Here is a 103798-nt window from a genome sequence, read left to right as displayed (position 1 = left end):
CATAGATATCTCGACGTAGGTTATCTCCAATGAAATGAAACTTTGCCATAGGTCAAGATTTCTTTTACCAACTTCTTAAGTTTTCGCGATTGCGACACATAGGAAATGAAACTATTAACCGACTTCAAAACAAAGAAGGTTCTCAATTCGACTGTATTTTTTGTGTATTTTACGCGATTACTACATTAGTGAACCGATTTTGATGATTTTTTTTTTATTGGAAAGAGGTTACCTCAGTTTTGGTCACATTTAAATTTGAAGAAAATATTCCACCTCTAAGGGTGGGAAACTAGGGGATGAATCCGGTTTCGCGCACTTTCCGTTAACCGACTCCAATAAAACTTGTCAAATAGATGTAATTCCAATAAAAAATCCGATAACCATTCTAAAATCGAGTAAGTACATTTATTTTTTCTTAATATTTTTATATGAAATTTTTCTTAAATTCGACTCTATTCCGCTTATGATAAGAACCAAAGTCTCTATGCCTAAATTGTCAAGTATTCACAATATATTTTATAACCACAAAGACGAAAAAAGGTTTAACCAAAAAGCAAGCAGGTACTTAACCCCCGTAACACCGTTTTAATGTCTACATAACGTGCGCACGAGTGTAAATCACTCGACAAAGCGTTTGTGTTCAAATAATGCTGTTTAACGTGTCGTTTGAATCATATGCGCGCGCGCACGTGCCGTCGAGAGGCTGCTAATAGATGTTTTAGACGGGTTTTTGAATATGTTGTATTTATTGAGCTCCCGACTAGAAAAGGAGTAAATATACAGCGTTATGGAGAATCCTACTGGAATGACGAGTGTAGGCAGATCATCAACCAGATCATCGTGGGTTAGAGGAACTGATCATATGGTATAACTTTTGTAGAGATCCTTGTGAAAGAATTCGTCCAGTGAAGTACTGCTAACTTACAGTACTCTGCCACAGTGAGCATTGCAGCAACCGAGGAATTCCGTTGGTAGAGTTGTGCAATTTGAGCCTACAAAAATTTGATTGCTTCACTCTGATTATGTATATATACACATTTATAATTCACAATTTTAGTAGCAGTGGATCTCCTTTTGTGTGTGTGTCCTTTGAAAGTACTGCCACCTTTTTATTACTGTGTTTCGGTTTTGAAGGGCAAGGGAGCTAAAAAAATGACAGTTACATGGGACTTAACAGCCTCCGTGGCCCAACAGATACTATGCCGCAGTCTGTCACTGTTACTGTCACGCAGAGGTTCCAGGTTCGATTCCCGGGCCGGGAGAAATATTTGTATGGTCTACATTTATTTCTTTCGTGAGTTTGGGTGTAGTTTGTGGTTGTCTATGTGTTCTATGTGTGTGTCCATGTTACCCGCGACACAGGGTTTCGCTAAAGGCGCGTGTACACGCTAAGAAAAATCGCCGGGTCTATGCAAGAATTCGTGTCGTTTGTATACACGACGAAACGAACATTTATGCGCGTGGACTGGTGTTGCAAAGTACCGCTGTTGCACCACACACGGTTTTGAAGGGTAAGGGTGCTGGTGAAATTACAGGCACTTGGGGCTTATCAATTTATGTCTCGGGATGACGGGCGCAGGGGAAGTGCCCCTGAGATCTTTGGGCTTTAAAGCTCTGAGTGGCACTACAACTGTCATGGATAGGCGTAAAAAAATTGAGTAAATGGACTTACTTTTGACCATTATCTAACCCTGGGGCAAAGATAGGGTCTAAGCTAGAACGAGTCTCATCAATTAAGTTGCAACTGATTATAGGGTAAAATCATCATTGCATATGCCCAACGTGACCTCTTGCTGATGAACAAGATGTCAATGGACCCTTTGGACCCTTCCTCAAGCCCCGTTCAATGGTTTCAAACCAGTGGATTGCACTGTAATATGAGTAATAGAACAAAATTAACATTTATTACACTCGTCCGCGCCCCCACCAGCGGCTGGTCGCGCTCTGCGCAGTCCCTCCTCGAGAAGGGAGACACATCAGTCCCCCGACTCTGAATGTGAGGCTCGCCGAACACCAGACGAGCCTTCCATCCCGGGTCCCTCTATGCTGGGCAATGAACTCCCTCGAGTCCGCTACCCAGGGGCCATGGTAGGCCAGGACAGCACCCACTCAACCGTGTCTTTGCGATAAACATCCAACATATCCTGAAAGAACAACGGTTTCGTTATAATTCGGCTTTCCGTGTAATGAAAATTCCAACAAACGTTATTTCGAAAAAAAAATCGAGTTTGTGATAGGTTACCCTTCTAAGTGTTCGATCTTTGTTGTTAATAATTATAACTACTCCTTATGATTATGACATTCCACTACTGACACTAATATCACAACCACACATACACAGTGATCACACAATACACGCTCACACAGACTCTACACGTACTCGCAGTTTCTCCTTTTTTAGATTGAATTTTCATTTTTAAATTAAATTCTCTATTTTTCTTTCTACTTGGTCGAAGCCACTTTATTTTTGTTTAACTGTAAATTGTTGGCTTCACTGAAAATCAGCGTAACGAGATGTTCCCCTACGTCTCGTTACAAATAAGCTGAGTGGAGACCTTTTTGGTACCATCTTAAATATAATACTGTTTTATTTTAAGTAAATGTTATATAATAAGGTTATTTTAATTTTTGTTTTTACGTTTTATTTGTGTTATGGTTACCAAATAAACTATTTTTCTTTCTTTCTTTCTTTCTTTCTTATAAAGTAGCAAGTGTACTGCTTATATAATAGTGTAGGGGAAATCATTCCGACCTATAAAACGCCCGTCATCCACAAAATGTCTTTCAGTCACCTTGACCCGCCTGCGAAACACCCCTTGGCCAAAAGCGTTCTCTTCATCACACTTATACATAGGTGTATATTCTATTTGGGCGCCATTTAGTAGAACTCCTTGAATTTCGCAAAGGAAACCGTTGCCCATAACTGACGATTCAATTTGCCCATATTCTACATGAATGCGTATACGCAAATTGACAATGCAATTGGTCCATAACTTTTTTTATAATTTCAAGTGGTAAGCTACACGCCTGCTTATAACAGTTGCAGTGCCACTCAGAGCTTTAAATCGCAAAAGTTTGAGAGGTACTGCCACTGCGCCTGTCACCCTGAGACTTAGTTCTATGTGCCTGTAATTTCACCAGCACCCTTACCCTTCTAAGTCGGAACGCAGTAATGCTAACATTACTACTTGGCGGCAGAAACAGGTAAGGTAGCAGTACTTCCCTGGACGAACTCTTTCAAAAGGTGATTTCTGTTTTTTTAAATAAATCACTTGGCTATAAATTAAAAAACAATCATGTAGTTTGTATTATTTTTATCACTTTCATGTGATAAAAATACTTTTAACATGTACGAGTATCACATCGATACCTCCATTAAACACTACGCCAACTGAATATTTGAACCTTTTCTGTTTTTATTTTGTTTCTTTATTTTTTTCACACAAAATTCAGAGAGTGGACTTTATTATACCAAGATTACGATAGGTTACCTACTAACATTCTGTGCTCACGATTTACTAATTATTCATGAAAGGGTTAATCAAGTTTGAAATATTTCGAGTATTATTAAACTCTGGAATTAGATTAGATTATTATTTCTCAAATACAACATTTCAGTACAAATTTCCCTACATTTATCAAAGTATAAGAAAATATAACTAGATCGTCAAACAAAAATGAAAATCATAGAATGGAAAATACACAATATTTATAAAATTATAGAAATAAAGTAACGCACACACTCAACATAGCCCCGCACTAGGGAAGCCCTGTGTCGCGGGTGCCATGGACACACACATAGACAACCACAAATTACACCCAAACTCACGATAGAAATAAATTTAAGCCATACAAACATTTCTCCCGGCCCGGGAATCGAACCTGGGACCTCTGCGTGGCAGTCCGGCATGGTAACCGCTCGGCCACGGAGGCAGTTAGCAATTAACATTTAGTCTAGAGGTTTCTTCAAAAAAAGGTCTTTTAGCTGGCGTCTAAAATGCTTCTTCAGATGGTTCAAGTCTATAAGAACTGATACATACTCGTATTGTGAATAAATTATCTGAAATACGAAAAACGAATGAAAAACGATTAAAAAGACCAAACATATGATATTGGTCTATTTTATGGTATCAAGTGTTAGGATGAACAAGACTTGCACCTGGTGGTAAGCGACACGCCTATCCACGACAGTCGCAGTGCCACTCAGAGCTTTGAATCGCAAAGATCTGAGGGGCATTGCCTCTGCGCCCGTCATCCTGGGACATAAGTTATCAAGTCCCATGTGCCTGTAATTTTCCCAGCGCCCCTTACCCTTCAAAGCCGAAAGATTGGCGGCAGAAATAGGTAAGATGGCAGTTAGTACTTCCCTGGATGTATTCTTTCATAAGGAGTTCTTGCTATTGGTCTAACCGCACCTGACGTTTTAAAAATCTTTGTGGGTGACTAGAATTTACAACACTTGAGTAGATGTGTCCCTGTCAAAATCAATAAAAACAAGCTTTTTCTCAAATGTGAACCATTACAAAACACGAGGAAGTAAAGTCATGTGTTCTAACTACAAACATTCCGGGTTTACTTTAACCACGTAGTTACAAGCTGACCTATATTGCTCTGCTCTATTCCGGGCACGGGGCCAGCAAATAGGTCGATCTGTCAATTGGTTAAATAATTTTTTGATTCAAGTTCTTATTGGTTTCGCAATGGCTTCCATTTGCTTTGCGTCTTGCAAGATGGTTCCGGGTTGACTGTTTGATTATTCTTCACTCATGCTTTGATTTGTTTAACGGCTGTGATCTCTGCCTACCCCCACGAGTGAAGTATATGTATGCGTCTATTAGAGATAACGTGAATAGATAAGAAGTTGTAGATATCCACTCGCCCGTAGCTGTAGCAGTGCAACTCAGAGTTGTAAATTGGTAAATCTGACGTGCATTGTCACTGCACCCCTGTGATATAAATTTGTAAAGTCCCATGCACCTCTACTTTCACCAGCACCCTCAAAACTGGAACGCAGTACACTACGCAGTATACGGTGTACACTTTGCATCTCCTAATTTTCTATCTAATTAATATGGAGTAATTCTGTCTGATAACAAATTAATTTGAAAATATGAAATTTGAATTTCATATATTTCTTTTTTTGAACGGCTTAATGAGGTTCCCTGTTGATAAATGTGGTAACTTCCTAGTCAGAAGATTTGTTTTCATTACTCATTTTCGTTCTCACCATACACCGTGTGTTGTGTGTACACATCAGGTGACCCATCGTGGTGACTCATCGACGATTATGACAAAGTATGATTCACCTGCGGGTTTCTGATTCAGTGGTTCGTGATTGTCGTTTAATGGGATATGGACTTGTGTCATAGTCAATTAGGTACACTTTATGTAGGTAATACTATTTGGACTAAATTAAACGTCTTGTTCTAAATAAAAAAAGTACATCATTCAAATAAATCTTTATTTCTAAGTAATCTACTAGTACTCGTAATTCGTAAGGCAAATTCCCCTGAGAAGAATAAATAAGTCTGAGAATAATTCGATAAAGATGGTGATTCGTTGTACAGGTACACACAGTCGTACAAACTGTGAGTTTTTTGAAAACTACAAATATATTTTTATTTTTATTTTATCTATTTATTTAATACAAACAAGGCATATAAGAGAACCTAATACAATTTCTCATCGAAAGCGAAAGCAGTTTGTCAGCGAGGTTGCACTTACAATCACAAAACTTTAGTACACCTAGTGTACGAGTAGATGTAACAAATCCAGGTTAGAATTCACTAAATTTACATTCTTTTAACAAGTATAAATTTTAATTATTTTCTTCAATGTGAATTTACTTAACAAATCTCTGCCTCTCAAAAAAATCTAATTTATTTCAATCTCAATCTCAATTAAATATAATTGGCTAGAGATGTCTGTTTGTTCTTTTACCATAATAACTATTCACTTTTGGACATACATATCTATTTTCACGAGCTCGCCTAGTGATATACTTGTTCGTTACATTAATTTCAAATTCAGTTGTATATTTTGACCTTGACTTTGACTTTGACTTTGACTTAGACAATAGCGGCCAAATATTGAACTTTTACTTTCACAGGAAGTATTTTACAGTAGGTAAATAGGTTACCATAGTTCCCCTTACAATTATACTTGTTTTTGCGACTTACTAAATATTTCCAATATCTTATTTGTAGGATTTTTACGTCGCTAAGGTATGTTTCAAAGATTCGGCCATAACAACTCAGCCCGTAACTCAACTAAGAATCAATCAATGCGTAATACATACAGCATACGTAGACTACGTTTGTCTAGCAGCGATTTGATATGAAAGCTTTGTTAGCGTAAATGTTCTATCAAAAGACACCATTAAAACCGAACACAACTGTGTTCTCTCTTATTACGTCACAGGTGCTAAAGACAGAAATGATGGCACAATATGTTTGGACGATTAAAATCCGTAAAGGGGGAAAAGTTTCGCGGACATTTGCTTTGTGATAATGTTCTAAACATTTTCAAAACTTATTTTAACGTTTAATGTATACTTAACGCGAATTGTGTGAAACACACCCGAAGACGTCGAGACTTCACACCAGACGTCTATTCTCATAGACATAGTCAACATCACACGTAACGTGTCCGCATCTGATTTCCTGAGATATGCGGTCTGATGTTACCATAAAATATAGTCATACATAGTACAAGAAACACGACGTTGTCTAAACGCAAGTTTATTACCATCGAAGAAAGTTGCGTCGTCGTAATTTTAGCTGCATTTGTTTGGTTAAATTCAATTTCTCTTTTTTGAGACAGTGGCATTAAAAAAAAATCTATTATTTAAAACAATGAGTCATACTTGAAGGCCTATAAATAAGATGAATTGACATTCACGGTCCCATTGTAAACTATGTGCTCGTCTCTATTTACGTAAATTAAGAACTGCATTGAGAAAAATGGGTGTGAGTTTTGAAGAAACAGTGGAACAATTTCACACAATGTAATTTTTTTTATGATACCAAGTGAGACGGGAACTAATCGTGCGCCAGGTGGCAAGCGACACGCATGTCCATAGCATTACATTGCCACACATTTAAATCACAAAGATCTGATAGTTACTGCCACTGGCGCTCGTCACCATGAGGCATAAGTTGACAAGTCTCACGTGCCTGTAATTTCACCAGCATACTTACCCTTTAAAACAGCAACACAATAATACTGACATTGCTGCTTGGCGGTAGAAAATGTTAAGATGGCAGTACTTCCTTATGAATTCTTTCTAAACTAAAACTAAAATGGTACGGATCGATCCATCCTTATGTCGTAGATAGGTATGCCATACATTTGCATGGCGCATTTTCCTTCCTCAATCTTAATTCGTACGGAAAAGGAAGGTCATGTACTACCGGCGGCATATCTGATTACTCAAAAATTGCAATTCGGAGCTATTCAAGGAATGAAGAAGCACAATTTAAAAGGAATTGTTCTTATACATATGCCTGTTACTCTACACACAACCCAAGGAGCACACTTTAAACGCCTTAAAACTGTTATATCTATAAACAGTCTTAATATGGTATAGATTTAGATAATAGTTCTCTATAAATGGTTTTAGAAAAAAGAAGTTGTTCTTATAGACTTATTTCACTCAAGTCCAAATTTTAAAACCTTCTCAATACCAAACAACTTAATTAAGTGTAATCTCTCTTAAGATTTACTCTTATAGTCCTTATTTTAAGTTCATCTGTAGAACAACTGATTATTTTTAGTAAAATTGTTCTATACATATACTGTAAAGCCTATTAATACTCTAAAAACTAGTGTTCTTAAGTTTATTCTAGATATATTTAATTTATAGACATTCTGTAGTGTTTCTACTTATTGACAAACACGTTATAGCGCGTCTTCAGTAGATTTTATTTAAAAACATACTACAATTAGGGTTTTTACTCTATTGGACGTTGTAAGAGTTTATGCAAAATGGATAAAGTAAAGAATACTAAAAGATCTGGTGGAAGTGGTAAACCTTGGATATTAAGTCACATCATTCGATACAATCAGCGTTGCTAATGCCAATTGTTCAAAATCCCCAAAAATCACTATAATAATAATAATGTACACACTTAACTATGTAGTGTTTAAATAGTACAGTACTTATTTAGCACAATCAGCTCTAGAAAAGACAGAACAAGAAAGTAGAAACCGTAAAAAACAAACAAAGCGAAACCACTTTGGTCACTTCGATACGATTTCTTCGATCTCAAAAGCCACTTTTCCTAATCGTCCATAAAATAAGCTTACGTCATCTTGCGCTTGCTGCGTACTAATATGGCTTTATTGACTTTAAATTGTTTTTTTTTGTTGATCATTCCAATTATGACTCACGTGGTCAACTCTGAAGTCTTCGAACTTTGGGATCGAGACTCATATTTATTTAGGTATGAGTAACATTTAAAAAAATGTCTTTACATTATGTTTCATGTATCTTTTCTTTGTGCAATAAAGAGTTATTATATAAATTGCTTGGGTATTGTAAAGAAAAAACGCCGCTTTACAATTTTTCAGAAGAGAGGTTTAAAGATTCTTCGAAAGAGAATTTGGCGATGACTATTTCATGGTTAAATAGGACAGTTATAAAGTTTCAAATATAAATAGTTTAAATTTTTATAGAATTGATATTCAATTATTTTTTATGTGAAATTACTCGACTATAACTTATATATAATTATTAATACAAATATCGAACACTCAGAAAAAATTCCTTCGATCCGCCCAGATTCGAACCGACGTCTTCTAGCATACCGTGGCAGACGCTATACCAACTAAGCCACGGAACGAACCAGCGGACCTCGCGAATTTTTCTATGTGTTTGTTGTTGTGTCTTTGTATTTGGTTTTTTTAACGACTTTTTAGCCGTAGCGCCATCTATGAGAAATCTTAAGTATTACGTCATCCAGTTAGATACCTTTACAGCCACCAGCCCTGGCTAGAGATGTCGCTATTCATTTAAATTTGGTATGCTAGAAGACGTAGGTTCGAATGTTGAGTGTTCGATCTTTGTATAGGGTTTTTCAATAAGAACTTTGTTTTGTAAATCAAAATAAAACAATAAATTTAGATGACAATGATTCAAATTTTTATTGTATTAATAAAAGTAAGGTTTGGCAATTTATTAATGAAAAATGATATCTGATAAATGTCCACCACGACCACAGTTACAGATGTCGATTCTTTCCATAAAGTTTTTAATCACTTTTTGAGAAAGTGGTGGGTTTATTTGGTTAATCACTTCAAAAATTGTGAGTTTTAAGGCTGCAATCAATTCGATTGGCTCCGTATAGACTCTGTCTTTAACATAACCCCATAAAAAATAATCCAGCGGTGTTAAATCATATGATCGAGCTGGCTACTTAACGGCTGAATTTCGTGAAATTATCGGGAAATTTGATTTGCAATAAATTAATTCATTGTTTCGGTGGCAATGTGACTTGTGCCGTTGGCATTGGGCCGTTTTTTTTCGAAAATTCGGCTGGAAATGCGGTAACGGTGAATGGATCACGCTATCGCGAGATGTTAACAACTCAATTTTGGCCTAGCATTGATGACATGGATATCACTGACATGTGGTTTCAACAAGACGGTGCCACATGTCACACAGCCAATGAGACGATCAATTTATTGCAAACCAAATTTGCTGATCGCGTAATTTCCCGAAATTCAGCTGTTAAATGGCCAGCCAGATCGTGTGATTTAACACCACTGGATTATTTTTTGTGGGGCTATCTTAAGGTCAGAGTCTATACGGACCCAATCGAATCGACTACAGCCTTAAAACTCAAAATCCGTGATGTGATAGCCGAAATAGACCCGACATTTTGCCAAAAAGTGATTAAAAATTTTGATGAAAGAATCGACTTCTGTCAGCGTGGTCGTGGTGGACATTTGCCAGATATCATTTTTCATTCATAATTGCCGAACTTTTCTCTTTGTAATACAATAAAAATTTGAATCATCTTCATCTAAATTTTTTGTTTTATTTTGTTTTAGAAAACAAAGTTCTTGTTGAAAGACCCTTTATTAATAATTATGTATAATTTGTTTGATTTAGGTATATTCATGTGGTAGATATATCAAAAGTACTTTCGAGATATAATCACATGTGCCTATTTACCAATGATACGAATTAAAAAGCACGTGTCCGATACTCCGTTGTTCTATTTCTACTAAGACTGGTGACATGATATCCTATTTCTGGATGCAAGACTTCTGTGGGTATGTTCTTACGTCAAGGCAGCAGATAAGTTTTTATATATAACAAGTGACGGGACGAAAAAGTCGTGCGCCTGATGGTAAGCAACACGCCTATCCGTAACAGTTGCATTACCGCTCAGAGCTTTCAGTCGCAAGGATCTTAGGAGTATTGCCACTGCGCCCGTCACCCTGAGATAAGTGTACAAGTCCCATGTGCCCGTAATATTACCAGCACCCTTACCCTTACAAACCGGAACGCAGGACTTTTTGTACCTTATATCTCAGTGGATGCCCGTCAAATTTAAAGCTCTAAGTGGCACTTTGACTGCTATGAACAGGTGTGTCGTTTACCACCAAGCGCACAGCTTGTACGTCCCGTCATTTGATATCACAAAAAAACTTTTACTTGTATATGTTATAAATACACGGAAGAAGAGTATCAGAGCAATTAAAAACTACCTATGTTCTTTATTTCTATGAAGGATTTCTCTAGATTCATTGTCCAAAATCCATAGTAATAAAACGTAACGCCTACAGCTAAAACACACAATCAGTCGTTAATGGGCGCCAGTTTACGATGTTTATGGGGAATAAACTTCGCGGTCAGCTCGTGCCCTAGTTTAGGGCGAAAGGTGTTCCTTTTATGGCGTTAACAGACAGCGTGTCATGGTATTTAAATAAATAATTTTCATCTTATAGGACTAACCGCGCTGGCCCATATAATACATAACTAAAGGACGAACATACCTGCATTTGTTGTAATATAAAAACGAAATAAATAACCTACACGAATTGCACTTCTCGGCGACGTGTATAGCAATCTGGTGTGATATACGAAAATCTTTCGGGCAAAACGAAAAAAAAAAAAATTATTCGGTTATGATGAGATAGGCGCTCTCATAACATCATCTTGATGTAGGTACTCCACTATTTCTTCAGACTTCGTGGAGTAATGCAATCGCGACAGATACATCAGGGTCATCTCATCATATATTGTTATAACATTGAAGTCTAAAAAGGGTTAGGTAACGGCGTAAATTACGCGCTGTGATTTTGTATAACGTGACACTAAGTTGGTGGCTACCACGTTTATGTCCACATGTTATAACATTTATATCCAGTAACCATTGACTTACAATTATATGGACGTCGGGTCCGCGCTAAAAAGTATTCGAGCTTATAGGGCGTTAAAATCGTATACAGAGCGTCATTCACGCTTTGGTCTTCGTTTGTTCGACTGACAGCGAAGCAAGCAAAATTAGACAGTACTGCGATGACATTACAATTTAAATTCAACGTTTTAGCTTTTTCATATTCCTTTACATGTCACTACGTTTAAATAGGTTGACTTGGGACATTTTTTTCGTGGTTTTTGTATTAGACCCGTCGTCCATTTATTTGTAAGTCAATGCCAGTAACAGTTGGTTTACTGTGGATGCTACGAGCTGATTTTGTATAATGTTAAGCTAAATTGGTAGCCAACACGCTTATGTCCATAAATGTTATAACATTTATGTCCAAAAATGGCTAGTTAACCGCGGATGCTACGCGCTGTGACTTTGTATAATGGGACGCTAAGTTGTGGTTTCCACTTTTATGCCCTAAGTAAGTTGTTGTTCATTTTATTGTATTGATGAATTTGTTGTGACATTAAATTAAATTGTATTTAACGAGGACAAGGATTCATAATTTGACATTGTTATTGATTATTATTATTTGACATTATTGTATTATTGTTATTTTTTTGGCATTTAATTTGTATTGAACCATGCCGATGACATTTAATTTGACATCGTTATTGTTATTGTATTATTATAATTATTTTGCACTAATGACTAGTTAATATATTAATTTATTTTCGTTTTGTTATTTGGATATGATGTTAGATTTTAATTGTAATTGTATTTTCTTTTTTCCAACACAAAGAATATTGTTAAGGAAATTAAATAAATAGAAAAAAAAAGATCAAATGCCCAGGCGGCACCAAAAATGAGGTCGTCTTTTGAGTATCTATCTATTAAGAGTCTGAAAGGGTTGCAACCCTAACTAGCCGTGAACAGGTTCACGGCAATGAAATAGGAAACTTTCGGTCCACAAAATTTATTAAAGAAGTAAAGTTTTAAGAAAGGCTGTAACAATATAAAAAGTTAGTTAAGTTAGTTTAAACATAAAAATTATTTTTATGTTTAAACTAACACTAGCTTAAGTACTTTTTATTAACAAATATTATGGATCACGTTGTCTGAGAATAAAATTATTATTATTATTATTATAAAGGTAAATGTTAAAAAAACAGGTATAACAGTATAAAACACTCCCTACACTTTATTATTAAGGCACATAGATACATGAAGGGTGTAGACTTATAAATTATTACACATGATTAGCTTATTAACAGCTCTGACTGTTGTGGCGGTCGAGCTGGGAGTGACCGTGGTACGTAAACAAAATGAGAAAGTGAAGGAATGGAATGCTCTACTTGTCTACTCTATCTGTATTTCCCGAAAAGTACAATTTGGGGCTATTCAAGGCTAGAGTGAATAGGCATTTTTTAGGCAAACGCGTCCCATCATCGGTCACATCGTCGCTTAACATCAGGTGAGATTGTGGTCAAGCGTGTGTCTATTATATATATAAAAAAAAAAAGAAGATGGAACAATTCAAATTTAAAATTTAAATACAAGTAAAATAAAAAAAATGATAAGATACAAGAGGAGGGAGGCGATACAAAGAGGTGAGAAGACGGTGTAAGGAGATCACACCATCACAAGTCTATACTACCTTAGTTCGAATTAAAATGTTTCCCGTATTAATAGGGTTCATTTTGCTCTGGTCGAACGGCAAGAAAACTGCCTTTATTTCAGAATTCATTTTTTTACAAATGGAAGCCATTTGAAAAATACATAAATAAATAATAATAACGCACACACTCAACATAGCCCCGCACTAGGGAAACCCTGTGTCGCGGTTGCCATGGACACACACATAGACAACCACAAATTACACCCAAACTCACGAGAGAAATAATGTAAGCCAAACATTACAATATTTCTCCCGGCCCGGGAATCGAACCTGGGACCTCTGCGTGGCAGTCCGGCATGGTAACCGTTCGGCCACGGAGGCAGTTAAATACATACATATCGTATAGTACACGTGTTCTATTTCGTTCAATTCCAATATGAAAAAAAAATAATTGGTATGTGTACAGTACCTATTGTGTACAGCGGTTTTTCTTGTAAATTTTCGAGGTTATTTTTTTTCTATCGTGAAAATTTTTAGGAAACGTGTTTTCACACCGTATATTCATCATATATTTTTTCTTTTCTTTAACACTCTTACTGTTTTTGCGGAATCAACCAAAGGCATTTGAGGTTCTATGGACTTTTAACAGAGGAGAGAGCTGTGTTTACCAAGATGGAGATATCAAAGCCTACTGATTTCCGCTTTGGTAGACAATGAAATTCCGAAGAGCCTGCTAATAAAATAATAGACCTAATAAGCCTTAGGTCAACTTGTACGATTATAGCATTCACGTACAGCAACGTGTTAACTTGATCTTGCTTGCATCACACACGCCAGACAGACTTTGTAAAATTTTCAAGGGGAATAAGACGAAAATCTCTTTCCACATTTTGGTTAGGGGAATTATTCTTATTAACGCTAATATATCCGTGACAAATAGTGTAACACATTACCCGCGCACGATGTGTGAGACCGAAAGTTCGAAGGCAATTTTAGTGCGTTGTTTAGTAAAATATCATCGTAAAATTAAGTTTAATATGAAAAGGAAATGTGTCAAATTGTATCAAGCAAAGTTTTATTCCAATTTTTTTTTTTAGAGATAAGCAGTCTTTTATTGCAGCCATTGATAACTTACAATATTCCTAAGGGCTACAGACTTGAACAAAAATATACTTTTTATAGTATCAAAATAAAAGAAAGTCTGAAATGTCAAAAAATAATATATCGTCATTATGCTGCGAAAACCAATTATCTAGAATTTTCACAGAAAATGACTTAATTTGGGATAACGCGACAAAATTGCATTTGTAAAATGCAAACATTTTAAAATTTCGAATTCGAACAAATTAACGTGGGATGACCTTGGTATGCATAAGAAATATTCGTCGTTGAAATTTCTATTGCTTTTATTTCAAACTCGATGTTTTGTGAAATAATTGTTTTTCCCAGTATATGGGCGATATATACAATTTTAATAATCTCAGTACAGAGTACTAAAAACACCGACCTCAAAAGTACGTGGAATTACGTCTATTTGCTAAGTATTATTCAAATATCCCCTAGTTCGCCACTATACAGGACTTGACACTGGAGATAATAAAAATCGGTTCTCACTACTCAAAGTATATTGAGAGAAAAACGCCTTGAATTGGAGAAATAGCAAAATCAACCATTAAAGTAATTGCTCCTAAATTAATGTTAGGCGCTATTTATGAAAATGAATCTTCATGCGTGAACAGCCACCCTTCGAGGTGGATGATTTTCTTCAAAATGAAATGGGACCACTATGGAAGTACCCCCTTTCCAACAAAAAAAGAATCATGAAAATCGGTTATCAAATACCGGAATTATCGCGTAACATACATACAAAAAAAGAACATACAGTGGAATTTATTGAGAACCTCCTCCTTTTTTGAAGTCGGTTAAAAACCATAAACTAAATAGCATGTTGCATCGGTGTCGTATACGGTTACATGAGTTGTATGCACGAATACTCCTGTCACGCTGAAATGAAGTTAGCCACGTCGTTTTCCGTTTCAGAAAAAACACGACAAACGATAAACGTCGGTTTGAGAGACCAATGCGCGGGTATAACATTGTCATGAACTAATTATTATGTTAAAGTGGAAACCAGATAGCCGGCAGCTACTTCCGCGGAAAAATAAGCTTAGCTATCCAAAGAGGAAATGGTTGGTAGGTTTTGTGATACGATGACTCACGATTTGTGCCTCGATGTAATAATCTATCTTTAACTAGAAGAATTATAGTATAAATTTAGTAATACCAATAAAGCGCACTGTGAAAGAGTTCGTCCAGGGAAGTACTGCCAACACACTGCCACTGCGCCCGTCACCCTGAGACATAAGTTGACAAGTCCCATGTGCCTGTAATTTCACCAGCACTTTGCAACGCATTACTGCGTTCCGGTTTTAAAGGGTTAAGACCGCTGGTGAAGTTTCAGGGCGACGTACGCTGTAGCAGTGCCTCTCAGATCTTTGCGACTAAAACTCCAAAACAACCTACCAATTAAATCTCTTTTAATTTGATTATGTACTTGAGGGTAACCAGGTATAAAAACCGAGTAAGTAACACCTTACTGAGTTTTACCATAAAAATATTTGCACTCTAAGTCATTAACACAAGAACTGTGCATACTATAAAGGCCACCTTGGTGTACTGTTGATTATACTTCAACTCTTCATGTTACATTCTGAAATGTTATTTCAACAATTTTATTCTCTGTACAAAAGTAAACAGGCGGGTATCCGCCAGATGACGGTTTGTTTTCTATATCACCGACCTTGCGCCCGTGCAGCCCTGCTGTGTATACAGCTTATTAAATATAAACAGTTAGTCATCCTTGAATGTAAGCAAATTATGTGCAGCAAGTAATTACGTTCTTACTATAACTTTAATATACGTTCTTACTGTCCAAAATACTTAGAATAGAATTGATTTGTAAAGTTTTCAATATCCATTTCACACTCTACATTTACTCTCCACTTTCTTGATACATACTTATTTATCTAACATAATTTAAGTCTTCTTTAAACTGTACTAACTCTTCGAACATCTTTCTCATGTTTTATTCTTTTCTGGGTCCCAAATGAACAGTTTTATTGTACTGGTTTTGAGACTACAGAATTCCTTTTGGTTTCCTTGTAAGCCATTTATTGATAAAAATTCGATTGATGCTTGCTCGACGTGGCGGCAACGGCACTCTTCTACCACAGGTTAAATCCTTTTGTTGGATCTGGATATTCCCTGACTGGTCAATCAATCAATCGATAACTAATAATTACTACATTAATACTACACTAATATTTTTGTAATGGCTATTTGAAAGTTATTATTGACGGGGCGAACAAGTCGTACGAGTGATGGGTAACCTGCACACCTGTCCATAACAGCATCAGTGCCACTCATGGCTTCAAATCGCAAAGATCTGAACGACATTACCACTGCGCCCGTCACCCTGAGACATAAGTTGACAAGTCCCATGTGCCTGTAATTTCACCAGCACCCTTCGAAATTGGAACACAGTAATGCTGACATTACTGCTTGGCGGCAGAAATAGGTAAGGTGACAGTTGAGCCTTCTTATGAGGTCGCTCACTATGGACCTCATAAGGCTCAAGATCACACAAAGGGCAATAGAATGGGCAATGTTCTGAGTTTGACTGCAAGATCGAATCAGTAATGAGGATATCCGCAAGGGAACCAGAGTAACCGGCATAGCCCGAAGAATTGCAAAACTTAAGTGTTAGTGGGCAGGCGACATGGCTCGCAGAAGCTGATGACCTGGTGAAGGCTGCAGGAATCCGCTGGATGCAAACGGCGCAGGGCAGGTCGTTGTGGCATTCTTTGGGGGAGGCCTATGATGATGATGATCTTTAGTATCTCATATATGTTGTCGGTAGTGGGATTACTGGGTTACTAAAACAAAAACTGAAATTTTTGCAAAATCATTGATTTCTTTTTATGATACCAAATGGCCCGTCATTTGTCACCCGCACAAGTCGTGTTGCAACACCGCTCAGAGCTTTAAATCAAAAAGATCTGGGGGCCTGCCATAACCTTTCGAATAACAATCTTATTTCAATGTAAGCTTGAAGTAAGCTTATTATAATATTACTTATATTCGTACCATGACAAACCTGTCAACCAAGTAATGTATTATTGCTAAAGTGATTGAAAGAACGAATGATTTCCCAATATTGTCTATTCCTTACTAAACATAGGAAAGAAATATGGCTATATGAACTATATAATGCCATCTCTTTCTTTTCTGATGTTCCGAATCGTCTCATGGTAGTATAATGTTTAAGTACTTAATGTTATTAACATTGAGAGAATTTTAACTGTTAAAAAAGTATGTAATAATAAAATCTATTAAAATTACGTTGTTTTCAATTATTTTTCAGCATTTTTATGAAGAAAAAATATATAAAACAAACTGAGTCTTGATAGTCACGTTGTGAATTCGGAATTATATTCTATTGTCAACTGTTAGTGTCGGGAAGGAGCTACTATATGATGTCGCTGTCATAATTTTACGAAATAAACATCGCGTATTTTTATTAAACGAGAAATTGTTTCCTATGTACTATTAAATAAAAAAATAAACAAAATATTGAAGAGATATTTAAATAAATAAGTTCACTTTTAATCATTACAAATCAATATTTAGACAACAAATTCGAAAATAACATTGTTTTCACGGCGTCCGAGTAACTATTTTCAGATGGCTAAATTTGACATAAGAACAATATTACTTTAATGTTAAAGTGACGTCATAGAACGAACTGAGTGAATGAACAGTCACAAAGCTGCCAATAAAACATCATAATAAGCTTACTTTCAGCGCGCCATGGTACGAAAAATCAATGTAAGGTTAAAGTAATAATGTTTTAAGAGGACAACCTCTAGGCCCCCTGACTCTAGTAGGTCCCACTCTCCTCATATGCCTGTAATTTCACTAGCACCTTCATTTACCCTTCAAAGCAGAAGCCGAAGCTCACATTACTGCTTGGAGGCCATTGACTTACAAATAAATGGACGACGGGTCTAATATAAAAACCACGAAAAAAATGTCCCAAGTCAACCTATTCGAAATTTAAATTGTTATGTCATCGCAGTATCGCGCTGTCCGTAGAACAAATGAAGACTAAAGCGGAGTGTCGCGCTCTGTATACGATTTTAGCGCCTTACAAGTGCGGACACTTTTTAGCGCGGACCCGACGTCCATATAATTGTAAGTCAATGTTGGAGGCAGAAATAGGTAAAGTTTAAATAATATTTTAAAGATATTTCTATAGTTGCGTAATTGAACAAAGTACCCATCTCAGTTTTCATAATAATGATTATAATTATTTGAATTGCAAATTGTATGAACTCAACTAACTGTTGTTTAATGCTCCTTGTAGTTGATTTCATTACTTGATTCTTTATTAACTCTGCGCACGCGCGTCTGCAACTGTTTTCTTTCAATTTTGGTGCATTTAGGGTGAACAGGGCTGGCACACAAAATCGCTTGCTGTTCTTTTTAGAGAGTATAACGTGTTTGTCCTATAATTCATGTTAGAACAGTGTGTAATGCTCACTATAACGTTTAATTAATTAATAACATCTAAGAGCAAAAAGCGAGTAATGAAATAGACGACTCAGTCCACATACATTTATTAAATAATAAGGCGGAAGAAAAAGTAAAAAGGCAAAAGAAGGCTCAAAAGGGCCGTATTTTCTACAAATATTAGTTAGGCTACTTGATTTTAGTGATATTAGATAGATTATATGATTTTAATTGAAAAAAAAACAAAATATTGAAGAGATATGTAAATAAATAAGTAAAAAAAACCGATTAGAATTTCTGGTGAAGACGAGCAGGAGTGCTCGCTTCAGACATTAGGTGTGACGACAGAACGAAACAAAGTGAGAATGACGTAGCAAAAGAAATAAAGAACGATTCAAAATTAAAAAATAAGAGGCCAGAAACCAGAGAAAAGGTGATAAAAAGGTCGGATGACGATGGAGGAGGGCGCATCGCAATTCTACTTCTAGATAATATTTCATGATACGAGATCTAAAACTTTCGTATTAAACAAGACGTTACATTACATAATCGCATAGACTATTAATGTAACAATTAGGTATATTCACAACAGCCCTACTCTCGAAGCAGTAAATTCGAAATTCGAAGATAATTTTGTTAGGTTTCTCTGATAAAAAGAATGGTTAAAAAATATACATTTGATATTAATTTGAAATTTATTATGGGTTTTTCCGTGAAGGGAAATGTCGTGACGAAACCTGCATGTCAAAGAACGTTCACAACTCTCGGCAAACATTTACAGTCCCCAAAACCCAAAACGTATAGGACCAGTGTGGCGGACTATCTAAAGAATCGCCTGAGAGAAAACCCCCTGTTCGGCAATGGATGATTCACAAATATACGTATCTCAAATTTGAAGTATGTCATTTGGAAAGCAACCTTTCTCTTTTTTATAATTTACTGGAGCAAATGCAAGTGCTACATGTAAAAACAAAAATCGCCTAGTGACAACCCTGCGGTTAAGGTTATAAATTACCGGGTGTTATTACAGCATCACGGCGTTTAATTAACAGCCGACACCAAGTTCATAACTTGGTCTATTTCGAGACATAATTTGTTACAGTTAGTAATGTCTATTTGGATTAGTTGTTATGATATCCGATCTTACTGCTTTCCTTTCTGGTCACCTGTCCTATAAAATTATATTTTCAAGTTCCTAAGATGTTTTAGCTATTTGTCGATAAGGAAGCTTCCATTCACCTCGGATCGTTCCTTTTATATGGTGGTGCGAAGGTTTGCGCGTTGCAGTGAACAAGTAAAGATTCTACTTTTTAAATCATACTGCCAAGTTTTTTACACGTGCAGCCTTTGGACAACTATACGCACAGAGCCATCAGCGCCCTGCGCGTACAATATAACAATGGTTTTCGTATGTTGTTGGGGCTGCCGCGGTTCTGCAGCGCGTCAGGCATGTTTGCACAGGCTCGCAATGATGACTTTTATGCCATTATGCGCAAAAAGTCGGCCTCACTGCTCTGCAGACTGCGAGCCAGCTCCAGCCTAATACTGAAAACCATTGCCATGAGAATTGACTCTCCCTTTATGCGGCAACTTTTTTCGCCTCGTTTTTAATTGCTTTCAAATGTTCATGTTTTTAATTTTAATTTTAATTTAATAATGTTTAGATGTAGTGCCTACTAACATAATTTTTAAGAATAAAATGTTACTAACACATGTGGACTAAATAATTGTCTGAAATAAATATATTATTATTACTATTATTATTATTACAAACATAAGAATGTTGTGGTTGGAGGATAAGTGTACCTAATTTTTTCCACATACTTTTAACTTACACTCAAAAAATTCTTTATTTTGTGGCGGCTTACCAAACCACGGCAAGGATGCGCAAGCAACATACGTGTGGATAATGTGTTTGGATTGGTAATGCGAGCATTAGTTTGTTATAATTATTAATACAAAGATCGAACACTCAGAAAAAATCCTTTGATCCGGCCGGATTCGGACCGACGCCTTCTAGCTTACCGTGGCAGACGCTATACCAACTAAGCCACGGAACGAACCAGCGGACCTCACGAATTTTTTCTTGCGTCGTGTCTTTGTATTTGGTTTTTCAACGACTTTTTAGTCGTAGCGCCATCTATGAGAAATCTTTGAAAGATTTATCACCTAGTTTGTACCTTTACAGCTACCAGTCCTGGCGAGAGATGTCGCTACTCGCTGTATTTTAAATTTTTATTGAATTGATATTCAATTATTTTTTGTGAAATTACTCCGTTAGTTTGTTAGAATTATTAATACAAAGATCGAACACTCAGAAAAAATTCCTTCGATCCGGACGGATGTGAGAGCTTTATCATCGACTTCATCATCGCTTTCCATCAGATAAAATGGAGCACAAATGCGCACTTAATTTGCACAAGGGGCTTGTCAGCTTTGTGTCTCACGGTGACGGGCGCAGTGGTATACCTTAAGTAATGCGTAGGCGTGTCCCTTACCACCAAGTATACGACTTGTCCGTGCAATCACTTGATATCTGTCAATATTTAAAAGCATGTCTTTTTTCTTCTAGGCGTGCGCCCCTCGGTACGTTTCCTTCGTGACAGCGAAGTTGGACCAGCGCGATCCAGTGGGCTCGTGCTTCGTCGCCAAGTCCTCGGACGCCAGCGAGGTCAACGAGTATTCACCTTGCCGTACTTGTGAGTGTTACTTGCTTACTTGTTTAGGTGAAACGAGGGCTACCATTGTCACACATGTGGAAACTACAATTGATTTTTTAAAATAATATCAAGTGATAAGACGAACTACACGTCTGTATAACAGTTGCATTGCCACTCAGAGCTTTAAACCGCAAAGATCTGTCACTGCCGTGACCATGAGACATAACTTAACAAGTTCCATGTGCCTGTAATTTCACCAGCTCCGTTACCCTTGATCTCTTGGGCACTTTTCGTGGTGGCTACTCTTCTCTCGCCTCTCCCAATTTTGAATTGCTGAGCTTGAAGGTTGAGAAACGATATTTACCGGCAATGACACAGTCGGCCACAGACACGTGACGTGCGGTATACGACACGCTACAAATAATGTACACGATTTACACACCACATATCTAATATAAACATCATCAATTCATTATTTAATTAGACAGTGGCGGATTTGCTCTAAGGCCTAGTAGACCCTATCGTGACAAAAAATTCGGTGATGGTAACAAGAAATAACTCAAAGTACCTAAATGTTCTAAAGACTCGCGTATATAATGGCGGGCCGCACTGCACCGCACCGTACAACAATAATCTTCCTAAATTAATTTCGTACATAGTAAATGAAACTATTTTTCCAGATTTAAATCGCGTATATCCGCTCACGCAATGCGCTCCTCCTACCGCAAAATGGCGGCTATTTGGTTTCGCAAATTAGAAAAGAATTCAGTTTAAATACAAGTTTTTATAAATAAAAATTATTATTCTGCATTGCTAAATAAATATCCTCCGTACTAGCAACAAAAACATCTCAAATAAAATGCAGTAATACACCGCAAATCCTGCACTTAAAAAGCACTAATAAAATTTTTGGTGTACTTGGATAAATATGATAATATTCCGTTTGAGTGGTTCTAACGTTTACCATGAAATTACTCCTTAAAGTATAGTTTATAAACATTTATATTCAGGGTAAACTTAAAAAACGCTACTTACGGTATGTTTTCAATAAATAAACACCGAAATCACCAGCCCAAACAATAACACTCACGATTGTCGTGACGTATTTTTGAAGTTGTTTATTTTTTTTAAATGACAGACCCAGGCAATAAAAACTTTATGGTTTGCTAGAGTAGTTACCGAAATAGCAATTAGTATTAGTTCTTTCACCTGTTATAACTTCGATATTCGATAAATCGGTATAAAATCATCAACGGCACCTCTAGGTGTGGTATGCGTCTACGGCTGCATGTATCGCGTGAGCGGATATTTGTTTTTTCAAACAGACCAACGTTTCGGGCCCTTTACAGGTCTCATGGTCATGGTTGACTGAGGTGGACAGTCTTCAACCAGTTATGTCTAATATTAATTAATGAAAATAGGGTGGGGTCACCCTATTTTTTCACTATAGTTGCAAAAGTTATTAATTAAATACCTTAGTTTTTTGTAATTTTACTAAGAAACATTCCAATTTACACGACATTGTTTAAGAAATTATTTTATTGTAACAATATGAATTTTTATTAAATTAAATTTATTATTAATGAATAATGGTAATTAGGATAAATTAAAACATATTAATTAGTACTGCAATCTTATGTCTGTTTGGGATTTTGCATCACAGGACATACTGAATCTCAAACTGGTGGTACGGAGAAGCCATCTTTCTTTTTGAAATGAGGATGTTTTTTAATTTCAATGGCCTCTCGCAGCATCCTGGGTAGATAACGGGCTTCTTTTGCAAGGACCTGGGGTTTGTCAAACTTCATTGAATGTGTAGGTTTATCCATGACATACTCGCAGACTGCAGACTTGTTTACGCGACGGTGTTTGACATCAGCTGTATGTTCTTTATATATATATATTAAATACTTCGCTTCGTTTGTCCAATATAAGAGAGACTGCACTCAGAGTCAAACTTGTAAACTCCTGCAATATGTAATCCTCTCTTCTCTCTCGTTTGCATCACTTTCGTACATTTTATGTATAAAATATAGATATGTTACATATCTATAATGTAATGTATAATCACTACATCACTACGTCTGTCTGTCTGTCTGTTCGCGATAAACTCAAAATACCGAACAGACGCTGGTACTGACTACATACCCTGGTGTCTAGGACGGCCAAGATCGCAAATCCGCCACTGTAATTAGTTCAACTTATCCGTAGAACAAAGACCTATATGCAAGACTGCTTATTCTCAGGACATTGTACATTTCGTTCGCTGTTCTTAGCCGTGAATATTAGATCGACCGTTGATCGATTTTATATTTCCTAAACGAAATAATACATGAAATTCTGAAAACACCTATAGCTAGGCCTTATTTTGAATAACGAGATTATGTATTTACCATCTTTTCGCTGTATAATCTCATCGGACTCTGTTCTTCGGATGAGTCAAGTATTATTATTGTTTCATTATTAATGGAATTGGTGGTAGCTCTCTATATTTTTTAATCTAATTTGAAATGTTTATCCAATATTTTGTTGATTATATTGTCCTTTTGAAATCGTGTGGTACGATTATACATTATAGGCATAATTACGTAGCTATTTTTTAGAAGTCTATGTCTAGGAGTAATATTCTATATAAATATGTATGTATGTACGCTGTCTATATGCATGAATTTTGTTTTTCTGAATGTCTGTAATAATTATTCGTCGAATTTAAATGTGTCACCAATCTTTCTTAATTCTAAGATTTTCCTTCTTTTCAATCTATTAAATAAATTAATTGTCTAAATACTATATAACTATTTACTTCCAGAAGTGGATTTTTTATTTACGACTTTTTTGAAACAATGCAATCCATTATCTTTAAAGCACGCAGAATGTGTTAACGTTGTTATTGGGCTTATTTTTTAGATTGACTAAAATGTAATATTTCTAAAATAATGTTTACCATTAACAACTCATATATATACGTTCCCCTGCTAGACACAGATCGCGTAAAATGTCTTTTTCTTTGCCGATAAAGCAGACTATAGTCAGTCGTTTTTGAAGACGGAGTAAAATGACAGTTTATTGTGCAATAGTGTTGCCCACTTGCGAGCAGTGACTGCAGTCGATAAATATTCTATCAACTATCGACTCATATTGGTCACGCTTATGAAATAAATAGCCGAACTCGATCCTTGAACCATTATTCATCCAATGACTCTGTGTGATGTTTGTGAAAAATATTAAGAGGAGATATATTTTAAAGTTTTTCATTTTAATTCAATATAGATAATCAAATCCGACTGTTCTTGTCAAAATGTTTATGAATAAAAGTAGATCTCGATACTAGTAGGTCATCTGTTAAAACAGAATAAAGAAGGTAATAATGCAATTAGTAATCATTAGAACGTCGTAACATTCATAATTCAGTCAATTTTAACTTCTTTCACAATATATCGATAAAACTATCGACAACAACTACATAACTATTTAAAGTTTTATGAAAACTGACAACCCTACAAATGTCATTTTACTGCATGTTTCGAAAAGATTAAATGGCGCAGTTGGTCAAGTGGAATTCGAACCCACGACTTCCTTCTAGGAGACTCGTCCAACTACGCTAATAACTAAAATGTAATAACAGAAATTCCGAGTGGTCACTCTTTGCTTTTTATTATTATTATTAATTTAATATTATTAAGTATCTATTTAAAAAATGTAGAATATTTTCATCTTCTGAAGCCCTGTCATATTTTTCGCATTTTTTCTAAGCATAAAACCACATAAGTGACATTTTCCACAAAAAATAAATCTCCAAATTATGTACCTGTCGTAAGAAAATCACCTTCTTTCTGCAGATAAAACTCTTATTAAGTTTATAGTTTTTTTGTTATTGAGTTTCACCTGCAGAAAGATAGTGATTTTTTTTACCATAGCAATATAAATTAAAGACTTTATTATGTTTAAAATGTCATTTATATGGTTTTACGTTTAAACAGGCTATATATTTTGACAAGTTTCTTACTTATTTTTGAGCACTAAATACGTTCTCATTATTACAAATATGTAAGTGTATTTATATGTATGTTAACGTACGTATTGTGTAAGGTACAAAAAACATTTCTTGTCCAGCCCACCTCACGCTGGAGAACGGTACGTATTGACGAGGTTTGGCCACATGAATTGTTAGATGTCTAATATACAATGCACTGTGAGAATTGCCACTAAATACTTACGATATTAATTATTACTATAAACTCTATAGGTTTTCATTATACAGGGTTATTTTAATTCTTTTTTAAATCCTCGCAGGACTATATTGCTACGTCTAGGAAACCCAAGGGCCGGCAGCTACCTCGCCCAACGTATTAGCATAGCAATGCAAATGGGGAACGCTGCCAGCATCTTGGCCATTTGCCGCGGGGACCCAATTTTATTAATATATAATATAATTCTAGTTTTTGCTTCTAGTATTTGAGCTTTTATTGTACCAGTGTATTTTTATTTATTGTCTAAGGAAAAGAATTGAAAAAAAATTAGCAAAACTTTATTTTTACGTTTTTGTTGTATTGTCTAGCACTTTTTAGAGCTGTATTTGGTAGAATAAGGGTCGTATTCCAGAACTCTACTCAATACTTAAGTCAGGACTTGAGTATTGCAGTGAGCACTGAAAATTATACTCAAGTCCTTGCCATTAGGGTCGTATTTCCAGTGCTTGAAATCATACTAGAATCTGCTCAAATCCTGGCTTGAGCATTGAGTAGAGTTCTGGAATACGACCCTAAGTTTCAGTTGAAATGTGCAAGCATTGTGTTCGCAGTATTGCACAGAGTTATTATCGTTTAGAGCGATCTATTTAAATCGATTCATTTTTGTATGAAAGTAAAATGTAATGAATTATTAAAAGTCATGGAAGAAAGGTTGTTTGTATACGAAGTTAGTATATAGTCCTAGGAGGTTGTTAGTATTTTAAAAAATAACCTTGTTTATATTTATTATAATGAAACTTTTTGTAAGAATTTATCATTTACTCAATTAGTAAACTCAAGCCGGGTACTAATTAGCGAGGATGTAACTGTAGGGGCTCATTCAGAGAGCAGGCGCGAGCGCGGCGGCGCGCGGATGCGGATGCGCGGGTCTTGGCGTCTTCCCTTTCACAGTGCCGAAGCGGCTACGAGCGGGTAGATCCACATGTTGAAATCGCAAACCGAGACGTTAGACCAAGCACTGTGAAAGGTACGGGTGGACCGAGCCAATAGATCTACCCGCGGGACACGCGCGCGCCTCGACGCAGGTGCCGCCGCCGGCGCGCGCGGCACTGTGAACGCAACAAGTGTCTATGTACATTTTATTTACAGGCACCGGCGCCGGCACCCGGGCCCCACCCGCGCCCGCACTCTGAAAAAGGCCGTGACAAATATTGTTAGGCTGGTTTCATAGAATTTATTACAGAACCATGGACCAGTAGCTCAAGAGGACTGCAAATTAATCTCCATAGTAGATCGTAACTGTGAAAAAGGTCAAAGTTCCGTCGTATATATCCAGATGGCGCTGATCGATAGCCTGGAAGTGGTTTATATTCTGTAAATGGGCGTGGACATAAATTAATTCCTCTAATGTGATATACATGTAGTCACTTTGTTTTCGTTGTAATATTATTCAAATATTGACCATGACTTAAAATTATTTTCTGAACTTTAACAAATGTGCGTGTCAATAGATGGCGTTGTGTGTTACAAACTAATTTATAATTTAACGCTTGCTAATATGGATAGATGGCGCTAATCCTAAACAGAATAAAAGAATAGCCGACAGTATCCACAAAAATCAGTGCAAGAAGCGCCTAGTTGAATTGTGTATTATCACCATTGACTTACAATTATATGGACGTCGGGTCCGCGCTAAAAAGTGTCCGCACTTGTAAGGCGCTAAAATCTTATACAGAGCGCCAAACTCCGCTTTAGTCTTCATTTGTTCTACTGACAGCGCGATACTGCGATGACATTACAATTTAAATTTCGAATAGGTTGACTTGGGACATTTTTTTCGTGGTTTTTGTATTAGACCCGTCGTCCATTTATTTGTAAGTCAATGATTATCACTACAAATTAGAGTAAATTTGACAAATAACAGCTCGTCAATCTAAAACAAATTACATAAAAAAGGCACTAAATACCCGACTATGCTGTCTCGTGGCGTGAATAGCAGTTATCTTGGGTTATCGGTTCATGCTAGAACGCAGTTATGATTACGTGTTCTTTCGGAATTTGAGAGAAATTTTCTCACAAATTTTGCATTGACATTGACATTTTAAGTCCTAAAATTATCCTAAAAATGAAAACACGATCGTTAATTCACACTTGGGTTTAAGTTTGAAAAAAAAATCAAAAGACTGTTAGAAACATTTTACGAATTCAATACAAAAAGCCTCATTTTAGTATTGTAATTAGACTTACTACTTACATTCTCATATCACCTATGTTATGTCTTAATTAGAATGCATGAATATGTTTCGGAATGTCGTCTTGTGTCTAGGTGGTCTAATTTCTTATAACTTCGTTATACTTCTAAATAATAATAATAATTATATACTTAGGTACTGTATCGATAACGTATTACTTATAATGGAATTTGTTTTTATTGGCACTTAATACGAAATAGAAATTTCAAATATCCACGAACATCACCGAAGTAGAAATTTACACTATATTGCACTACTATTACAATATGTTTAGTAAAGTTACGTGTAACAAGGTGTTATTGTGTTACAGCGAGTCACGGGATGCGTAAGACTGGTGTGTGCCAGGCAGGATTCTCAGCAGCTATCTCCAAGGTAAGTCCAACTATATTTTATTAAAAATTTTGACTTCCATCTCACCTGATGGAAAGTGACGATGAGGTCGACGATGGAGCTTTACCTGAATAATTTTTATTCACTCTCGTCTTAAAAAGGCCCAAGTTATACCCATTCAGGAAACAAGTCTGCAGGCAGGGAATTCCTTTCCATACGCCATATAAATATAAATTGTTGGATTTATAGCATATTCAATACTTATAAACAACTGCCTCCGTGGCCGAACGGTCACCATGCCGGACAGTCACGCAGAGGTCCCAGGTTCGATTCCCGGGCCGGGAGTAATATTTATATGGCCTATAATTATTTATCTCGTGAGTTTGGGTGTAATTTGTCGTTGTCTATAGTGCACACGCACCCGCGACACAGGGTTTTCCTAGTGCGGGGTTATATTGAGTGTGTGCGTTATGATTATTATTACTATGTTACTTTTTACATGCAATTACGAAACAATAATTCTCTGACCTACATCTTTTTTCCATTAGATTCCTATATCTGAAACCATTATTGAAAGTCAGCATTGGTTAAATATCACTATGCCTTCGCATTTATTTGTGAAACTGAGCTTTAAGAAGTAATATAACCTTAAATGCAGACACGTCAAAAAGTGAATGATTTACAACTTTGCAAGTTACAGTCGTCCAGTCATGCCAATACAAAGTACGTAATTTATATGCCACCTCATTGACCCAAACAGAAATTGCTGTAAACGCTAATAAATTAAACCTGCCACGTAATGTTGCCCAAAATTGTCTGCCACTAAGTGTACGAATATTGAATTAAAACAGGTCTTATCATCGCTTTAGTCACGCGATTCGAGAATTCGAAGAAATTTGCCTGATTTTTTTTTAATTTGAAGTTTACTCGAACTTAAATTCAAGTTTAATCCGTGAGAAAGATAATTACGTGTTCTGAAAATATTATGAATACCATTGTTTAACAGTTTCTCATTGTTTTGGGATATGCGTGATGCAATGTCTCAGAAATGTAAATAAGGCACAAGTTTGTTCTATACCTTATGTACAATAACGTAACAATAGCCGTGTGAATCTAAGTCCTACCTATAGTCCAATTCAGAGAGGATCAGTCCTGTGACATTTCCTAGTTTTACGTGACACGCATAATGTTTCTAACTAATCTTTCGACAAGGTTACAAAAATAAATAATAAATTTGTCATAACATAATGTACCAAAATTATTAATACAAAGATCGAACACTCAGAAAAAACACTCAGAAAAAATTCCTTCGATCCGGTCGGATTCGAATCAATTCAGTAAAAATTTAAATAATACAGTGAATAGCGACATCTCTCGCCAGGACTGGTAGCTGTAAAGGTATCTAACTGGGTGATAAATCTGTCAAAGATTTCTCATAGATGGCGCTACGACTAAAAAGTCGTTGAAAAACCAAGTACTTATACAAAGACACGACGCAAGCACATAGAAAAATTCGTGAGGTCCGTTGGTTCGTTCCGTGGCTTAGTTGGTATAGCGTCTGCCACGGTATGCAAGAAGACGTCGGTTCGAATCCGACCGGATCGAAGTATTTTTTTCTGAGTGTTCGATCTTTGTATTAATAATTATAACAAACTAGTGGAGTAATTTCACAAAAAATAATTGAATATCAATTCAATAAAAATGTAATTAATAATGTACCAAAACCAAGCAATATTTATTGCAGTTGTAATTTTAAATAAAAAAATATAGTATATTAAGTAGAAAGAAAATGTTTAGATAAAAATAAATCAAGCAATTACTTGATGCGAAAAACGGAATCTTTCATTCGTAGAGATTTACACTATAAAATCGATAAGTCGAATCGTCTATTGTGTATCTCGCGTCAATTTTCTTTTAATGAAAAAAAAAACATAATAATTGAATTATTATTATTTTGTCTATTACTTCTTCTTAAATTATTTTCCGTAAATATATTTTCTCTTCGTTACAAATTATCTCGGTAAGATATTTAAATCGATATTTTTTCGTTCGATTTTACATCACCACATCTATTACTTCAAATCTCGAACGTCGCCAGAAAGCTCCCAAGCTCCCAGTGAAAAAGTTCGTCCAGGAAAATACTGCTTCGCCTATTACTGTCGCCAAGCCGTAATGTGAACGTACTGCGTTTCAATTTGGAAGGGTAGGGTTATTGGTGAGATTTACAGGCACATGAAACTTTTCAACTTATATCTCAGGGCAACGGGCGCAGGGGCAGAGTCCCTGAGATCTTTGCAACTTAAAGCTCTAAGATGCAATGCAGCTATTGCGGATAGACGTGTCGCTTACCACTAGGCGTATAAAAAAAGTCAAAATAATTAGTACTTACACTACGCCATCGACGGCTCGCCACTGAAGAGCAGAATACCAAAAAAATGCAATGTCAGTTGAATAGAAGCTCGACGGCTATAGCTAGCCACATGCTAGCCACTGACAAATCACTCTCAGAGTCGTATTCTAGAACTTTACTCAAGCAGTGAGCACTGTAAATCATACTCAAGTCCTTGACATTAGGGTCGTATTTCCAGTGCTTGAAATCATACTCAAGTCTGCTCAAATCCTGACTTGAGCATTGAGTAGAGTTCTGGAATACGACTCTTAGACACACAACTGAGATGATATAAAATTATCACATATGAGGCTCTGATAGCTGAGAGTGGTGGACCCGGCATGACAACCAAAAAAGACATGAATCCAGGCAGATCTTTGCATGAATACTAATAACTAGTTGAGTATAATTATTAATACAAAGATCGAACACTTAGAAATAAAATCCTTCGATGCGGTAGGGGCTAGTAACTGTAAAGGCATCTGGATGGCGAAATACTTTCATAGATTTCTCATAGATGGCGCTACGGCTAAAAAGTCGTTGAAAAACGCATAAAAAAGCACATAGAAAAATTCGTGAGGTCCGCTGGTTCGTTCCGTGGCTTAGTTGGCATGGCGTCAGCCACGGTTTGCTAGAAGACGCTGGTACAAATCTTTGTATTAATAATTATAACAAACTAGTGGAGTAATTTCGCAAAAAAATAATATAGTATAGTATCATGAAAGCAAAACATCGTGACATTCAATAAGCTTAAAAATGACAACTGACACATGTTAGTAAAAAAATATAAAGAATTACGTTGTCCAATTAATTAACGTCATTTTTGTTTCAAATTAAATGTAATTAAAATTAAAATCAAGTTATCAAAATAGTGATTTAAATTGCTTTATAAAAGCCCTCAAAGCGGCATCCGGTAACGACGGCAATTTGTCTGTTTCGCGGAATATGCGCACGCGCATAATTACTATTGCATTACTTATGTGTGCGTCCGCAAATCATATTAATGTAGTGTCGTAAATTTTACTCCTTTTTCGGGACCACCTACAGCGACTGTTAAGTAATAGTTTGTCGTATTGAATTACAGATTTCACATTTTATTTGTAAGATCGTAAAGGTTGATATTTTGAATAAATATTTTGTCGCTAATTGTACGTGTTTTGTTGCTATATAAAATACGAAATACTTTAAAAAATTGTGATTTATTGTGTTTGCGGTGGACTTATACCTTGTTTTATTTCTTAACCGATTTCGAACTTTTTTTTGTTGGAAACGGTATATATTACGTGTAACACATAAGGGATATTAGCGGCGGTCCCATTTAAAGGACAATGGCAAACACCCATACAAATTTTGTTGACATAATTTGTATGCGTGTGTTAATGAAATTAATCCGGTCGGATTCGAACCGACGTCTTCTTGCATACCGTGCCAGACGCTATACCAACTAAGCCACGGAACGAACCAATGGACCTCACGAATTTCTCTATATGCTTGCGTCGTATCTTTGTACTTGGTCTTTCAACGACTTTTTAGTCGTTGAAATTTTATCTGAGTGTTTTTTCTGAGTGTTCGATCTTTGTATTGATAATTATAACAAACTAGTGGAGTAATTTCACAAAAAATAATTGAATATCAATTTAATAAAAATTTAATTAATAAGAAATAAGTTCAAACGTGCAAGCGTCCTCCGCGAAGACTCCCACCCCCGTCCTGCACAGAGTTATTATCGTTTAGAGCGTTTAGATATATTTAAAATTAAAATGTAGTAAAATCTGATTCATTATTAAAAGTCCTGGAACAAAATATTAGGTTGTTAGTATTTTAAATATAATCCTATATAATTCTACATTGCTCCCGGGTACGGTCTGTGAGATGACAAAAATACACCCCGCTTCATGTAAAACGTTGTGATTTCGCCACCGTGGGAATAGATTTACTTTTGAACTTGCTATTGCAGTATTAGTGTGTGTAAGCAGTAGGTTAACTTTTAGGGTTAGTTTATTGCGTAAATATCCTTGGGGTAGAGGTGGAGGAGGAAAAGAAACATCAGTATTATAATTATAACTCTACACAACGTTCAGAAAACTTATGAACAAAAAGAACACAATAACAACAATACAGAAGAAAGTTAAAATAGAAGAAGTTCTTAAAATAGGTCATATGAGTCGTTTGAAGCCGGACGTTTTGAATGCGAGAAGGCTATCACGGAATATATCATGGTTACAACAAATATCATTATAACATGTTATGTTCTACACATACGGTAAATTCGACTATTTACAGAAACATTATTACTTACGAACTTATTGAACGAGTTGGCACTCTTATGTGGAGCTTATCCAGTAATATGTCACCAAATCCACCACTAAGTACATACGTCACTGGTAACTCAACGTAAATCTTTATTTTAACAAAATTTCAAAGGAAGAAAAAAACAATGGAAGGGCCTTACACTAACGCATAAAAACAAATGATAAACTCTTTGAAATCTTAATAATGATTGGTCGTAGTTTGTAATTTAAAAAGATTTAATAAATTCTGAAATGTCAACATGATTTCAACTTTACCCAGTCGTTATATAGTTGAAAGTTCAATATCTGTGCTAAAGTGATGCCATTTTGCTGCCAATAGCTGGACTTCGACGAACGACTAACATCGGAATGAATAGAAAGTAGAATCTTCTCGTCAAGAGATGTCTTCTTTAACGCATACGTTGCGTAAAGAACTTTATGTCGATCAGTTAAGTTTAAAATTAACAAAATACTTATGAAGCTTTTTTTGTTGCTAAGTTTTTGTTCGCTACTAGTGAGGAAAAATCGAGATATTTACCTTGTTTTCCAAAAGTTGAAACTCGATCATATTTGCATTGGGATAATGTTTATTTTTTCGTTTAACTAAGGTTTCTTTTATGGGGAATGTATACGTTTTTACAATAACACTCCAGAGCATATATAAAGATTTCCATTTCCTAAGTTTAAAACTTACATTAAAAGTATTTCAATTGCAAAGTTATATTACAAAATTGTAGACTACATGTTAGATAAAGATGTATGGAAAGACAACTTGAGTCTAGATTCCATATCGATATCATTTAAGTTTATTTGAAAAGAGCAATCCCTAGACTTTCTTGCTCGTTCTTCTCAGGGAGATCAGCTTAGTGAACGAGCAGTAGCTTAAAGAATGACGTTTTCAAGTGTAAAAATTTTACTTATGGAATAAATGATTAATTGACTTCGACTTTGTTTACTTTCGTTTCTTACAGTACGAAAAATCAATGCGATAAACAGAAAATGAAAAATATTTTTTTGAAAGCAAGGTTTTTCGTTTATATACGGTATTGATATTTATGTGCAAATACGTCAACTTATAAATATTTGAGTACAGATTAATTTTGACTATGTTAAGCATTGACTTACAATTATATGGACGTCGGGTCCGCGCTAAAAAGTGTCCGAAAAGTGTCGGGACATTTTTTTCGTGGTTTTTGTATTAGAGCCGTCGTCCATTTATTTGTAAGTCAATGCATTCAACCGTTAATTTACATTTAAACTATTATAACAACGTTCATACAAGTTTGTAATATTACAACCTACTGTTTACAAACATCTAATGTGCGCCTGCTTTATCATCGTGATCGCATCAGAGCAAGCGCACCGCGCGCGCACACGTGATACGAATGCCCGTGCGCAGCTCCAGCTTATGAATTATTAAACTTTTATTGTCCCGCGCAAAAAAAAGACCAATCGCAACTCGTTCCTATTTCGAAAATAGTAAGTTTTATTGCAGTTTTATTATGCAAAGAGTAAGGGGCTATATTTGGCAAACAATTGTTTATGTTTTTCTGTACGGAGGTGTTGTTTTTTATTGCCATTTACGTTATTCGTATTACTTAACTTATTTTTTAAAAAGGTATGCTGAAGTGGTTACAGCACATGGAGCGGATGAATGAATAAGAAATATATAGCGCTAACGTGGAAGACATCATTGGCAGAGGATTTACAGATCATACTGAGAATGTTCTTAAAAAGGCTGGAGTGCGTAGTGAGAAGAATAAGAGGGCCTATATTTTAAAGATTGTTGAATGAAGTGAAGCAAGAGAGGTTTGTAAGGATCGTGGAAAGTGGCAATCGGTAGTCTCTGCCCACCCGAATTTTAAATTTACACATTGTTTAAGTATAGGTAACAACATAATAGATTAAAACTTCGCTCATCCGATGTAACGAAGGCATAATTGCATTGTGTACAATTTTCCATTTCTAATTTGTTCTTTACTACAAATGCTCTTGTGCCATAATGTTGTATACGTTAATTTTGCTAGTAAATATAGTTTAGAATAGTAATGCCAAATTATCTTAGTTTTGTTAGTTTTTCAATTGTGCCGTTACGTACCAGTATGAGTACTTACCAGGGTTCGAAATGTTAAATTATCAATGACGGTTATCATTATAATTATCACAGTAATTATCTTGTTAAATATACCTTATAATTATTTTGATATTTATAAAATTAATTGGAACAAATATGCTACCGCTAGCTATGTCAAACCATGTGTACGTATCAGAGACGTACACAAATGTGTCAATTTCGAAAAAAGTCACAAACCAAATACAAAACCAAAGCCTTTTTTTCGTGTTTGTTTAGTTTTCTCACCGTTTGTCATTTTTTATTAAAATCGTAATACACAAAATTATGAATCAGCATGTATAATTATCATAACGTCGGTATATTGTAGAAAGGGCGAAAGCGCCATTTCGAAAAATGTTTCAGGGGAGCATGTTTTGGGTTTTATCGCTGTTTTCTTTTCAAACAGCGATAAAATATTTTATTTAGGTCCTGTTTTACAATTCAGTATGGGTTTTAATTAAGTTTAAATTTGAAAACTAAATTTATAACTGGACGTAAATCTTTTAAAATAGTCGTTAAAAATTTTTTGAAATGCCGTTTTCACCCTTTCCACAAAACACCGACGATAATATCAAAGAAATATATAAATACAATCTTGATAATTTCGAACCACCGAATGAGCGATGAGTATGTCGCAATTTTCTAAGAATAACACTAAAATTAAGAACCATTAAAATGAACTTTTAACAAAACATGTATAGAATTATAATTCCAAACCCATAAGGTAGGGCAATAAACACACTGCCAAGGTCACAAAAAAGTCTGTTACAGTTATCTAAAATCTTTCGTGTATGCTGGGCGATGGTATCAAATTCGACGAACGGTTGAAACTATACAGCGGCATAGATCGTGCCCATTCTACGTGACTTTCTTGTTAAATAGGATTCGCTTTAGTAGAGAAGAGTGCTTAAGAGCACAAATGTCGTACCCGTGGTATAATAAAACCAGATGCAATCATATGGCAAAAGTGCTTTTATCAAGAAATCGTCACAAAAATAACACGCATTATATGAAAGAAATTATATACATGTAATAAGTAGTACATTGCGCACCTAAATACAAGGGCGGTAAATAAGAAATTACTAACTACAGTTTGTTAGAAGGCCGAAGGCGAAGGCTGGAGATGTCTTTAATGACTCGTTTTTCATTGCATTTGCGAGGAAAATGATACAACGATAACTTATTTCTTTTAAATATATTATTGAATTGATATTCAATATTTTTTATGTGGAATTACTCCACTAGTTTGTTATAATTATTAATACAAAGATTCGAACTCTTCTAGCAAACCAGCTGACCTCACGAATTTTTCTATGTGTTTGTTGTCGTATCTTTTGTATTTGGTTTTTCAACGACTTTTTAGCCGTAGCGCCATCTATGAGAAATTTATTTCTTGTTATATTATTAATTATTATTAAATTACACAGTTTAGTCTAGTTTCTAGTGATAGGGGTCTCCTTTTAAGCATATAATAATGCCGGTGTCAGGAAACCCCTCTCTTCCATAACAGCATTACATAAGTTCAAAATTATTATTAAGGTATAAATAAATGCAACACAACGTTTACGGATTTTGCAAATAGTGGGTTTTTGTCATTGACTTACAATTATATGGACGTCGGGTCCGCGCTAAAAAGTGTCCGAACTTATAGGGCGTTAAAATCGTATACAGAGCGTCATTCACGCTTTAGTCTTCGTTTGTTCGACTGACAGCGAAGCAAGCAAAATTAGACAGTACTGCGATGACATTACAATTTAAATTCAACGTTTTAGCTTATTCATATTCCTTTACATGTCACTACGCTTAAATAGGTTGACTTGGGACATTTTTTTCGTGGTTTTTGTATTAGACCCGTCGTCCATATAATTGTAAGTCAATGGTTTTTGTTTTTTTTTTAAACAGATTGCCAGCTATTCTTCCATAGATAATACAATTCGAAATAAAATGTTTTACAAGGTACAGACGCATGCAGCCACAATGTATTAGATGTAAAGTATACAATTTCTAAATTCTAAAAATACTGCAGAATTTGAATTCACAAAATAGATTTAGTAAAATATATATCAATTTCAAATGTTTAGTTTTTTTACACTACAAGTTTCGAGCATAGAACACTTTTGTCAAGTGTAAAAAATCTATAGGGCAATAATGTAATGAAAAAGCCCGTGAGCATAATTTATTATAACATTACAGTCGACTTTGCCTGCATGTCATGACACTGTTTCCGAGCAAGTGTGATGAAAAATTTTATAACTCTCCTGTTTAAGTATATAAAGTTAATGACAGATTTCGTTCGTAGAATCTTTAAACCTCTGTCCTGAAAATTTGTCATTTTGCAGATGTGACTTTATTACACAAGGGTGCAATATTTTATAACATATGATGGTTTTTATGATACCAAGGGACGTAAGTGACACGGGTTTCGCTCTGGACCTTTTGGAGGGAAAAGTTTCGTTTTTATTTTGACTTTCAATTATTTTGTGAAATCTAGTTTAAAGTGGAATAGGATAGTGATATTGTGCCTTAATCGAAGATTAAAACGCGAAATTATACGAATCTCGAACTAGAATACCCGTACCGGCCCGTTTTAAGGAGTCCCAAGTCAATCCAAGCACGCCGCCTCAAATTGCCTATCCTCTTTGTGGCGGCCATATTTACAGAAACATAATTAAACTTCATGTTTAGGCTGATGGCTTTGCCAAAGCCTTAATAAATAAATAAATAAAAATAGTAAGTGACACGCCTGTCCATAGCAGTTGCAGAGCTTTAAATCGCAAAAAACTAACGGACTGTGCGACTACGCCCGTCACTCACACATACACAATTTCACGGCAGAAAAAGGTGGCAGTGCTTCCCTGAACAAACCCTTTCACAAGAAGCTCTACTGCTACTTCTTTCTTTCTTATGTTCTTGCCATTCGTCTATGGAATCCGTAACATGTTAAGGGATGAAAGGAAGTGTATTTTCTTAGCAAATGCAGACACTCAGTTTGTTTCTGGGTCTCCTATACGAAGAAAGTTTGCTACTAAATACTTACAAAAATGTCTGTAATGTACCTATAATGGTCAAAGTCAAAGTCAAAGATTATTTATTCCATAGGTAAAATAAATTTACACTTGAAATCGTCACCTTTAAGCTACTGCACGTTCACTACGCTGACCTCCCTGAGAAGAACGAGCAAGAAACTCTAGGGATTGCTCTTTTCAAATAAACTTAAATGCTATGGAAATACACTTTGAATCAAATTTGTGTGGATTCTGGAGCCATGTCGTCTCTCCATACATCTTTATCTAACACGTAGTCTTCAATTGTGTAATATGATTTGTCGATCAAAATATTTTTAATGTAGTTTTTAAACTTAGGAAATGATAAACTTAATATATGCTCCGGAAATTTATTGTAAAAACGTATACAGTTCCCCATAAAAGAGTTGTTCACCTTGGTTAAACGAAATCGTGGTACCATGAGTTTGGACTTAGCTCTAAGGTTAATATTATGGATATCTTCTTTCTTATTGAAATTATGTATATTTTTACGAGCATATAAAATATTTGAGTAAATGTACTGTGATGCCACAGTCATGATACCAGTCTCCTTAAACTTTTCTCTGTATATTACGAATATTAGGTATATTTATTATGTATGTATTGTTTATTATATAAGTATATTAAGTATGTTTATACTGTATTATGTCTATTTACACCATATAAATTAACCATACAATATTATTTTTTTTTCTGTTCCTTTTTTATCTGTTTTCAGTGTAGCACCAACCTTTTGTCTTTTCTTTGTTTGGGTCAATGGTTGACTGGTAGAGTATGACTTATGGAATTAAGTTCGCCATTATTGTATTGTGCAAAATGATGAAATAAATAAATGTTACTTCTTACTCGTAAATCTCGTAACTAGGGTTCAAATGTTAGTTAAAATTACAATAAAATCATGCTTTTTCCAGTCACCTTTTAACTCCAAGGATTTTGTTTCGATGCAAAGCAAAATTCCTTGTAATGACAATGTCTTAAACATTCCCTGTGACTTTACAAACATGGTTTCGGAACGCGTCCGTTTACGGCAGCCATTTGCAGACAATGGCGGCGAGCGGCGCGGGCGCAACTAAAACGATGAGGATTTGTCCTACGATCCTTTTGCGAAATATTGATTTTAAATAAGCCCCGCTGAAATATTGTCTTCGGTTAGCTTGTCAGTGTTGTATATCTTTATTAGATTGTCAGTTGCCCGGGGACAGGGAAAATGTTATTGTTTTATTCATGTTTTTTTTAAATAAATTCTTAATGTGCAGACATATTGACCTTTTTGTAACATTGTTACAATAGCGTCACAGTTCATTAAAATTTAACATATGGTAAGAAGAATAGTTTTTTTTGTTATGAAAATAGATATAATTAGGAATAAAAATAAATGTTCACAAAGCCACAAATTAATATAACGGGCATGATGTGTGTGAATGTGATTCTGGATGATATTCAAGATTCATCATTCACGACGTTTAAAACTATATTGAAACTAAAACTTTACACTGAAGGTTTATTACACAGCTTCTGCGTACTTGGATTACAAAAATCATATGAATTAAAGCAATAAAAATTAAAATAAATATGAAAACAATAAGAAAATTGGACTCGGAGCCGACGTCGACAAGCACCCGATGGCGACGGGATGATGACGGTACACCGGTGTGTCGTTAACTGTGTTGCCAGACTTTTGTGAAGTTAATTCGCCAATTTATGCGTGTTAAGTAGCCGATATTCGCCCAAGCCATAAAATCCCTAAAAATCAAGGAAAGCGATTTTACAATTCTGCTTACTGTTGGAAATTGGGGAAAATGAACTCTCTTATTTCCCTAATTCCCCACACGTAGAAATACTCAAACCCCCAAATGAGTTGTTTTACAACTCCATTTCTCACAAAATCCCCAACCAAGTTTGTAATTTTCCAGACATCTTATTAAGTAGCCTAAAATCGCCTTTTCCTATTTCAAACATAGCCTAAATATAGCCTAGTCGCTCCGATACCTTTTTTAATCGCCACACGACCGCTCGAAGTAGCCTAAATGGCGAAAAATCGCCTAATCTGGCACCACTGGTCGTTAACCCGCTCCGTAATTTTCAAGTTTTGGGATAAATGTTAATTAATATCTATGTTAACTCAGTTGAATACCTAATAATTTCGAAATTTTCGTTTCGTTAGATCGTGTAACGATTTAGCACATTCTGTAGACAATATCCCTAAGTGTATCGTATGTCTTTATGACTGTTTTTAAAAGTAAATACCTAAACCATTTTAATCTAGCAAAACTGTTTTTCCCGCTACTCCTCCGGTGACTCACCTTAAAATGCAGTACAAAATGCAAACTAATAACATAGCTTCAAGCACATGCAATATGATAATCACCCACCTATAGCAACGCGAATGGGATGGATACTTCGCATAACTGACTGAAGTTAGCCGTAGCGGGCGGCTAGTGTGTCCGCCTCTTAATGACAAGTACCTACGCAGCAAATTAATTCTTCCACTATTCAAAACCATTGCAGAGTTAAAAGATTTCGCCTAACACCGTAATTGAATTTCAACAGCTCATAATTAAGTTTCCAAAATGGAAAGACTGAAAAGCGACTCGTAAACTTAATGAGTACTTAACATGTTAAGTTACAAAGAGGATAACAAAAGGCTCTGCGAGTAATTAAATTCGAGATTATGTAGTCCGTGTGACGAATCTGTTGAAAGACATAGTGTAGTGTTTTAACGACGATTTGGATGTGGTGCCTACAAAGTTAACACCGAACTTTAAACAACTGCTGAAGTTGTGGCATCGGAAATAATAATTATGAAAAGCATAACAGTAATGCTATTCCTACTTAGCTAAAGAATTGGAATGACAGGATTGATGGCGATGTACGATCGATACGGTATCTATCTTCTGTTGAAATGATTTGCCTCCTCCAATAAAGAACTTAAAGTCGTCTTGTACTTTCAAAAAGAAATTGAAGCTATGGTTACTTTAAAAGCAACAATCGGAAAGTACTTGGGTGCAGTTTCATTGACCAGCGAATTTATAGAATTTTTATTTATTATTATTATTTTAATCATAGTGTAGCGCTGGTGAGCGGAGAGGGTGCGTAGAAATTGAGACGCAGACGGAAAGTGCTCAAGGCGTATATTACATACACGACGAAACAAAAAGGTATGCGGCTGGGGACCGAGCTGTATGTCTCACTAGCGTGAAAGCACCAGTTCAGTGCTAAAACCTAAGAATAGCAGTAATAGGACCGAATCGTCTTAACAACTTGAGTGCCATTCAAAGCTGTATCAATGCTGTAGTCATAGTAAGCATCAACAATTCAAAACATATGAGATTACTTATACTATTGGAGTTAACAAAACGATAGCGCGTGTCAGAGTACAACTAATGCCATCTAGCGGTGGCGCGATGAAACTATTGGCGGGTTGAGGTTATAGTTGTTACAATAGTTATTTAATTTTTTTTAAATATTTTACTATTCTTTTTTTTATTTGTGTGCTCTTCATACCTATCTAAAGTTCAAATTAGGAATACTCAGAATATTATAACTGAATATTTCTTGTGACTCGGGTACCATCATAATGATCGTAATTACAAGTTTGAGTTGTGTATATTTTAATAATAATTTTATTGGAGCTACTCGGGACGCGTCATACTATTACTAATATAAGGTTACCTATCCGTAGTCCGAAATTACATTTTCTAGAAATAACGTTTCCTCGAATATTCATAACCTCGAAAGTAATTATGAGATAAAAATGTTTTTTCTTTTCTAAATCTAACTTAACCTAATCTAACCGAACCTAATCGTGTCTTTGCGATAAACATCCAACATATCCTGAAAGAACAACGGTTTCGTTATAATTCGGTTTTCGGTGTAATGAAAATTCGAACAAACGTTATCTCGGAAAAACAAATTCGAGTTTATGGTAGGTTACCCTCTTAGAATAATAACGCATAGAATGATAGTTTCATATCAAACGAACTGTCACAAGTGAGGCAAAAATCAAATTCATGTAGGCTAGTTTAAGTAGTAGGTTAATTTTCGGTTTTATTGAAAATTTATATATAAATACAAGTTGAAACGCGTTACTTCCTTGTGGAATGTGATGTTAGTATCTATTTTATGTTTGTCGACGTATTTTTACACTCATTTACCGCACATTTCGTTATTTTTAGCTAAAATTCTAGATCTGTTCGCGGTGCAAGTTGACCTTGAGCACTGAAGGCCCGCCCGCTCGTGTAGGCCCTTTTGGCGCGCTTCAATTTGCCTCACTTAGCGTGTGCGGACTAGGTTTCTATGCGTTATTATTCTAAGGTTACCCTAATATAAACTGAAGCGAGTATCATCAAAGAGGTAAATTCCGTAAAACAGCTCCAGCTGAGACTTTTGCCTTTCTATCTACATGTGTAACTTTAGATTATATTATTTAAAGCAAAATTGTTGTTTTTTCAATGAAGATAAATAAAGCTCTTTATGTTATTTGACTGATTATTTGGGCTGAGAAATTCGATGAGTTGAATTTATCGGCCAAAACCGAAACATTGAATACCAATGAGTAGGATTTATACCCCGAAACGCCTCTCATCTCTCATTGCTCGGTTTGAAAGTTGAGAATTTGCGTTTCTTCCGTATCATTAATAATCTAAGAAGTATATTGGAGACAAGCACAATGGCATGGATTCCTTGTGAAATAAAACAGAATCTCATTATTGGAGTGCATCTACTCCAATAATGAGATAGTTGAATAGATGAGATATGGTTTCTTCGCCATTTATATAGGGTTTTTCAATAAAGACATAACAATTTAGTATTTCAATAAAATACAGAATGTTTGAGATACCGATTTGAAATTTATTCCAGGTGCAGTACACATGTTACATTTAAGAATATAAATCTATCTCATTCATATAAATACTGTCATATGAACGAGATCGAATTCCATTCTTAAATGTAACATATGTATGTCCTACATCTGGAATAAATTTCAGATTTCGATATTTCAATTATTCTGTGTTTTATTGAAATACAAAGTTGTTATGTCCCAATTGAAAAACTTTCAAAAAAATCAATTTCAAAAAATTATCTTTTTTTTTTAATTATAATAATAATAATTAACTTTTTTTTTTAATTATGCTACCTTTAGGCCCATTATCTCTGGAAGCGGATTGGATAAATTAAGAGCTGTGTTTCATCAACCAATAGCATTTCGTGGTTTTGAAATCTCCACGCCACTTAATCAAAATAACGAGATGCTATTGGTTGATGAGACGTAGTTTTTCTCTGCTCCGTTTAGGGAGATAATGAGCCTTATTTGTGTCCAGTTGTTTTTTCTTAAATCGCATAGAATACTAGCCGTTTTGGTATGAAATTTTTAACCACAGATTGTACATTATTCCAATAATTTTATATGCAATTCCAGCCCATTTTGGTCTGTACATGTCGCTCTTTTTAAGGAGTCGGCGCTTTGAAGCTTGTTTAAATACTTTATTGGGTTTTAAATTGGTTGTTGGGTTAGTGAGTCCGTTAAGTTACAAAACTCAGAGCAGCCAAGTATTTTTATTACATTATTTCATGTAATTAAAATTATTCACTTTCAAGATATTTTGCTGTATTGTTTACGTATACACAAGTCTTTTGCAAAGATCCTGACATTTCTTTCGTTTCCTTCATTCCCCATCAATCATATTATTATTAATAAAAATGAATACGTCTTTGAGAATCTATTTATTCGTAACTTTGTGGTAATTTTTCTTTTTTTATATAATAATTATACTTGATTAATTAACTTGATTATTAACATTTTAGCAGGGAAACAATGCGGTCACTCTCCGACTGGTGTTCATTACCTAATTTTCGTGGCAATGTTTATTTTATAAATATTCAAGTATATTATCGTGTTATTATTAAATAATATTTTACGCTGCAATATTCGAATATTAAATAAACAAATGGAATAACTAAATAATAAAAATTGCCCACGGAAATTAGACAGTGAACACTAATCCGAGAATGATCGACAAATTGCTTGCAATAACGAAGTAACTGCTGTTTTTATTATATTTTGACGCAGTTACAAGATGCAAATTATATAATACAAGTAAAACTAGGGCAATATAACAAAAACAAATAAACATGTAGTTCAGTAACATGTCTGTTTTTTGTCTCTTGGCTTTTGTGGCCTAAGGGTCGGTTCAGATGACAAGCGTTAGGCCACAAACTGGATGAGGGCGAGCGGTGACGCGGTGGCGAAAGCGATTCGAGCGGCGGCGGCGGCGGCGCGGTTAAAAGTTGTTTGTTTTCGACGCCAGCCACCAGTTCGCTTAGTTTGCGGCGGTAAAGTGACGTCACGAAAGTATGAGTGCGATGTAGATACTGTGACGTAACCTTTTCACAGTACTCTATTCTTTTATTCAGTATGAGTTATAATGTTTCATAATGATTCATATTTAGAGCTCATAACACCTTTTCTAAGGATTAGGGTTCTTATTCCAGAACTCTACTCAATGCTCAAGTCAGGATTTGAGCAGACTTGAGTATGATTTCAAGCACTGGAAATACGACCCTACTGGCAAGAACTTGAGCATGATTTTCAGTGCTCAACTCAATACTCAAGTCCTGACTTGAGTATTGAGTTGAGTTCTAAAATACGACCCTTAGACTGGTTCTCAAGTAGTCGCTGTACTTATTTAAATGTTTGTAAGAAGCTGAATATGGTGGATATTTAAGAATCGTATTGTTTTCATGCGTGTGTAAAATGATTTTTTGCTATTGTTTTTAAGCGCAATTTATTTATTATGTTCAATAGTCCGTTAGTTCTGCGAAATAAATAAAGTACTTATATTTGGAAATTATTATGGAAATTCTATAGTACAGTACCGACAATCCAAGCACATAAGTACTGATAGCATCCTCTAAATGTAGCAAACTCAAACCGCGTTTATACATATATTTTGTCTGGCGTGACGCGACGTGGCTGGCGTTCACATCTATATGTCGTGTTCTGACGCCTTCTGACAATATTTAGAATGAATACCGCTGTTGGAGAGTTCATACGTTCGCAATGTTTTCTCTTTCTCTCAAATGATTCAGATTATGAAGAAGATATTCAATTTGTGATAGTGGCAACAATACAAAAAAAAAACATATTGGGTTTATCCAGTGAATAAAAAACGAGAGAGTAAAAGCGAGTTCTCTGGTTAAATAACTTGAGAGCGATGAAAGATTTTAGAATATCTGAGGCACTATATATTCAGCACTGGCACGTGCACACTTCTCTGATCTGACGTGACGCGGCCGCTCCACCGCTCCCCAGCTCACCCGTCCTGACGCAGATCGGGATCGCGTCTTATGCGACACAGCACAAGCCGTCACGTCATATTAAGACACACTAAAATAAATCTAACCATATTATGAGCCCCATACACGACAGCGCTCGCCTTCACTCGGCTAGTTAGGCGAGCGATACCGAGCGAAGGCAAATCAAATAGACTGTCTACACGTTGGCATTGCCCTGTACTCGCCTAGGCTCGGCCAACATGTATTGCGGGTTAAGCCGGCAATACATGTTGGCCGAGCCTAGGCGTGTGATGGCGAGCGCCAACGTGTATAACGGGCTCATTTGGCGTGTCTTGTCACGACTGGTCGTCCCTCACGACCACTCGTCTGCAAAATGTTGCACAGTAAAAATCAAGATATTTTCAAGTTTTTGGAGGTCTATCAGAATCAATCTGTTATTTGGAACCCCAAGGACGTTCTTCTATGTTCATCTTACTTTGTTCTATTTTTGTAATACTCAGCATCCACCACCTTCTTTTTGTCTTTTGTTTTGTTACTTTGTACTTTATTACGTTATACACTAACGTAATAATTATAGGCGTTCATGAAATAAACAGCAGCATCTGCAATAACTTCTACATTTTTTTTTATTGTGACTCGGCAAAATGACTGCACCGCGCCTGATGGAAAGTGCGAATACAGTCCAGAGATGAGAGTAACGGATGGAAAACACAAATATCTTCACTCCGTCACTATCATTTTGCCGGTCTGGCCAAATGCTTCTTCACACTACGTTTGAAGGACCCGATGTTTGTGAGGGGAGGGAATACATGCGCCGGGATTTGGTTCCACGATTTGATGGTTCGGCATAAAAACGAATTGCCAAACTTTTTAGTGCGGTACATCGGCGTCGTCCATATTGTTTCAGTACACAATGAAAACGACAGCGGCCAACGTGTGGGCAGCTCCACAAAACTAGTCCAATCAATTTGCTTACGCTCGCGTTGGCGTAGGCTCGGCTAACGTGTATTGCGGGCTTTATACAGTATGTAACCGAGACCGTTCTGACGCGTCACACAAGTCGCGTAAGCCGCCACCGGCACCGCCGTCGCCACCGCGCCGCGGCTCTCGCTGCCGTCTAGATTTGTAGTCGCCCACTTACAACTATAGTATGAATAATAATTAGATGTTCAAAACAAAGAAATACACTGTCAAAGTATGACAAAGAATGCAGGCGTGCTAAACCTTGTATTTTTAACGGAATTGGAAAAGGAGGAGGTTCTCGTGTTCCACAATTCTATTTATCTATTACAAAATTATTAACAATAAATAACAAGTTTAATAACAATACATAACGCACTACCGAAACAAGAAAACATCGAGTTTGAGAAACGAAGAACATATGACACGACAAAATGGGTTTTAATTCCAATAGTATTATCAGTGTCATGAATTCTTTTTGTAATTGTTGTATTGAACGAAGTTAAGTAAAACTTTATATGTATCGATATATATTTTATTTTCAATTATATATATCAGAGATTATAGCTTGAAAACCGTTCTAAACGTTAATTATCACCGTTTAAGAATTCGTCCAGGGAAGTACTGCCATCTTACCTATGTTTGTCGCCGAGTAATATATGAGCATTACTGCGTTCCGGTTTTGAAGGGAGCTGCCGGTGCTGGTGAAATTACAGGCACACGAGTGATGCTCTTTGCGATTTAAAGTTCCGAGTGTCACTGCAACTGCTATGAACAGGCGTATCGCTTAACATCACGCGCACGACTTGTTTGTTCCGTCACATGGTATCATAAAAAAAATATTAAAGATACGTGCTTTCTAAATGATTTTGCATAAATTGGTTTAGTTCTAGCCCATTGCAAACGAAACAAGTATACATACACATTTCAAAATAGGTTCTGATATACCACAGCAATAGAAACAGTGTACAGTCAATTAGGCAGAGAGATTCCACTATTACCATAAGTGGATCGTAAAAAAGCTGTCCATATCTTTACTAGATTGTTCAAACCTCGTAAAGGATCTTTCAGATCCCGTTTTACTATGTGTCATTTATTCCTTGTTATACTGGAGGAGTGTTTTTTTATGATTATCAAATTGACGGGAAGAACAAGTCGTGTGACTGGTGATAAGCGACACGACTACCCAAAACAGTTGCAGTGGAAATCTTCAAATTCTGACAAAATTCATATTAACTATAGTCCATCTTTTTTGAAGATGAAAAATTATGACATGTTGCCCACTTGCAGTCGATAAATATTCTATCGACTTTCGACTGAATGTTGGTCACACTTATGCAATAAATAGCTAAAGTTTCGTTTGAATCATCATCGACCAATTATTTATATTATTATGGGGAACTGTATACGTTTTTACAATAACATTCCGGAGCATATATTAAGTTTATCATTTCCTAAGTTTAAAAACTACATCAAAAATATTTTGACCGAAAAATCATATTACAAAATTAAAGACTACATGTTAGATAAAGATATAAGGAAAGACGATACGGCTCCAGAATCCACACAAATTTGATTCAAAGTGTATTCCATAGCATTTAAGTTCATTTTAAAAGAGCAACCCCTAGAGTTTCTTGCTCGTTCTTCTCAGGGAGGTCAGCGTAGTGAACGAGCAGTAGCTTAAATGTGACGTTTTCAAGTGTAAATTTATTTTACCTATGGAATAAATAATCTTTGACTTTGACTTTGACTTTGATTCTCCCATCTACTGAGCACAGGTTCATTTGAATTATCGATTTTTGTAAGTTCATACATACTTATCAGCGGCCAGGGCGCCTGGCCGCTTACAACTCGATTCCCATCGGCTTGCCTAAAATTTTACACGTATCATTAAATATTAAAAATATTTTAAAGTAACTTACTACATTTTGTGCTCAATTTTACGTGTAAAATAATTAACTAGTAAAAGAAAGTGTACTAGTATCTTGTGTGTTTATACATAAGTGTTGTGTTTATTTGTTCCCAAGGCGCCACTTGTTAAGGCAAGTGTTTTTTGTTTTGCTGAGGCTTTACTAAAGACAATTATCACGTCTCACAGCTGATACTTATACTAACTACGAACTACGTCTATTAAAATACAAAGAGGAAATTCAATATAGGTAAACAAATCCTTCGGTCGTAATCGCCGGTCCTTATTAAAAAGTATATGAATAAAAATATATTTCGATACTAGTAGGCTAACTGTTAAAATAAGCATAAACAGGCAATAACGCAGTTAGTAATCATTAGAACGTTGTAACGTTTTCAATCCAGACTTTTTAGGCAAAATTCTTCTTTCACAATCTGTCGATAAAACTGTCGACAACAACTACATGACTATTTAAAATTTTATGAAACCTTGCAAGTGTTACTTTACTCCGTCTTCAAAAAAGACTTAATAATTCACCCCAACGACAATATGCACGCGGTCAATGTGTTTAAAGCCTCGAATGCCTATTAACAATTACTTTTATTTATTTTCAGGATGGACAGAGACTGTTTATGGGTGCCCCGGGCAGCTTCTATTGGCAAGGTAAATCCCATATTAATCTATTACCACAGCTGAATCTTCGTATTTACATTAGCATTTTGAAGTTTCTCCTATAACGAATCGTTTGCTCATTGGGAAAACTTAATTTTTTCCTTGTTTCTTTACCTAGACAGAATTTCTTTATTCCTGAATTTCAGTTTCTTACTTTAAACTAAACTTTAGATATCTATATCTTGTTCCATCTGTGGGGTTTAACTTGATTCATTTCAAAGTTAACTTTGAGCTACTCAGACGCTCTCGCTCATTTTCTCAACCTTGATTTCTTGGAGTCTGTGTTAAAGAGAGGTATCTAACACTATAACTATAATGAGCAAACAATTTTACAAGACTAAATTATAAATGTATGTGACTGATTATTGGAAAATTCACAGGGCGAACGTTTTCGATAAATCCTAGCGAAAGATTCATCTTCTTTATGCCGAAAATAAGGGACGAAGAAGGTAAAAGCAAACGTCTACAGAGAAATTGGCATTATAACTCCCTTAACCAAAATAACATAGAGGCTTACAAACGCCTGAATCTAAAAACGCCTACAAATCCATTTTCAACTAGATTTTTAACCTTAATATCTGCTATTTGAGTATAACCTAACCTAACCTTGAAGGTCACAGTAGATCAAGATTGAAACTGCTCGAGCAATGTTCCATTGAAGTTAATTTATTGTCATAGGACCGATATTGAAAGATTTGAACACTTTTGAACGTTTATTGTAATACTTATTGAGTATATTGAATATCACGATGTCTTACTATCATGATATTTAATATTTTTTTGTGAAATTACTTCACACATTAATACACAGTTTAAACAATACGAAAATTCCTACGATCCGGCTGAATTCGATCCAGCGCCTTCAGCATACCGCTTTAGTGTTCGATCTTTTGTTAATAATTATCTTCTTAAATTAAATATCTATTATTACGAAGCTCTTATTCATTACTCGACGAGTATAATTACTCGTGACATTGGATGTCCATTGGAATAAGCAGACATTGTCGATGTCCACTTTGCACGATTTTGGAAAATCCCTCTTATTACACTTACATATCAATATTTTCATGCAAGCTCTTTTTGTTCTCACTAAGCACTTCAGCCTTTTCAAATTCTCATTCACTGTTTCAAAACCTTTTCACTGGTCATTGTTTCAACAAATTGTTTTCCAACCCAAACTGTTTGCAGCAAATATAAAACAAACTTTTTTTATTTAAAAAATACATCTATTTGCATTGACTTACAAATAAATGGACGACGGGTCTAATACAAAAACCACGAAAAAAATGTCCCAAGTCAACCTATTCGAAATTTAAATTGTTATGTCATCGCAGTATCGCGCTGTCCGTAGAACAAATGAAGACTAAAGCGGAGTGTCGCGCTCTGTATACGATTTTAGCGCCTTACAAGTGCGGACACTTTTTAGCGCGGACCCGACGTCCATATAATTGTAAGTCAATGTCTATTTGTCAAGTTTTGTTGATTCAACCCGAAATCGGTTCACAAATCTCAGAGTAATCACAAAACACAAAAAAAATAGCTGAACCTCCTTTTGTGAACTCGGTTAAAAAGATATTTTTGTTCGTGAATCATAATAATCGGTCCTAGAAATTGAGTAAGAACTTTGTATTACTGTAATAGTGATTATTAGTTCATCTAAAAAACAATGCTCTTGGAGTTTTTCTTTAAGTCTACGATGACCCTTACTTTGTTATAAACAACCCATAATTGTTTTAGGCGATCGAAGTAACCCTTGAAATGCTTATATTTATAACTAAACAATAATTAATTTTAAATCCGGACCTGGTGCTATTGTATATTAATTTATTAACAGCTACGAAGAAAATATTGTTGTTAGGTTTGCTCAAATTCGCAGAATTAAGGTTTGTTCCGTGATTGGTATGTTATCGAGAAAAAACAGCGCAAATGTCAACAGGACGATGTAAAGCATTAAGGGCGAATTTTAATAATTTTTTTTGTTTTACGTTTTGAGATCGTTATGGAAATTCGATTTCCCGTATTTGCATGAGTTGTGTGAAAAAATACCGTGTGTTTTATGTCCTAAATAGTACATTATTTTAATAGGCAGGAAAAGTAGGTTATTGCAAACTTTTGACGCTGTAATGTGTCAACTTGTTTGTCAAGGTTATTGCAAGCTATTGACGCTATAAAGTGTCAACTTGTTTGTCAAGGTTATTGCAAACTTGACGTTGTAACGTTTCAACACGCTTGTCAAGGTTATTGCATGCTCTTGACGCTGTAAAGTGTCAACTTGTTTGTCAAGGTTATTGCAAACTCTTGACGCTGTAAATCAACTCGTTTGCAATAACAATGAACTGTGCTTTTTTTATTTGTTGAAGTTTTTCAATTTGCGCTTCATTCTCGATGTCCGACAGATATTGGTTTCATATAATTCCCGAATTCACTTAAAACTTTTTATATTTATGGGGATTTATAAGGAAAAACAAAAAAATAACAATATTTCATGTAAAAAAAATCACTAAATTTGTTCTTTATTAAATAAAAATTAAAAGGCTGACACTCGAACATCATACAATACAATCTATAATATCGAGTTTATAGGTTTCCACTATTACTGCACATCGGAAAAAAAAAATTTTTACCGATGTAAATTTTTTCAAACAAATTAACGTTTCAGGCTCTTTACAGATCTCATAGTCATGGCTGACTGACATGGTACAGTCATTAACCAGTTATTTCTTATATTAATGCTAACTACTCTAATCTGATCAATTGAAACGGTTTGTTTGACAATAGTTATTTGTTATGCAAGGCTGCAAAGTTGTTATTTGACACGAGTGTTTGTTTAGAAATCAGTGCAAGCGCAGGATCCTATAAATGCGTAGCGAGGGTTTCAAGGTACGAGATGCAAAACCACTTTTCACCTCACTATAGCGAGGAAAATGGTAGACGAAAGAAGAACAGTTAAACTATAACAAACTTCGTCTTAGGGTCGTATTCCAGAACGCTACTCAACGCTCAAGTCAGGATTTGAGCAGACTTGAGTATGAATTCAAGCACTGGAAATACGACCCTAATGGCAAGGACTTGAGTATGATTTCTAGTGCTTTGAAGTATTTAGTATAATTCTAGAATACGACCCTTAGACTCCTTCGCTTGCTCACGTTTCAATAGAAGCACTCGCGTCAAAGAACAACTTTTTCAGCCTTGCATAACAAATAACTTCTTTGTCAATTTAATGTGAACAATAATAAGAATAAAATATAACAACAGATTTATGTTACTGTAATGTGCGAGACCGCGTAGTTTAACGTGTCATTATGTTTTTACATCGAAAGAAAAAGTTAAGTACACTACAGTCAATCGTCAAGTTCGAATTTCACTTTTCCACGCTAGCGTGAAAAAAAACGCTTTTGCGCGCAAGTTTCCTATGAGAAAGAAAGCCTATCGAGCTGGTGAGGTGAAAAAAAAAGTATACATACAACATTAACAACAGTTTATAACAATTTAGCAAATCCATTGCTTTGTTTTTTTTATTTGTTATTTACATAATTTTCACATTTGACTTAGCAAACTTTTAAATCGTGTTTGTAAACATTTAATAGGGGCGTAGTTTTCCGCTGCATTAGGGCGGAAAATGTCATTTTCTGCACGCTTCACCGTTGTCAAAAGAACAAACTTTTGAACAACTATAGATTTGTATACATCTAGTAAGCTCTTTAGTTTTATTTAACCCTGTTGATTCAGCCTGTCTTTTTTTGATAACAAACGAATACAATGTACAATCATCGGCTTTCACACAAAATTTATCGTAGCTTTTCTCACATCGATGACCACCAAACACCTTATGAATGAATATTCAATATTACAACGTTCGTTCTATCAGATTATGATTAAATTTCGGCTCAACGTATCCTGGTCGTCAATTCAGTGACAAATCGACAGGTTTTATGTTAAATTTGGCGCTGCCTTTTGACGATACTGAATTACCGACTTACGATGAGCTTATCCACTACAGTGTGATACAGAGAGCTTCTTTAGTGACCTTTTGTCCTAGAACTAAATAGCAGTAGAAAAGAAGCAACTGCTTTTGAATATTGCACGAAACATAGAAATTTTTGTGAAAACTTTTACTTCAATAAGATGTGCTAATTTGTTATGCATAGATATGATTAAAATAATAACTTAAAAGTTACCATAAATAAACAAGTTAAATATTCTCTAGATTTAGAGTAAGTAAATGTAGATTACTTAGTAATTAGTAAACTAGGATTATAACTAAGAAAACGTTAAATAAATGGTTATAGGTTTAAAAGGATGTACAGGTTTAACAATACATAAATAACAAAATTAAAAGCGTTCTGCTTATAAACAACCCTGCTAATCAAAATAAGTACTTAAAATTGGCTTTAACTTAAATGCTGTAACAAGCTGCAGATTTCGCGAGGATGTCCAGGATTAGGCCAAAGCTCAAGGACTCTGCCCACTACAACGTATCATTCTATGACTAGCTGTAACGACATATATGCAAAAAAGTGATCTTTGTATGAATATGTATATTACTATGAATCAATGCCCACTAGACAGTTGCTTCACCGACCAACACCGTAGCGTGACATGACATGACCGACAACGAATTTCCGACAACAAGGTTTTGCAGTTTTCTTCATCATCAAGTTGTTCATATAAAGTCCAGTATTTCTCCCGCGAATTTTATTTTTGTTAGAATGTCATGAACCCAATTACGCCTAGACGTTCTTTGTTGGTTCCCTCTTTCTCCTCTTCGTCTTGAAAGATCTACAACCAATAGAATGGGGACCGTACACCTATGGAGCGAGGATGATGCGGTCTCCGACCGCGTTGTATACGGGCATGATACGTTGTTGATATGTTCTAGTGTCTGGTCATGTTTGTTTCGCGTCTGATACGTTCATAGTATGGTCCGGGATAGTGGGCAAAGATCTTTAACCGTTTTTGGGGATTCATATCCAGTCCAGTTCAACCCCGCCAGTTTCTTTACATCATCCTTCTAGCGTGTCTGCGGTCTCCCTCTGGCGCGTTTTTCTCCCCAAGGCCCCCGTCCGTCCCATTCGAGGACCTTACACCAGGAGCTATGCTTTCGAGCAACGTAACCCGCCCACCGCGACTTAAGGTTCGTTACGCGTGTGGTGACATCTGCGACTCTGCTTTCTTGTCCTCTCAGACATAATAAAGCATCATATCTGCAAAATGTTCAATTTTTTAGGAGAGAGGTTTATGGATTCTGCGAACGAAATTATCGTTCTTCAAAATGATAGCTTTTTTATGACTTTCATGTGATACGTCAAAAGTGATAAAAAGCACTTTTGAGGTATCACATGTGGCTTTATTATACCAATAGTACGAAATGTGATACAATCAAGAGTACGTCAAGCTACTTTAGACATTGTTATCGTAAGCGACAGGGTTTAATTTAAATCTGTGTCAAACTTGGCATGGTCTTGACCCTGTACTTACAGACTGCGGTCGAAATCGAATGATCGAATATCCATGTGTTTCTATGGATTTCCAAAGACGGTATCGTTAATATAATCTAACTGGATATCCTACGAGTACCATAGTTTTAAAGACATTCTACATGCGAAATGATTCCACTATGTAACAAATTTTCAAAAAGTTCTGTTTCTGGTTTAACGGTATTGGTTTTTCTTATATGTAGCAAAGAGTGCCTGTACCCCTGAAACTCTGCTATTGTGGCTGTCGCAGCGGTATTTTACATAGCTACCTATATACATAACTACATAGAGGTACTTATATAATCTACACATTTCTAGTTTATTTGTCACCACGACAAAGAACCTAGAAATGTGTAGATTTGTTTCTAGACGACGTTTGTTGTCGAGTGGCTTGCACATCGGCTTCCAAAGTGTCGCCATCATCGAGGTCCCGGGTTTGATCCCCGTCCGGGGCATTGTAGAAACGAATTTTTCTATATTGTTTCGGGTCTAAGTGTTTGTGGTACCATTGTTGTTGCCGATTTCCACAACATAAGTGCTTTAGCAACTTACTTTGGGATCAGAGCAACGTATATGATATTGTCTAATATTATTATTATAAGTATTATTGTCACCAATTTCTTGAATTTTAGCTGAAATTCGCTATGATTTGAAATAGGTTCTCTTTCTGTCTTTAAATAAAGAAAATCTCAAAAATTCCTTAATGCTACGCAATCTTCAACTTGTTTCTTTTTTGTCCTGACTGCAATAGCAAAGTTTTTGCAGGGAAATAAAGGATTTTCATGTTTTTGTGATATAGAACCAATTAAAAAGTGATATTGATAACCCGGAAACAGAAATCCAGTTACATGGTAATTATCTCATCACGATATAACTTGGTCTTAAACGTCGGGAAAAGAATAAAGATTTTGGGATTAAACTACTTAGACGGCAGTTAGCCGAGATCATGGGACCAGTAAAAACCGCTAAAAGTTTGAAAAACTCAATATACGCGATTTAGAACCGAAAAACTAAAAATACAAAGTTACATCGTGGTAGGACACTCGCAATTAGTGATAATCGTCTTACGAATACTATGGTAAAAATCTCTGCTTGATAATTTTTGGTGTGATATTTGATGTTTTTAAGTTTTTGTGTTATTCTAAATTTTTTTATTTCACATAAGTGTGCCAACTTTGTTGTAAACTGACAACGCAATTTGAACTTTTATCGTTAAACTAAAAACAAAAACACATTGCTGCTGCGACGCTTGGATCATATTGTTTGTGCTCAAAATGGGTGTCACTCCATGAATCAATTTTATCCTACACGCAACCCAAAACTTTCGTTTGAACGATTCACCACCACAAAATCCAGATTCATTGTGAATAATCATTGCAAAATTGCATTGCATTGACACTTCAGAATCGTTCATGTGAAAGCATGTTTTCATTACATGTGTAAACCCATTTAGCGACGTTGCTTTGTAGAAAAAGAGTCAGTATTATGTTTAAATACCGGGCCATTAAATATTACCCCGAAAGTTTTCTCCATAAAATATATCAAAGTCTCTTATCCGCTCACGCGATGCGCTCCTCCTACCGCAAAATGGCGGCTATTTGGTTTCGCAAATTAGAAAGCACTTAAAAAGCACTAATGAAATTTTTGGTGTACTTGGATAAATATGATAATATTCCGTTTGAGTGGTTCTAACGTTTACCATGAAATTACTCCTTAAAGTATAGTTTATAAACATTTATATTCAGGGAAAACTTAAAAAACGCTACTTACGGTATGTTTTCAATAAATAAACACCGAAATCACCAGCCCAAACAATAACACACACGATTGTCGTGACGTATTTTTGAAGTTGTTTATTTTTTTAAATGACAGACCCAGGCTAATCTTACATCTTACATCTTACATTAAATACTTTATGGTTTGCTAGAGTAGTTACCGAAATAGCAATTAATATTAGTTCTTTTACCTGTTATAACTTCGATATCCGATAAATCGGTATAAAATCATCACCGGCACCTCTAGGTGTGGTATGCGTCTAAGGCTGCATGTATCGCGTGAGCGGCTAAATCGATAATAATGCATTTAATTCCATCATAATGGAACTTTTGCAGATATTAGTTATCAGCCACTTTCTGATTTTCTTCAATACATTGCAACGTTTGTTAATGGTTTATCCAAACTCTGAAATTAGATACTAATTCGTTTTAAACAAATTTCAAGGTCAACTATACGAATACGGACAAGGCCCCAAGCCCATCCTGTCGACTTCAGAAGCCAGTGGTAAATTTGATGATTCCTATATGGGTTACTCTGTCGCTACTGGAGATTTTGCTGGTCAAGGCGTACAAGGAGTTGCTGTTGGTGTACCCAGGGGATCTAATTTGAAAGGACTGGTGAGAAGGTTTAGTTTATTTTTGTTTGAAAATTATAAGTATACCTATGATTACATAGATATTTCAACTACGCGTCGCGATTTCTTCTTAGATTGAAACTTTATGGAGTACAAATTTTTCATAGGCGTAGGCATTGGTTACTGATCCATGAGCTCTTGGAGCTTTGATTTTTCATTAAACTACGATATTATTTAATAGTGTCGTCAATAAATGTAATCTACATATACATAACAAAAACTTTTTAACTTTTTCAGGTTGTTCTTTACACTTGGGAGCTCCAAAATATCAAAAACATCAGTGGTTCGCAAATTGGCGCTTACTTTGGCTACAGCTTAGCCTCCGGAGACATCGACGGAGATGGCCATGATGATGTCATCGTTGGTGCTCCCATGTACACCCGAGTCAAGAGTGATGGCTACGAACATGGCAGAATTTACGTCATCTATCAGGGCAATAATAAACTTTCTGTAAGTTGAATTATTTGATAAGCTAAAATAGGCTCATTAAGTTGTTTAGCAACAGTTTGTTTCTCACGTAACATTAAAATTGAAGCATTGTGGAACGGACTAAAAGCGTTGCGTGAAGAGTAGGGTTTTTACAATTGGCTTGACCTTTTTCAGATGTATTCCAAAGTCGACCGAAGAACTGGTGAAGTCTCCCGAGGCCGATTCGGCCTGGCTATCACTTCACTTGGTGATATCAACTACGATGGTTTTGGAGGTAGATCGTTGTTGCTTTATCAATAAACTGGTTTTCAATTTCATAGACAATTACTCTGCGCAATTTAAAAAAAGAAGTGTTATCACTATTATATAGGAGTGTGCTACTCGACACTATCATATGTAATAATTTTGTAACGAATTAGGAGATATTCTTACCTACGTTAATACATTTTTGATGTTTGTTGAATCCGAATCCAAGTACTGAACCCAGAACAAGGTAAATACCTTAGCTCATTTTCCAATCTTCTACTTTTCAGACATAGCAGTAGGAGCTCCATACGGCGGTAAGCATGGCCGTGGAGTGGTATACATCTACCATGGCAGCGACAGTGGTCTTCGAGAAAAATACTCCCAAGCCATCACAGCTGAAGAAATCACTCCAGGGTTAACAACCTTCGGCTTCTCGCTTTCCGGAGGCGTTGATTTGGATAATAACAACTATACCGATCTTGCTGTTGGTGCTTATAAATCTGACAGTGTTGTGTTTTTAAAGTAAGTATTTCCCTTTTTTGTACTTTCAAATACTTGCTGACTTTTCCTCTGGAAGCAGCACCAGAATCACATAAGTTTTTGAAGTAAAATAAAAACTTAATCATGTTAGTGTATTGTCTCGGATTTACTATCGGTATATAGTAATTGACAAACTTGTTCAACAAAGTTAGTTAGGTTGTACACTTCCATACATAATAATAATACTTTGGATTCCGATTGGGGTAAACAGATAGCAACGATCGCCCCTTTGTATGATCCTGACAAACCTCTCTTGCTTCTTTACTTAATGCGTGTTGGTGTAACTACAGGCACTCGACACTTGCCAACGTTATTTCGCAGAGTAACGGGCGTAGTGGCACTGCCCTTCACAGCTTTGCAGTTTCCGAGTAACACTGCAACTGTTATGGACAGGCGTGTTCCTTACCATCAGGCGCACGACTTATTCATCCCATCACTTGATATAATAAAAGCATTTCTTATACAACCTATATTAAGTATTTCTATACAAAATGTCTACGTTGATCTTTTTTTAAGTGAACAACATAAAACATCCATCTTTTTAACCGACTTCAAAAAAGGAGGAGGTTCTCAATTCGACTGTATGTTCTTTTTGTATGTTACGCGATAACTCCGGAATTTGTGAACCGATTTTCATCATTCTTTTTTTGTTGGAAAGGGGGTACTTCCATAGTGGTCCCATTTCATTTTGAAGAAAGTCATCCACCTAGAAGCGTGGCTGTTCACGCATGAAGATTCATTTCCATAAATAGCGCCTAACTTTAATTTAGGAGCAATTACTTTAATGGTTGATTTTGCTATTTCTCCAATTCAAGGCGTTTTTTTCTCAGTATACTTTGAGTAGTGAGAACCGATTTTTATTATCTCCAGTGTCAAGTCCTGTATAGTGGCGAACTAACTAGGCGATATTTCAATAAAACTTAGCAAATAGACGTAATTCCACGTACTTTTGAGGTCAGTTTTTTAGTACTCTGTACTGAGATTATTCTAACTTTTTAGATCCCGTCCAGTAGTAAAAGTGACAGCAGCAGTTCGATTTAGAGGCGATACGAAATTGATCTCGTTGACAGACAAACAGTGCCGTTTCACCAACGGCACCATGGTTGCTTGCGCACATCTCATGTTCTGTCTTAGCTATGACGGATTCAATGTCGATCGGCAAATAAGTAAGTATAATATTGTATTCTTTATTCTTATAACATTAATGCTTAATGTCAGGATTTGAAAAGTTAATTTTCTTGAGCCCTTTCTTCTAAGACAAGTCGTTATAAGGTGGTATATCTCAGATATCCCACTTGATAGAAACTTTCAATTTAAATGTATACAAAAATTACGGCGAAAATTACGTATGTGAAAAAGGTATTAAAATAATTGCTTGTTTTGTCAAAAAATGTTTTTGGTATTTTTGAAGACTGTAAATTCTTAAGCGTGTATTTTATCAATAATTATTATTTTTCCAAGCGGAAGGATACATCTGCTACTTCGGTGAGTGGGTGAAGTAGCAATCTTTTGGTAATCTCACCAAAACGTGCAATCACCAACATTTTGCTTCATTATTAATTTTACAGACTCACGTTCTTTATTGTCACATTGTTTATAACTTTTGCATTAATCATTATTATACTATATTTCGTTTGCATTTGACGTAGTTTGATTCTGATAATTTTGAAGCGAGTGATCAGAAGAACCAAGACCAAAAATAACTTGGTAACGCTAAAAACTGTCATGCAAGACAGACATCTCTTACTTTTATCTGGCGTAGGATAACTCTCTCTTCTGATTATGTTACTATACTTTTGAGGTCTAAACGTATAAGGTAAAACATTCTCCATCAAAAGTAAACATGATGTTTACTTTTAATTGTCCTTTTAAAAAGAATTAGTAATGGTGATGGCATCGACGACCAGGGAAGTACTGCGATATATTTTAGAGATATATTTTAGAGAGGGCGTGGATCGTGGTAAAGAACTTGATTAAAATATCATGTTTTGACTGCCTAAATATCTAACCTATCTTCTTCGTTCTATTGGATTCGTAGTAGTCTTGAAAGTCTCGTTTTTTCCAGTATTTGCGAGTCGCACCAAGTCTTGATTTTTTCCCGGGACACGGAAATGCAGGAAGACGTCATCGTTGCTTTCCTATTACTTTTTTTGTAAAATTAATAATGAAGTGATTTTTTATGTAACACCACCCAGCTGGTAGTATTCAATGTTAGATCGTGCATCACCATTAGCGGCACTTTGATGTTGTGTTAGTTAATAAATTTCAGGTAGGTACTCATATTGTAGGCGTTCGTATCTATGTTTCTATTTATGATTTTTAACGGTGGTGCCGCCCTCTAAGCTGGTTAATCTTTGATTTGCCGCTTAATTCTTTCATCATCACCATCAATCCATTATACGTTCCACTGCTGGGCACCGATCTTCTTTAAAAAGGAGGTTCAGGTCATTGTCCTCCACAGGGAATTCACACGTTCTGGGTTATGAACAAGATAGTTTGAAGATTTTATCAAGATGTTTTCTTCGCTGTAAGCGAGATGTTATAGCTTACAAATTAAAACTATGGATGCCGCCACATCTTCGACTTCTCCTTTGAGAAGCAGCTCTTTTCCGACTTATGTCTCAGGGTGACAGGCGCAGTGGCAGTGCCCCTCAGATCTTTGCGTTTTAAAGCTCTGAGTGGCAATGCAACTGTTACGGACTGGCGAGTCGCTTAACATCAGGCGCATGAGTTATTCGTCCTGTCACTTGATTTATAAAATAATACTGCAATGTAGCAAGTTTGCCAGTAGCCAACAATACAGTAATTTAAAGACAAATCAACTCATATCTATCAATATAGTTGAACTAGTTATCTCTAACGATTATTTCTTAGTTTCTATTTTTCATTTCACCAATTTATAAATCAATGGGGTAACATTTTGGTGACATTTTATTGATAAGTTGGCAACAGTTAATGTAACCTAATCACAAAAAAGCGGTAATCCCTGACTTGGTACTACACTGATGTTTATTAGACCTGGTTTTTTTCTATATTACAATCTTAGAATAATAACGCATAGAATGATAGTTTCATATCAAAGGAACTGTCACAAGGGAGGCAAAAATCAAATTCATGTAGGCTAGTTTTAGTAGTAGGTTAATTTTCGGTTTTAGTGAATATTTATATAAAAATACAAGTTGAAACGCGTTACTTCCTTGTGGAATGTGATGTTAGTATCTATTTTATGTTTGTCTGACGTATTTTTACACTCATTTACCGCACATTTCGTCATTTTTAGCTAAAATTCTTGAGCTGTTCGCGATGCAAGTTGACCTTGAGCACTGATGGCCCGCTCGTGTAGGCCCATTGGGAGCGCTTCAATTTGCCTCACTTAGTGTGTGCGGGCTAGGTTTCTATGCGTTATTATTCTAAGATTACAATATATTTAACTTTAAATCTAAACTATTGCAGATTTCGTCGTGACTCTGGACTTGGATTCGAGGCAGAAAACAACCAAGAGATTGTTCGTCTACGAGCGCTATAACAGCACTTACACAACTCACATTTTAATTCAACAGCGAAAGCAGGAATGCAGGGAAATTAAAGTTCATTTGGCCGTAAGTTACAATTCAAAATGTTTATCAATATTTGTACAAGGCCAAGAGTCTGACAAAGCGACCTCCTTCGTCGTTATCCCACCTTTTTATCTATCTTGTCTCTGGTTCCTGGCCACTAACTTTTGAAATTTTGAATCGTTCTCTAATTCTTTTCCTTCGTCATTCTTATGTTGCTTCGTTTTGTCGTTACTCCCACCAAAATTCTCGGATAGAAAAGACGTGTCCTAAAATCATGTAAACCTAGCTTATAAAGCAGCTACCTATATTTCTTACGAATACAGCGTTTTGACGCTTTATGCCAGAAACGCAAAATGCCAAACGGGCAGAATGTCAGATTAGCAGAATGCCAAATAAGCAAAATCCCAGATTATCAGAATGCCAAATTCTCAAAATGCCAGAATAAACATTTTGGAATTCTTAAAAAAATAATACATATAAAATTATGCGTATTACATACTAATCTAGCAATATAGGTTAGTAATACCTAATATAATAAATATAATATAAGTAATACCTGTAAGTTTATAAAGCTCGAAAGTTAGCAAGTTTCTTTATGATAGGTAGATCAGTTATGTACAATCCGGGGACCGTGGACTTAATGTCAAAATTACGTCTTCACATATCATCTGAAACTCAAAATGCCTTGAGCCCCTAAATGCCTGAAATTCATATCGACTCTATCTAATAATGACTAAATTACTAAATACCAAAGGTATTTCGTACATTCCATTACAAAAGTGTATTATTGTGTGCTCTTTTCTGTTAGATTAGCATAATCCCAAATGTCGCTGCTATTAGAATCAGGCCTCACTCCTCCTGACACACGAACTAATTCTAGTAAGTGTTCAGTAGTGGACGTTATTCAGTAGTGGAAGTTATAGATGGAGCTTCTGATGTTTTATTTATTTATTATAAACAAAATGTAATTTTTAAACTGTGCTAAACTACTACTGCGAATCTGGCATTCTGCCCGTTTGGCATTTTGCGTTTCTGGCATAAAGCGTCAAAACGGAATACAGGCCCTTTACGAGTAAGTTCACTTATATTTATGTCTAATCTGTAGGAAGTGTTTTTATATTACTTTCTTCTCCTTTTCCTTGACCTTTTCCCTACTCTGTTATTTATAAGTACCTTCTACAATAAATTCATGTCGAACGAGCGTTACTTTCTATCATTACTCTATTACTTCATGCCGCTTGAAATAACAGCAGTGCAACGCATCAAGTTTAATGTACCTACTTAAAAAAGAAAACAATTTTGTCATCGACCGGCCCCCAATTTTGGTCGCCAATGATATATTTGTAGAACTTTATTCACCTTCCATACATTGATCGAATTGGAACTACCGATAGCTTTCTAAAAAGTGGCTTATCTCACAAACATCCAATTCTGTGTTCTTATTCCTAATAACATTTAGCACACTTTGAACACAGTCGTCCAATGAGTCTAAAGTGAAGTAATTCGGCTTGAGCCAATATTCTTGAGAAGCTATAATATAGTGTACATTGTAACACTATGAGAAGCTAAACAAGCAGCAAACTTTAAATCTTAAATGTCAAACGTGTTAAACATGTTATATTTAAACATTTTTCAGAACGACATTCGCGACAAACTTACGCCGATCGAAGTCAAGATGACCTACGACTTAGTGGACCAGCCATCCGGCGGAAATATTGTCCCGCCAGTCCTAGACCAAACCCAGAGCATCGAAAAAACTGACTCTTTGAATATTCAGAAGAACTGTGGTCCTGATAACGAGTGCATTCCAGATATTACACTGTCTGCTACTACGTAAGCATTGCTGCAATAGACAAACGTGTTCATGTGATTTTAAGTTTTCTTTCGAGTTTATTTTGCCAGTTTCCTGGCTTGGATATACTATCTAGTAATATATATATTCTATTCATCCAACGACTACCACATAACATTTACAATGCATTTCCTTATTACAGTCCCATAGTAAACTATGAGCTTGGTTCCGGTAATAATATTGAAATAGACGTCAAAGTTGAGAATACCGGTGAAGATGCCTTCGAAGCTGCCTTTTACCTTCCCGTACCTCCCGGAGTCACATATTCTTCACACAAGAAACTAGAATCTTCAGATAATGTTAAATTTTATTGCTTCCAATTAAACAATGGTGGTAATACGACGGTGAAATGTGAATTGGGAAATCCTATGGCGACTGGGACAAAGGTAAGAAATCGAACCAGTGTTTGTTGCCTAAGGGTTGCTATAGCTCTTACCAACTGAGCTATGGATCGAGCCAGCAGATCTTGCTAGTTTCTCTATGTGCTTATTGCGAATTTTAGTATTCGGTTTGAACGGCTTTTTTGCCGTAGTGACATCGCTCCTTGTATGTACCAATAGTAAAAACATAAACACAAAAAGAAAATGAGATGACAATAACAACGCATACACACTCATGTCCAGCACTAGGGAATATATATACTATACCCAAACTCACGAGAGAAAGAAATGTAGACCATACAAAAATTTCTTCCGGCTCCGGACATCTGCGTGGCAGTCCAGCATGGTTACCGTTCGATCACGGCGGCAGAACTTGTAATATTTGAAAAGCAGCGGTATTCCAAGGCCAACACTGTTATTTTTCATTTGTGAGGTCGACGAATTGAAAGCAATACCGCTCGCTAATAGTGACGGAAAACATCTTGATACCCAATGCCTATTGCACTTCCGTAACGGATTATAGCTTAAATATTATCTTTAGAGGAGATCTGTACCTAATACTGGATATCACTTCACTTCATCCGTAAGATCTTTTTTGTCGATCAACCTTTCTTCTATTCTCTTTTTCTAAACCAGGTTTTGTTCTAACATTACAGATCAAATTCCGGATTATCCTTCAAGTGGACGCTCGTGTCAAAGAGATAACGTTCAATCTGGAAGCGAACTCGACGAATCCTGAGCAACACACGTATAGTGATAATAGGATGCGTCTGCCCATTCAGGTCATTATCAAGGCGGACTTGGAGATGATTGCGTAAGTTAACTTACAAGAATTCATCGCTAGACTTTTGTATATTTATTATTGATATAAAAATTGAACAAACACAAACAAAAAAATCCTTTGATCCGACTCGACCCGAGCCAGTGTCTGTTGCCTCAACGTGGTTACCGTTCTTACCAACTGAACTACGAACCGAGCCAGCAGATCTTAGGAATTTCTATATGTGCCCGATGCGAATGTTTGTATTGGGTTTAAACGGCTTTTTTCGCCTTAGCGCGATGCAAGCCACTCGACCACAGAGGTGTTCAAGTGGCTTGCACCTCATTTTTCTTGTTGTCGCCATCTCTGTGGTCCGGGATTCGATCCCCGTCCTGGTTAATGAAGAATACTAACATTTCTATATTGTCTCGAGTCTGGTTATTTGTGGAACCATCGTTGTTTCCGATTTCCACTCAGGTACTTACTTTGGGATCAGAACAACATATGTGATGTTGTCGAATATTTATTATTACTTAAGATCATGAGATGCCTCCAATGAATTGCCGAAATATTCCAACTCACCTCTGATACTCTGGCTACATAGAACTAATAGCAGCTTGTACTAAAATTACCACCTTTTACGTCTTAAGTCGATTAGAAGTCACTAAAGGAAATCACCATATTTATCGTCGAGGAATCGAAAAGACGTTATTTTCGCCCTTATTCGTCACCATCGTCATATCAGCCCGAAGACATCCACTGCTGAACATAAACCTCCCCCAAGATTTCCAGACTAGCCGATCGAATGCAACGTGCATCCTTCAATTACCCGCTGCCATTAATAGGTCATCCGTCTATCTAGTAGGGGCCTTACCACTGAACGCCTCCTGGTTCGTGGCCTTCATTCGAGAACCTTTCTGCCCCAATGGCCGTCAGTTCAACAGTCGCCCTTATTGCATGAACCTAAAGCTTTTTCTGGCCGGCTCAAGCCGAATCCGTGCCGATAACTGTAGTGATGCGAGTCGTAGCACCAAAGTGTTTTTGTTAATAATTTACGAATTCTCAAAGCCCAATAAATGATCGGTTTTTTTTTAGTGCATCGGATCCTCCTGAATTGCATTACAACGCGTCGCTGTACCAAAGCGATCACAGCAATATGTCAATAGGAGACAGGAAGGACACCAAAATCGGACCACAAGTGATCCACAAGTACAATATCAAAAATAAGGGACCTTTTGAGGTGGAGGAAGCAGAGATTATTATTATGTGGCCATATCAGACTCTTACCGGTGAGTTGTGTTGGAAAAGACATGCTATTTATATTAATTAATATTCGTGACGAAGAGGTGCGCCGGTACTTGAAATCGTCGGCGTCGTCTGATGGATTTTCAATTGAGAAACGACTTTTCTCCCAACATATACTACTAAACAAATATCAAACTTCATTAGTCAAGCGTACATGGGTTGGGATCGCAAATAATGTAGTGACCGTTTCCTCCTTATACCCAGTCGTCGCCTGGCTTTGTTCCTACTGGCGACAAATGGGAAAAAAGACTATTTTATCTATAGTCACAAACGGGATAAAAAAATCTCAGTTGTTGGTGACAAATGGAAATTAAAAAATCCCGGCAGCTGTCATTAATGCTAGCGTTTATTAATTACCGCCATCGAAAGGGAATCAAATAAAATTCGAGTTTAATGATAAAATGACAGATCGAATCGAATAAAATTCGAGTTTAATGATAAAAAGATACAGATCTTTATTGAGTAAAATCAATTTTATAAGCACTTTTATCATTAAACTCGAATCTGACATAACTGCTTGTTTATCGAAACCTACACGTCAGTAATTTAGTAAGTACTGTAAATGCTATAGCCGTGGGTTAGCGTATCGAGAGGCACATTTCAATGATAAACGAGGATTATAATGCATGAATAAAGATTTACTGCGTGTTTTCAGACCGAAGCTTGTTCTAGAACAACCAAGATATTCTTTTTTTACAATACTATTTTTTTAATATAATTCTAAATACAAACCTACATTCATGCAGAGTTTAATGATAAAAATACAGATCTTCATTGAATAAAATCAATCTTATGTATGCATATGTGTATTTTTGTCATTAAACTCAAATCTGACATTTATATCAGCTTGTTTATCGAAACCTATACGTCAGTAATTTAGTAAGTACCCTATTTCATTTTTCAGGTGATAACTTAATGTATTTACTGGTGGATCCTATGGTTGTCGGCAACGTGAAATGTGATATTACCAGAAATAAGAATCCTGCCAACCTAGAGATCCAGATGCCATACTATGACTTCTTGTCAAAGGAAAGAGGTAGGGGTTTGTTTTAATTTAGTAGTGTTATCACGTATCATAAAAAGATTGGGTTTGGATTCTTTGTGAATCACATTATCATTAGGCTTATTGCTTATATGATTTCTGATATTAATGTTTTAGTTTTCGATACTGGATTTGGGATTTATTGAATTTGTTACGGTTTTTAGCATCGGAGAGCAGTTCATATCAGTCCGGCGCTCAAACAGGACGTGCAGATGGATATTATGGTAAGTAATTACAAAAAATAATATTAAACTTTTTAATAGGGGACTTCTCGCAATTAAAATATAAGGACCCCAGGCAAATTAGTTTTTAACAGTATTCTTTTTATAATTATTAATACAAATATGTCTCCTAGCAAACCAGACAAACAATAAAGTGTATTTGTCGTGCCAGACCCTATGCTAACTAAGCCACGGAACGAACCAACGGACCTCACGAATTTTTCTATGTGCTTGTTGTCGGATCTTTGTGCTTGGTTTTCAAAGACTTTTTAGCCGTAGCGCCATCTATGAGAAATCTACAAAAGTATTTCGTCACCCAGTTAGGCACCTTTACAGCTACCAACCCTGGCTATAGATGTCGCTGTTAACTGTAATTAAATTTTTATTGAAGTGATATTCAATTTTTTTTGTGAAATTATTGCACTAGTTTGTTATAATTATTAATACAGAGGTCGAACACTTAGAAAAAATTCCTTCGATCTGGCCGGATTCGAACCGACGACGCCAGCTAGCAAACCGTACCAGACGTTATGCCAACTAAGCCACGGAACGAACCAGCGAACCTCACGAGTTTTTCTATGTGCTTGTTGTCGGATCTTAGTACTTGGTTTTCAACGACTTTTTACGTAGCGCCATTTATGAGAAATCTATGATTTTAGTCTTCTTTTTGTCGTATCGATGACATACACCATAATGCTGGCCATCGTTGTGAAAAAATTTACCAATCGGCGTAAGGTACTCGCAGAAACAAATGTGGAGTTATGTGTGTGCCGATATTATGTGATGCATTTACCCTCTGGTATAAAAATGATAAATAATAATCTTCTATTTAAACATAAGCTTGTGACGATGCTCTTTCATCGTCATCACTCCTTTTTATCACCCTTGTCTCTGGTTCCTGGCCATCTACTTTAAATTTTGAATCGTTCTTAAATTCCTTTTCTTCTTCGTCACTTACTTCACTTCTTTCCATCGCCACTCTCTACAAAATTTCTGAGGCGAGCTCACGTGCTCGACTTCACATAAAATTCTGACCAGTTAAATCATGTAATGTAATTGCTTGTAAAGTATTATATTTGTAATACCATTGAAAATCATCTAACCGAACTGCTTATAAAGCATAATATTTCTAGAAATTACAGGCCCTTTTTGACCTTTACGCATTTACTTTACCTGTTCTTTTTCCTTCCTGTACCCTTTCTTTATTTTTACAACAAAAATCATGTTAACACGAGACCCGTGTGACAAGCTGATGTCATGTCTAAGAGATAGAAGAATTTCTATTCCGTTAACGACTCTCAACAAATTTTGCTAGTTAATTTATTTAACAATAACATTATTGATATGACAATATCTTTTACAATATTAATAACTCTTTTAATACTATTAAGTATTGCTGGGGTGCATATATATATTCATATATATTCATATATATATATTTGATCGGCTCAAGCCGATTCCGCGTTTATACGTGTGGTGACTCACTTAATTGACGGGGTCTAAAGACCCCGCCGCCGGCAACTTTACGATCGGTGTTCATGTCTGGTGGTATTTTTTTTATAATACCTACCAATTTTTTTAAATTATTTCGTTTTGTTTATAGTGTTATCATTATCATACCTTTATTTCTCTAAAATTAACAAATAAAGTTTGATTGCTTTAGAATAGTTTAGCCGCCAAAATGTAGATAACCATAAAAATCGTGCCAATATCGGTAAAACATGAGAATTGTTTTATTATGTATATTTGTACCCCTTTTATATATATTTTAAGCAAATAAATATCATTCATTCATAGTTTTCTTAAATCAGTTTGAGGGAAAGTTAAGAAAGTTTTTTTGTTATATCTACCCTATTTATCAAATTACTATTCTCATAATTTCAGAATCTCAAGGCACCTTCCAAACCGGCAGCCGGGTCTCAACTGGATCACAAGGCAGTAAAGTTTTCACGAATCAAAGTAACGGCCGACACACCGGAGGTAGTTACTACACTCAAACATCAGGAGGACAATTCGCTGGTAGAGGAGGATCTCACACTCAATCTCTTACCACGTGGCAATCGTTAACTGCAAAGGAAAAAGAAATAATCAGGCGAAACCTGGCCTCTATATCTCATACCACACAAGGAGGATACAGTCAAGGAAGTTATGAAGACGCTCAATACTACTGGGAGACTCTTCCGGAATCTGAACGCCAAAGTGTTATTACAAGCATAATACGAAATAACGATTACGATGATTTTTCGATTGATGAACAGGAAAACATTAGAAAGATTTTCATCGGTGCATTTAAAAGGTACCAAGGTGGCGTCAGCGGTCCGGTTGTGACAGTTGTCAAGAACAGGACGTCGAATACAGTGTATGATGAGAACCATAATGTAATTTCACACAGCGAGAGTAGTACTGAGTATAGTCTTGGACATGAAGGCGAGGCTGGTAGCTCTTTTAACAACAGGTGAGTAAAATTAGTTATTCTTCTTCAAGGTCATAATGAGAAAGATTTTCCCGACTTCACGATACTTACTATCCTAACTATCTTGTGTACTCGCCGATGTAGTTATGCCTGTAATTTTATGTTTAGTAGCAGAACCTTTCGCTAACGGTGAAAAAATCACAATAAAACCTGCCTGTCAAATAAGGTTCACAACTCTTGGCAAATTTGTGAAATGACCCACCCTCAATTAGCCAACACGGTGGGCTACGGCGTAAACTCTCTCCTTAGAGGATACCTGTTCACACATGTGGAACGAATAATAAAAAAATCCTTTATTTTCAGATCAATGAATCCATATGGTGTTAGTAACAGAAATACTTAAAATTATGTTAGTAAAACAATTGAAAATGTAGCAATATAACTATTGTACTATTTTGTGCAAGGAAGTTAACCGACTCAGGATAACCGAGTCCGCCCTTTTTGCTATCGTCTTCAGTATTCCATTGTCGCTTTCCCGAATTTGACGCACAATAGACGTGGTATTCTTCCACATATCGTATGAAGTCATCCATGTGTGCACTAAAGAAACGGGGAAGCCTCCAGAGATCCCTGAAGGCATTGTTATATTGAATTCGCAGGGAATTGCAGGCCTGCTTTGTGAACCTGACTTATAGACCACACGTGTAAAAACTCTGACAATTTATTTTGAATAGTGTTAGTTTAATATTGACAATACAACAAGTGAAACTATGTGTCAGTATGTTCCCACGAACCGACAATGCTTCCCCTCTCCATATCCTCATCATACATTAAATAATTGGGTTGACGACGACAATGTTGATGATATCTTATGTATGATGGAGAAATTTTTTAATGTAATATTTTGATATTATTTTAGGAACAATCAAGCCTATAATCAAGGCACCTTCAATCAAGGCGGCAGTTACGGGTCCCAATCAAACTACAACCAGAATCGTGGACAAGAACAAGGCTTTGTTCATCGGTCTTGGGCCACAACCGAAACTGTTAACAAAGATGTCATGAACGCTGGCTCTTCTACCTACAAAGACCCTAGTGTTACATTCGTTGGGGATGAAGACGATAACCTTGAAGGTTTTGGAGCTGAAGCAGCTCAGGGATCAAACGGAGAGTTCAGATATGGTTTCGGTGATGTGTCTGGTGCTCAAGGTAGTAGGAGTTCTGGTGCTCAAGGTGAAGCCTATGAAGGAAGTTCTCAAACTGGATGGAGTACTGGAGGATCAGGATCTCAAAGTGGTGCTTATGGAGCGAGGTCTGGTGGCAGTTATTCAAGCTCTTCATCATCGTCTTGGTCTTCTGGTAAGTAGACACAAAAAATAAATAGAGCAATTTTATTTTGCGACAATAGCAAGGTATCTTGAATGGAAATACATTTCAATGGGTTTTTAATATTATTTTCAGGAGGCCATTCTTCTCAAGGATCTCGACAGGGAAGTTATTCGTCTCGACGCGAAAACACTCGGCGTCGTCGCCGTGAAGATCAAGTAAGTTATCGCTTTTGTTTTCTCTGGGTACAGATAGAGACCAGAAGAGTCTAAGACGGTCAAATGCGGGCTGGAGACTGCACACCTTCTTCAATATGCAAGTTATATTACGATGTTTTCTTTTAACATTAGCGAGAGGTATTTATACTAAAATGGCTTTTTATAATTTGTAAAATGTAATGTAGCGTAAATTGGATTGTTTCTTTGTAAAAATAAAAATAAGGTATTTAATTAATAACTTTTGTAACTATAGTGAAAAATTAGGGTGGTTTGCAATATTATAAGACATAACTGGTTGATGACTGTACCACCTCAGTCAACCGTGACCATGGGACCTGTAAATGGTCCGAAACGTCAGTTTGTTTGAAAAAACAAATAGACGCGATTTAAATCCGGAAAAATAGTTTCATTTCCTATGGCCATATATCATTTTTGTCACTTAAAGGTTAAGAAAATTCTTCAAGAATTTCTTGAAAATATGTCCTACGATGATACAGAGAATTTATTAATTATCTCAAAATAAATATTGCCTAATTTAAGCGTATAGGCATACGATTTGTATTTTATTGTTTAATAATTTATTTGTTTATAATTTAATAATATATATACCAGTGTAATTAGTACTTTTACCTGAAATACAGGATTTTCCTAGTTTATGCCTGAACTGTGATATATTTTAGTCTCGCTATTCCCTTGAACTACAATAAGTTATTCAATAAACAATTTTTTTTTGTAGCGAGTACCATAGACAATAGAATTTTGGTTCAGAACTAAAAAGAGCTCCTTTGTGATGTTGTTTATGTAATTATAATTGATATTTATAGAGCAGAAGAAGAAAAATGTATATAATTTGGAAATTCAAGATGTAGGCAGATACATGCCGCTTCATAATTGGAACCGTCGAATTATAACTGACACAACTGCACTTTTTTTTTAATTGCAGGTAGACCCTGAACTGAAGAACATTCTCGAACGGTGCGAGGAGAAGTACAAGTGTGCAGTGGTTAGGTGCACTGCTGGCCCGTTGGTGAAGAACCAGGAAATCTGGATTGGCTTACGATCTAGGTTCAATGCATCTGAACTCAGTCAGGTTTGTTAAATGGAGTATATAAATAGTAGAAAAAAGAATATTGTCGATTTTCCGTTATTTTTACGTCCAGAAAGTTACATTGTTCCCTGGGATTATGCATTAATATCATCATCAATCCATTTATATAATAGATAATAATAGATGTTTATTTTCTCCAACAAATATCGATTACAAACTAATTTACAGCCAGAATTAACAAGTTAATGTAGGAGAGAGAAAATCCTGTGTCTTAGGACTCATGGTCTCCACCTCTTGGTTAGAGTATTTTTTATTTAGGTCTATTTTTCACAAAGTATGTGTGTTTGTACAATAGGGAGTAATTTACAAAGTTAGTGTTTTCATTTGTGTGTGTGTCTATTTATAAAAATGAATCTTCATGCGTGAACAGACATCCTTAAAGGTGCATGCTTTTATTCAGAATGAAATGGGACCACTATGGAAGTACCCCCTTTCCAACAAAAAAAGAATCATGAAAATCGGTTCACAAATACCGGAGTTATCGCGTAACATACATACAGAAAAAAACACAGTATAATTGAGAATGTCCTCCCTTTTTTGAAGTCGGTTAAAAATTAATTGTGGGCTTAGGGAATTTCAAATTTAAATTTTAACTAAAGTTTAAAACAAAGTCGACGGTAACTTAATTATCGCAATGTTACATATATTATTAACATATACTTAATATATAACTAATGATATATTATATTATATATAATCGATAACATGATTATATAAAAAAAAAACTATTAATACTTTACATGAACTTATGCATGTACTTATTTATTAAAACATTTAGAAAATATGTGCAGATTATGTAACGTGTAAAGATATTCAAAAACTTAACAAACGGCGTAGATGTTACGCAGACGTACGCCTTTTGATCTACAGACTTAACATTTTTTACTAACCTTTACTACCAATGCAAGGGTCGATTTTACTAAAGTGCGCATTATAACTGTTGGCAATTCGTGACAACACTGCATTCTTCCTATAGTTAGTAAAATTAACTTTAGAAACTTCACAACATAACTGCCTTTTACTTTAACTGCCTCCGTGACCGAACGGTTACCATGCCGGACTGCCACGCAGAGGTCCCAGGTTCGATTCCCGGGCCGGGAGAAATAGTTGTATGGCCTACATTATTTCTCTCGTGAGTTTGGGTGTAATTTGTGGTTGTCTACGTGTGTGTCCATGGCACCCGCGACACAGGGTTTCCCTAGTGCGGGGCTATGTTGAGTGTGTGCGTTATTTATTATTTATTATTATTCACACGTTACCGAACGTTTTGAACAATGTTTTCCTTCTCCGAAAAGCTCATAGTAAATTTCAAATTAAATTTCTTACATAAATTCCAAGAAATCATGTCGCACTGTTAATACAATATTATATTAAATAAAAAATCACATTTTGTCAGAATCGACGAAAAATTAATTACTCGCTTCCCGTGAAAGATAATAATTAGTTGAAATGTATGTATAGGTTACAGTTTGTGACAGACAATTTCCTACTTACCAAATATATTTAGAAATAAAAGAGAAAGAATAATTTCATATTTTTGAATAAGGACTATTTTGGCCAGAAGAAGCTCACATAAAGCGTGTCTCATTTTGAGTTAAGTAGATATTTTTTAGTTGTTTTTTACAATATTCTAACTACGGTTTTATTAACGTATATAAAATCAAATTTTACGTTCAATAGTGGCATAATCTTGAATTACACATATTTTGAGTTCTAACTCTATTGTAACAGCAGTGCGATGTATTCAACAATTCCACGTGCCTAGATGTTAATAAATGTTTAATGTTCCAACAGATCTCTGAAGATAGACAAATAGTGCTATCGTCTCTAGCTGCGGCTCGCGTCACGAGGTATCCCGTAGCTGGTGCCGCGAAGAAAACCTCGTGGTACACCGCTGAAGCCAAAACTAATGTCACTCCTCGAAAGGAAGCATTAGAGAGCGGTTCTATACCTCTTTGGGTGGTTGTACTTGCTGCTGTGATTGGTGCTTTGCTATTGTTGTTGCTGATTTTCATATTGTACAAGGTAAGAGCGTTTTGTTATTTGCTTCTTTTACTTTATAGTTTATACCTATGTTACTGGTTTGTCTAAAGGTAGTTTTCCACCGACGAGGCGAAACGAGACAAGGCGAGACAAGAAAGAAATTTGTATGGCAAAATTTCAATTCTCTCCTCGCGCATCTTCGGTGGATAAGTTCTGGATTGACGAGGATGGGCGAGGCGATAATTGAAATATTTGTTGATGTAATATTGAACCGTATTGCTGATTACGTAGAGTAATCAGAGTATGGTCACGTAAACACCCAGTGTGCATTAGAATGAAGATATCGCACTCAAATTTAGCGCTACATAGTCGAGGAGACTATAGGGGTATTTAGAAGATACACTTCTCATAATGAGCTGGGCCATACGCTTGTAATGGTATTTGGGTAATTTTCTGGTCCACTGCTCTACCTAATTTCGGTTGCAATTTTTATTATTTTAAGTATTCGAGTATATTATGAAATATTAAATAATATTTCAGGATTCTACACTCGAATATTAAGTAATAGATACGTCATGATAATATTCTGGAATATTTAAATAATAAAAATGTTTCACCGAAATTAGGTAGAGACAACTAACCTGAAAATTACCCATTTTACATATTTTAATATGCATTGGGTGTTTAGCTTTTATCCCAATGTACTTTATTGGGTCTTAAGAAGACAAGACGGCTTCTCGCGGCCTGTGATAATTCAGGCCTGTCGGATAAACTGTGTCGGTAACTTGAAAGAGCACGGGCCGGCCTATAAGTAGGCCAGCTGCATCAATAAATTATATATTTTTAAAGTACAGCGAAAGAATTTTGCATTTTGACGTCGACTTCATGATTACCCTGTTGTTTGACCCCTGAAACTAGACCTCGTTTCGCAACTACACCCGTTTCGCTCTGTAACTTGAATGACAAAGAAATGACAAAAATCTGCAATGAAAACACGATTTCTCGCGCGAGCTATTAATGGTAATTTTTGCTGGAAATAGGTCGGCGAGATTTCAATTCTCGTCTGTCCTCGTCTCGTCTCGCCTCGCAGGTGGAAAACCACCTTTATGCTCTGGCCACACAGAGGCGGTAGCGGGAGAGTTCCAGGCCGGGATGGTTTTGTAATGTTTGAGTTATGCACTCTGCTATATTGAAATCGGGTGGCTGGGCGGTACGACTGAGTGCTATGACAAACAGGCGGATCAGGGAGTCTACTCCCGGTATCTCCGGTACTATGAAATAAGTAATACTTTACAAAATCAAAAGAAGAGAAGAAAGAATGTCAAGTGCGAAGCTTCATTCGTATTATGCGTTTTTTAATATGGTCGAGTATTACTTATTTGACGGTAAATGTTTTGGACGAATGTCGGACGAAGTGGATCCCCTGGCGCGAGCTAATGCACTTCACAACTGACAGTAGTTAGCAACTCAGTATGTTTATGCGTGATTTGATACTTTAGTACGACTGCGCTAGGATGTAACCGAAGGGTGCAGTGGACATTCAAGGTCGTAGAGAGTTACTATCAAATTGTAAATTGGCATTGATTTTTGTTGAAAATTACGACTAATTAAATTAATTTCGTTTTAAAAAATTACGAAAATTAGTCGATATCGGTATTAAAAGTCGTGCTTTTACATCACTAACCTCAGACAATCACTTTGAAGTCAATCGAAAATGGCAGCCAAATTTAATGTTCAATTTATTTTTATTTAAAAATGTTAGAGTATTTTAGAATTAGAAACATTTCTTACAATGAGATTCAATATCTACTGTTTTGTTTTTGATTTATAAAAAGAAAGTCCTTGCTAGGACGGGCTTAAGTGTACATCGACCACATTGTCGCTTAACAACAGCTTAGCCTGTGGTCAACCGTTTGTCTATTTCACATTAAAAAACGGAACTTTATCATCACCTTCAACATCATTCCACCCATTTATATGTGCCACTGCTGGGTCTCCTCTCAGGCGAGGGTTTTGGCCACAGTCTCACCAAATTTCAAATGAAATAATCGAACTTTATTCCCAGTTCGTCGTATGCGCTCGAAGTGGACGCACACATTTACTTTGTGTTCTTTTGTTCTCTTGATCTGCGTTTCATAGTCATGGGAACGTTTACCTGTTACCTAATAATAGTTACAAACGAGTAACGAATACTATGGAGCGCTTTTTATCGAGGTCAAATTCAATTGGGAAACGGCCCCTAGAGGGCCCTGTCGACACAAGCGAATGGAAAATTCCGAAGCGTACTGTGCGCCCTACCGAAAAAGTAACCTCAGGAACTATAAAGACGAGCAATCGCTTCAGCACTCTGCTTGGTGAAAACTCAACTGGTCCAGCTGCTCAGCGTTTTCACGACGCCTCTACTACGAAGAAGAAATCTGGACACATTCCTCCTATATTTCTGGAAATTAAAAATGATTGGACTCATGAATACATCAAAACGCTCATTAGCAGATATACGAAACAGTTTCATCTCCTGTACAAAGGTAAGAACAAAATTGCCGTCATCTCCTACACTCCTGAAAGTCATCAGGCACTAAAGGAAGGTTTGCGATCTGAAAACATTCCTTATCATACTTTCTGCCGGAAAGATGAGAGAATGGCAAAAGTAGTGATATTTGGATTGCCAGATTACATGGAAAACCATTTGAAAGAAGAATTAGATGCAATTGGATTCAGTGATACTATTGTTCATAAAATGAGAATCCCCGAGAAGAAAGCAGCAAGTCCACCCTTCATAGTACAGCTCCCTGCTGGTAGTGATGTCTCCCGTTTTCGTCAAATCAAATATATCAGCAACTGTATTGTTCAAATCCGCAAATATCACCCTAATAACTTATATGGTACACAATGTTTTCGATGTCAAGGATTTGGTCATTCTTCTAAAAATTGCAATTTATCTCCACGCTGTGTCAAATGTACGGAGTCTCATCTAACCTCGGAATGTCCTAAGAAGGATCGCAACCAGCCCGCACAATGTTGTAACTGCAATGAAAACCACCCTGCCAATTATCGCCAATGTACCGAACGGCAAAAATACCTAAATACTATCCGTGCCAGACAAGAACAGAACAAAGAAGTACAAAAAAATGTTAAAGTCACAATGTCCAACAAAGTGGATGGACGTGCTTGGAGTAACGTTGTTGGTGCCAAATTAGAAATTCCTACGTGTTCGCCTCTTCAGACTAATCAGGATCAAAATACTACCGACATGCTGGCTATTTTAATGACCATAAAATCCATCAAAAGTCAATTTGTCTTATGTGACAACATGATGGATAAAGTAATACTGATCTTAAGACATCTTGGTCAGTATGTCTGAGTCTAAAAGTTTACGTGTTTTATTCTGGAACGCCGATGGTATCCGTACAAAAATAACAGAGCTTTTGGATCTGGTGAGTGATATTTCAGCTGACATTATTTCAATTAATGAAACCAGAATTTCCTCAAATACATTTCTGGCCACTCCTGGCTATAGTTGCTACCGTCAAGACAAGCTCATGGAAGGACGTGGTCAAGGTGTTGCCATTTTAATCAAGTCCAATATAACACACACTCAACTCAAAATCCCAAAAACCCACAATCTTGAATGTGTTGGCTTACAACTTAATCTTTCCGACAATAGTGTTGCCGTTATATCCGTTTACCAATCTCCTAATCTCCCATTGTTGTCTAGCGATTTGGATATATTGTTTTCACTTAGTCCCAGGGTACTAATAATGGGTGATCTTAATACTAAACATCAATATTGGAACTGTTCTGTTTCTAACCTACATGGTGATGTTCTTTTTCATCACATGATTAACAGCGACTATGACATACTAGCCCCTAGAACGCCTACTCTGGTTCATTATGACATCACTCGTACTCCGTCTACACCTGACGTACTCTTAACTCGTAAAGTTTGCATTCTTGCCGAACCTCGTGCACTAACTTGTCTTTCTTCAAACCACCTTCCCGTAACCTTTGAAATTGGAGGTATAATTGAGCGCAAGTCTATTATTACTTTTAATTACCGTAAAACTGACTGGGTTAAGTACAGAGCCTACTTAGATCAGCACATTTCCTTGAGCATGTCTCCACTTAGCACTATATCGGAAATCAACTCTACTATAGATCATCTTTCAAATACTATTATCGACGCCCGAAATTCTTGTGTACCCAAAGTTTCGTCTACTACCTTTACTAAACTTCCTAGGCGTATCAAATATATCATTAAGTGTAAAAGTAGGTTACGCAGACTTGCTATCAAGGAACAAGACCCACGTACGAAAAGGTTACTTGCAACGAAAGCAAACATGCTTCGAGATGTGATTAAAACTAAAATAACGTATCACAATGATAGTGTCTGGAATGAAAAATTGTCCAAAATTGAAAATCCTACTACTGATCTCTGGCGTCTAGTGAAATCAATTGATTATAAACCTTCAAGCATTCCTACCCTGGTCAAATCCGACGGCACAAAATCTTCCACAACATTAGAACAATGCGAAGCTTTAGCAGAAGCGTTTATTGGAAACACAAACCTTACTAGACACTGGGCTACCGATCCAGCTGTTCTCTCTGATATAAGTACATCTCTTGAAAGTCTAAAAACTTTTGATCGCTTTGAGATTTGCTTTCCTGTTCGGCCTAATGAAATCCGTGTCCTATTGAAGAAGTTGAAAAACCGAAAGGCTCCGGGTGTAGATAATCTTAATAACATACTACTTAAAAACCTCTCGCAGAAATGCGTAGTGCAGCTCACTAAAATATTTAATGGTTGTCTACATTTGTGTTACTTTCCTTCTTCTTGGAAACTGGCAAAAGTTATTCCTATTAAAAAGCTAAACAAAGATGCAAGCATTCCCACCAATTATCGTCCAATCAGCTTATTACCCGGCCTGGCTAAATTGTTAGAATCCATAATTCTTACTCGCCTGTCTAAAGCCACTGAGCACCTAATTATGCCTGAACAGTTTGGCTTCCGTAAAATGCACTCTACCACTCAACAACTTGCAAGAGTTTCTGAGCACATCTCACATGCGTTAAATTTAGGTGAATCCACAGGAATGATCCTTTTAGACATAGAAAAGGCTTTTGACACTGTCTGGCATGACGCTTTACTGCATAAATTGATATTATTTGGCATTGATTTAAATTTGGTTAAGTTAATCCAGTGCTACCTACAAAATCGATCCATTTCTGTACATGTAGGTGACTCATGTTCCACTCCCAAGTTGATTTCCGCTGGAGTCCCTCAGGGCTCAATCCTGGGTCCTTACCTTTTTATTCTATTTCTAAATGACATACCTAAGCAACCTCATACAAATCTAGCCATATATGCTGACGATACAGCTTCTTACACCTCTTCCAAAGACCTCCATATAGTTATAGGACGCCTTCAACTATCTGTAGACCTACTGAGTGCTTATTTCACAAAATGGAAACTCAAATTAAACTCATCCAAAACGGAAGGTATTATATTTACTAGAAAACGTGCGTTCCCGACTAGGACAGTCGTACTTGACGACTACCACGTGCCTTGGAGTAAGTCTGTTAAATACTTAGGCATACTACTGGACAATAAACTAAATTGGTCTTCTAATACTGATAGACTGATCTCAAAAGGCGTTAAAGCTCTAAATACCCTACATCCGGTCTTGAATCGGAAATCCATTCTCAGCTCTAAAACAAAATTATACATATACTCCACTCTTGTCAGACCCTGTCTAACATATGCAGCACCGGTTTGGAGCAGCATACCTGACTCAAAATACCAAAAGCTACAAATCGTACAAAATAAAGCAATCAAAATAGCCTACAATACTAAATTCAAAACAAATTTAAAAAATCTTCATAAACGCATTAACTATCCACCTATTAAAGATTTTATTCTTAATTATTCAAAAAAATTTTATTTACATAAAAATCCTACACATCATAATACACTAATATCTGCTATCGGTAAAAGCAGGTTTCGTACGTTAGGTTTTCGTAGTACGTATAACAGGTATAAGTTACCACATCACTATTTTCTAGGCAACTGATGTTTCTCAACAAGCTCAATAGTTATTTTTTGTACTGATACCCTCATCATATTATTTAATTATATTTTGTTATTTTCTTTCGATTAATACACTAATTTCACATGTTTGCATAAATGAATATAAATATTACGTTTGACTGTTTCGTTTCTCACTTCATGTTTTTATATATATGTGGTTCTCTAAACTACTTGTTGTGTTGTTATCATATTCCTATCTGGTAAACGATGATCTGAGTAGTTTATTATTTCTTATCCTATGTGTTCGGAAAGGTGTGTAGCCTAAGTTACATAAAACATTATGTTTGTTTACAAATAGAATAAGATCTTTTTGTATTATTTTTAAGTTTATTTTGAAATAAAGATATTTAAAATCAAATCAAAATCAATCGAACTTTATAATACAACGTAACTTAAAATTATTTACAGTGCGGTTTCTTCAAGCGCAATCGACCCTCGGATCACGCTGAGCGCCAGCCGTTGAATGGTCGCGACGAACATCTTTGATATCCGACAACCGATTTAGGCGTGACGACCGATACGGGCGTCACGACTGACGCGACGACTGACGACACTAGTTCGTCGACCGACGCCGCTAGTGATGTCACCAGTCGAGATTCATCTAGTATCGACAGATATTAACGTGAAGTGAAGTTTTTAAATTTAAAAAGTGATAGATGAACTTTAAAAAGTGAAGTAGAATCAATTGCACTACAGTGGATTTTAAACTGTAAGCGCTTTGTAGTCTTCTTTAGAAATATAAAGAGTTCATTGACTAAAAATAAGTCAATCTCCAAAAAAATCAAATATTTGCGTAAATTGTGTTAAAATAGATGGCACTTTTAATAAAAACATTACTTTATGTTGATGAAACTATGTAGTTGAATTTTAGGCTATTGATATCACTGTGGTGTTTTAGTTTTTAGTATATATAAATAACAACACCGCGGCCATTTTGAAATTTACGAATTAAGTCAACTGCCATTTTGAATGACATTTAGTTATAATTAATGCGTCATTTTGGGCAAAGGTAAACATAACTAAGATCCGTGAATCTCTTTCTATCAAGGAAACTACAGAAGATTTTTTTACTCTTTATTTATTAAGGGGCTATGGTCATAATTGAACATGTCAGCCCCATTAAAAAATAATACCTCAATAATTAGTCCAAGCGTCTAGGCTCCTAAACTATCGCGAATAAATTTATACGGAGTTGTTAAAATTTGAAACTAAAAATGAATCTTCTATCGTCTCCTTACTGGGAAAGAATGTAATTATTTGTTTACGAATACTAGTACCTTCTAACCGGTATTCAGTCTACAAATTTTGGTTTATAAACATCGCCATAAAGCGAGTTTTGCAACGCCATTTTGATTCGCCATATTGAGAATTTGTCACTTTTGGCTGACATATGTATCTCCAAATGTATGCTTAAATGTGTGTGTTAAAAGATAGCCTGTCCTAGATATTTTTAAGGTGAAAGGTTCAGAACATTTCGGATCATTGTTTTATAAATATTGTTGTAATATAATTATAACTAGTCACAATTAAAATAAATAAATGTTTCATGTTGGTATGTTCATGGATTTAGTAAAAAAAAACACAAATGGAAAAGTAAAATGTGTGATACTGTAAAAAGTGTGTCATGTATGACAGTTTTTTTGGGAAATGTGATCTAAAGTAATAATAAATAGGTTAACATTAACTTAATAGTAACTTAGTGTACATGTGTGTGTGTAAAGAGGACTTGTGAATTATTGTAAACTAATTTGTGAGAGAAACAAAGTAACTGTATAGCTTAAGATACTAATTATAACTTTTGAACGACGTTGAAGTTGTCTATGGTAGTTATAATGTTAATAGCAGATCAATCTTGACATTTAGTATTTATATTCCACTCTATACCGCTTAATTTAAGAACGATTTAAAATCCATAGTGTCAAGCTGGATGTGTTCTTGTGATGGTAATAGCAGTCAAAATACAAAAAATGATTTATTTCATAAGTAAAATAAATTTACACTTGAAAACGTCATTTTTTAAGCTACTGCTCTTGCACTGACTTCCCTGACAAGAATGAGCAAGACACTCTAGGGATTGATCTTTTCACATAAACTTAAATGCTATGGAATACAGTTTGAATCAAATTTGTGTGCAAAGCGATCATTTTGTAAAAATTTACCACCCATACTGGGGACTTATTTTTTTCACGAAATATGCCTTCACTTTCCGCTGCGGAGCACTGAGAGAATATAGTTGTAGACAAGGATGAATTACAATCTTCAAAAAGCTAAAACAACCCAAAACACCCAGATTAGAATAATTTAGAAAGTTAATGAAATATATTTGCAGACGTTACTGCCTGATAACGAGAAATATTTTAAATTATGTACGTGTGTTTGTATTAGAAAATTTAGACTTAAGCCGGATTTACATTTGTTTAACGTGACGTGTCGTGTCGTGGCGCGTTAGAACGATATCGGTTTCATACCTTTAATATGGTTAGATTTATATCAGTGTGTTGCAATCTGGCGTGACGGCTTGTGCTGTATGTATGAGACCGACACAGTTCTGACGCGACACGACACGACACCTCAGACAAATCGGCGTAAATGATGTCACATGCGTTATGAAATGACGTACTTAACAGTGACATTTAATAAAAATGAAAAGGAGGCGTAGTTATTCTAATTCAAATTCAAAACTTTTTGTTTCAGTCCATGTCCATAGACGTTAGTTACAAAAAAACTACCTTATGTATTAGTAACGTTAATCATCAGTTAACATTAAATTGAATTGTATCTATAATACAACGCAAATTACGATTAAATAAATAAAATCAAATTAAATCATAATAAGTTAAATCTAATTTCAAAATACATTAAATTATAAATTGGGTCTCTGGAACCCACATGAACTCTGTTCCAGTGTTTCCAAGAATCGCAAGCAGGGTACTCACAATTACACTTATAGATACAATTTCACCGCAGTTCAAACAGATTTTAAAATGCTTATAAGTATTTATTATATCAAATTCTAGAAGGCATTACATTAGTCAATAGAATAGGCCCGTAATATAAATCCATCTCAAATAAAGAATCGATAACAAGTTCTTAAAGTCAGTATCTTCATGTTAACGTTGTTGTTATCTTTATCCAAATACTTTACAAATAGTATAGAGCAGTCAAAACAAACTCATAAATGTTGGTTTAAAAGAAAGGCGTAACAAATTTACAAAACTGACACCTAAATCAGAGTCTGTGCCAAAGGAGGCAATGTTCAGTTAGTTCTTTAGCATTTAAGCTTTAGTTCAAAACCTTTATTAAGTCCTAGTAAAGTTCAAAGTCTTTCGGTATCTTGGACACAAATGACCTCATCCAAGATACCTGTGATTATAATTTATTAATAATTTAATATAATACATTTTGAACTGTTTATTATTACGGGCCTTAATATCTTTCCTATTTGTGTCTTCTGCTCTATCTTGTGATTTAAGAAATATGTAATTAGAATCTAAATGCCGAAAGTTGACAAACGCGAGCTTGTTTCTGTACTGCCAACTAACAGCTCTTCTTTATCCTGAAATGAGACGAAAATCTTCTGCCTTTTTATAATAGTCAATTATATATAGTGCCTTCAAAATACTTTTATACCTGTCAATACATATCACAGGTTAGAGAGTTTGTATTTACAGCTTATTTAAATAAATATATATTATACAGGGTTATTTGGGTAATACTTTTTACAAAACATTAGTTATTTGTTATGCAAGGCTGCAAAATTGTTGTTTGACGCGCAGTGCTTGTATTAATACCTGAGCAAGCGAAGGCAGCTAAGATTGAACCACGAGCGAGTTCAAAAATAGATTCGGGCGTAAGCGTAACGACTGTTCCAAGACACGTGACGCAAAACAACTTTGCTGCCGAGCGAAACACACAACTATTCACCTCACTATAGCGAGGGAAATGGTAGAGACAAAATATCAGTTTTTTTTTTGGTCAAAGAGAAAGTTTATCTTCGGATGCATTCTGAGTTTGCACCTCATCATTTTTATTCTTGCTTTTACTTACTAACTTATAATTATGTGTGGTTAAGAGATTATTGAAATTATTTTACTTCTTCGACGAATTAAAATATTTAATAAACGCAGTTAGTTATATATATTAATGTCAACAATAATAAGAATGAATGAATATATCGACTCATCCGAAGAACAGAGTCCGATGTGATTATATAGCGAAAAGAGAATAAGTACGTTACGAGAACAATTTCGTTATTAAAACTAAGGCCCATGTAATGGTGTTTTAAGAATTTATACATGTTACTTTGTTTTGGAAATATAAAATCGAACAAAGGTCGATCTGACATCCACAGCGAAGAAGAACGAACGAAATGTACTATGTCCTGAGAACAAGTAATCTTGCACATAGACCTTTGTTCTACGGATGAGTCGATATATTAATGTCAACAATAATAAGAATGAAATATACTAACGGATTTGTATTACATAAATAAGTAATGTATAACAAATCGCGTAGTTGGACGTGTCATCTTTTTTATTTATCGACAAAAAAATTTTGTGCACCACAGTCCATCGTCAAGTTCGAATTTTAAAAACCTTTTCCACGCTAGCGTGCAAAAAACGCTTTTACACGCAGATTTCTAGTGAGAAAGAAAGCCTTTTCAAGCTAGTGAATTTAAAAATTAATTTATCAAAAATAAACTTTAACTTTGTCGTGCTTTCTTTTCTTAGTAATGCAGTCTTAAGAAGTTGTTACAAGTTTAAAAACAACCCTGTAAAAGTGAGCATATGGTTATTTTTCTAATACTATTTACATTGCATTAAAGGAAGTGATGTTTTTAATATGCTTCAAGTAGAAGAATAGTACATTGTGCATTAAGGGTGGTAAATAAGGAATTACAAACGAGACCCTATTAAAAGCCCGTACGCAATTCAATACAATGGTTTTCATTACACGTAAATAATATGATTGCATGCAGGATAACTTGACTATAATAGACTATAAAAACATAGAAAATTTGATCGAGAAGGAGTTTGGCCCTTCTGGATGGCTAAACCATGGTATAATAAGACAAGTATGATAATTCGATACAAAGGTAACAGCGCGGTTTATATGTGTGCGCGCCCGCGTGTGCCGTGTACAGACGCACACATTCGCATAACTTTGCGATGCATTCGCGTTGAATAGCATCATTCTTAACCCGTCACGCGTCCTAGAGATACATTGTGTCCCTAACGTTCCTGTACTATAGCGACCAAAAGCTAGACGGTGTCTCTACCGCACAGCCGCGTTTTCATCCACCATTAAAAAAAATATTTGACTGAGGGAAGCGCCAACAGTCTCCTACAAGTTGTTGCCGGAAGGCTGGACAGTGTTGTGCTCGGCAGGTTCAACGAACCGATGTCATTGTACTTTTAGCTGCTATTCTTGCGCCAACATAGTTTTAGCTCAACTCGCACTGGCGCAGCGTGTTGCGTCGTGTTCTGTTTCTCAACTACAACGTATGGCGACGCGCGTATTAGTGCGCCCGGATCACAATGTGATCGGCGTCTGACGCCTCACTACGCGCGAAACCGCTCGACTTTAACCAAGGGTCGACGCGCAGTTCCATATTTGCATAACACAAATTTGTACCTTAATTATGGGAAAATAGAGATGAATATGCTATAAGCGAAAAACATGACGCGTCGCGACGACTCTGCGCCAGTGTTAGTTGAGCCTAAGAGCACCTCACCTATTTCTGCCGCTAGGCAGCAATATGAGCATTGCTGTGTTTCAGTTTTGAAGGGTAAAGGTGTTGGTTAAATTACTGTCACATGAGACTTGTTACCTTACGTCTCAGGGTGATAGGCGCAGTGGCAGTGTCCTTCAGATCTTTGCGACTTAAAGCTCTGAGCGGTCCTGCAACTGTTATGGACTGGCGTGTCGCTTAACGCTTGTCGCTAATCGCTGTCACCTGGTATCATGAAAAAAGTTATTAAGGTTTTTGTTTCCTAACAATCTATGGTCCAATAAGTTGTTTCGAAATGAAGATAGTTTAGTTTAGTAACGTTTTTTTTCCAATGTCCTTAGGGAGTGTTTCTATGACGCGCACAGTGTAGTTACCATATTTGTCTTCTGATTAACGTTTTATTTGTCAGCTGCCAGTCTGCAGTGAGTGCTTTATTTGAAAAACAAAACAATTAAAAAGCTAAATACATAGATAATTATATATGTAAATGTATATCTTAAGTAGTGCCTTCTGAAAGTATTTAGTTACTAATAAATAAATGAAATTTATATAACAATTTGTAAATATTTAACCGATAAGATTGTATGTTTCTATTACTTAGTTAATATGTAATTAATTAGTCATTGTGAAACATTTTTTCACAGAAAAGGTACTTATTTACATACTATTGTTGAATCGGTAATTTTAATCAAAAGTAGACTTTGGTCTGTAAACACTTTTAATTAAATTAATGTTAGTTGAACAATAAACTTAATTGAATTCTGTGAAAGATTCCGACACAATGTTAGCTAGCTATGCCATTGTTAAAACTTTTTTTAATTAAATATTTTTTATTTATTTCACATCTCTAATTAAGAAAAGCTTCTACTTATAACTAGAGTTTATTAATAAACTAAACGAATCTAGATGCCATAAAAAATTGTTTATTTTTTTCGGTTGTTTGTCTCGGTAATAATTGCATTTACCAAAAAAAAATTGTAATAAAATTTTTGTTTTTTAATCACTTCTGTTTTTTAATTTCACCCAATCTAGCCTGACAATTAGAAAGTTATAAACAACATGGGATATGAAACTTTTGGAAATTAAACATACCTATAGTCTGTTTTTTTTGAAGACGGAGTAAAATGACGGTTCATTGCCCAAAAGTGCTGCCCACTAGTGATTGCAATCAGCAAATATTCTATCGATTATCGACTGAATATTGATCACGCTTAAGGAATGAATTTCCGAACTTGTTTAATTTGAATCATTCTCGACCAATCCAATTACTGAGTACAAGTTCATTTGAATTGTCACTGTATTTAGAACTATGTTTATGAAAAATACAAAGAGGCGACATATTTTAAAGTTTTTCATTGTAATTCAATATATATAATCAAATCTGGTTATTCCTGTTTAAATTCAAAATTCAAAATAATCTTTATTTCATAGGTAAGCATTATTACACTTGAAATCGTCACAATGGTTAAACTCTACCGCTCATTCGTAAGGCAGATTCCCCTGAGAAGAATGAGCAAGAAACTCTAGGGGTTGCTCTTTGTAAATAACATTTACAATATTTTTTTATTTATTTGAAACATCAGAGATCGAGACCTACCTTAATGAACTAAACGGGTTACTACCACAGATTTTTGTCGTCCAAGTACGCAGAAGTTGTATAATAACCTTTAGTATAAAGTTTTTGTTTCACTAGAGTTTTAAACCTCGTGAAAGGCAAATTTTGTATGTCAATCGGAATCTTGTTATAGAAGTGTATACATTGCCCCTTAAATGATTTTTTGACTTTGTGAAGACGACTATCAAGAAAAGCTAGTTTATTTCTATTCCTCGTATTAATGTTATGTCTGTCACTATTTTTCATAAATAAATTACTATTCCTTTTAACATAAATTACATTTCCATAAATGTACTGTGAGGCTAGTGTAAGAATGTTAATTTCCTTAAACTTATCTCTCAAAGATACTTTGGGGCCCAGATTGTAAATGCCCTAACTGCACGTTTCTGCAGGACAAAGATTCTATTGATATCGGCGGCATTACCCCAAAACAAAATGCCGTATGTCATTAGACTGTGAAAGTAGCTGAAGTAAAGCAATCTAGCGGTTTCGACGTCTGAAAGTTTCCTTATTTTTTTAATCGCGTACACTGCAGAGCCGAGCCGTTTTGATAACGTACTGATATGGGGACCCCATTGCAATTTAGCATCTAACGTTATACCTAGAAATACAACTGTATCCACAAGATTCAGTTTTTCGTTTCTAACTACAATGTTTGTAACCGTCTCTCTAACATTGGGTAATGTAAATTTCACACAATTTGTTTTTTTCTCATTAAGAAGTAGGTTATTAACAGCAAACCAATCAACTACTTTAGATATAGCATTGTTCACATCGTCGTAGGAACATTGGTGCCTTTTAACTTTAAATAATAAGGAAGTATCATCAGCAAACAATACTATCTCATGTTTTATACGCTCCATAAGGCTAGGTAAGTTATTAATATAAACTAAAAATAAAAATGGGCCTAGAATTGAACCTTGAGGGACACCCATGCTAATTGCAGATCCTGACGATCTCGTACCGTTAACATCGACCCTCTGTACCCTACCACGCAAATACGATTTAAGAAAGTCGAGATCACGTCCCGCCACACCATAATGGCGAAGTTTCCTGACCAGTGTATCATGGTGCACACAATCAAAAGCTTTGGAAAGGTCACAGAATACACCAATAGCATCATGTGAGACTTCCGATGCATCAAATATATGATCAATCAACTCGACACCAGCATCGGTTGTAGAGCGACCCCGAGTGAAACCAAATTGTTTAGGAGACATTAAGTTATTACTATCAAAATGTGCACACATCTGAATTAGTATAATTTTTTCAAATATTTTACTGAGAGTTGGTAGTATTGATATAGGTCTGAAATTAGTGGGGTCAGAAATACTACCAGATTTGAAAAGTGGAATAACTTTACTTTGCTTCATGATGTCAGGAAAGACACCATCATCAACACATTTATTAAAGCCACAGGCTTTAGGGTATTTTTTATGTTTATAGACTTAAAGGCTGTAACAATATCGTTTGGAAATACATGACGGAACCTTAAATTAGTGATACTATTTGCATTATTTTCTTTTAGTAAGGTCGTATATGAATAAAAGTCGATCACGATGCTAGTAGGCCAACCGTCAAAATAAGAATAAATAAGGCAATAACGCAATTAGTAATAATTAGAACGTCGTAACATTTCACAATTAACAAAAATCCAGCTAAAATTTTATCTTCTTTCACAATCTATCGATAAAACTATCAACAACGACTATATAACTATTTACAATTGTATGATAACTGGCAACCCTACAAATGTTACTCTACTCTGTCTTCAAAAAAGACAGACTATAGTAGCAATCTCTATCACAAACGTGCCTGTTTGATGCTTGTATATTTATTTAATTGTATATTTTCTAAACTTGTATCTCGGTTCGTTCCACCATCGATAGCATACACAGATCTGTACTTTTTTAACTCAAATTTTCAAAACTATACAATCGGAAGAAATTATCATGTTTCATTGAAGAAATTCCATTGTCTAACCTATATATACATAATTAATTAAACAAATTTGTTTCGTATTATTTTTGTAACTTAAAAGCGTTTTTGACGTAGGCTCACACGTGGCTTCATTATACCAAAGGTACGAAATAATGCAATGTCAATAAACCATCTCCTCGAGGAAATTGCTCAAATTAAATTCCAGTTTCGCGTATTACTGTATTAGAATGCAATTGACTGAAACAACATCAGTCAATGCGCGAGCAATTAATAAGACGATGTCTCGGCGCTCGAAGCTCAACCATTGACTGGAAGAAGATATACTGGCAACTGCTCCGATTAAATTAAGTCTGTGTACTCGCCGCAAAACAAAGTTACTTATTTTTTACTTTTCCGTGACATGACAATACAAAGGGCAATAATCGTCAAATACAATTTTAAGGCCACAAATTCGGAACGGGGTGGTGCGTTCAGCGGTGCGTCCAAGATTTAAGATAAGATAAATTTATCTCAATATAACTTAATGTAAATAAAACTATGATAGTATTATAAATAAACAATAAGAAAGGAATTTTTGTATATAATAAACTAGCGTAGTAATTTCACAAAAAATAATTGAATATCAATTCAATAAAAATTTAAATACAGTGAATAGCGACATCTCCAGTCGGGGCTGGTAGTTGTAAAGCTTTCTACACACCGAGCCCGCCAAACGGTGACACAGCCCGGCCGCGGGTTGGTGTCGGCGGCCTTATTTCCAATCTAATCCTATGACATGATTCTAGAAACAAGGCCGCCGACACCAAGCCGAGCTGTGTCGCCGAGTCGACGGGCTCGGTGTGTAGAAAGCTTTAAGGTATCTAACTGGGCGACGAAATACTTTTATAGATTTGTCATAGATGGCGCTAAGGCTAATACAAAGATGCGACAAAAAAGTACATAGAAAAATTCATGAGGTCCGCTGGTTCGTTCCGTGGCTAAGTTGGCATAGTGTCTGGCACGGTTTGCTAGAGGACGTCGGTTCGAATCCGGCCGGATCGAAGAAGTTTTCCTAAGTGTTCGATCTTTGTATTAATAATTATAACAAACTAGTGGAGTAATTTCACAAAAAATTAATGAATATCAATTCAATAAAATTTTAAGTAAGAAAAGAACTTAAATTATACACGATTCATAATAAAGCTATTATACATTTTAATATTAGAACCTGATGTGTAACGGCGATGCCTAAACTAAACTAAACTAAAATTAACTAAGTAAATGTGTACCGGTATTTTAGGCATCTTTTTGCACACAATTCTTTATACTACAGTTTAAAAACAGATTATTTATGATTAATTAAAAAAAAAATTAGTATTTATAAATTAATGGTTAAATTAAAATAATTATGAAACAAGTTCCAGCAAGCCCTCTGTTTCATTGTAAGTTTTATTCTTAAGCCAGGATTTGACGGTCTGTTTACATTCTATTTTATTCATGGCGAAATAATGCAAAGTAGAATTTAATTAGAAATAAAGGAATGTACCAAGGAAGCAAAAGAATCTATGCGAGTTGCGCGTACATTGTGACCTAACTACCTCCGTGGTCGCACTGCCCCGCAAAGGTCCCGGGTTCGATTATTAGCAAACCGGGAGAATTATTAGCGTGGCCTACATTTATTTCTCTCGTGGATTTTGGGTGTAATTTGTGCTTGTCTATGTGTGTCCATGGTACTAGGTTCCCTTAGTGCGGGGCTGTGAATGTATGGGTAGACTTCATCATCAGCTACTACTACATATACTGCAGAAGCAGTCCGACATATCAAGGATCAAGAGTCCCATGAGGCATGAGGAGTCCCATCGATTTTAATAGCAGTAGAGCTCTTTGCGGAAGATTTCGTCCAGGGATCTACTACCACCTTACTTATTTCTACAGCCAAGCAGTAATGTGACCATTACTGTTTCAATTTGAAGGGTAAGGGTGCTGGTGAAATTACAGGTCTATGGACTTGTCAACTTATGTCTCAGATTTTCAGATCTTTGCGAATTAAGGCTCTGAGTGGCACTGCAATGCTATGGACAGGCGTGTCGCTTAACACCAGGCGTACGACTTGTTCGTACTGTCACTTCGTATCATAAAAAAACCGCGAGGAGGATGACGGGGTCGGTATGACCCGCTTCGTCTTGTGAACGGGTAGGACGTAGCTCCTCCTAGGTGTTGAGGGGTTCCGGTGCGGGAAATCAACCTTGAATCCTTCCCACCATAGCACTCGAGAAGGACTTCGTGTGGTTGTGTCCGGTAGAAGTCTAGGAAGATTTCACCACGAGAAATGGATTCAATAGACAAGCGTGAGAGGCCTATAGGTGACTCGGAATTAATAGAGGCGAAGCTGTAGGGACTTGAATACCGCCGTAGAGTTGCCAACATATCGGTATTCTACAGGATATATCACGGAGAGTGTGCGATGGAATTGATAATTTGATTCCGCCTTCGCCTTTCCATCATCGGGGGACTAGACGTGGGCTGGGCTCCCACCCCCATGTTGCGGATATTCCCCGGATTCGCGGAAAGCGTTTCGCTTCCACTTTTGTATGGCGAACGGCTAGGTTAGTTTACTTTAGTTACTTCCATAGTATAATGTCCTACGGGATTCTCATGTGGGGTAAAGCGGCAGATATTCAAACCATATTTGTATTGCAAAAACGAGCGATTCGTTCTGTGTACCGTCTAGGCTCTCGGGTATCTCTCAGAGAAAAGTTTAAGGAGACTGGTATCATGACTGTGGCATCACAGTACATTTACTCAAATATTTTATATGCCCGTAAAAATATACATAATTTCAATAAGAAAGAAGATATCCATAATATTAACCTTAGAGCTAAGTCCAAACTCATGGTACCACGATTTCGTTTAATCAAGGTAAACAACTCTTTTATGGGGAACTGTATACGTTTTTACAATAAGATTCCGGAGCATATATTAAGTTTATCATTTCCTAAGTTTAGAAACTACATTAAAAATATTTTCATCGAAAAATCATATTACAAAATTGAAGACTACGTGTTAGATAAAGATGTATGGAAAGACGACATGGCTCCAGAATCCACACAAATTTGATTCAAAGTGTATTCCATAGCATTTAAGTTTATTTGAAAAGAGCAATCCCTAGAGTTTCTTGCTCGTTCTTCTCAGGGAGGTCAGCGTAGTGAACGAGCAGTAGCTTAAATGTGACGTTTTCAAGTGTAAATTTATTTTACCTATGGAATAAATAATCTTTGACTTTGACTTTGACTTTGAATTCCCTGCCTGCGAACTGTTCCCCGAACGCTAAAACTTGGACCTTTTCAAGGCGAGAGTGAATAGGCATTATTTAGGTGTACATGCATACATCCTCGACCTCATCGACACTTTCCATCAGGTGAGATGGAGGCCAAATGCGCACTTATTTTTTTAAATAAAAGCCAGTGCCGTGCATAGGCCTTCTATACTTTGTGTTTGTTTGTGCTATCCACAGCAATTTTGATTTAGTGTGATCCATCTACGCCTGCGGCTTTTAGTATATCGTCTACCAATCTCGCTGAAGAACCACGTTTCTATACAATATTCCCTTTTCTAAAAAAATATTTGTTTGTCCAAAAAATATAGATTCGCGTCTGCTGACGCTACAATGGCAGTCTCCGTAAATCTTGGTAACGTCTGTCTAATCGAAGTACGTTAGATGGGACCTTCCAACCCGCCGAATCCGCTCGCCCTTGTTGTCTTCGACGTAAATCGATTTCATTTCGCAGAGATGGTTAATAAACGACACTATAAACTAGAGCCGGGATTAAAAATTTCGTGAAAAAGACGTTTTTTACAAATTAAGCAAGAATCTATTAGACAAGGGAAAGGTGTTGCACTTGTTAAGATCTACGAAATTACAGGCACATGGGTTACAGGCATAGCTCTTTTTTAAGACTTTCGTGGTTATTCACTAAATGAGTATCAGGTTTCTTACCACGGTATGACACAAACCACACACACTGTATCCACACGCGAAACTGAACTCGAGGTGTTTTTGTTTTTATTACTGCACGCACTAAGGACCGGATTCCATGCACTGGACAGTTTAAAACCATCATCACTGTTAAGGGTTTTGTACTTCGCGATCTCGATGGCTTCTCGTACCAACGGTGGTATGTAGTGACGTAGCTGTCATCTGCCGCCGTCCAGTCAACCCGTGACCACGGAGCGTGCAACCGTTCCGAAATATCGGGAAAATAAAAAGAAGTCATACCGTGGTATTAACCCTGATACTAGTGATAATCATTTAGGCATAGCTCTGTTTTCATCCATAATATTTTTTAAATAAATTAAAAAAAGCTAATTACCAAAATAGTTACACGCCGTGAGTTTCTAGGACATATGACGGGTTAACAATAAACTAAGGTAACTTCTAGCAAGCCTTCTATATCGTCATAAGTCAGAATTTTATGGTCTTTTTACGTTCTATAGAAAGCCATTGCGTACATTTTTTTTTGTATTTTTGTAATAACTAGTGAAGTCGTGCGCCTGGTGGACAGCAACACGGCTGTCCATAACAGTTGCCTTGCCACTTAGAGCTTTAAATCGCAAAGATCTTAGCGGTACTGCCACTGCGCCCATCACCCTGAGACATAAGTTGACAAGTCCCATGCGCCTGTACGTAATTTCGCCAGCACCCTTACCCTTCAAAACCGGAACGCAGTAGTGCTCCCATTGCTAGGCGGCAGAAATAGGTAAGGTGGCAGTACTTCCCTGGACGAACTCTTTCACAAGGAGCTCTACTGTTACTCTGTACATACCGTGTATCTTCCATTGGAGTAGGAAGAGCATAAAAACTCCACTTATTATGCTCCTGATAAATCTCTATCGCCTCCTCCATTCTCTTCAGTCTTTTCATGCACGTCGGTGCTTTTATCCTGGTATTCTTTCAGGACATCATCAATATGATTGAGATATGTACATCGATGTCTACCTACCCCACGTTTCCATCCACGTTAATCTACAACATCCACCCTTTTTAAATGAAATAAAAACGCTGTTTTTTTATTCTTAATTTGTAACAAGGCCTTTGACGCTGTACTTCATGGTGTTTAGGCCTCATAGGGAATCTCAAATTGCGTGGCCAGCTAGGGCTATTTTCGGCTTTGATGTGATGCAATAGGTTACGTAAGTTACATCTTTTAGGCTATTTTCTGTAACGGGTTTCCCAGAACAATATTCATGTCTCCATTATGTCCAAGCTCCTTAGGTCAAAATCGAACTCTTGTGGTCCTAGTGTGGTCACACTCCACTAACAGCTGGATCAGATCTTCTATTCTTTTACAGTAATCGCAGAGGGGTGAGGCGTTGATACCTATTTAGCGATAGAATTTATTGAGTGGAATGTCACCAGTTCTGATTATAAATGCTGAAATAAGAGATTCCCTTGAGAGACCCGCACCATCAAACCAAGGCTTTCGAGGAGGTCGCGGTTGCATAGTCCTATATATACCAAATGTCTCTTGTTAGTGAAATTTCCTCGTAGTCTTTATCCCAAATATTTAGACAAATATCTCTGGCTAGTGAAATAAGTTCAATAGCAGTCGGCGGTTTACAAACGGCCTCGTAAACGCTGTTTTCAATTTAGCTTTACAAAAAATCGTGACAGCACAGCATGTATGCACATTTTAAGGCTTATCGCTTGATTCTTTTTTATTATTATAGTTATTTGATTCCTGTTTGTTATTTGTGTGTATTATCTAATTGTTATATTTTTTTTGTGCCGTTTCTTTATGAATAAATATTTTTTTCTTCCTTTCTATTCCCTCTACCAAACTCAACTAAGTGCGACCATAAAGCAGAGTAGTTGGGGACATTATCCACCGCATACCAATGCCCTCAATCTTGATTAATAAGGGGCAACAAGGGACGCAGTGGAGAGACAGATAACTCTACATCCACAGCTGTAACGAGATTAGCTGACGCCATAAACCTGTGAGTCAAATGTATCCCTCAAGCCGACCGCGCCTGCTCGTAATGTTAATTACACACCCACTGGAATGAATTACAAGGGTGTAAAGGCTTAACTGGACGAGATTAAATCCCCGACTACGTACAAATATATTGTTCTGGAGCATTTTTTGTACAGTAGATTTAAGTAAAGGTGTAAGTAAGAATTATGTTGTACCCTTAGAATAATAACGCATAGAATGATAGTTTCATATCAAACAAACCGTCACAAGTGAGGCAAAAATCAAATTCATGTAGGCTAGTTTTAGTAGTAGGTTAATTTTCGGTTTTAGTGAATATTTATATAAAAATACAAGTTGAAACACGTTACTTCCTTGTAGAATGTGATGTTAGTATCTATTTTATGTTTGTCTGACGTTTTTGCTTGATGCGTTATTGTTTATTTTTACACTCGTTTACCACACTATTCGTCATTTTTAGCTAAAACTCTTGATCTGTTCGCGGTGCAAGTTGACCTTGAGCACTGAAGGCTCGCCCTCACTTAGCGTGTGCGGACTAGGTTTCTATGCGTTATTATTCTAAGGTTGTACCCTTGGTATAATAACGCAAAACGTGATCGTGAACGTGATGAAAAAAGATTTCGTCCAGAGATATTTGAACATATAGTTCTGATAATAGTTATTTGTTATGCAAGGCTGCAAAGTTGTTTTTTAACGCGACGTGAGTGCTTGTATTAAAACCTGAGCAAGCGAAGGATTGTAAGATGGAACCACGAGCGTAACGAATGGTTCAAAAATAAAATCCTGGGCGTAGCGAAAGTTTCAAGATACACAGATGCAAAGCAACTTTGCTGCCGAGCAAAACACACAACTTTTCATCTTACTATAGCGAGGAAAATAGTAGAACTATAACAAATCAGTTGTAATAAAGAAAATTAATTATCCTTGTCAATTTATTGGCAACAATATAGAATAAAATATATCAACGTATTTATGTTACATTAATTAATAACGTGCGACAAATCGCGTCGGTGAACGTGTCATTAGGTTTTTTTTCATCGATAGAAAAAGTTTAGTGCACCACAGTCCATCGTCAAGTTCGAATTTGGAAAACCTTTTCCACGTTAGCATGGAAAAAACGTTTCTGCGCGTAGATTTCTAATGAAAAAGAAAGCCTTTCCGAGCTAGTGAGGTGAAAAAACATGTAAAGGGTTTTCTATCATGGGCGGGTGGGTAGATTTAGACAGTTCATAGCGGTCATGTTGTTGAGGCTGTTTTTGGCAAACGTCGCCGCGGTTCGTGAGAATGTTCAGGATAACACCCATTTCGGTAATAAAGTTTTTCCTTCGCACTTATTGCTTAACGCTGTAACTTGCCTTGAACATGGTCTTTAGTGATTATATAATAAACACCCGCTACGAACTGTCAAAATCTACCCGCCCATAATGTAAAGCCCTATAGAATAGTAATATTTTGTAAATAAATAGAATATGGCAAGCTTTTATTTTTATTTTGGGCAGGCAATACTGCGTTTTTCTCTCTTCTAGAAACCTTTGTAACGACATATTTTACTTTTTAAGATTCTTATGGTATAAGATTCTACAGCCACCTTAAATATTCTGCCTCCAAGCAGTAAGTAATGTAGGATTCGCTCTGGACCTTTTGGAGGGAAAAGTGTCGTTTTTATTTTGACTTTCAATTATTTTGTGAAATCTAGTTTGAAGTGGAATAGGATAGTGCTATTGTGCCTTAATCGAAGATTAAAACGCGAAATTATACGAATCTCGAACTAAAATACCCGTATCGGCCCGTTCTAAGGAATCCCGAGACAATCCAAGCACGCCGCCTCAAATTGCCTCTTCCTCTTTGTGGCGGCCATATTTACAGAAAAACTTATTTTTATGTTTTCGGCTGAAGGACTTTGTTTCCATGGCCAGAAATAAATTAATTAAAAAAAAATTATCTCTCTTCAAGAAACCTTTATAACGGCATATGTTACTTTAAGATTCTTATGGTGTAAGATTCTATAGCCACCTCAAATATTCTGCCTCCAAGCAGTAAGTAATGTAGTTTTTACCGTGTTTCGGTTTTGAAGGGTAAGGGTGCTGGTGAAATTACAGACACATGGGACTTTTCAACTTATGTCTCAGGGTGACGGGCACAGTGGTAGTGCCTATTAGAACTTTGAGCTTTCAAGCTATGAGTGGTACTGCAACGTTATGGACAGGCCTGTAGCTTACCATCAGGCGTTTGTTGACTTGTTCGTCCCGTCACATGATATTAAAAAGAAATCGAAATACAACTAAGCAAATAAATGTAAAGGAAGCATTGACTTACAAATAAATGGACGACGGGTCTAATACAAAAACCACGAAAAAAATGTCCCAAGGCAACCTATTTAAACGTAGTGACATGTCACGGAATATGAAAAAGCTAAAACGTTGAATTTAAATTGTAATGTCATCGCAGTACTGTCTGATTTTGCTTGCTTCGCTGTCAGTCGAACAAACGAAGACTAAAGCGTGAATGACGCTCTGTATACGATTTTAACGCCCTATAAGTTCGGACACTTTTTAGCGCGGACCCGACGTCCATATAATTGTAAGTCAATGAAAGAGAGTTATAATATTATTAGGCACATCTCAGTACAGAGTACTAAAAAACCGGTCAAAAGTCATTCATAGGATATAATGTAGGGGAAAATGCGCGAAACCGGATTCATCCCTTAGTTTGCCACCCTTAGAAGTGGAATATTTTCATCAAATTTAAATGGGACTACTACTGAGGTACCCTCTTTCCAGCAAAAAAAGAATCACCAAAATCGGTTTACAAATTCTTACATATACCTGCCACCTTACCTATTTTTGCCACAAGCACTAATGTCAGCATTACTGTGTTCCGGTTTTGAAAGGTAAGGGTGCTGGTGAAATTACAGGCAAATGGGACTTGTAAACTTATGTCTCAGGGTGACGGGCACAGTGGTAGTGCCTCTTAGAACTTTGCGATTTCAAGCTCTGAGTGGCACTGCAACTGTTATGGACAGGCGTGTAGCATAGCATCACGTGTACGTCCCGTCACTAGTATAATATAATAATAGATATTATTATTATTATTATATTATTTTTACTTTCTATTTTATTATTTTGACATTTTAAAATTTTTCTTTTTATATTATTACGATTTTTTATTATTATGTGCTGGATCTCATTGAGTTAAATTAATTTATATTTATATATTTATATATTATTAATTTATATATTAATTTAAAAAAATTGTTTCAAATGTTTATTTTTCAATTTTTCAATTTTTTATATGTAATATGGAATGTAATATTCTGAAATAAATGATTATTATTATTATTATTATTATTATTACTAGATATTATAATAATCTCAGTACAGAGTACTAAAAAAAACCGACCTCAAAAGTACGTGGAATTACGTCTATTTGCTAAGTTTTATTGAAATATCCCTTAGTTCGCCACTATACAGGACTTGACACTGGAGATAATTAAAGTCGGTTCTCACTCCTCAAAGTATATTGAGAGAAAAACGCGTGTCTTCATGCGTGAACAGCCCACCCTTAGAGGTGCATGCTTTTATTCAGAATGAAATGGGACCATTATGGAAGTACCCCCTTTCCAACAAAAAAAGTATCATGGAAATCGGTTCACAAATACCGGAGTTATCGCGTAACATACATACAAAAAAAAGAACATACAGTCGAATTGAGAACCTCCTCCTTTTTTGAAGGCGGTTAAAAAAAATAATGAACCTAGTATCTTTTCTTCATTCAAAAATGTCAGTTAGGCTGATCAATAAAACAGAAACTAAATTATTTTAAAAACCGATTAGTGAAGTTAGTTTGAACAATTTATTTTCATCCTTTAATGGGACGCCATCGTGCGTTAAACGCTATCTCTCTATCATTAAGCAGCTGGTTGCCACGGCAAACCTCACATATCTACGGCTCATACCTAAAATAGCATCCACATATTGAAAACAAAAGGTACTTAGATGTTCGGTAAAAATCGCAGCTTGCCACACATAAATCTATCGATGGGGACGTCACGAGGTGGTACGAATAGTAAAAACAACGGCTCTATAAACAGTAAAGTTGTCGCAAACAGCGCACACCAGCTCTATAAATCATCGAAAATTCTGTAAGAGTGTACATATGGGATTTGAATATCTGTTTTGGTGTTATGTAAGAATTTGGCGTGGGCAAATATTCGAGCAAATATAAGTGCTTTTGTCGTCACTTTTTTTTTTACATTTTGCATTACTTTCAAAAAACAAACACGGAATGTTTGTCATAATGTCCTGCAAAATATATACGAATATCCGTTAGAGGATGGAACAAAAAGAAGGGATCTGCCCTAAGTACAGAATGAACATGCAAATGTATTGCTTGAATGTCGAAACTGGTTTTTTAACCGACTTCAAAAAAAAAGAGAGGTTCTCTGTTCGACGGATTATTGTGATCCTTTACCATAGCCTAAAAACATCCATTACTGCCGTTTCCTCACAACTTTTAAATCTACCTACTATGAATTATGTAAACAAGCAAAAGAAAAACTCATACAGCCAACTGCCAAGTGTATGTCGTAACGAAAAAAAGGCGGCAAAATAAACTAAAGGGTTTTGGTATTTTCTTCGGTATTTTTGACCTTTTTTCTATGTTCCTCACGAAAATAAGTAAGTGAGAAGAGAAATCACTAAAATGCCTGCAAATATTATGTGAAATATTACTTAAATTTTTTTTTACTTTTTCCATTTTACATCTTCTCTTTAGTCTTCTAATAATTCCTCACATTGTTTAAAAAATTTCTATAAGCTTCACCGGTATTGCTTAACTCGTATTGACTCATCTCGTATTAATCCCTTACTTCCCGACCTCTGCAATAGTGTACTAATACGTCACGTAGGCAGCTATACTCAATCTTTTTTCCTTTGGGTCACATACCTATCGCATCGTTGGTGTAATAGTGCTACAGATTACAAATTTTCAAGAGCAAAGTATAAATATTCAACGAAAGAAACAGGTAACTTTTTACACTTGAATAGGAGAATTATAAAAGGACAATAGCGAACTCCCATATAATTTTTTGTTGACATAATCTGTATGCGTCTGTTTATGAAAAATATGTGAAAATATAGAGTTTAAATTCCTGAACAAATTTGTTTTTGGGTTTACTATTCTAAGAAGCCTGGAATTAAAGATATTCCATTGAAGATATTGAAGTTTTGGGGATTATGTTATACATAATTGAATAAATATACGGTGTAAATTATTATATCAAAATAAACTACAGAACCCTTATACAGAATTAATAGAATCTGAATGGTGCCGTGGGTTTGTGACGTGACCTAGGTTCGGAGGAAATGATTTTATATGTTTAATGGTATGGTCAAAACACATGAAGGTAAGCCATAACAAAAGAAAACTCAGTTAATGTATACCTACTGGTAATTCGGACATAAATATGTTTTTTTGTGAAACGTGCTATCTATCCCTGATATCGGGAACTTTTTTGTCCTATTTGTTTGTTTGAAATTATCTACTTTATTTTTAGTATTAAAGTAGTTAATCTTTGATACCAAACCGGTCGAATCCAGTACATTTGATATTACGTGAACTAACTATAACAAATATGGCTAGTACTTCTTTTGCGTCGAGTTTCTATAATTTTAGGAGTGGGAGATGGAACAATTTTTCAAATAAAAAAAAAATAAGTGCAGTAAATTCCTGCAAAAAAGTATGCAAAAATAAAATTACTAATTGGCTTAATGATATTACTATCGGAGCAAGGACGATTCTAGTGGGCAAAAAGGTCACCATGCAGGTCACCCGGGCTTATCGAAGGACCTGTGTATTATATTTTTTAAATTTGATACAAACAGTTTATCCTTTTCAATGTACAATTTCTTTATAATTTTGTATATATTTATACAAGTGCCGTTTTTGAAATACGTTTGGAAAGAACTTACGCAATGCATTTTTAAGAATTAATTTATTTTATTAACAAATTAATTAATTACAACTGTTTCTTCAAATCATCCATAAAACTAGTCTCTTGTTTTTCCAGTTTACTTTTTATATTATTGGAAGCTTTGGTAAACAACTCTTGTTCTTTGTCTTGAATGTCTTTAGCATCTCGCATTACTTCTTGTTCAGTATTCTTCGCAGTACTCTTTATCTTATTAACTGTATCACCAACATTTTTCTTTACATTTTGTACTGTGTTGTTTCCTTTAGAAAATGCATCTCTAACGTCAATACTAAAGTTGAAATTGTTATCGGAATCAACGGAAGTGTCATTTTTTGGATTTTGAATCGGATTTGTAGGCTTTTCATTTTTGTTATATTGAAGGTCGACCTTATCTGAAGCTTCGACAACTTTATTTACTTTGGTCGTACTTTCCACAATATTAGGTTGTTTAGCGTTACCAGTGAACATGTTATGTACATTTTGTTTGAGATTGTCTACTTTATCATGTACCTTTCTAAATAGTCCTGCTATGACACCTTCATTCTTCTTTTCATTAAAGTTATGAGAGTTATGATGATCAGGCATATTTTCGCACCCTTCGTGACTATGACCACCGAAGACCAGATCTTTTCCTGTGGAAATCAATCCTTTTATATCATCTTTGATATCACTTGTAGTGTTTTTCATTTTTTCAAATAAATTTACTACTACGCCACATCTTGTGTCGATTGACAAAGATAAAATGACAACACTGAATAATAGCAGGTTCATTTTTGATGTTTTAGTATTACTCTATTAAGTACTCTTTCTTTCTTAGTTATCCAATCAGCTTTTCTTCTACTTCTTGGCAGGCTTCTTCTTCAGCCAAGCGAGCACTTTAACGATCAGGTGTCAATACGAAACGTTCAAGAAGAGCACACACAAAACACAGCTGTGGAATGATCACACTTTCAGTTTTCAAAAATGCCCAGAAAACATAATGACGTTTTATTTTTCTAACTTTAGACACTGTTTTGACATATAAATTTGAACTTAGAAGGATTTCAACCTAATGCAAGTAACACATAAAAAAGTCCGCAGCTTCGAAGGTTTTAAGCTTCAAGACCCAAGTAGCAAAGTCACGGTAATTATTATCAAACTATTAACAACTAACAAGAATGACACAACATCTGGCAATGCAGCCAGATAACACAAGTTAGTGAAATAAATACGCCGTAGCCAAGCCTTATCTGTGTTCGTGACCTCTTCCTTTAACTTGTTTGTTAAAATTTTATCAAAGCTAAATAGTAATTACTAATTACGTCGTCTCTTTGGTAATTGGAACTAAGTTCGGACTTCATTAACTAGGGAGCATAGTGATATAGATTAACGTCATCATAGATGACCTGAACCGAAATTCGTCTATTGCTGGAAATGGGCCTTCCGTAAAAGATAGCAAAAATGGCCAGTCTTCCAACTTGGCTTGGTGTGGCCTGCTCACGTTGCGTCTCCATTTACTACGGTACACGATCGCCGTTTGTTTTGCTAGTCCCTTCCACTGCCGTTTAAATTTTGGCAATTCGTGGCCTATAATGGTTAATAATAATAATAACGCACACACTTAACAAAGCCCCGCACTAGGGAAACCCTGTGTCGCGGGTGTAACATGGACACACACAGACAACCACAAATTACACCCAAACTCGCGAGAGAAATAAATGTAGGCCATATATAAATATTTCTCCCGGGCCGGGAATCGAACCTGAGATCTCTGCGTGGCAGACCGACAAGGTAACCGTTCTGCCACGGAGGCAATTAGTAAAAGTTAAATAATAAATTCTGGTTCTTTCTTTCTTTTTTTCATTTCTAATTCGATTTCGCAGAGAAACTGTTTGTCTTTATACTGTATCAATTATTGAAATATATTAGCATGACATTATGGTTTACTTGTTTTGCCAGAAAATATGTAAAGCTTTTTTTTTATAATACTAAGTGACAGTTGCAGTGCCACTCAGAGCTATAAATCACAAAGATCTGGGCACTGCCACTGCGCCCGTCACCTTGAGACATAAGTTGACAAGTCCCAAGTATATGTAATTTCACCAGCACCCTTACCCTTCGAAATCGGACCGCAGGAATGCTTTCATTATTATATACATATTACTGCTTGGCTGCAGAAATAGGTGGGAGTACTTCCCTGGACGAGTTCTTTCATAAGGAGCTCTACTGCTGTTAAAGCTATCTTTAAGCTTAGGGTAAAACCGGGATAGATGCCCCACTTTTTGAAGGGGTCTCCTAATTTCAAAATTATTAGTTTACCATGAACAATTCCTATGGATATAACTAGTTTAATCTTTTACATCACATTAATACTCAATTTTATTGATCTAACTGATTTTGAAGAAATTGACTTTTTGCAAACCTATTTTTCTGAGGATAGATGCCTACATATATGGATAGACGCCGCACAATGAAAATACTAAGAAGGGTAGATGCCATAAAATGATTGTAATCTTTAATATATTGTTTATACTTATTACATCTTTAATAATAAATATATA

General features: G+C 35.9%; 1 protein-coding gene across 1 annotated transcript; it reads left to right on the top strand.

The window, feature by feature from the left end:
• The first annotated feature begins 21148 nt into the window (after positions 1-21148).
• On the top strand, positions 21149-81113 carry LOC113237146 (integrin alpha-PS2). The gene is made up of 22 exons (XM_026473445.1): positions 21149-21269; positions 27983-28044; positions 48619-48667; positions 49057-49125; positions 56374-56546; positions 56801-57013; positions 57167-57266; positions 57526-57760; positions 58778-58944; positions 61232-61377; positions 62972-63168; positions 63330-63573; positions 64224-64381; positions 65423-65616; positions 66537-66668; positions 66839-66898; positions 68780-69350; positions 70228-70667; positions 70770-70852; positions 71796-71942; positions 73755-73985; positions 80437-81113. Exons 2-22 carry the CDS (start codon positions 27994-27996, stop codon positions 80512-80514), a joined length of 3738 nt encoding a protein of 1245 aa, XP_026329230.1. The 5' UTR covers positions 21149-21269; positions 27983-27993; the 3' UTR covers positions 80515-81113.
• The last annotated feature ends 22685 nt before the right edge of the window (positions 81114-103798 follow it).

Source organism: Hyposmocoma kahamanoa, unplaced genomic scaffold, assembly GCF_003589595.1.
Source record: "Hyposmocoma kahamanoa isolate Upper Pololo Valley unplaced genomic scaffold, ASM358959v1 93, whole genome shotgun sequence".
Lineage (NCBI taxonomy): Eukaryota > Metazoa > Arthropoda > Insecta > Lepidoptera > Cosmopterigidae > Hyposmocoma > Hyposmocoma kahamanoa.
The sequence above is the reverse complement of the archived record's forward strand: the minus strand, read 5'-3'. Positions and strand labels throughout refer to the sequence as shown.

Bases quoted from the DNA above. Each gene is read 5' to 3' on its own strand.
- LOC113237146 (XM_026473445.1), top strand. From the start codon at position 27,994: ATGCGTAAGACTGGTGTGTGCCAGGCAGGATTCTCAGCAGCTATCTCC. The intron at 58,945-61,231 runs GTAAGTATAATA...AAACTATTGCAG, and splicing joins CAATGTCGATCGGCAAATAA to ATTTCGTCGTGACTCTGGAC. The intron at 66,669-66,838 runs GTAGGGGTTTGT...TACGGTTTTTAG, and splicing joins CTTCTTGTCAAAGGAAAGAG to CATCGGAGAGCAGTTCATAT.